The 144,179-nt window shown below is 49.1% G+C and overlaps 2 protein-coding genes and 2 pseudogenes across 2 annotated transcripts; 1 reads left to right on the top strand and 3 right to left on the bottom strand.

Annotated features, from left to right (window-relative positions):
• Window positions 1-18,901: 18,901 nt before the first annotated feature.
• LOC101551145 (olfactory receptor 7A10-like) lies at window positions 18,902-19,592 on the bottom strand (annotated as a pseudogene).
• A 2,930-nt stretch (window positions 19,593-22,522) lies between these two features.
• On the bottom strand, window positions 22,523-24,130 carry LOC129401817 (zinc finger protein 709-like). The gene has a single exon (XM_055124688.1). It carries the CDS (start codon window positions 24,128-24,130, stop codon window positions 22,523-22,525), a length of 1,608 nt encoding a protein of 535 aa, XP_054980663.1.
• Window positions 24,131-33,862: 9,732 nt separating this feature from the next.
• LOC129401816 (zinc finger protein 791-like) lies at window positions 33,863-84,387 on the top strand. Its single transcript, XM_055124687.1, has 7 exons — window positions 33,863-33,968; window positions 43,984-44,045; window positions 44,174-44,296; window positions 80,134-80,260; window positions 81,123-81,183; window positions 82,231-83,971; window positions 84,295-84,387. Exons 1-7 carry the CDS (start codon window positions 33,863-33,865, stop codon window positions 84,385-84,387), a joined length of 2,313 nt encoding a protein of 770 aa, XP_054980662.1.
• A 4,543-nt stretch (window positions 84,388-88,930) lies between these two features.
• LOC101550613 (olfactory receptor 7A17-like) lies at window positions 88,931-104,542 on the bottom strand (annotated as a pseudogene).
• Between the last annotated feature and the right edge of the window lie 39,637 nt (window positions 104,543-144,179).

Raw genomic sequence — 144,179 nt, 5'->3', positions numbered from 1 at the left:
AAATAAAAAAAAATCTCTGAAATACCTGATGCTTGTAAACTCTACATGAAACAGTCGTGGAAATCATGCAAGAGCTAAAATAAAATAGAATTTCAGTGCGGAGCCATAGTAAAGATGAAGGTGCCGTCCATGCAGCAATTGACCAGGGTGGGACCGGGACATATCACAGGGACCTTAAAGGCACGCAGGATTGATCCCTGAGAGCAAAGACAGGAATCTGCCTGGAGCAGCACCAGGTGTGGGCTACAAAGAAATATAAACACGAAAAACGTAACATCACTTTAATATAATTCCACAGTAGACTCTCTCCTAAGGCTCCACAAGTCATAAATGACTTCACAGCAGCCGAAATTACACTTTCCTGGGGCTATCACAATAGCACAGCAGGTAGGGCACTGGCCTTCCATGTGGCTGACACAGGTTTCGATTCCAGGATACCAAAGGATCCCCTGATAATCACCAGGACTAATTTGCTGGGAACAGAACTTCAAGCCATTCTTGAGCATCATCAATTGTAGTTCCAACATGATTTAAGAAAGAAATAGATTTACCCTGAGCTTTGGGGTCTGTGTGTGGGGAAACTGAGGAACAGAGTTGTACCCCACACGCTCTTGCAACACCAAGGATTCTTTGCCTACACATTGGTAGAAGACAGGAGAGTATCCTGGCATAGGGCAGAAGATTCGTTCAGAGCTTCCCCCCAGTGTGGGTACAGCAGACGTCGTGTGCAGGGTTGCAGCCTGGCCAAAACCCTGCCCGCAGTGGCACACAAATGGATGCTCCTCAAAATGCCTCCTGACGTGCCGGCAGAGGTGTTGGGGGTGGCTGAAGACTCTGCCACACTCCAGGCAGGTGAGGGGCTGGGTCGTCTGGTGAGTCTGCAGGTGGCCTCTGAAGTAGGAGCCGCAGCAGTAGGCCTTGCCACACTCAGGACACTAGAAGGGACTGTGGTTTGTGTGAGCCACCAGATGGACCTGGAGGGTATCTGGGCTGCAGAAACATTTCTGGCAATGTGGGCACGTGTAGGGCCGCTCGCCTGTGTGGATACGCATGTGCTTGGTCCTTGTGCCGCTCTCCCGGAACACCTTCCCGCACTCCGGGCACACATAAGGCCTCTCCCCAGTGTGGGTCCTTCGGTGCCTACGCAACACTGTGCTAGTGCTGAAGTTTTTCCCACACTGCTCGTAGTCATACGGCCTCTCCCTGGTGTGGGTCCGGCTGTGCTCATGCAGGTTGGAGTTAGTTTTGAAGCTTTTCCCACATTGATCGCAGTAATACGGACTCTCCCCGGTGTGGGTCCAGCTGTGCCTACGCAGGTCCCAGCGAGTCCCAAAGCTTTTCCCACACTGCTGACAGTCATAAGCCCTCTCCCCAGTGTGGGTCCGGCTGTGCTTATGCAGCTTCGAGCTAGTGCTGAAGCTTTTCCCACACTGCTTGCACTCATACGGTCTCTCCCCGGTGTGGGTCCGAATGTGCCGAAGTAGACATGAGCGAGTCCTGAAGCTATTCCCACACTGCTTGCAGTCATACGGCCTCTCCCCAGTGTGGATCCGACTGTGTTGAAGGAGAGACGAGCGACTCCTGAAGGTATTCCAACACTGCTTGCAGTCATACAGCCTCTCCCCAGTGTGGGTCCGTCTGTTCTCATGCAGCTTCGAACGAGTCCTGAAGCTTTTCCCACACAGCTCACAGGTGAAAGGCCTGACCCCAGAGTGCACTTCAGTGTGGGCGCGCAGCATACATGGATACTTGAACCTCTGTGGGCACTCAGGGCACTTAAAGGGACTCATGAGGTCAACATGGATCTCAGAATGAGCCTGCAGGTATGTGGGGTAGCAGGAGCCCTTCCCACAGAGCTCACACACATAAAGCATCTCCTCATGGCGCTCTCTGATGTGACGGGTCAGCAGGTTGGTGACACTGAAGGTATCCCCACACATTTTGCGTTCTTGGGATGTTGGTCTCCAGGTGCCAGTGCCCAACAGAGGGCATCGCCTGAGGGCCTCCGGGTTGGGAGAGGGGGTCCCCTCAGTGGCCGGACAGCAGATGCCCTCCTGAACGAGGGCATGTGGAAGAGAGCTGTGGGAAAGTGTTGGGGGGTACTGGGGGAAAGAACATTTTGAAGAGGTATCAGGATTTTGGGGTGCAATCTGGCTTTGAGTTCGCCTCGAGTTTCCTCTCGCTTGTGCAGGAGCTTCGTGATCATAACCGAGACAGTTTGGCAAGAGGTATCTGCCAATGATGAGACACAATGAGTAGAAAAGCAAGATCATCCCAACAGCTAAGGCCACAGGACAATGGAAGCGCGGGAACCGTGCATCATGCTGCCCTGTACCCATCCCCTGCACACCCTCAGGTCCCCTGAGCACCCCCCGGAATGATTCCTGAGCGTAGGACCAGGAGTCAGGACTAGGAAATGCTCACAACACAAAATAATAAATGAATATCAACAATCACCACCAGCCTTGATCATGTTTTGTTTTGTTTTTTTGGTTTGGCATTTATTTTTTTCCTCCTACCTTGGGGCCACACTCTGCTGTGCTCAGGGTCTACTCCTTGCTATGGACACAGGGATCACTCAGAAGCAAGAACTTGGTAGCCAAAACCCATGTTGGAGATTAGACCTTAAGCACTGTACTATAGCCTCAGGCCTGACTGTAGGGCATTTTGGATATTCCTCTGAATAAATCCATGATTGATCATTCATCAAAGCCTTACATGCAGAGCCCTGTTTTAAGGCTGTAAATGGTGGGGTAGCATGGGGGGAGTTGGAGAAGGAACTTCTCTCCGAGAAGGGTCCTGGGTGGAAACCACTTAAGAAGGCAGCGGAGGCTGCCAGCCTTGCCCCAGGACCCTCACCTTGCAGGACTCAGGTCAATTCGGACCCCATAGTCCGGCCAGAAGGGATTGCTGAGTGCAGAGCCAGGAGTCAGCCATGCTCATCATGGGTGTGGTAAATAGAGGAGGCCCAAGAGGGACAGTGTGAAGGGGACACTACTCAGTCCTGCACTACTTGGACACACTGGTTTTACTTTGAAAGACATTGGAGACTCCCAAGATGTTTTCCGCCACCCCACTACCCACCAACAACACCCTCCTCCCTTCCCCTCTCAGCCACTTCACTCACTTCTGTTGTCGATTCTGCGTTTACTGCTGGTCACTTTCATCAGGGAACATCTGCTTCTCTCCTAAATGATTGCAGGAATCATTGCTCATGAACCCCACAGTGCTCTCTTCACTGAACAACTTACTCTCCAAGACATGCTCAAGAGCACCACTGTCTTTTCCTGGAGAGAAACCCTCTGGAACAAACAGGAAGACAATTCAGTCCCCAAGGAAGGCTCTGGGGAGGGGCAGAGGAATAGGACAGCCGGGATGGCACTTGCCTTGGACACAACTGACCCGGGTCACTCCCCAGCACCCAATAGACTCCTCCAAGCAATGCCAGGCATCAGCCCTGAGCAACACCAGGTGTGTATATCAAAGAAAAAAGATGCTCTGCGGGAACAGAAAAGAACTGGAATAGGACTGATGCAACTGGTTTGCTTCAACAGACATGGAAGCAGCTGCCTTGAATGAGGTGGGTCAGATTTCCGCACCCCACAGTGTCCCTTGAGCACTAACAAGAGTGTCCTTGGAACTCCAGGTGTGGGCCCTGTGCCCCCAGGAAGAAGCTCCAGGGTACACAATGCCTTGCGTGCTCCTGGCCCTAAATATAATCTTGGGCACCAGCTCTCTCACCCAGCACTGCTGGGTTCAACCCAGGGCACCTGATCACTTGGGGACCAAGCAGCAACACTAGCATCACAGCAAGAGCCAGAGGTACAGGCGGTGGCAGTGACACCCCGCTCTACCCCGTGTGTCCCAGAATTGGAGAAAAAGCAGTTAGGCTGAATTCGTCTCCCTGCCTGGGAATGACTCTCTGCTGGGCTGGTGCCCATAGACAGGCCCCTCCTTCCCTGCAGCCCTGTTCCTTGTCCCAATCGGGAATGCAGGCAGCGGACTCCGTGCCCTGAGCTGTAGGGAGCCATTTTACAAGCCCGGCTCTTATCCTCTAGTCAAGTGGAGGCTTACTTGGGATTCCTGTAACAAGGTCACCACTGCTGACCTTACTGATCTTATCAGTTCGCCATTCCTCTCTCACTAACTAACGCCCATGCCTGATCTGCCCAACGCCCATGCTTGATCTGCATTTTACTATTGTTCCTATGGGGGTCCAAGCATGCATACCGCCCCCTCCCACCAAGAGGTATAAGTATTGTAACTGCTGTGAATAAACTCTCTCTCTCTCTCCTCCTCCTTCTGGCTCTGCGTCTGTTCATTCGGTTACGTCCCCTCCTTAGCCCCATGAGGGGTCCTCCCTGCGGGACAGGATGGGACCACACACTGAGCTGTGGGAAAGGGTCGTGCCTGAGCCTCACCCACGAAGGCCAGGTGCCTGCAGGCCTCCAGCATCACGTCTCTGTACAGGCGCCTCTGGGCAGGATTCAGCAAAGACCACTCGGCCCGGGTGAAGATCATAGCCACGTCCTCAAAGGATACTGACTCCTGAAACACACACAGATGCCAATCAGCCAGGGCCCCTCTGCATCCCGGGGGGGCAGCGGGACTCACGTGGGCAACATTTGGATCCTGGGTTTTACTTAATCTACTTTATTTATTTATTTTTGGTATCTGGGTCACACCCAGAGATGCACAGGGATTACTCCTGGCTTTTGTACACAGGAATCACTCCTGGTGGTGCTCAGGGGACCATATGGGATGCTGTGAATTGAACACTTGTCAGCCACAGGCAAGGAAAACGCCCTACCTGCTGTGCTATTGCTCCAGCCCCTACATTAATCTACTTTAAACAATCAGGGTCCCCATGGGGAACACCAGGATGTGTGCAAAACGCAGAGCTCAGTAGCAAGTGCTGGGAGCCATGAACCATGACAGCACCTGGCCAAGACACGCATGGAATCTCTGAGGGATCTTTCGAAAAGAGTGACAAAGGGACAGGGCTGGAGCAAAAGCACAGCAGGGACAACACTCGCCTTGCACATGGCAGATGTATATTTGTTCTCTGGCATCCTTAATGGTCCCAGAGCACTGCTAGGAGTGATGCTTGAATGCACAGCGAGGAGTAAGTCCTGAGCATCTCTGCATGTGACACCAAAAGCTAAAGCGGGAGTGACAAAGGGAATCTTTGTTCGAAGAATGTGGAAACTGACAGGGGCCTGGTGACTAGCCCTTTCCATTCACCCCCAAGAATTGGTGGGTGACCTAACTGCATCATGTGGGGAAACCCACTTCATATTCCAAGGACCTAGACCAAGATTCCTGTTATAAAGTGATGCCTAAGAGACGCTTCTGTGGTCGGAGAGATAGTACACTGTGTAGGGTGTTCACCTTGCACGCTGCTGACCCGGGTCCAATTCCCAGTATCCCATATGGTCCCCACGAGCACTGCCAGGAGGAATTCCTGAATGCAAGGCCAGGAGTAACCCCTGTGCATCACAGGTGTGACACAAAAAGCAAATAAATATATAAGAAGTTAAAAAATAAGGAAGCTTCTGCTCAACTCCTCAGACCCCAGAGACTCGCTGCTCAGACAGATAATTCTGGGGGACCTGCAGGATTCCCTAAAGGCTTGGAGAGATTCTGTTCTCTCTCAATATAGCAGCAAGGGGCCTAACAAAGACCTCCAGGAAGACTTGCTTACGGGGCAGGAGCAATGGCAAAGTGGGAAGGGCGCTTGCATTGCACACTCCAACCTAGGTTTGATTCCCAACTTCCCATTAGGTACCCCAGAACACCCAGCCGAGATCCCTGAGCTCAGAGTCAGGAGTCATTCTGATGTAGATGTGCAGGCAGATAGGGAAGGCCCCTCCCCAGGTGATGACACTAAATTTCCTGGGAAGTAATAGCTTTGAAGTTGAAAAGGCCAACCTTGTAGAGAAACAGGAACTAAGGCTTGAGAAGACCCTCACCTATCTATATCAATAGAACCAGAGAAGGCCTGAAAGACACAAAAAGCCAGGAAAGGAATTTCAAAGGAGACCACCACCACTCCCAACTCCTTGGCAACCTTCTTAGCAATGGACTTTTACCTAGCTTGAAGCCCCACATGGGGACAGTTTGGAAAACCTCCATAGAGGCCACCTTGTACAAAGGAAGGGAGCTCATAGGATGCCCGAGCCCAAAAGCTGCCTGCCCCCACTTGCCCAAGCACACACGGTGCCAGAGCACATGTGTCACCAGCATTTCCCCTCTTGAGATGTGCATTTTCATGCTTTCCTGTCTAATGCTGGGATGTGTGTAGGGGCTCTCTCTGGCTTTGGAGAAGCCGGTTCTCTCTTGAGCACTGTTTCTCTCCACTCTCTCCCACTTTCTCTCCCTCCTCCCCTTTGAAACCTCCAAATAAAAACTGTAATTTCACTGAACTACTACTCCTGAAATTCCTTTCTGCAAGATGAGACAGGAATCCCAAAACCCTGGGTACCAGGTGACAAAGGTGGATGGGGGAGATAGTGACTGTCTTTCTTTTCCCCACTTCACTTAAGTCACTTGTGTGGCACACCGGCAGCAATCCCTAAAGACTTCTTTGGCTAAATTTATATAATCAGAAAGCACTAATGATTCGCCCTTTCTGTCTGCATCATGAAAGTCCCCATATCAACCCCCAAGCAGGGCAGGAACAGCTTCTGGGTAAGACCTCTGGACTTAACCTTGAGAACAGACTCCACCTACTTTCCTCAGTCTTCCCCCTCTTGCCTCTCTCTCCTCATCTGCCTGCCATCACACCTTAGCAGCAGAACTCAAGGGGTTCACTGGGAGGTCACCACAGAGGTGAAACCCATCCATAGGCTGACTGGCATGGAAATCTCAGCCACTAACCAGTATAAAAGCTGGGAAAAGAGGGGAAGGGCAGATAGGACAGAGGGGAGGCACTTACCTTGCATGAGGCCAAACCAAGTTCCATATCTGCCATCCCATAGAGGCACTAGGACCCCCCAGAGGTGATCCCTGATCACAGAACCTGGCGTCAGCCCTGAGCACCCACCTTGTGAGGCCCAAAAGACACAATTATCATCATGATTATCATCATAACCATAAAAAAGAAATAAGCCCAGGGGCTGGAGCGATAGCACAGCGGGTAGGGCGTTTGCCTTGCACGCGGCCGACCTGGGTTCTAATCCCAGCATCCCATATGGTCCTCTGAGCACCGCCAGGGGTAATTCCTGAGTGAAGAGCCAGGAGTAATCCCTGTGCATGGCTGGGTGTGACCCAAAAAAAAACAAAAAAAAACAAACAAAAAAAGAAATAAGCCCAAACTCACCATCTTACTTCAGCAGGTCGGAAGTCAGGGGACAGTGGATCTGGGCATATGAAGAAGCTACATGGGGAAGCTTCCAGACTTGCTGCGAGAAAAATAACAAGTATGTGAGTACCATGGGGGGTTCACTCCAGAGTGGGTGGGTTCTTCAGAACTGATCTGCCGACAAAATTCAGATGCTTAAAAGTTCATCAGTTTTGGGCTGGAGCGATAGCATAGAGCATAGGGTGTTTGCTTTGCACGCATCCAACCCAGGTTAGATTCCCAGCATCCCATATAATCCCTCTGCACTGCCAGGAGTAATTCCTGACTGCAGTACCAGAAGTAACACCTGTGCATCGTCAGGTGTAACCCTACAAGGAAAAACAAAAGTTCATGAGGCCTGAGCCAGAGTAGAGCGAGGAGGGCGTGGCCACCAGTTTGATTCCCACATCCTATAGGTCACCTGAGCACCACCAGGAGTAATTCCTGAGTACAGAGCCAGGAGTAACCTCTGAGCATTACCTAGTGTGGCCCAAGTAAAATGAAACAATCCAAAAAAAGTTGTTTACTCTTAAGTACCCTGAAACAGCTTAATAGTATTGTCTTGCAGACAAATGGGGAGGGTTCAATTCCCATCACTCCACTGGGTTCCCATAGCCCTGCAGAAGTGATCCCAGACTACAGAGTTAGAAAGACGGTTTGAGCATTGCTGGTGTGACCCTCCCCCGAACCCCCTAAAGTAGAAAAGTTCATTAAGTTGCCGGAGCAACATCATAGTGGGTAGGGCGCTCCCTTTGCGTGCGGTTGACCCAGGTTCAATCCCCTGCATCCCAGAGGTCCCCAAAGCACCACAGAGAGTAATTTCTGAGTAATGTCTAAGCATCGCTGGGCGTGAGCCCCCACCCCAAAAAAAGTAACTTCATTAAACTGTTCAGTTGTTGGATTCAAAGCCTCGGCTATGACGTCACTCATCCCTCCCTTTCTCAGTTTCCCACTCCAAGACTCCACCCTACCTCACCTGGTCCCGATTGCTTTTTCCAGAACCGCCTGGTCTAATACCTAGGCCGTCTTCGCGCTTCGTCAGTGCTTCTGGATCTGGAATCTGTCTGCCTTATCGCTCCTCCCCAGGAGCTGGCGGCCCAGCGGGTCCAGCACCCCGCTTGGAAGAGCTCAGGGAGCCAAGAGCCGGTTCAGGGCTGGGGCCTCTTCAGCAGCGGTTATTTCCCCGCCCCCGCCGCCGATTCTCTACCTCTGATTGGATGTCGGTGAGAGCGGGTGAGATAGAAAGGGCCAATCAGATGCATTTTAGATTACCTGCCGCCCCACCTTTCCGCTTTCATGGGCTCACATACTTCCAAGTCCTTTCAGATATCAGGTAGGATAAGGCTTAAGGACTAATGCTTAAGGTCCAGGAAAACATCCAAACAGGCTCTCCTAGATGCTGCTGAGATCCCACACCACAGCCAAGGGGCCTTTCCCCCTGTTGGACACGGAGCAGGGCAGGAGCAACTCCATCGTGCCTGGTTCCTGTTTCACGTTTTGTTTTACTTAAACCTTTTTGTTTTTCTTAAAACCTCGCCTCAACCCCCGCTCCCATCTGCAAGAGAAGTAGAACAAATGGCCTGCAAACTCTCCTTGGCAAATAGTTTATAACCGCTATTCACTGTCTATAGAAGCCACCCAGACACAAGCAGGGTGGGTAGCTGCCAGAATGTTCTGAAAATGTGTCTAGTTCACCTATCTCTAACTCCTTGTTTGTAGTATTTGAAAGTAGGCTTTCTTCTGAATTATGAAATTTGCATTTTCATTTATGTTTTCGAAAAAATTCATCAGTGTATGCTATGATATAAGCACTGACTAAAATATGCGACTTTTCCCTTGTTCAGGGTCTTGCTCGGGCCTGCGTGTCTAAATCTTTTCCTCAGCTAGCCGGCTTAATAAACTCCGCTTCTGTGTTACATTACTCACTGAACTCTTTGTGTGGGTTCCCAGTGTTAGGGCACGGTTCTGGATCTCTAACCACCGACAAGGACCACGCAGGAATGCAATCAGCAAGCGGGTGTGAGGAATTGGCCCAGAACAGACCGTAGGAATTAGTTTAGCTTTCTCAATGTGAAGGATTGGCCCAGGACAGACCACAGGACTCTTTACAGGAGCCCACCTTGCAGAATAACTTGTTTTTCTGCCCCTGATCAAGGAATTCGGATATAGGTGCCCCGGGTGGCAAGAACGGTGGTGGTCAGACCAGATAACCAGATGCCTCTCACAAGACCATGTCACTAGACCCATGACTGCCCCCAGAACCGGGACATTCCTGAATATTGGTGCAAATGCTGATCTCTAAAACCATAGGCTAAGGAGTGATGTCTTTTTAAATGGATTGGTTAAGAAAGTTTGTAATATTTATATATCATTTTTTTGTTTTTTGTGTCATACCCGGCAATGCACAGGGGTTACTCCTGGCTCATGCACTCAGGAATTACTCCTTGGGGACTATATGGAATGCTGAGATTTGAACCCGGGTCGGCCGCATGCAAGGCAAATGCCATACCTGCTGTTTTATTGCACCAGCCCCATATATATTCTGAATTTTATTTCCTGCCTGGGACCACATTGGTCTTGTTTATTATATTTATTCAGTGTGTTTGGAAATTGGGGAATGAGTGAGCCCGCTTTATTCTTTTCAAAATGAATTTGAAGATGAACTGCTCAGTTTCTTAAAGGCAACTAGGATTTGGTAAGAGTTGGATTGAATCTGTGTAGAGTGACTGTGACACTAGTAAATCTTCTAATTCATACATGTCGGATTTCCTACATTTAGGGTTTTACTCCTTTTGGCAATGTTCTGTAATGATGATGTGTATAAATTTTGATATTGTTACAATTTAAAAAAAAAGAAAGTTTGTAATATTACAAACCTATTGGCTATGAAATGCGCGGGCTCTGCTGTACCGGCCGGGGAAGGCCTATATAAGATCTCCTTTGGAGAAGCTCGGGGTCTTTTGCCCAACCTGCTGGACCTGCATCTCCGAGTAGGGGGCTGGACCCTGGCTAGCCAGTCTTACAATAAACCCTGCTTGCTGTTTGCAGTCTCTGGAGTCTCTTTGTAGGTGAGGGAGATCTCGATCCGCGCCCTAACAGCAGGTAGTTGATTAAGCTGGCTAGCCAGGGTCGTGCACACACACACAGCGACACACAGGACCCATGTGCAAGGCAAGGCCCTGATCCAGAGTGCCGGGGTTACTTATATAGGCCCATGTTGGCTGTTACGGCGAAAGCACGAAAGCCCTCGCCTTCCCTAGCCAGTAAGTTCAATAATTCGACATGCCTCTCCCTCCAATCCATCAGGCCCATCTGCTTGTCCAGCCTATAGATTTACAAGTCACATTTGCATAAGCACCTGCACGGGTCCAATGGCTGAGCCCGGGCCCAGGAGGCTATTTGTCTAGATTATACCCTCATATAGTTGTAGTTCAGGAGCCCGCACATTCCTCTTGGAGCAAGCAGATAGCAGACACCTGAGTGGAAAATATACGGTTTTCATTGTCTTTGGCCCCACCCAGGGCAGTCCAGCCCTAACAGGAGAGGGGGAAATAATCAACTCCAGACCCTAACACCTTGTACACAGCTGACCTGGGTTCTAACCCCTCCCCATGAGTACCACACCAGCAGTGATCTGAGAGCACAGAACCAGGGAAGCCCCCCAAACAAAATGAAATCAGAGTCCCTGCTCACTTAATCAGTGGTGTCTGGGAGAATCTAGACGTCCAGCCCATTAGGGAGAAAATCCTTCCAGCTCTTGGTCTACAAGTGCGAATGGGAATGTGAATGTGAGGAATTGGCCCAGAACACACCTTAGGAATAAGTTTAGCTTTCTCAAGATTCTTTTTACAGGATCCCGCATTGCAGAATAACTTGTTTTTCTGCCCCTGAGCAAGGAACTTGGATACAGGCACCCCAGCTTGCAAGTCAGACCAGATAACCAGATGCCTCTTAGAAGCCTCCTACAAAACCCATGCCACTAGACCCATGACTGCCCTATTACCCAGGACATTCCTGAACATTGACGCAAATGCTGATGTCTAAAACTATAGGCTAAGGAGTGATGTCCTTATAAATGGATTGGTTGGGAAAATATATATCATTACAAATCTATTGGCTATGAAAGATGCGGGCTCTGCTGTAACGGCCGGTTAAGGCCTATATAAGATCTCCTTTGAAGAAGCTCAGGGCCTTGCCTTGCACCCGGGACTTGCGTGTCGCTGTGTGCGTATGCACGACCCTGGCTAACCAGCTTAATAAACTACCTGCTTGCTAATTGCATTCCTGTGTGGTCCTTGTCTGTGGTCTGAGAGCCAGAACCGTGCCCTAACAGTGAACAATCAGTTTCCTCACACATTGTTCTGGGATGGGAGCTGGGTCAAGTGGGAACCTAAGACACTTCTCAGAATTCTCTGGGGGAGAGGGGGTCACACTAGGCAGTGCTCAGGGTTTACTCCTAGCTCTGCTCTCAGGAATTACTCTAGGACCAAGGGACTAGATGGGATTCCACGCATTAAAACCAGGTCGCTGCCTTCAGGGCAAGCACCCCCTCTCCCCCAAGTCACTATTACTCCAGCCCTAAATTTTAAATAACTGGGACCAAAAGGTTGCTTACAGAGAATACGGTAGCACACTCCTCTTCACCATAAACTGTTGCATGAACGTTCATGCAGTCACAGGTGCTGAGACAAGGAATGCAGAAGAAATATATGTCATGGTGGGTCCAGGTTCTCTCTGACTCTGTGACCAAGGTAGAGAGCTCAGTAATCTCCTTTTATTGATCATGGTACTTCTAAATGGCACAATACAGTGATGTCATCAATGGCATCAAGAGAATTTACAGAAAGAACACGGAGGCAGCAAAACATGCCTTGTTTCCTTGCATCTGCAGGCCAGTAATTTTGGCCTCTTGTAAGAAGATACAAAACCAAAACCTTTCTTGGGGGATAAGCACTTGGATTTACATCCCAAATACAAGGCTGGGCAGGCACCTGACATCTACATCTCAAACACTAGGCTGGGCCAGAGCCAGCAATCTACAATGTCAAGGATTAGGCCTAAGTGATCAGGTCAAAGATCAGGCAGGAGATCTGCATGTCAACGACCAGCCAGGCTTCTCTGAGAAAAGGAAAACTGCCCCTTTCAATATACTGAGATTATTTTCTGAAGGCAGCTTGAAGGGGCAAATATTCAGCTTCATCCAAACCAGTCAGGACACAGGAGAAATCTCGCCCATATTTGTGGGTCCCTCTGTTCCCGTCCATAGTATGGTACAGACTACATGGGCTCTCCCTGATAGCTCAGTCCAACCCCAACATCTCCCCCTTTTCGTTTAGGACAGGCTTTAACCATCATTGTATTGTGAGAAGCAGATTCCTCAGTATGACCATAGAAAATGGGCGGGGGATCTGAGAAGTGGCTGAACTCATCCCTTCTCACTCTGGCCATAAGGTGTGTAGGAGACAGTTCAGGCCAGGATGTGATGTCAGTGGACCACACAGGTGACGAACATGAAGCGGGGAGGAGAAAGACGGTCACTTTCTCCCCAGCCACCTCTACCACCCAGGACCCAAAGTTACTGGGTTCTTGTCTTGCTCGCGAAAAACAATTTCAGGAGTAGACGAGCAGTGAAGTAACAGATTTTATTCAGAGGTTTCTGAGGGAAGGAGGAAGGGATAAGTAGGAGAGAGAATAGTGTGAATAACGCACTCAAGAGAGAACGCAGGCTTCTCCAAGTGAGGAGGAAGCTCTACACACATCCTAGCACTGGACACGAGAGCATGAAAGTACACATCTCAAGGGGGGAGATGCGGGCGATACATGTGCTCGGGTACCACATGTGCTCGGCCACGTGGGCACAAGCAGCACAGGGGCTCAGGCAGCATATGCGCGATCTTCCTTTGTTCAAGGTGGCCTTTATAGGGTTTCTTCAACCTGCCCCCATGTGGGGGCTTCTTCCCAGGTAAAAGTCCGTTGCTAAGGAGGTTACCAGGGAGGCTGGGTCTTCTTTAGGCTGGATCACATTTTAATCAGATTAAGGGAGAGGTCATAGAATTCCAGGCACTTTATGGGGAGGGGTGCAACCTCCTCAGGGTCGGCTGAAGGTCTTATCAGGTCTGTTTTCTGTATCCACAAGGTGGGTCAGTCTCAGGATTCTCCTTCCCAGAGACTTTGTTAATCTGTTTCATTGCCAAGGGCCTTTCCCTATCTACCTGCCTACATCAGAACAAGAAGAGTTCTGAACCCCCTTTACTGTTTGACTCAGCCCTTTGGAAAGGATTCCCGTTATAGTCAACCCTACATACCACCACCTCACGTTCTGAGGGTGCCCCAACGCTCCTCTACAAGGAAGAGGAGGCATGAATATAGCAAGATACAGCTCAGAACACCCCAAGTTGGTGAGAATTACTGGGTGTGACCCAAAAAGAAAAAATAAAGAATTTTGTTTCAAGACTGAATGCCCTGAACAAACATGATAACTTATTAGTACATGTATTGCAAACCATAACGCAGAAAAGGAAAAGGAGAGAGAGAGAGCAAAAGGGAAAGTGCCTGTCATGGAGGGAGGCTGGGGGTGGAGGTGGGGTACTGGGGGATGGTGGGATGGAAACGGGACATTTGTGGTGGGCAATGTACACTGGTGGAGGGATGGGTGTTGGATCACTGTATGACTGAATCCCAATAATGAACAAATTGTAATTGTCTTGCTCATGGATATTCAATTAATTTTTTTTTAAGTAATGTGGAGTTCATATCTGCTTCATTCAGCTTAATCAGTGGCTGAATAAATAACAGTGTTCCTACAGAAAAAAATTATTTTAGGAGCCAGAATGATAGTATAGTGGTTGGAATTCTTGTCTTGCAGCATCTGAGTAAGGTTTGATCCCTAAACTCCCATAGGGTCCCCCAAGAACTGCCAGGAGTGATTCCTGAGCACAGAGGAGAGAATAAGCCCAGAGCACTGCCTGAGTGGCCCCAAAAGAAAACCAAAAATAGTTCAGTTAAAAAAAATATTGAATTTTGGGGCCGGAGCGATAGCACAGCAGGTAGGGCACTTGCCTTGCATGGGGCCGACCCGGGTTCGATCCCGGCATCCCATATGGTCTCCCAAGAACAGCCAGGAGTAATTCCTGAGTGCAAAGCCAGGAATAACCCTGAGCATCGCTGGGTGTGACTCTAAAAGAAAAAAAATAATAAATGAATTTTTGGGCTGGAGTGATAGCAAAGTGGGTAGGGCATTGCCTTGCAGGCTGCTGACCTGGGTTCGATTCCCAGCATCCCCTATGGGCCCCTGAGAACTGCCAAGAATAGTTCCTGAGTTCAGAGCCAGGAGTAACCCCTGTGCATTGCCCGATGTGATCAAAAAAGAAAAGAAATCACAAATTTTCTTTCAGGAGCCAGAACACTGGTACAGTGGATATGACATTTGCCTTGCATGTGGCTGATGCAGGTTTTATCCTCAGCATCCCATAGGGTCCCTGAGCAGCACCAAGATTGATCCCTGAGTGCAGAGTCAAGAGTAAATCTTGAGCACCACCCGGTGGGGCCCTGCCTAAAAATTGCTCCCATCCTATTGAAAATTAAAGAAAAATTAAAGCGTACAATACATACATTTAGAGGTGGCAGATTTTGAAAAAGACAAATTTCTATTTATATAAGACCTAGGGCTTTCCTACAATTTCCATGCCAAAGTGCCAATGTTTTTTTCTAAATAATAGCAACTGTAGAATTTCAACCTACATTAGTCATGTTCTGTTTGGAGAAAACGAGCTGTTATGTTTTCAATTTCCACCCTTCTTGGTAGTTACCTACACATGGAAACAGAATTATACCAGAATTTCACAATTCTTTCTTCTGGGAGTATCAAGGGAGCCAGAATTGCAGCCCCACATCTTTAGCTGCTCCTGTCAAATGACCTGGTCACTGTCAAATGGAATCTGCTCATCATCCTGGCCATCAGTCTGGACCCCCACTTCCACACGCCCATGTACTTCTTTTTCTCCAACCTGTCCTTGGTGGACATCTGCTTCATCTTCATCACCGTCCCCAAGATGCTACAGAACATCCAGGCAAAAAGCCAAGCCATCTCCTACAAGGGCAGCATCACCCATGCATTTTCTCATCGTCTTTGCCATACTGGACAACTTCTTGCTGACCGTGATGGCCTATGACCACTTTGTGGCCATCGAACACTCTGCACTACAGGTCATCATGAACCCCAGATCTGTAGGATACTGGGTCATGAGCGCCCCGAACTCCATACTGCAAAGTTTCATGGTGCTGCCACTGTCTTTCATGGTCCTGGAAATCCCCCATTTTATCTGTGAAATTAATCAAGTGGCTTGACAGGCTTGTTCCAACACTCTGCTGAATGGCATCGAGATGTTCGCTGCTACCTGGGTGCTGGACCTCAGACCTCTAACAGGCATCCTTTAATTCCACACAAAGATCGTTTCCTCCCTCAGCAGCATGGCTACGCTTGGGGCAAGTGAAAGGCATTATCCACCTGCGTCTCCCGATGACCGGGTCCCCATCTTCTACTGCATAGGTATAGGCATGTACCTGAGTTTTGCTGTCTCCCGCAGCTCCTGCTCCAAAGACATGGCCTCGGTGATTTACAAGGTGGTCGCCCCCATGCTGAACCCCTTCATCTACACCCTGAGGAACAAAGACTTAAACAGGGCTCTGAAAAGAATCCTTGGCACGGTGAGTGCCTGAAAGGGCCCTTGTCCCAGAGCTCAGAAAGGACCGGGATGACAAGACACAGAGGCAGGAAATTGCTCTCCTAACACCTGATCTTCATTATAACTTGATTCTGGATCTCCAGAAAGGTTCATTTACTTGGAATGACTTCTGTACAAACTCAATAGTTCACTTTGATCGTTTTTCGTTTTTTTTTAATTAAAAATATCTGGGACTGAAGTCGTAGCACAGCAGGTAGGGCATTTGCCTTGCTCGCAGCCAACCTGAATTCGATTCCCAGCATCCCATATGGTCCCCTGGGCACCACCAGAAGTAATTTCTGAGTACAGAACTAGGAATGACACCTGTGCATTGCTGGGTGAGACCTAAAAAGCAATATATTGCAATACATTGCGGGGGGGGGGGGGGGGGGAAGCATAACTGGCTTTGCTCAGGGCTGACTTCTGCCTCTGCACTCAGAGCTGACTCCTGGCAGGGCTCTGTGGACCGTAATAGGATACCGGGGATTGAACCCAGGCCGGCCTTGTGCAAGCCAAGAGCCTTTCCCGCTGTTCCAGCCCACATTCACTTTATTAAGCATCTGCTCTGATGAAAAATTTGGGGGTCACACCCAGCAATGCTCTTGGCTGACTCCTGGCTATGCACTCAGGGATCACACTTGGCCGGGATCCGTGGATCCTGTGGGATGCCAGGATTTGAACCCACGTCAGCCATGTGCAAGATAAGTGACCTACTTGCTTTGGGCCCAAAGGAACATTTTTTTTAACTATCCAGTTCAGGGTATTTGCCAAGGTTACTCTCCAAGCTTTGGATCAAGAGAGGTTGGACTCTTGCACAGACACCTGAGATTTTGTAACACTCCCTCCTCATGCCAAATGATTTCATCTTACTTCCCTCCAATAATTATTACTTGATTTGAAAATATTGCACCATGGCACCTAAGTGTATTTATCTAATTTTCCCCTAGAGGCACTGAAATGCTTTTCATTTATAACACCTCAACTCTGCTGTGATGAGTTGCCCTCATTCAGTTTGAGCATATAAAGAGTGATATTCTCTTATTTTGGTTTTGGGGCCTCACTCAGTGATGCTCTGGGATTCCTCCTAGCTCTGCACTCAGGAAATCACTCCTGGCAGTGCTCAGAGACCATAAGCTATACCAGGGATCCACCTCCGGTCAGCCATGGGAAAGGCAAATGATTTCCCCACTGTACTACGACTCCACTAGTGGCTAATGATATTCTTGAATGAAAACAAGGAACTATTCATCAGGGCAAGAGTCACCCACATTTTCAGCTATGGGGCACTTGCCTTGCATGCAACTGACTGTTTCAATCCCCAGCACCCCCCAAATTTCTGGGTAAAAGGCCAGGAATAATACCTGAGTACTGCTGGGTATAACCTAAAAGAAAATAGTTTGTTACACCCAGTTCCTCTGGCTTTAACAGAGGAGAAAGGGCTGGAAGTTCTCACCTCCAGCAACCCAGACCCGGCAGTCTGGACTCCTCACCAGAAGGAGAAACAGCAGCATCACGACCAAAGTGCAAGATGGGATCCTTTAGTAACATAGTGAGGATTACCCCTCAGTAGGCAAAACAGGAATTGGAAAAGAGCGAGACCGCGTAGAAAGTACAGTGGTGGAGCACTGGCAAGGCAGGCGGCCATTCTAGGCCAGATCCCCGGCACCCATAGGGTTCCCCAACCACTGTCATGAGTGATCCCTCAGCATCATCTAGTGTGGGACCCCACAACCCCTGAAAAAAAAACCCTACAAAGTATTCAGTTTTCAGAAACCTCAGAGAGCAGAGATGGGAGTTCAGTGGTTAGAGAACCTACCCTATGCATGGTTGACCCCAGTTTAATCTGGCATCCCATAAAGGTCCCCCATCCCACCACAATTGATCACTGAGCATCAAGCCAGGAGTTAGCCCTGAAAACAGTGAGTGTGTAACCCCTCCTCAAAAAAAAGTAACAAACCCCAATAATAAATGACTTGGATCAGTCTGCTCCACCCTAATCTGAGGATCTGGGCTCAGGTTTACCCAGGCCTCCCACCCCCACAAACCTATATGGAACTCAATGTGGCCACTGCAACCCACCTGAGTTAGTCAACATCCAGGTAAAACTGTAAAGGATTTATCAGTTCCGAGGGCTCCATGAAATACGGGACACGCAGCAAGTTCTTTGGTGGAAACTCACACAGAACCTGGCGGCTGTGTGCCAGGCCAGAATGCTCTCCACTGTTCTCTTTAGATATGGAAACTCCTACCACAATTGCCAAGAGAGCAAGTGGTCCCTCGCTCTCCAATGGAGTGGCAATGGAGTGGCACAGGACCCACTTTATTTCTCATACATGGAACCTTCACTTCATTCAACACACAGAGCACAATGAAGCGTCTCTCTAGCTCTGGAGGGAGGGAGATTCTTTTCTCACAATTCCAAGGTCAGACGAATAACCAAAATGCTTCCACTGGGAAATGAAAAAAACTGACATTCATTAGGAATGGACATTTTTTTTTAAATTTATTTATTTTTAATTAGAGAATCACCGTGAGGGTACAGTTACAGATTTATACACTTTTGTGCTTATACTTCCCTCATACAAAGTTTGGGAACCCATCCCTTCACCAGTGCCCATTCTCCACCACCCGTAAACCCAGTGTCCCTCCCACCCTCCCCAATCCCATCTCCCCCCCACCCCACCCTGCCACTGTGGCAAGGGTGGCAAGGCATTCCCTTCTGTTTTCTCTCTCTAATTAGCTGTTGTGGTTTGCAATAAATGTGTTGAGTGCGTGCCAAGGATTCTTTTCAGAGCCCTGTTTAAGTCTTTGTTCCTAAGGGTGCAGATGAAGGGGTTCAGCATGGGGGTGACAACCGTGTAAATCCCTGAGGCCTTGTCGCTGGATCAGAGCTGCAGGAGGTAGCAGAATTCAGGTACATGCCAATACCTATGCAGTAGAAGAGGGGGACGCAGGTGGAAAATGCCTTTGACTTGCCCCGAGCATAGCCATGCCCCTGAGGGAGGAAATGATCTTTGTGTAGGAGTAAAGGATGCCCGTGAGGGGTCCACCGTCCAGAACCCAGATGGCGGCGTACAGCACGATGCCATTCAGCAGAGTGTCAGAACAAGCCTGTCAAGCCACTTGATTAATTTCACAGAAAAAATGAGGGATTTCCAGGACCATGCAGAAGGACAGTCGCAGCACCATGAAACTTTGCAGTATTGAGTTCAGGGCGCTTGTGACCCAGTATCCTACAGATCTGGGGTTCAGGATGACCGTGTAGTGCAGAGTGTGGTAGATGGCCACAAAGTGGTCATAGGCCACCACGGTCAGCAAGAAGTTGTCCAGTATGGCAAAGATGATGAGAAAATGCATGGGTGGATGCTGCCCTTGTAGGAGATGGCTTGGCTTTTCACCTGGATGTTCTGTAGCATCTTGGAGACAATGGTGAAGATGAAGCAGATGTCTACCAAAAACAGGCTGGAGAAAAAGAAATACATGGGCATGTGGAAGTGGGGGTCCAGATGCTGCAGATGCTGCCCCATCTGCTGCAGATGCTGCCCCACCCCTGCTTCTAACCCCCTCCCCCAATCACCCAGCAACCTCCAGCAACCCAGACCCAGAAGAGTCTGGACTCCGCACAAGAAAGAGAAACGGCAGCATCACAACGAAAGTGCAAGATGGGATCCTTTAGTAATATAGTGAGGATTATACCTCAGTAGGCACAACAGGCATCGGAAAAGAGCGGGGATCAGGTAGAAAGGCCAGTGGTGGAGCACTGGCCAGGCAGACGGCCATTCTAAGCTAGATCCCTGGCACCCATAGGCTTCCCCGACCACTGTCATGAGTGATCCCTGAGCATCGTCTGGTGTGGGACCCCACAATCCCTGAAAAAAAAAAAAAAATCTTCAAAGCTGTTTTCAGAAACCTCATGGAGCAGGGATGGGAGTTCAGTGGTTAGAGAACCTACCCTATGCATGGCTGATCCAGTGTAATCTCTGGCATCCCAAAAAGGACCCCATCGCACAATGGATCACTGAGCATCAAGCCAGGAGTTAGCCATGAAAACAGTAGGTGTGTAACCCCCCTCAAAAAAAAGTAAGAAACCCCAATACTCAATGACTTGGGTCAGCCTGCTTCGCCCTAATCAGAGGATCTGGGCTCAGGTTTACCCAGGCCTCCCACCCCCACAAACCTATATGGAACTCAATGTGGCCATTATTTCACTGCAACCCACCTGAGTTAGTCAACATCCAGGAAAAACTGTAAAGGATTTATCACAGTTCCGAGGGCTCCATGGAATATGGGACACGCAGCAAGTTCTTTGGTGGAGACTCACACAGAACCTGGCAGCTGTGTGCCAGGACAGAATGCTCTCCACTGTTCTGTCTTTCTATGTGGAAACTCCTACCACAATTGCCAAGAGAGCAAATGGTCCCCATGGCACAGCGACCCACTCCCTTTCTCATACATGGAACCTTCATTTTGTTCAACACACAGAGCACAATGAAGGGTCTCTCTAGCTCTGGAGGGAGGGAGATTCTTTTCTCACAATTCCAGGGTCGGGCGAATAAACCAAAATGCTTCCCCTGGGAAATGAAAAACTGACATTCATTTTGAATGGACATTTATTGTAGAGTCACTAATGTCTCTAAATTTTCACGCAATAGGGTAAGCAGATGCTCAGGTCTAAGTAGCTAGGAGGATTATTGTCCAATTGACCAGCCACCGATGTTTATAACAGTGACCAAAGCTCATATGACATGATGTACATATGATTGTGATTGAAGAAAAATGATCTTCTTCGAAGCCCAGATCTGTGAAGAGATTCCACATTGGGTGTTGAATCAACACCAACCCCTGCCACCTGTCTGTCTGCCTAAGGTGCCAGCATTTCTCTATCTCCGGGTCCTGAGGCAGAACATTGTCTGGTGTCACAGGGCAGCTTTTAGTCGGCTGAGCACGGGCATCTTCACTGTGGTCAGTGCTAACTTTGCCTCCATCAGTGTCACCAGAGCAGTAAGACAGTAGGCAGGGAGCCCAGCTTGCATGCAGCCAATCCAGGGTGATTCTCAACACCCTGAAAAGTCCCCAAGCACTGATGGAGTGATCCCTGACTTCAGGATCACAGGAGAAAACCCTGAGTATCAACCTGTGTCCATGGGGCTGGAGAGATAGCACAGCGAGTAGGGCGTTTGCCTTGCACGAGGCCGACCCGGGTTCAAATCCCACCATCCCATATGGTCCCCTGAGCACAGCCAGGGGTAATTCCTGAGTGCAAAGCCAGGAGTAACCCCTGTGCATCAGCCAGGTGTGACCCAAAAAGCAAAAACAAACAAACAAACAAAAAAACAATCAACCTGTGTCCAGATTAAAAAAAAAATCTCTGAAATACTTGATGCTTGTAAACTCTACCTGAAACAGTCGTGGAAATCATGCAGCAGCTAAAATAAAATAGAATTTTAGCGCTGAGCCATAGTAAAGACGAAGGAGCACTCCATGCAGCAATTGACCTGGGTGCAGCCGGGGACATATCACAGGGACAGGCAAGGCACGCAGGATTCATCTCTGAGAGCAGAGCCACTAATCTGCCTGGAGCAGCATCAGGTGTGGGCTCCAAAGAAATATAAACACAAAAAACATAACGTCACTCTAATATAATACCACACTAGACTCTCTCCTGAGGCTCCACAAGTCATAAATGACTTCACAGCAGCCAAGATTACAGTTTCTGGGGGCTATCACAATAGCACGCAGGTAGGGCACTGGCCTTCCAAGTGGCTGGCCCACGTTTTGATCCCAGCATCCCAAAGGATTCCCTGATAATCACCAGGACTAATTTGCAGGGAACAAAACTTCAAGCCATTCCTGAGCATCATCAGTTGCAGTTCCAACATGATTTAAGAAAGAAATAGATTTACTCTGATCTTTGGATGGGGGGGGGGGCGAACTGGGGCACAGAGTTGTACCCCACATGCTCTTGCAACAACAAGGTTTCTTTCCCCACAGGTTGGTAGAAAAAGAGGAGTATCCTGGCATAGGGCAGAAGATTCGTTCAAAGCTTCTCCCCAGTGTGGGTATGGCAGACGTGCGTGTGCAGGGTTGCAGCCTGGCCAAAACCCTGCCCGCAGAGGCACACAAATGGTTGCTCCTCAAAATGCCTCCTGAGGTGCTGGCGTTGGTGCTGCGCGTGTCTGAAGACTCTGCCACACTCCCCACAGGTGAGGGGCTGGGTTGTCTGCTGAGTCTGCAGGTGGCCTGTGAAGTTGGAGTGGCAGCGGTAGGCCTTGCTGCACTCAGGACACTAGAAGGGACTGTGGTTCGTGTGCGCCATCAGATGGACCTGGAGGGTGTCTGGGCTGCGGAAACATTTCTGGCAATGTGGGCACATGTAGGGCCGCTTGCCTGTGTGGCTACGCATGTGATTGGTCCTTGTGTTGCTCTCCCGGAACGCAATCCTGCACTCCGGGTAGACCTAAGGACTTTCCCGAGTGTGGGTCAATCTGTGCCTACGCAACACTGTGCTCGTGCTGAAATTTTTCCCACACTGCTCGCAGACATAAGGCCTCTCCCCAGTGTGGGTCCGGCTGTGCTTACGCAGGTTTGAGCTACTTCTGAAGCTTTTCCCACATTGCTGGCAGTCATACGGCCTCTCCCCGGTGTGGGTCCAGCTGTGCGTACGCAGATCCGAAGGAGTCCCGAAGCTTTTCCCACACTGCTCGCAGGCATAAGGCCTCTCCCCGGTGTGGGTCCAGCTGTGCTTAAGCAGGGCGGAGCGAGTTCCGAAGCTTTTCCCACACTGCTCGCAGACATAAGGCCTCTCCCCAGTGTGGGTCCATTGGTGCATAAGCAACACCGAGCGAGTCCCAAAGCTTTTCCCACACTGCTCGCAGGCATACGGCCTCTCCCTGGTGTGGGTCCAGCTGTGCGCACGCAGGACTGAGCTAGTTCTGAAGCTTTTCCCACACTGCTCGCAGGCATAAGGCCTCTCCCCGGTGTGGGTCCAGCTGTGCTTAAGCAGGGCGGAGCGAGTTCCGAAGCTTTTCCCACACTGCTCGCAGACATAAGGCCTCTCCCCAGTGTGGGTCCATTGGTGCATAAGCAACACCGAGCGAGTCCCAAAGCTTTTCCCACACTGCTCGCAGGCATACGGCCTCTCCCTGGTGTGGGTCCAGCTGTGCGCACGCAGGACTGAGCTAGTTCTGAAGCTTTTCCCACACTGCTCGCAGGCATACGGCCTCTCCCCAGTGTGGGTCCGGCTGTGCTTACGCAGGTTTGAGCTAGTTCTGAAGCTTTTCCCACATTGCTGGCAGCTATACGGCCTCTCCCCGGTGTGGGTCAGGCTGTGCTTACGCAGGTTTGAGCTACTTCTGAAGCTTTTCCCACATTGCTGGCAGTCATACGGCCTCTCCCCGGTGTGGGTCCGGCTGTGCGTACGCAGATCCGAAGGAGTCCCGAAGCTTTTCCCACACTGCTCGCAGGCATAAGGCCTCTCCCCGGTGTGGGTCCAGCTGTGCTTAAGCAGGGCGGAGCGAGTTCCGAAGCTTTTCCCACACTGCTCGCAGGCATACGGCCTCTCCCCGGTGTGGGTCCGGCTGTGCTTACACAGGTTTGAGCGAGTCCTGAAGCTTTTCCCGCACTGCTCGCAGGCATACGGCCTCTCCCCGGTGTGGGTCCGGCTGTGCTTACACAGGTTTGAGCGAGTCCTGAAGCTTTTCCCGCACTGCTCACAGGCATATGGCCTCTCCCCGGTGTGGGTCCGGGTGTGCGCATACAGGTTTGAACTAGTTCTGAAACTTTTCCGACATTGCTCGCACTCATATGGCCTCTCTCCCGTGTGGGTCCGGCGGTGCTCATGCAGATGCCAGCGAGTCCTGAAACTTTTTCCACACGGCTCACAGGTGAAAGGCCTGACCTCAGAGTGCACTTTAGGGCGGTCTCGAGGCATACAGGGATACTGGAACCTCTGTGGGCACTCAGGGACATTAATGGGCCTCTTGAGGTCAACATGGATCTCGGCATGACCCTGCAGGTATGTGGGGTAGCAAGAGCCCTTCCCACAGAGCTCACACACATAAGGCATCTCCTCGTGCGGCTCCCTGATGTGACACATCAGCAGGTTGGTGAAACTGACGGTATCCCCACACACTTTGCGTTCTTTGGATGTTGGGCTCCAGGTGCGAGCACCCCACAGAGGGCATTGCCTGAGAGCACCAGAGTTGAGAGAGGGGGTCCCCTCAGCGGCCGGGCAGCAGATGCCCTCCTGAACGAGGTCACGTGGAAGAGAGCTGTGGGAAAGTGTTGGGGGGTGCCCGGGGGAAGAACATTCTGCAGAAGAAGTAGCAGGATTTTGGGCTGCAGTGAGGCTTCGAGTTCGCCTCGAGGTTCCTCTGGCTTGTGCAGGAGCTTCGTGATCATAACCGAGACTGTTTATCAAGAGGTATCTGCCAATAATGAGACACAATGAGTAGAAAAGCAAGATCATCCCGACAGCTGAGGCCACAGGACAGTGGGAGAGCGGGAACTGTGCTTCATGCTGCCCTGGACGCATCCCCTGCACACCATCTGGTCCCCTGCATGCCCCGAGGAATGATTCCTGAGCGTTAGGAACAGGAGTCAGGACTAGGAAATGCTCACAACACAAAATAATAAATGAATATCAACAATCAATCACCAGCCTCGATCATGTTTTGTTTTGGTTTTTTGGTTTGGGGTTTATTTTTTTCCTCCTACTTTGCGGTCACACTTTGCAGTGCTCAGGGTCTACTCCTAGCTGTGGACACAGGAATCACTCAGAAGCAAGGCCTTGGAAGCCCAAAACCATGTTGGAAATTAGACCCTAAGCACTGTACTATAGCCTCAGGCCTGACTGTAGGACTTTTTGGATATTCCTCTGAATAAATTCGTGATTTATCATTCATCAAAGCCTTACATGCAGGGAGCTTTTTAAGCCTGTAAATGGTGAGGTAGCATATGGGGACTTGGAGAAGGGGCTTATCTCCGAGAAGGGTCCTGGGTGGAAACCACTTAAGAAGCCAGCGGAGGCTGCCAGCCTTGCCCCAGGACCCTCACCTTACATGACTCAGGTCAATTCGGACCCCATAGTCTGGCCAGGAGGGATTGCTGAGTGCAGAGCCAGGAGTCAGCCATGCTCATCAGGGGTGTGGTAAATAGAGCAGGCCCACGAGGGACAGTGTGAAGGGGACAGTACTCAGTACTGTACTAGTTTGACACACTGGTTTTACTTCGAAAGACATTGGAGACTCCCAATAAGTACCCCGCTAGCCCCCCTCCCCGCCAATAACACCCTCCTCCCTTCCCCCCTCGGCCACTTCACTCACTTCTGTTGTCGCTTCTGCATATGCTGCTGGTCACTAGCATCAGGGAACATCTGCTTCTCTCTTAAATGATTGCAGGAATCATTGCTCATGAACCCCACAGTGCTGTCTTCACTGAACAACTTATTCTCCAAGACACGCCCAAGAGCACCACTGTCTTTTCCTGGAGAGAAACCCTCTGGAACAAGCAGGAAGACAATTCAGTCCCCAAGGAAGGCTCTGGGGAGGGGTAGAGAAATAGGACAGCCGGGATGGCACTTGTCTTGGACACAACTGACCCGGGTCACTCCCCAGCACCCAATAGGCTCCTCCTACCAATGCCAGGCACCAGCCCTGAGCATCACCAGGTGTGTATATCAAAGAAAAAGGATGATTTTTTCTGAGGGAACAAAAAAGAACTGGAAAAGGACTGATGCAACTGATTTGCTTCAACAGACATGGAAGCAGCTGCCTTGAATGAGGTGGGTCAGATTCCCGCACCCCACAGTGTCCCTTGAGCATGAACAAGAGCCTCCCTGGAACTCCAGGTGTGGGGCCTGTGCCCCCAGGAAGAAGCTCCAAGGTAGCACAATGCCTTGCATGCTCCTGGCCCCGAATATAATCTTGGGCACCAGCTCTCTCACTGAGCACTTCATGGTTTAGCCCAGGGCCCCGATCACTGGGGGGACCAACCAGCAACTCTAGGATCACAAGAGCCAGAGGTGCAGGCGGTGGCCTTGACACCCCGCTCTACCCAGTGTGGCCCTGAATCAGAGAAAAGGCAGTTAGGCTGAATCCGTCTGCCTGACCGGGAATGCCCCTCGGCAGGGGTAGGGTGCCCATAGACAGGCCCCTCCCTCCCCACATCCCTATTCCATGTCTGTAGGGAGCCATTTTACAAGCCTGGCTCTTATCCTCTAGTCAAGTGGAGGCTTATTTGGGATTTCTGTAACAAGGTCACCACTACTGACCTTACTGATCTTATCAGTTCGCCATTCCTCTCACTAGCCAACGCCCATGCCTGATCTGCATTTTACTATTGTTCCTATGGGGGTCCAAGCATGCATACCGCCCCCTCCCACCAAGAGGTATAAGTATTGTAACTGCTGTGAATAAACTCTCTCTTTCTCCTCCTCCTTCTGGCTCTGCGTCTGTTCATTCAGTTATGTCCCCTCCTTAGCCCCAGGAAGGGTCCTCCCTGCGGGACAGGATGGGACCCCACACATGTCCCCATTGGGAATGCGGGCAGCGGACTCCGTGCCCTGAGCTGTGGGAAAGGGTCGCGCCTGAGCCTCACCCACGAAGGCCAGGTGCCTGCAGGCCTCCAGCATCACGTCTCTGTACAGGCACCTCTGGGCAGGATTCAGCAGAGACCACTCGGCCCGGGTGAAGATCACAGCCACGTCCTCAAAGGATACCGACTCCTGAAACACACAGATGCCAATCAGCCAGGGGTCCTCTGCATCCCGGGGGGGGGGGCAGTGGGACTCAGGTGGGAGACATTTGGATCCTGGGTTTAATTTAATCTACCTTATTTATTTATTCATTTATCTATTTATTTTTGGTTTCTGGGTCACACCCAGAGATGCACAGGGATTACTCCTGGCTCATGCACTCAGGAATCACTCCTGGCATTGCTCAGGGGACCATATGGGATGCTGCGAATCAAACCCGGGTCAGCCTCATGCAAGGCAAATGCCCTACCCACTGTGCTATTGCTACAGCCCCTACTTTAATCTACTTTAAACAATCAGGGTCCCCAGGGGGAAAACCAGGATATGCGCAGAACGCGAGCTCAGTAGCAAGTGCTGGGAGCCATGAACCATGACAGCACCCGGTCCAACACATATAGAAACTCTGAGGGGTCTTTCGAAAAGAGTGACAAAGGGATGGGGCTGGAGCAAAAGCACAGCAGGAACACACTTGCCTTGCACATGTCAACATATATTTGATCTCTGGCATCCTTAACGGTCCCTGAGCACTGCTAGGAGTGATCCTTGAATGCAGAGCGAGGAGTAAGTCCTGAGCATCTCTGCGTGTGACCCAAAAGCAAAAGTGGGAGTGACAAAGGGAATCTTTGTTCAAAGAATGTGGAAACTGACAGCGACCTGGTGACTAGCCCTTCCCATTCACCCCCAAGAATTGGTGGGTGACCTAACTGCATCATGTGGGGAAACCCACTTCACATTCCCAACACCTAGACCAAGATTCCTGCTATAAAGTGATACCAAAGAGACGCTTCTGTGGTCGGAGAGATAGTACACTGTGTAGTGTGTTCACCTTGCACACTGCTGACCCGGGTCCAATTCCCAGTATCCCATATGGTCCCCACGAGCACTGCCAGGAGGAATTCCTGAATGCAAGGCCAGGAGTAACCCCTGTGCATCACAGGTGTGACACAAAAAGCAAATAAATAAATAAGAAGTTAAAAAGAAAAAGGAAGCTTCTGCTCAACTCCTCAGACCCCAGAAACTCTCTGCTCAGATAGATAATTCTGGGCGACCTGCAGGATTCCCAAAAGGCCTGGAGAGATCCTGCTGTCTGTCAATGTAGCATCAAGGGGCCTAACAAAGGCCTCCAGGAAGACTTGCTTATGGGTCAGGAGCAATGACAGAGTGGGAAGGCGCTGGCATTGCACGCTCCAACCAGGTTCTATCCCCAGCTTCCCATTAGGTCCCCCGGGACCCCCAGCCAAGATCCCTGACCTCAGAGTCAGGAGTCATTCTGATGTAGGTTGGCAGGCAGATAGGGAAGGCCCCTCCCCAGGTGATGACAGTAAATTTCCTGGGAAGTAATAGCTTCCAAGTTGCAAAGGCCAACCTTGCAGAGAAACAGGAATTTAGTCTTGGTAAGAACCTCACCTATCTATAGCAACAGACCCAGAGACGGTCTGAAAGACATAAAAGGCCAGGAAAGGAGTTTCAAAGAAAAACACCACCACTCCCATCTCCTTGGCAACCTTCTTAGCAATGGACTTTTGTGGAGGTTGAATCCCCAGGTAGGGACAGTTTGAAAATCTCCATAGAAGCCACCTGGGACAAAGGAAGAAAGTTCGGGGCTGGAGTGATAACACAGTGGGTAGGGCGTTTGTATTGCATGTGGCTGACTCGGATTTGATTCCCAGCATCCATATGGTCCCCAGAGCACTGCCAGGAGTAATATCTGAGTGCAAAGACAGGAGTAACCGCTGAGCATTGGTGGGTGTGACCCAAAAAAGCAAAAATAAATAAATAAATAAATAAATAAATAAATAAAAAGGAAGGGAGCTCATAGGATGCCCAGGCCCAAAAGCTGCCTGCCCCGACTTGCCCAAGAACACTCGGTGCCTGAGCACATGTGTCACCAGCATCTCCCCTCTTGAGATGTGCATATTCATGCTTTCCTGTCTAATGCTGGGATGTGTGTAGGGGCTCTCTCTGGCTTTGGAGAAGCCCGGGTTCTCTCTTGAGCGCTGTTTCTCTACACTCTCTCCCACTTTCTCTCCCTCCTCCCTTTAGAAACCTCCAAATAAAAACTGTAATTTCACTGAACTGCTACTCCTGAAATTCCTTTCTGCAAGATGAGACAGGAATCCTGAATCCCTGGGTCCCGGGTGGCAAAGGAGGATGGGGGAGATAGTGACCGTCTTTCTCCTCCCCACTTCACATAAGTTCCTTGTGGGACACACTGACAGCAATCCCTAAAGACTTCTTTGGTTAAATTTATATAAATCAACAACAAAGCACAAATGATTCGACCTTTCTGTCTGCATCATGAAAGTCCCCATAAGAACACCCAAGGCAGGGCAGGAACAACTTCTGGGTAAAACCTCTGGACTTAACCTTGAGAACAGACTCAAGGTTAACAGGCTTTCTTCTGAATTAGGAAATTTGCATTTTCATTTATGTTTTTGCATAAAATAGTGCAGGCTATGATATAAGCACTGACTAAAATATGCGACTTTTCCCTTGTTCAGGGTCTTGCTCGGGCCTGCGTGCCTAAATCTTGACTCAGCTAGCCGACTTAATAAACTCTGCTTCTGTGTTACATAACTCACTGAACTCTTTGTGTGGGTTCCCAGTGTTAGGGCACGGTTCTGGATCTCCAACCACCAACAAGGACCAGGCAGGAATGCAATCAGCAAGTGGGTGTGAGGAATTAGCCCAGAACAGACCGTAGGAATTAGTTTAGCTTTCTCAATGTGAAGGACTGGCCCAGGACAGACCACAGGACTCTTTTTACAGGAGCCCGCCTTGCAGAATAACTTGTTTTTCTGCCCCTGAGCAAGGAATTCGGATATAGGTGCCCCAGGTTGCAAGAAGGGTGGTAGTCAGACCAGATAACCAGATGCCTCTTACAAGACCATGTCACTAGACCCATGACTGCCCCCAGAGCCGGGACATTCCTGAATATTGGTGCAAATGCTGATCTCTAAAACCATAGGCTAAAGAGTGATGTCTTTTTAAATGGATTGGTTAAGAAAGTTTGTACTATTTATATATCTTTTTTTTGTTTTTTGGGTCATACCCGGCAATGCACAGGGGTTGCTCCTGGCTCATGCACTCAGGAATTACTCCTTGGGGACCATATGAAATGCTGAAATTCGAACCCGGGTAGGCGGCATGCAAGGCAAATGCCATACCTACTGTTCTACTGCACCAGCCCCATATATATTCTGGATTTTATTTCCTGCCTGGGACCACATTGGTCTTGTTTATTATATTTTTTCAGTGCGTTTGGAAATTGGGGAATGGGTGAGCCCGCTTTATTCTTTTCAAAATGAATTTGAAGATGAACTGCTCAGTTTCTTAAAGGCAACTAGGATTTGGTAAGAGTTGGATTGAATCTGTGTAGAGTGACTGTGACACTAGTAAATCTTCTAATTCATACATGTCGGATTTCCTACATTTAGGGTTTTACTCGTTTTGGCGATGTTCTGTAATGATGATGTGTATAAATTTTGATATTGTTACAATTTAAAAAAAAAAGAAAGTTTGTAATATTACAAACCTATTGGCTATGAAATGCGCGGGCTCTGCTATAACGGCCCGGGAAGGCCTATATAAGATCTCCTTTGGAGAAGCTCGGGGTCTTTTGCCCAACCTGCTGGACCTGCATCTCCGAGTAGGGGGCTGGACCCTGGCTAGCCAGTCTTACAATAAACCCTGCTTGCTGTTTGCAGTCTCTGGAGTCTCTTTGTCTGTGAGGGAGATCTTGATCTGCACCCTAACAGCAGGTAGTTGATTAAGCTGGCTAGCCAGGGTCGTGCACACACACACAGCGACACACAGGACCCATGTGCAAGGCAAGGCCCTGACCCAGAGCGCCGGGGTTACTTATATAGGCCCATTTTGGCTGTTATGGTGAAAGCGCGAAATCCTGCGCCTTCCTTAGCCAGTAAGTTCATAATTCGACATGCCTCTCCCTCCAATCCATCAGGCCCATCTGCTTGTCCAGCCTATAGATTTATAAGTCACATTTGCATAAGCGCCTGCTCGGGTCTAAGGGCTGAGCCCGGGCCCTGGAGGCTTTCTGTCTAGATTACACCCTCATATGGTCGTAGCTCAGGAGCCCACACGTTCCTCTTGGAGCAAGCAGATAGCAGACGCCTGAGTGGAAAATATACGGTTTTCATTGTATTTGGCCCCACCCAGGGCAGTCCTGCCCTAACAGGAGAGGGGGAAATAATCAACTCCAGACCCTAACACCTTGTACACAGCTGACCTGGGTTCTAAACCCACCCCATGAGAACCACACCAGCAGTGATCCCAGAGCGCAGAACCAGGTGTGCCCCCAAAACAAAATCAGAGTCCCTACTCACTTAATCAGTGGTGTCTGGGAGAATATAGACGTCCAGCCCATTAGAGAGAAAATCCCCCCAGTTCTTGGTCTACAAGTGCGAATGGAAATGTGAATGTGAGGAATTGGCCCAGAACACACCTTAGGAATTAGTTTAGCTTTCTCAAGATTCTTTTTACAGGAGCCCGCATTGCAGAATAACTTGTTTTTCTGCCTCTGAGCAAGGAACTCGGATACAGGCACCCCAGCTTGCAAGTCAGACCAGATAACCAGATGCCTCTTAGATGCCTCCTACAAAACCCATGCCACTAGACCCATGACTGCCCTAAGACCCAGGACATTCCTGAACACTGACGCAAATGTTGATCTCTAAAACAGGCTAAGGAGTGATGTCCTTCTAAATGGATTGGTTGGGAAAATATGTATCATTACAAATCTATTGGCTATGAAATGCACGGGCTCTGCTGTACCGGCCGGAGAAGGCCTATACAAGATCTCCTTTGGAGAAGCTCAGGGCCTTGCTCGCACACAGGACCTGCTTGTCGCTTTGTGTGTAAGCACGATCCTGGCTAACCAGCTTAATGAACTACCTGCTTGCTAATCGCATTCCTGTGTGGTCCTTATCTGCGGTCAGAGATCCAGAACCGTGCCCTAACAGTGAAGAATCAGTTTCCTCACACATTGTTCTGGGATGGGAGCTGGGTCAAGTGGGAACCTAAGACACTTCTCAGAATTCTCTGGGGGAGAGGGGGTCACACTAGGCAGTGCTCAGGGTTTACTCCTAGCTCTGCTCTCAGGAATTACTCTAGGACCAAGGGTCTATATGGGATTCCACGCATAAAAACCAGGTCTGCTGCATTCAGGGCAAGCACCCCCTCTCCTCCAACTCACTATTACTCGAGCCCTGGATGTTAAATAACTAGGAGCAAAGTGTTGCTAGCAGAGATTACAGTAGTACACTCCTCTTCACCATAAACTGTTGTGTGAATGTTCGTGCAGTCGCAGGTGCTGAGACAAGGAACATGGAAGAAATGTATGTCATGGTGGGTCTCTGTGGCAAAGGTAGAGAGCTCAGTAATCTCCTTTTATTAATCATGGTACCTCTAAATGGTGCAATACAGTGATGTCATCAATGGCATCAAGAGAAGTTACAGAAAGAACATTGAGGCAGCAAAACATGCCTTGTTTCCTTGCATCTGCAGGCCAGTAATTTTGGCCTCTGTAAAGAAGATACAAAACCAAAATTTCCTGGGGGATAAGCACTTGGATTTACATCCCAAATACAAGGCTGGGCAGGCAACTGAAATCTACATCTCAAACACTTGGCTGGGCCAGAGCCAGCAATCTACAATATCAATGATTAGGCCTAAGTGATCAGGTCAAATATCAGGCAGGAGATCTGCATGTCAATGACCAGCCAGGCTTCTCTGAGAAAAGAAAAACTGCCCCTTTCAATGTACTGAGATTATTTTCTGAAGGCAGCTTGAAGGGGGAAAGTGTTTTTTTTTGTTGTTGTTCATACCTGGTGATGCACAGGAGTCACTCCTGGCTCTGCACTCAGGAATTACTCCTGTTGGTGCTCAGGGGACCATATGGGATGCTGGGAATCGAACCTGGTAGGCTGTGAGCAAGGCAAACTATGTAAAGGATTCAAGGAGAAGAGAAAAACAATATTTACAAGTCAACAGAATACAAAGAAAGAAGCACAAATAAACACAGAGTAATGGGAGCACAGTGATGTAATCCAATAAATCTAAACCACCTGAGGCTATCTTATCCTACACACACCTGTACTTTGTCACTTTTAATTTTTTTTTTTTTTTGCTTTTTTGGTCACACCCAGAAATGTACAGGGGTTATTCCTGGCTCTGCACTCAGTGGGTACTCAGGGGACCATATGGGTGTTAGGGCAGGACTGCCCTGGGCGTGGTAAAAGACAATGAAAACTGTTTATTTTCTACTCAGGCCTCTGCTATAGGCTTGTTCCAAGAGGAATGTGTGGCTCTTGAGGGTATAATGCAGACAGATAGCCTCCTGGGCCGGGCTCAGCCGTCGGACCCATGCAGGTGCTTATGCAATTGTGGCCTGTAAATCTGTAGGCTGGACAAGCTGATGGGCCTAATGGGATTGGGGGGAGAGGCATGTCGAATTACGAATTTATTGACTAGGGAATTCTCGGGCTTTCGGCTTTCGTTGAAACGGCCGACATGGGCCTATATAAGTAACCCCTGCACCCTTGGTCGGGGTCTTGCCCAACCTGCTGGACCTGCATGTCCGCGTAGGCGGCTGGACCCTGGCTAGCCAGTCTTACAAGAAACCCTGCTTGCTGTTTGCAGTCTCTGGAGTCTCTTTGTCAGCAAGGGAGATTTCGATCTGTGCCCTAATAATGGGAAGCTGGGAATGGATCCCGAGTCAGCTTGTGTGCAAGGCAAATGCCCTACCCGCTGTGGTATTGCTCCAGCCCCACCTTTGTCACTCTTTTCAGGGCAGAAGGCCTGTTCCCAGTTGTCCACAGGTGTCTGGGTGGGGCGTTATCTGGGAGGTGGGGATGTGGCTCCCAGCACTTGCCACTGTAATATTCCCAGGAACCGAGGGGGGGGATTGAGCTATATTCCAAGGCACTACTTTTGCCCCCCTGAGTGCCTCTGCCGCCTGTGGATGTAGAGGGGGCCTGCTTATTGGCATCTGTGTGTGTTTCAGGGTCGGTATCCTATGAGGACATGGCCGTGAACTTCACCGGGGCCGAGTGGGCTTTGCTGGACCCTGCCGTGAGGCGCCTGTATAGAGACATGATGCTGGAGGCCTGCAGGCACCTGGCCTTCGTGGGTGAGGCTCAGGCGAGATCCTTTCCCACAGCTCAGGGCATGGAGCCTGCTGCCCGCTTTCCCAAGGGGGCCACAAAATGGGGCTGCCGGGAAGGAGGGGCCTGTCTCTGGGCATCCTGGCCCAGGCACGGGGCTTATTCGGGTATACAGGGTCCATGGTTAAATTCCTTTTCCTTAATTCGGAGCCACACCTGGATAAAGCTGAGTGTGAGGGCCACTGCCAGCACCTCTAGCTCTAGCTGTGACCCTCACAGTTCTGGTTGTTCCCCCCAGTGTTCAAGGCCCCAGGCTGCACCCAGCAGTGCAGGGTGAGGGAGGTGGTGCCCAGGATTATATTCTGGGCCACAAGTATGCCAGGCACTGTGCTACCTTGGAGCTTCTTCGTGGGGGCACAGGGCCCACACAGTCATTGAGTGCTGGAGTTTCTTTATTTTTAGGACGGGGGGTTTCACACCTACTGTTTTCAGGGCTAACTCCTAGCTTGAGCTCAGGAATCACGCGAGGGATGGGGGGGGGCTTTATGGGGTTGCAGGAGCAGGAGGGGGGCGGGGAAAAAGACAGGACACCCCCAGGTGGGCACACATGGAGCTGCGGCTCAAGTCGCCCCATTTATCTTCTCTTTCAACTGCCTCATGGTCAGACAAGAGGAATCTTCTTCCTGCTTCAGCCCCCAGGGAGACCCCGAACTCTCCCCTCCTCTCTTGTGGGGCACAGCAGAAGTTTAACTAGAAATTTAGCATCTCTGTACCCCATACAAAGGACTTTCAGCTGGCAGATGGTCAGCCCCCCTTAACCTGCGTCCTGCCCTATCCCCCCAAAACTCTGCTGCTTCTGGACCTCCTTGTTGACCACTGGATTCCCTCCTGTTCGACAGAGACTGCTTGTTGGCTTCTCATGACATTTGGGGGAGCTGGACAGAGGGGGCGGTCCCCCAGTGAAGGACCAAAGTCGAACCCCAGAAGGAACTGGGTCCACTGGCGGAGCTGTGTGCCCCCAACTGCCACATCTCAACTCTGGACGCTGCCGCACCCCTGCCTCCGACCCCTCGTCCCATGAATCACCTGGCCAGATCAGGAGGTGTGCACCCGGTGGGGTGCAGTGGGGGTTCAAGGGTTACCCCGGATCCCAGTGGTGCTGCCTTCATTCCTAAGGGATCCGTGTGCCAGAGGAAGCCGCCTCTGGTGGATTTGACTCGCTTACACCCGCCCAAGAACTAGAAGGGATGAGAGAGTCCAGCAATTTCCGGCCCTGCCCGAGCCCTGCTGGGCCTCACATCAAAGAATAAACTGGTGAACTGTGCCCAGGTGTCCATGCTGCCTGGGGCTCACCCCACTCAAACTCAGCATGGAGGGACACCCAGTGAGCAGTGCTCCAGAGCCAGCTGCCAGAGAATGAACAGGGGGACACAGGAAATTCAAAATACGTCACTTCTGCCTAGGATGTTTTTTTCTTTTTGGTCACATCCAGTGATGGTCAATGGTTACTCCAGGCTCTGCACTCAGGAAGGACTCCTGCTGGTGCTTGGGGGACCCTATGGGATGGCATGAGTTGAACCTGGGTCAGCTGCGTGCAAGGCAAATGCCCTACCCACTGTACTTTAGCTCTGGCACAGAGATTTTTTTTTGGGGGGTCACACCCAGCGATGCTCAGTGGTTACTCCAGGCTTTGCACTCAGGAATTACTCCTGGCAGTGCTTGGGGGACCATATGGGATGCCGGGGATCGAACCCGGGTCGGCCACGTGCAAGGCAAATGCCCTACCTGCTGTGCTATCGCTCCGGCCCCGGCAATGAGATTTTTTGAGGGGACTTTCGTGTGGGCCCACAAGGTTCTGGGGAGCATTGAGTACCTGGGATTGAACCTGGTCAGCCACGACCAGGGCAAGATTATTTTGTTGTTCTCTTCGCTTTGAACAAGCAGAGTTCTGAGCCCGCTTTGCTCTGTCTGACTCAGCCCTTTGAAAAGGATTCCCGTTATTGTCAACCGTATACACCACCACCTCACGTTCTGAGGGTGCCCCAACGCTCCTCTACAAGGAAGAGGAGGCATGAATATAGCAAGATACAGCTCAGAACACCCCAAGTTGGTGGGCATTGCTGGGTATGACCCAAAAAGAATAAATAAAGAATTTTGCTTCAAGACTGAATGCCCTGAACAAACATGATGACCTATTAGTACATGCATTGCAAACCATAATGCAGAAAAGGAAAAGGAGAGACAGAGAGCAAAAGAAAAGTGTCTGTCATGGAGGGTGTTTGAGTGTGGGGGTGGGGCACTGGAGGATGGTGGGATGGAAATGGGACATTTGTGGTGGGCTATGTACACTGGTGGAGGGATGGGTGTTGGATCACTGTGTGACTGAAACCCAATAATGAACAAACTATAATTGTCTTGCTCATGGATATTCAATTAAATTTTTTTTAAGTAATGTGGAATTCATGCCTTCTTCATTCAGCTTCATCAGTGGCTGAATAAGTAACAGTGTTCCTACATAAAAAATTATTTTAGGAGCCAGAGTGATATTATAGTGGCTGAAGTTCTTGTCTTGCCAGCAGCTGAGTGAGGTTTGATCCCTAAACACCCATATGGTCCCTCAAGCACTGCCAGGAGTGATTCCTGAGCACAAAGGAGAGAGTAAGCCCTGAACATTGCCAGAGTGGCCCCAAAACAAAACCAAAAATAGTTAAGTTAAAAAACATTGAATTTTGGGGCTGGAGAGATAGCACATCGGGTAGGGCATTTGCATTGCACGCGACAGACCCGGGTTTGATCCCCGGCATCCCATATGGTCCCCCAAGCACTGCCAGGAGTAATTCCTGAGCGCAAAGCCAAGAATAACCCTTAAGCATCGCTGGGTGTGACCCAAAAAGCAAAAAAAAAAAAAAAAGTAAGTCCTGAGCACCACCTGGTGGGGCCATCCCTAAAAATTACTCCCATCCCATTAAAAATTAAAGTAAAAATTAATTGTAAAATTCATACATTTGGAGGTGGGAGACTTTGAATAAAACAAATTCCTATTTATATATGACCTAGGGGATTCCCACCATTTCCATGCCAAAGTGCCATTGTTTTTTTCTATAAAATAGCAACTGTAGAATTTCGAAATGCTTCCCCTGGGAAATGAAAAAACTGACATTCAGTATGAATGGACATTTATTGTAGAGTCACTAACATCTCTTAAGATGTTCACACAATAGGGTAAGCAGATGCACAGGTCTAAGCAGCTAGGGGATAATTGTCCAATTGACCAGCCACCAATGTTTATCACAGTGACCAAAGCTCATGTGACATGATGTACATATGATTGTGATTGAAGAAAAACGATCTTCTTCGAAGAGATTTGTGAAGAGATCTGTGAAGATCTGTGAAGAGATTCCACTCTCGGTGTTGAATCAACACCAACCCCTGCCACCCATCTGTCTGCCTCCGGTGTCAGCGTTTCTCTTTCTCCAGGTCCTGAGGCAGAACATCGTACTGGCCTCTCAGGGATGCTTTTAGTCAGCTGATCCACAGGCATCTTCACTGTGGTCAGTGCTAGCTTTGCCTCCATCAGTGTCACCAGAGCAGTAAGACGGTAGGCAGGGAGCCCAGCTTGCATGCAGCCAATCCGGGGTGATTCTCAACACCCTGGAAAGTCCCCAAGCACTGATGGAGTGATCCCTGAATTCTGAACCAAGAGAAAACCCTGAGTACCATCCTGAGTCCATCTAAAAAAATAAATAAATAATAAAAAATAAAATCTCTGAAATACCTGATGATTGTAAACTCTACCTGAAACAGTCGTGGAAATCATGCAGCAGCTAAAATAAAATAGTATTTCAGCGCGGAGCCACAGTAAAGATGAAGGTGCTATCCATGCAGCAATTAAATGGGTGGGAACAGGGACATATCACAGTGACCTCCAAGTCACGCAGGATTCATCTCTGAGAACAGAGCCAGGAATCTACCTGGAGCAGCACCAGGTGTGGGATCCAGAGAAATTTGCAACATCCCATTAGGTCCCCCAGCACCCCCAGCCGAGATCCCTGAGCTCAGAGTCAGGCGTCTTTCTGATGTAGGTGGGCAGGCAGATAGGGAAGGGCCCTCCCCAGGTGATGACAGTAACTTTCCTGGGAAGTAATAGCTTTGAAGTTACAAAGGCCAATCTTGCAGACAACCAGGAATTTAGACTTGATAAGACCCTCACCTATCTATAGCAACAGACCCAGAGAAGGTCTGAAAGACACAAAAGGCCAGGAAAGGAATTGCAAAGAAGACCACCACCACTCCCAACTCCTTGGCAACCATTTTAGCAATGGAATTTTACCTAGGTTGAAGCCCCACAGGGGGGCAGTTTGGAAAACCTCCTTAGAGGCCACCTTGTACAAAGAAAGGGAGTTCATAGGATGCCTGAGCCCAAAAGCTGCCTGCCCCCACTTGCCCAAGCAAACTCGGTGCCTGAGCACATGTGTCACCAGCATCTCTCCTCTTGAGATGAGGATTTTCATGCTTTCCTGTCTAATGCTGGGATGTGTGCAGGGGCTCTCTCTGTCTTTGGAGAAGCCGGGTTCACTCTTGAGCACTGTTTCTCTCCACTCTCTCCTACTTTGTCTCCCTCCTCCCTTTAGAAACCTCCAAATAAAAACTGTAATTTCACTGAACTAGTACTTTTGAAATTTCTCTCTTCGAAATGAGACAGGAATCCCGAAATCCTGGGTCCCGGGTGGCAAAGGAAGATGGGGGAGAGAGTGACCGTCTTTCTTCTCCCCATTTCACATAAGTTACTTGTGCGGAACACCAACAGCAATCCCTAAAGACTTCTTTGGCTAAATTTATATAACCACAAAGCACTAATGATTCGACCTTTCTGTCTGCATCATGAAAGTCCCCATAACAACTCCAAAGGCAGGGCAGGAACAACTTCTGGGTAAAACCTCTGTACTTAACCTTGAGAACAGACTCCACCTACTTTCCTCAGGCTTGTCCTCTCTTGCCTCTTACTCCTTATCTACCTGCCATCACACCTTAGCAGTAGAACTCAAGGGGTTCAAATTGTGCGGGGGGGTGGGGGGTCACCACAGAGGTGAAATCCACCCATAGGCTGACTGGCATGGAAATCTCAGCCACTAACCAGTATAAAAGCTGGGAAAAGAGAGGAAGGGCAGATAGGACAGAGGGGATGCACTTACCTTGCATGAGGCCAAACCAAGTTCCATATCTGCCATCCCATAGAGGCACTTGGACCCGCCAGATGTGATCCCTGATCACAGAGCCGGGAGTCAGCCCTGAGCACTCACCGTGTGAGGCCCAAAAGACACAATTATCATCATCATTATCATCATAATCATAAAAAAGAAATAAGCCCAAACTCACCATCTTACTTCAGCAGGTCGGAAGTCAGGGGACAGTGGATCTGGGCATATGAAGAAGCTACATGGGGAAGCTTCCAGACTTGCTGCGAGAAAAATAACGAGTATGTTAGTACCATGGGGGTTCACTCCAGAGTGGGTGGGTTCTTCAGACTGATCTGCAGACAAAATTCAGATGCTTAAAAGTTCATCAATTATGGGCTGGAGCAATAGCATAGAGGATAGGGTATTTGCTTTGCACGCATCTAACCCAGGTTAGATTCCCAGCATCCCATATAATCCCCCCAAACCGCCAGGAGTAATTCCTGAGACCTTAGTACCAGAGTAACACCTGTGCATCGCCAGGTATAACCCTAGAAGGAAAAAAAAGTTCATAAGGCTGAGCGAGAGTAGAGTGAGGAGGGTGTGGCCACCAGTTTGATTTCCATATTCTATAGGTCACCTGAGCACCACCAGGAGTAATTTCTGAGTACAGAGCCAGGAGTAACCTCTGAGCATTACCTAGTGTGGCCCAAGTAAAATGAAACAATCCAAAAAAAGTTGTTCACTCTTAAGTACCCTGAAACAGCTTAATGGTATTGTCTTGCAGACAAATGGGGAGGGTTCTATTCCCATCACCCCACTGGGTTCCCATAGCCCTGCAGAAGTGATCCCAGACTACAGAGTCAGAAAGAAGGTTTGAGCATTGCTGGTTTGACCCTCCCCCGAACCCCCTAAAGTAGAAAAGTTCATTAAGGTGCCAGAGCAACATCATAGTGGGTAGGGCGCTCCCTTTGCGTGCGGTTGACCCAGGTTCAATCCCCTGCATCCCAGAGGTCCCCAAAGCACCACAGAGAGTAATTTTTGAGTTATGCCTAAGCATCGCTGGGTGTGAGCCCCCCACCCCCCAAAAAGTAACTTCTTAAAACTCTTCAGTTGGTGGGATCAGAAGCCTCGGGTATGACGTCACTCATCCCTCCCTTCCCCGTTTCCCACTCCAAAACTCCACTCTCCCTCACCTGGTCCCGATTGCTTCTTCCTGACCGCCTGGTCTAATACCTAGGCCGTCTTGGGGCTCCGGGCAGTGCTTCTGGATCTGGAATCTGTTTGCCTTAACGCTCCTCCCCAGGAGCTGGTGGCCCCGCGGGTCCAGCGCCACACTTGGCGGAGTTCTGGGAGCCAAGAGCCGGTTCAGGGCTGGGGCCTCTTCAGCAGCGGTTATTTCCCCGCCCCCGCCGCCGATTCCCTACCTCTGATTGGATGACGGTGAGAGCGGGTGAGATAGAAAGGGCCAATCAGATGCATTTTAGATTACCTGCCGCCCCACCTTTCCGCTTTCACAGGCTCACATACTTCCAAGTCCTTTCAGATATCAGGTAGGATAAGGCTTAAGGACGAATGCTTAAGGTCCAGGAAAACATCCAAACAGGCTGTCCCAGATGCTGCTGAGATCCCACACCACAGCCAGGGGGCCTTTCCCCTTGTTGGACACGGAGCAGGGCAGGAGCAACCCCATCGTGCCTGGTTCCTGTTTCACCTTTTGTTTTACTTAAACCTTTTTGTTTTTCTTAAAACATCGCTTCACACCCCCTCCCCCCCCAATCTGCAAGAGAAGTAGAACAAATGGCCTGCAAACTCTCCTTGGCAAATAGTTTATAGCTGCTATTCACTGTCTATAGAAATCACCCAGACACAAGCAGGGCAGGTAGCTGCCAGAATGTTCTGAAAACATGTCTAGATCACCTATCTGTAACTCCTTGTTTGTAGTATTTGAAAGCAGGCGTTCTTCTGAATTATGAAATTTGCATTTTCTTTTATGTTTTTGAAACAAATTATCAGGGTAGGCTATGATATAAGCACTGACTAAAATATGCGACTTTTCCCTTGTTCAGGGTCTTGCTTGGGCCTGCTTGCCTAAATCTTGACCTCAGCTAGCCGACTTAATAAACTCCACTTCTGTGTTAAATTACTCACTGAACTCTTTGTGTGGGTTCCCAGTGTTAGGGCACGGTTCTGGATCTCCAACCACTGACATGTACCACCCAGGAATGCAATCAGCAAGCGGGTGTGAGGAATTGGCCCAGAGCAGACCGTAGGAATTAGTTTAGCTTTCTCAATGTGAAGGACTGGCCCAGGACAGACCACAGGACTCTTTTTACAGGAGCCCACCTTGCAGAATAACTTGTTTTTCTGCCCCTGAGCAAGGAATTCGGATACAGCTGCCCCGGGTAGCATGAAGGGTGGTAGTCAGACCAGATAACCAGATGCCTCTCTCTAGACCATGTCACTAGACCCATGACTGCCCCAGAGCTGGGACATTCCTGAATATTGGCGCGAATGCTGATCTCTAAAACCATAAGCTAAGGAGTGATGTCTTTTTAAATGGATTGGTTAAGAAGGTATGTATTATTACAAATCTATTGGCTATGAAAGTTGCGGGCTCCATTGTAACAGCCGGTGAAGGCCTATATAAGATCTCTTTTGGAGAAGCTCGGGGTCTTGCCTCGCACACAGGACCTGCATGTCGCCGTGTGCGTATGCACAATCCTGGCTAACCAGCTTAATGAAGTACCTGATTGCTAATTGCATTCCTGTGTGGTCCTTGTCTGTGGTCGGAGATCCAGAACCGTGCCCTAACAGTGAAGAATCAGTTTCCTCAGACATTGTTCTGGGATGGGAGCTGGGTCAAGTGGGAACCTAAGACACTTCTCAGAATTCTCTGGGGGAGAGGGGGTCACACTAGGCAGTGCTCAGGGTTTACTCCTAGCTCTGCTCTCAGGAATCACTCTAAGACCAAGGGACTAGATGGGATTCCACGCAACAAACCCAGGTTTGCTGCATTCAGGTTAAGTACCCCCTCTTTCCCAACTCATTATTACTCCAGCCCTGAATTTTAAATCACTGGGAGCAAAGGGTTGCTTGCAGAGAATACGATAGCACAGTCCTCTTCACCATAAATTGTTGCATGAAGGTTCGTGCAGTCTCGGGTGCTGAAACAAGGAATGCGGAAGAAATGTATGTCATGGTGGGTCCAGGTTCTCTCTGACTCTGTGACCAAGGTAGAGAGCTCAGTAATCTCCTTTTATTGATCATGGTACCTGTAAATGGCACAATACAGTGATTGCATCAATGGTATCAAGAGAAGTTACAGAAGGAACATTGAGGCAGCAAAACATGCATTATTTCCTTGCATCTGCAGGCCAGTAATTTTGGCCTCTGGAAAGAAGATACAAAACCAGGGGCCGGAGCGATAGCACAGCGGGTAGGGCGTTTGCCTTGCATGCGGCCGACCCGGGTTCGATCCCCGGCATCCCATATGGTCCCGCAAGCACCGCCAGGAGTAATTTCTGAGTGCAAAGCCAGGAGTAACCCCTGAGCATCGCTGGGTGTGACCCAAAAAGCAAAAAAAAAAAAAGAAGAATTACATGGGCATGTGGAGGTGGGGGTGTATGTTGACGGCCATTATGATGAGGAGGTTCCCCAAGATCGTGACCAGGTACATGGACAAAAAAAGCCGAAGATGAGGGGCTGCAATTCTGGCTCCCTTGATAATCCCAGAAGGAAGAATTGTGAAATTCTAGTATAATAATCTTTTTTCCATGTGTGGGTAACTACCAGGAAAGTGGAAAATTAAAAACACGATGACTAGTTTTCTCCAAACAAAACATGACTAACATAAGTTGAAATTCCCCAAACCCAGTTTGACCCTCACCCCCCCAAAAAAAGATGCTGGTAGGAGGCACCCAGAGCCTGTGCTCACTGACCCCCTGTGTCCCTCAAATGAAACTGGCCTCATGATCCAGGCAGAAGCCAGGAAGCTGGTACAGCTCCTTCCTACAAGGGGAGAAGGTCAGTCATGGTGTTGGGACGCAGGTGGGCCGGGATGAGAGAGGCTGGATCCCGGGAGAGGGCAGGGGACCCACAGGCATGGTGGGAGTTTTGGCTTAGGGATTTCAGGGACAAGGTGTAGCCTGACCGAGGACTGAGATCTAAGCAATGACTAAGGTCAGTGACTCAAACAGAGACAATTGTGCCAGTGGCAGGAACAGACTCTACAGAAGTTCAGTGGGAAAGGCTCAGCTGGATTTTTTTAAGAGAGAGAGTGAGTGAGAGAGAGAGAGAGAGACAGAGAGAGAGAGAGAGAGAGAGAGAGAGAGAGAGAGAGAGAGTGAGTGAGAAACAAGATCATTTTCTTTTTGTTTATCTTTTTGGGCTACACCCACGGTGCTCGGGGCTGATTCCTGGCTCTGCATCCGGGAGTTACTCCTGACTGTGCTGAAGGGGACCCTATGGGATGCCGGGAATCAGACCCGGGTCTGCTGTGTGCAGGGCTGTGTGCCCTCCCCACTGTACCATGGTGGGGGCCCCAACAAAATAGTTTTTATAGAAACTTCTTTAGAAAGGTGTAGAGAGTAGTACGCGCTGTGGAGAGAGCACAGGCGTCTCTACAGGGAAAGAGGCTCAGTTGGGCCAGAGCGATGTCCAGCAGGGATGCTCTGGCCTTGTACTCGTCTATCAGGGTTCTATCCCAGGCACCCCATAGTGTTTCCTGTGCCCCGGCAGGAGTCATCCCTGAGCACCGCCAGGTGTGCAGAAACAAACACAAAGTGCAAACAGAAGGAAGAGCCAGGGCTGGCCGACCTGACCCTGGCGGCCCGCTGGCCCCTGACTCCTGCCTGGGCACCAGCAGTTCTCCTGCGTCGACACAGAGGGCGCCTGGTGAGCACCGTGCGGGTGACCTTCCTGTCCCTGGTGAGCGCCGGCCACCGGCTCCAGGCAGACCTTCTCCTGCCAGTGTTCTGATTCCTCTGATGGTAGTTTCATCCCAAACTTTTAGAGATACCAGAGTTGAGTCTGGCCTCTGCCACCCTCCTCCACAGAAAACAGAGGACTTGGTTCCTGTACCGGTCATCCCCACACCTTCGCAGTTTTCCGTGGAGGAAGGTGGTGGAAGCAAGACTCAGCTCAGCATCTCCAAGTTTGGCATGAAGGAATCCACCATGGTAGCCTTTGGTTTGAGTTTCGGGGACCACACCCAGCGATATTCAAGGGTGACCTCTGCCCCCGCACTAAGGAATCACTCCTGATGGTGCTTGGGGGAGCGTATGGGCTACAGGGATAGAACCCGGGTCACCCCATACAAGGCAAGCCCCTTTCCGGGTCAGTATTCAATTCATGGCCCTACGCTGTGTGCTGGATCCTTAATGACCACATACTTAACATTGAAGCAAAACCAAGAGTGGAAAATTCTTAGAGAACCGAGCCTGGGGACGGACCGAAACTCCCACAGCACCATCTTGTGGCGTTTCACCAGAACTACCGGAGCCCGAATTTTCCCACATGCTCAAGATTTCCTTAAGAAAGCCATTTTTGGGGGCTGGAGCAACAGTACAGCGGGTAGGGCGTGTGCCTTGCATGTGGCAGACCTGAGTTCGATTCCCAGTATCCCATATGGGCCTCTGAGCACTGCCAGGGTTGATTCTTGAGTGATTCCTGATTCAGGAGTAACCCCTGTGCATTGCTATGTGTAACCCAAAGAGGAAAAAAAAAAAAAGCCCTTGGGACTATGCAGTGGGAGCAGAGCAGTTACATTGCTATGTGTAACCCAAAGAGGAAAAAAAAAAAAGCCCTTGGGACTATGCAGTGGGAGCAGAGCAGTTAGGGCTCTTGCCTGTAGTCACAGGACCCTGTTTCTTTCTTTGTCTCTCCATACGGTCCCACCATCATGCCAGAGTAATTCCTGAGTCAGAGCCAAGAGAACCTCTGAGTGTTGCTGGATTTGTGTACCCCCAAACCATAAACAAAGCAAATAAAAGCAAAACAATGTCAGAGCCTTGATGGCAGATTCTCTCACCCCAACTTGGTGTGTTCTGAGCTGTATCTTGCTGTATCCATGTCCCCTCTTCCTTGTAGAAGAGTGTTGGGTCACCCTCAGAACGTGAGGAGACAGCATGTGGGGTTGAATTTAACAGGAAATCTTTCCAAAGGGCTGGGTCAGACAGAGCAAAGTGGGTTCAGAACCCTTTTTGTTCAAAGCAAAGAGAACAACAACAAAATAATCTAGCCCTGATTGTGGCCAACAAGGTTCAATCCCAGATACTCAATGGCTCGCTGAACCTTGTGGGTCCACACCCTCCTCCCCCACAAAAAAAAATCCTCAGTGACAGAGCTCTAGTAGAGCGAGTAGGGCATTTGCCTTGCATGCAGCCGACCCATGTTCAATCCCCACTATCCCATAGGTTCCCCAAGCACTGCCAGGAGTCATTCCTGAGTGTAGATCCTGGAGTAATCCCTGAGGAAATAATGCATGTTTTGCTACCTCAATGTTCCTTCTGTAACTTCTCTTGATGCCATTGATGACATCACTGTATTGTGCCATTTAGAGGTACCATGATCAATAAAAGGAGATTACTAAGCTCTCTACCTTGGTCACAGAGTCAGAGAGAACCTGGACCCAACATGACATACATTTCTTCCGAATTCCTTGTGTCAGCATCCCGTGTCATCAGCACCTGCGACTGCACGAACCTTCATGCAACAGTTTATGGTGAAGAGGAGTTGCTATGGTATTCTCTGCAAGCAACCCTTTGGTCCCAGTTATTTAAAAATTCAGGGCTGGAGTAATAGTGAGTTGGGGAAGAGGGGGTGCTTGCCCTGAACGCAGTGGACCTGGTTTTGATGCATGGAATCCCATCTAGTCCCTTGGTCCTAGAGTGATTCCTGAGAGCAGAGCTAGGAGTAAACCCTGAGCACTGCCTAGTGTGACCCCCTTTCCCCCAGAGAATTCTGAGAAGTGTCTTAGGTTCCCACTTGACCCAGCTCCCATCCCAGAACAATGTGTGAGGAAACTGATTCTTCACTGTTAGGGCACGGTTCTGGATCTCCGACCACAGACAAGGACCACACAGGAATGCAATTAGCAAGCAGGTAGTTTATTAAACTGGTTAGCTAATATTGTGCATACCTACACAGCGACATGCAGGTCCTGGGTGCGAGGCAAGACCCCGAGCTTCTCCAAAAGAGATCTTTTTTTTTTTTAATTTTTTTTTTTTTTTGCTTTTTGGGTCACACATGGCGATGCACAGGGGTTACTCCTGAGCACGGCCAGGGGACCATATGGGATGCTGGGATTCGAACCCGGGTCGGCCGCGTGCAAGGCAAACGCCCTACCCGCTGTACTATCGCTCCAGCCCCTCCAAAAGAGATCTTATATAGGCCTTCACCGACCGTTACAACAGAGCCCGCATCTTTCATAGCCAATAGATTTGTAATAATACATACTTTCTTAACCAATCCATTTAAAAGGACATCACTCCTTAGCCTATGGCTTTAGAGATCAGCATTCGAGCCAGTATTCAGGAATATCCCGGCTCTGGGGGCAGTCATGGGTCTAGTGACATGTTCTTGTGAGAGGCATCTGGTTATGTGGTCTGACAACCACCCTTCTTGCGACCCGGGGCACCTGTATCCAAATTCCTTGCTCAGGGGCAGAAAAACAAGTTATTCTGCTAGGCGGGCTCCTGTAAAAAGAGTCCTGTGGTCTTTCCTGGGCCAGTCCTTCATATTGAGAAAGCTAAACTAATTCCTACGATGTGTTCTGGGCCAATTCCTCACACCCGCTTGCTGATTGCATTCCTGTGTGGTCCTTGTCCGTGGTTGGAGATCAGTACCGTGCCCTAACACTGGGAACCCACACAAAGAGTTCAGTGAGTAATGTAACACAGAAGAGGAGTTTATTAAGTCGGCTAGCTGAGGTCAAGATTTAGGCACGCAGTTCCAAGCAAGACCCTGAACAAGGGAAAAGTCGCATATTTTAGTCTGTGCTTATATCATAGCCTGCACTGATGAATTTTTTCAAAAACATAAATGAAAATGCAAATTTCATAATTCAGAAGAAAGCCTACTTTCAAATACTACAAACAAGGAGTTACAGATGGATGAACTAGAGACATTTTCAGAACATTCTGGCAGCTACCCAGCTGCTTGTGTCTGGGTGGCTTCTATAGACAGTGAATAGCGGTTATAGACTATTTGCCAAGGAGAGTTTGCAGGCCATTTGTTCTACTTCTCTTGCAGATGGGAGCGGGGTTGAGGCGAGGTTTTAAAACAAAAAGATTTACGTGAAACAGGAACCAGGCATGATGCAGTTGCTCCTGCCCTTCTCCATGTCCAACAATGGGAAAGGCCCCTTGGCTGTGGTGTGGGATCTCAGCAGCATCTAGGAGAGCCTGTTTGGATGTTTTCCTGGACCTTAAGCATTACTCCTTAAGCCTTATCCTACCTGGTATCTGAAAGGACTTGGAAGGATGTGAGCCTGTGAAAGCGGAAAGGCGGGGCGCCAGGTAATCTAAAATGCATCTGATTGGCCCTTTCTATCTCACCCGCTCTCACCGTCATCCAATCAGAGGTGGAGAATCAGCGGCGGGGCCGGGGAAATAACCGCTGCTGAAGAGGCCCCAGCCCTGAGCCGGCTCTTGGCTCCCTGAACTCGGCCAAGCGTGGCGCTGGACCCCGGGGCCGCCAGCTCCTGGGGAGGAGCGATAAGGCAGACAGATTCCAGATCCAGAAGAACTGCCGAAGCGCGAAGACGGCCTAGGTATTAGACCAGGCGGTTCTGGAAGAAGCAATAGGGACCAGGTGAGGGAGGGTGGAGTCTTGGAGTGGGAAACGGGGGTAAGGGAGGGATGAGTGACATCATAGCCGAGGCTTTGAACCCAACAACTGAACAGTTTAATGAAGTTACTTTTTTGGGGGTGAGGGCTCACGCCCAGCGATGCTTAGGCATTACTCAGAATTTACTACTTGCGGTGATTGGGGGACCTACGGAATGCTTCGGATTGAACCTGGATCAACCGAACGCAAAGCAAACGCCCTACCCACTGTGATGTTGCTCCGGCACCCTAATGAACTTTCCTACTTTGGGGCACGGAGGGGCGGGGGTTCGGGGGAGGTCACACCAGCAATGCTCAGACCTTCTTTTGACTCTGTAGTCCGGGATCATTTCTGGCAGGACTATGGGAACCCAGTGGGGTGATGGGAATAGAACCCTCCCCATTTGTCTGCAAGACAATACCATTAACCTGTTTCAGAGTACTTAAGAGTGAACAACATTTTTTGATTGTTTCATTTTGCTTGGGCCACACTTGGTAATGCTCAGAGGTTACTCCTGGCTCTGTACTCAGGAATTACTCCTGGTGGTGCTCAGGTGACCTATAGGATGTGGGAATCAAACTGGTGACCACACCCTCCTCTCTCTACTCTGGCTCAGGCCTCATGAACTTTTGTTTTTCCTTGTAGGGTTACACCTGACGATGCACAGGTGTTACTTCTGGTACTGCAGTCAGGAATTACTCCTGGCAGTTCAGAGGGATTATATGGGATGCTGGGAATCGAATCTGGGTTGGATGCGTGCAAAGCAAACACCCTATCCTCTGTGCGATCGCTCCAGCCCAAAACTGATGAACTTTTAAGCATCTGAATTTTTTTTTTTTTTTTTTGCTTTTTGGGTCACACCCAGCGATGCTCAGGGGTTACTCCTGGCTTAGCACTCAGGAATTGCTCCTGGCAGTGCTTGGGGGACCATATGGGATGCCGGGGATCGAACCCGGGTCGGCCGCGTGCAAGGCAAACGCCCTACCCGCTGTGCTATCGCTCCGGCCCCCCTAAGCATCTGAATTTTGTCTGCAGATCAGTTCTGAAGAACCCACCCACTCTGGAGTGAACCCTCTGTGGTACTAACATACTCGTTATTTTTCTTGGAGCAAGTCTGGAAGCTTCCTCATGTAGCTTCTTCATATGCCCAGATCCACTGTCCCCTGACTTCGGACCTTCTCAAGTAAGATGGTGAGTTTGGGCTTATTTCTTTTTGATGATTTTGATGATAATGATGATGATAATTGTGTCTTTTGGGCCTCACAGGGTGGGTGCTCAGGGCTGACTCCAGGCTCTGTGATCAGGGATCACCTCTGGCGGGTCCTAGTGCCTATATGGGATGGCAGATATGGAACTTGGTTTGGCCTCATGCAAGGTAAGTGCATCCCCTCTGTCCTATCTGCCCTTCCTCTCTTTTCCCAGCTTTTATACTGGTTAGTGGCTGAGATTTCCATGCCAGTCAGCCTATGGGTGGGTTTCACCTCTGTGGTGACCCCCCCCCCCCCAATTTGAACCCCTTGAGTTCTGCTGCTAAGGTGTGATGGAAGACAGATGAGGAGAAAGAGGCAAGAGGGGTAAGCCTGAGGAAAGTAGGTAGAGTCTGTTCTCAAGGTTATGTCTAGAGGTTTTACCCAGAAGTTGTTCCTGCCCTGCCTTGGGTGTTCTTAATGAGGATTTTCATGATGTAGACAGAAAGGTTGAATCATTAGTGTTTTGTGGTTATATAAATTTAGCCAAAGAAGTGTTTAGAGATTGCTGTCGGTGTGCCGCAAAAGTGACTTATGTGAAGTTTCGAGGAGAGAGATGGTCACTATCTCCCCCCTCCACCTTTGCCACCCTGGACCCAGGATTTCGGGATTCCTGTCTCATCTTGTAGAGAGGAATTTCAAAATTAGCAGTTCAGTGAAATTACAGTTTCTCTTTGGAGGTTTCTAAAGGGAGGAGGGAGAGAAAGTGGGAGAGAGCGGAGAGAAAAGCGCTCAAGACAGAACCCGGGCTTCTCCAAAGCCAGAGAGAGCCCCTACACACATCCCAGCATTAGACAGGAAAGCATGAAAATCCACATCTCAAGAGGGGAGATGCTGGTGACACATGTGCTCAGGCACCGAGTGTTCTTGGGCAAGTGGGGGCAGGCAGCTTTTGGGCTTGGGCATCCTATGAACTCCCTTCCTTTGTACAAGGTGGCCTCTATGAAGATTTTCCAAACTGTCCCCATGTGGGGCTTCAACCTAGGTAAAAGTCCATTGCTAAGAAGTTTGCCAAGGAGTTGGGAGTGGTGGTGGTCTTCTTTGAAATTCCTTTCCTGGCTTTTTGTGTCTTTCAGGCCTTCTCTGGGTCTATTGATATAGATAGGTGAGGGTCTTATCAAGCCTTAGTTCCTGTTTCTCTGCATTGTTGGCCTTTGCAACTTCAAAGCTGTTACTTCCAAGGAAATTTACTGTCATCACCTGGGGAGGGGCCTTCCCTATCTGCCTGCCCACCTACATCAGAATGACTCCTGACTCTGAGCTCAGGGATCTCGGCTGGGGGTCCTGGGGGACCTAATGGGATGTTGGAGATAGAACCTGGTTGGAGCATGCAATGCCAGTGCCCTTCCCACTCTGCCATTGCTCCTGCCCCATAAGCAAGTCTTCCAGCAGGCTTTTGTTAGGCCCCTTGATGCTACATTGACAGACAGCAGGATCTCTGCAGGCCTTTAGGGAATCCTGCAGTCGCCCAGAATTATGTGTCTGAACAGCGAGTCTCTGGGGTCTGAGGAGTTGAGCAGAAGCTTCCTTTTTTGTTAACTTGTTATTTATTTATTTGCTTTTTGTGTCACACCTGTGATGCACAGGGGTTACTCCTGGCCTTGCATTCAGGAATTCCTCCTGGCAGTGCTCGTGGGGACCATATGGGATACTGGGAATTGGACCCGGGTCAGCAGTGTGCAAGGTGAACACACTACACAGTGTACTATCTCTCCGACCACAGAAGCGTCTCTTTGGTATCACTTTATAGCAGGAATCTTGGTCTAGGTGTTGGGAATGTGAAGTGGGTTTCCCCACATGATGCAGTTAGGTCACCCACCAATTCTTGGGGGTGAATGGGAAGGGCTAGTCACCAGGCCACTGTCAGTTTCCACATTCTTTGAACAAAGATTCCCTTTGTCACTCCCGCTTTTGCTTTTGTGGTCACACGCAGAGATGCTCAGGACTTACTCCTTGCTCTGCATTCAAGGATCACTCCTAACAGTGCTCAAGGACCGTTAAGGATGCCAGAGATCAAATATACGTCTGCCATGTGCAAGGCGAATATTGTCCTTCCTGTGCTTTCGCTCCAGCCCCGTCCCTTTGTCACTCTTTTCGAAAGACCCCTCAGAGATTCCATATGTGTCTTGGCCGGGTGCTGTCATGGTTCGTGCCTCGAAGCACTTGCTACTGAGCTCTGCATTCTCCACACATCCTGGTGTTCCCCGTGGGGACCCTGATTGTTTAAAGTAGATTAAGGTAGGGGCTGGAGCAATAGCACAGTGGGTAGGGCGTTTGCCTTGCACGTGGCTGACCCGGGTTCGATTCCCAGCATCCCATATGCTCCCCTGAGCACCGCCAGGAGTGATTCCTGAGTGCATGAGCCAGGAGTAAGCCCTGTGCATGGCTGGTGTGACCCAGATACCAAAAATAAATAAATAAATAAATGAAGTAGATTAAAGTAAAACCCAGTAACCTGATGTCACTCCCCCAACCGGATGCAGAGAGACCCTGGCTGATTGGCATCTGTGTGTGTTTTAGGTGTCAGTATCCTTTGAACGTGGCTGTGATCTTCACCCGGGCAGAGTGGGCTTTGCTGAATCCTGCCCAGAGGTGCCTGTACAGAGACGTGATTCTGGAGGCCTGCAGGCACCTGGCCTTCGTGGGTGAGGCTCAGGCACGACCCTTTCCCACAGCTCAGGACACGGAGTCCGCTGCCCACATTCTCAATGGGGCCATGGAACAGTGCTGCAGGGAAGGAGGGGCCTGTCTATGGGCACCCTAGCCCAGGCGAGGGTCATTCCCGGGCAGGCAGACGGATTCAGCCTAACTGCCTTTTCTCTGATTCACGGCCACACTGGGTAGAGCGGGGTGTCAGGGCCACCGCCTGCACCTCTGGCTCTTTTTTTTTTTTTTTTGCTTTTTGGGTCACACCCAGCGATGCACAGGGGTTACTCCTGGCTTTTCACTCAGGAATTACTCCTGGCGGTGCTTGGGGGACCATATGGGATGCCGGGGATTGAACCCGGGTTGGCCGTGTGCAAGGCAAACGCCCTACCCGCTGTGCTATCGCTCCGGCCCCGCACCTCTGGCTCTTGCTGTGATCCTAATGTTGCTGGTTGGTCCCCCCAGTGATTGGGGGGCCCTGGGCTGAACCCCATAGTGCTGGGTGAGGGAGCTGGTGCCCAAGATTATATTGGGGCCAGGAGCATGTCAGGCATTGTGCTACCTTGGAGCTTCTTCCTGGGGGCACAGGCCCCACACCTAGATTTCCACGGACACTCTTGTTCATGCTCAAGGGACACTGTGGGGTGCGGGAATCTGACCCACGTCATTCAAGGCAGCTGCTTCCATGTCTGTTGAAGCAAAGCAGTTACATCAGTCCTATTCCAGTTCTTTTTTGTTCCCTCAGAGCATCTTTATTCTTTGATATACACACCTGGTGATGCTCAGGGCTGATGCCTGGCATTGCTTGGAGGAGCCTATTGGGCGCTGGTGAGTGACCTGGGTCAGTTGTGTCCAAGACAAGTGCCATCCCTGCTGTCCTATTTCTCTGCCCCTCCCCAGAGCCCTCCCTGGGGACTGAATTGTCTTCCTGCTTGTTCCAGAGGGTTTCTCTCCAGGAAAAGACAGTGGTGCTCTTGGGCGTGTCTTGGAGAATAAGTTGTTCAGTGAAGACAGCACTGTGGGGTTCATGAGCAATGATTCCTGCAACCATTTAGGAGAGAAGCAGATGTTCCCTGATGCTAGTGACCAGAAGCACACGCAGAAGCGACAACAGAAGTGAGTGAATTCGCCAAGAGGGGAAGGGAGGAGGGTGTTTTTGGCGGGGGTGGAAGAAAACATCTTGGGAATCTCCAATGTCTTTCGACGTAAAAACAGTGTGTCAAACTAGTGCAGGACGGAGTAGTTTCCCCTTCACACTGTTCCTCGTGGGCCTCCTCTATTTACAACACCCATGATGAGCATGTCTGACTCCTGGCTCTGCACTTAGCAATCCCTCCTGGGCGGACACTGGGGTCCGAATTAATCTGAGTCATGCAAGGTGAGGGTCCTGGGTCGAGGCTGACAGCCTTCACTGGCTTCTTTTTTTTTTTTTTTGCTGATTAGTTACCGTTTATTCAATCTTTTTTTTTTTAATTTAAATTTTATTGAATCACCATGTGGAGGGTTACAAAGTTCTCAGGATTATGTCAGTTATACAGTACTCAAACACCCTTCCCTTCACCCGTGCCCATATTCCATCACCGACCACCCCATTATACCTCCCGCCCCCTCCCACCCCCCCAGTCCCCGCCCTTGTAAGTGATAAGTTTCACTTCGTTTACGCTTTATCTTGGTTACAGTCCATGTTTCAATACATAATTCACTATTGTTGCTAGGGTTTCCCCCCCAAAAAAAAGAGAAGACAGTCCCACTGTCAAGGAAGTATTTGATGGCTCTCCATTGCTGAGAATGTAGAGATATTAAGTCCCGCTGTTTGTTACATAACTTTTCTATTTTTTCCCCCCTCGTCCCGCGCCACCGAGATCACGCCTGTTTAGTAATCACCACGCTGCCTGACAAAGGGAAAACAAACCAAACCAAAAGAGATGGTTATTTCTCGTCATCAGCCGGCGTGGGGCTCTAGCTTAGTTGATAGTCGGGTAGAATGTCTGCAAGCAGTTTCTGGAACCAAAAGTAATACGCTGGTATTGGCCCCGGCTCAAGATTCCACCAGTGTCCCGCTGTTCCAAGTACATAATAATTTATTCCCTTGTATCCGATTCCCATGCCACCAGGTCCGTGTCAGCTTAATGGACATCATACTATGGTTAACGCCACGCCGCGTTTTTTCCCAAGAAAGAAGGATATTTCTTCTCAGCCGGCGTGGGGATATGGCTTAGTTCAGTCTATAGAGATGGCTACCACTTTGGTGGCCTTCAATATTTCAGCAAAAGACTTACTATTCTTGTTAGGATTTCCCACCAAAGTCCGACCCGTTAAAGTCCAGGGAAAATTCTGCCTAAAATTCTATCGCTACAATCTTTTACCCTTTAACAAAAAACTTAGTACTATTGTTTGGAGTTTCCCCCCACGTTAAGCCCTGCCAAAAAGGAACATTTACACGTTGCTGACAATCAAGAGATATTAGGTCGCGCGGCTGCTATCGCTGCGCAACCTAATATCTCTTGATTGTCAGCAACGTGTAAATGTTTGGATTTCTATATGAAGTCCAAGGAAAATTCTTTTGGTAATTGCATCACTCGCTGGCAGCGCCTGGGCCAGAAGCTCCCAGCACACAGTTTGGAGGCATTTTGGGGGCGCCGCTCGTGTCCAAAGTGGTTCAGTTGCCTCCGGGGTCAATCTCGCGCGGGGCCGCAAAGGCCGTTTATTCAATCTTTAATCTTCCATCTCCCGCACTCCCAGCTCCATCTTCTCTCCGGATCAACTCCTTCACTGGCTTCTTAAGTGGTTTCCACCCAGGACTCTTCTCAGAGAAAGTTCCTTCTCCAACACCCCCCATGCTACACCACCATTTACAGGCTTAAAATAGGGTGTAATCTGCATGTAAGGCTTTGATGAATGATAAATCAAGGATTTATTCAGAGCAATATCCAAAAAGCCCTACCATTAGTCCTGAGGCTATAGTACAGTGCTTAAGGTCTAATCTCCAACATGGTTTTTGGCTTCCGAGTTCTTGCTTCTGAGTGATCCCTGGGTCCACAGCAAGGAGTAGACCCTGAGCACTGCAGAGTGTGGCCGCAAGGTAGGAAGAAAAAAATAAACCCCAAACCAAAAAAACAAAACATGATCAAGGCTGGTGATTGATTGTTGATATTCATTTCTTATTTTGTACTGTGAGCATTTCCTAGTCCTGACTCCTGGTCCTACGCTCAGGAATCATTCCTGAGGGGGCTGGGGGGACCTGATGGTGTGCAGTGGATGTGTCCGGGACAGTATGATGTTAGGTTCCCGCTCTCCCAGTGTCCTGTGGCCTCAGCTGTCGGGATGATCTTGCTTTTCTACTCATTGTGTCTCATCATTGGCAGATACGTCTTCCCAAACAGTCTCAGTTATGATCATGAAGCTCCTGCAGAAGCCAGAGGAACCTCGAGGCGAACTCGAAGCCCCACTGCACCCCAAAATCCTGCTACTTCTTCTGCAGAGTGTTCTTCACCCCAGCACCCCCCAAAACTTCCCCACAGCTCTCTTACACGTGACCTCGTTCAGGAGGGCATCTGCTGCCCAGCCACTGAGGAGACCCTCTCTCCTACCTCAGAGGCCCTCAGTCAATGCCCTCTGTTGGGCGCTGGCACCTGGAGACCAACATCCCAAGAATGCAAAGTGTGTGGGGAGACCTTCAATGTCACCAAACTGTTGAAGTGTCACATCAGGGAGAGCCAATATGAGATGCCTTATGTGTGTGAGCTCTGTGGGAAGGGATCCTGCTACTCCACATACCTGTAGGGTCATGCCAAGAACCATGTTGACCTCAAGAGGTCCTTTACGTGCCCTGAGTGCCCACAGAGGTTCCAGTATCCCTGTATGCTGCGCTCCCACACTAAAGTGCACTCTGGGGTCAGTCCTTTCACCTGTGTGCCGTGTGGGAAAAGCTTCAGGACTCGTTCGAAGCTGCATGAGCACAAACAGACCCACACTGGGGAGAGGCCGTATGACTGCAAGCAGTGTGGGAATAGCTTCAGGACTCGCTCATGTCTACTTCGGCACATTTGGACCCATACCGGGCAGAGACCGTATGAGTGCAAGCAGTGTGGGAAAAGCTTCAGCACTAGCTCGAATCTGCATAAGCACAACCGGACCCACACCGGGAGAGGCCATATGACTGCGAGCAGCGTGGGAAAAGCTTCAGGACTTGCTCAGTGTTCCTTAAGCACCGATTTACCAACACCGGGGAGAGACCGTATGACTGCAAGCAGTGTGGGAAAACCTTCAAGACTTGCTCAGCGTTGTGTAGGCATAGAAGGACCCACAATGGGGAGAGATCTTATGTCTGCGAGCAATATGGGAGAAGCTTCAAGACTTGCTCAGCGTTATATAGTTACAGCCGGACCCACACCGGGGAGAGCCCGTATGACTGCAAGCAGTGTGGGAAAAGGTTCAGGACTTGCTCGGACCTATGTAAGCACAGCCGGACCCACAGCGGGGAGAGGCCCTATGACTGTGAGCAGTGTGGGAAAAGCTTCAGAACTAGCTCAAACCTGCGTGAGCATAGCCGGACCCACAGTGAGGAGAGGCCGGATGACTGCGAGCAGTGTGGGAAAAGCTTCAGTACTTGCTCGGGCCTGCGTATTCACAGTCGGACCCACACTGGGGAGAGGCCATATGACTGTGAGCAGTGTGGGAAAAACTTCAGCACTAGCACAGTGTTGCGTAGGCACCGATGGACCCACACTGGGGAGAGGCCTTATGTCTGCCTGGAGTGCGGGAAGGCGTTCTGGGACAGTGGCAAAAGGACCAAGCACATGCTTATCCACAGAAGAGCGGCCCTACACGTGCCCACATTGCGAGAAATATTTCTGCAGCCCAGACACCCTCCTGTTCCATCTGGTGGCGCACTCAAACCACAGTCTTTTATAGTGTCCTGAGTGCAGCAAGGCCTATGGCCGTTGCTCCTACTTCAGAGGCCACCTGCAGACTCACCAAACGACCCTGTCCCTCACCTGCGAGGAGTGTGGCAGTGTCTTCAGCCACCCCCAGCACCTCTGCCGACACATCAGGAGGCATTTTGAGGAGCAGCCATTTGTGTGCCACTGCGGGCAGGGTTTTGGCCAGGCTGCAACTCTGCACACGCACGTCTGCCATACCTACACTGGGGAGAAGCTCTGAATGAATCTTCTGCCCTATGACAGGATACTCCTCTGTTTTCTACCAACCTGTGGGGAAAGAAACCTTGGTGTTGCAAGAGCATGTGGGGTACAACTCTGTGCCTCAGTTTCCCCCCACACCCCAAAGCTCAGGGTAACTCTATTTCTTTTTTAAATCATGTTGGAACTACAGCTGATGATGCTCAGGAATGGCTTGAAGTTCTGTTCCCAGTAAATTAGTCCTGGTAATTATCAGTGGATCCTTTGGGATGCTGGGATCGAAACCTGGGTCAGCCACTTGGAAGGCCAGTGCCCTACCTGCTGTGCTATTGTGATAGCCCCCGGAAACTGTAATCTCGGCTGCTTTGAAGTCATTTATGACTTGTGCAGCCTCAGGAGAGAGTCTAGTGGGGAATTTTGTTAGACTGACGTTATGTTTTTTGTATTTGTATTTCTTTTGAGCCCAGACCTGATGCTGCTCCAGGCAGATTCCTGGCTCTGCTCTCAGGGATGAATCCTGCATGCCTTGCAGTTCCCTGTGATATGTCCTCGGCCTCACCTGGGTCAATTACTCCATGGACGGCTCCTTTGTCTTTACTATGGCTCAGCACTTAAATTCTATTTTATTTTAGCTGCTGCATGATTTCCACGACTGTTTCAGGTAGAGTTTACAAGCATCAGGTATTTCAGAGATTTTTTTTTTTAATCTGGATACAGGTTGGTACTCAGGGTTTTCTCCTGTGATCCTGAAGTCAGGGATCACTCCATCAATGCTTGGGAACTTTTCAGGGTGTTGAGAATCACCCCGAATTGGCTGCATGCAAGCTGGGCTCCCTGCCTACTGTTTTACTGCTGTGGTTACACTGATGGAGGCAAAGCTAGCACTGACTACAGTGAAGATACCCGTGGCTCAGCTGACTAAAAGCAGCCCTGAGAGGCCAGTACGACGTTCTGCCACAGGACCCGGAGAAAGAGAAACGCTGGCACCGGATGCAGACAGACAGGTGGTAGGGGTTGGTGTTGATTCAACACCCAGAGTGGAATCTCTTCACAGATCTGGGCTTCAAAGAAGATCATTTTTCTCCAATCACACTCATAGGTACATCATGTCATATGAGCTTTGGTCACTATGATAAACATTGGTGACTGGTCAGTTGGACAATAATCCTCCTAGCTGCTTAGACCTGTGCATCTGCTTACCCTATTGTGTGAACATTTAGAGACGTTAGTGACTCTACAATAAATGTCCATTCATAATGAATGTCAGTTTTTTCATTTCCCATTTTGGTTTATTTGCCCAAGCCTATAATTGTGAGAAAAGAATCTCCCTCCCTCCAGAGCTAGAGAGACCCTTCATTGTGCTCTGTTGTTGAACGAAGTGAAGTTTCCATGTATGAGAAATGGAGTGGGTCGCTGTGCCATTGGGACCACTTGCTCTCTTGGCAATTGTGGTAGGAGTTTCCACATCGAGAGACAGAACAGTCGAGAGCATTCTGGCCTGGCACACAGCCGCCAGGTTTTGTGTAAGTCTTCACCAAAGAACGTGCTGCGTGTCCCGTATTCCATGGAGCCCTCGGAACTGATGAATCCTTTACAGTTTTTCCTGGAGGTTGACTAACTCAGGTGGGTTGCAGTGAAATGATGGCCACATTGAGTTCCATATAGGTTTGTGGGGGTGGGAGGCCTGGGTAAACCTGAGCCCGGATCCTCTGATTAGGGCGGAGCAGACTGACCCAACTCATTGAGTGCTGGGGTTTCTTACTTTTTTTTGAGGGGCGTTACACACCTACTGTTTTCAGGGCTAACTCCTGGCTTGATGCTCAGTGATCAATTGTGGTGGAATGGGGGTCCTTTTTGGGATGCCAGAGATTAAATTGGGGTCTCCATGCATAGAGTAGGTTCTCTAACCACTGAACTACCATCCCTGCTTCCTGAGGTTTCTGAAAACAACTTTGAAGGGTTTTTTTCAGGTGTTGTGGGGGACCCACACCAGACGATGCTCAGGGATCACTCATGACAGTGGTTGGAGAACCCTCTGGGTGCCGGGGATCTAGCTTATAATGGCTGCCTGCCTGGCCAGTGCTCCACCGCTGTTCTTTCTACCGGGTCCCTGTTCTTTTCGATTCTGTTGTACCTACTTTGGGGTAATCCTCACTACGATTACTAAAGGATCCCATCTTGCACTTTGGTCGTGATGCTGCTGTTTCTCTTTCTTGTGGGAAGTCCAGACTCTCCCCGGACTGGGTTGCTGGAGGTGAGAACTTCCAGCCCTTTCTCATCTGTTACAGCCAGAGGAACTAGGTGTAACAAACTGTTTTCTTTTAGGTTACACCCAGCAGTGCTCAGTTATTATTCCTGGCTTTTTACCCAGAAATTTAGGGGGTGCTGGCATTGAAACAGTCAGTTGCATGCAAGGCAAGTGCCCCATCAGCTGAAAATGTGGGTGACCCTTCCTTTGGTGAATAGTTCCTTGTTTTCATTCAAGAATATCATTATCCACTGGTGGAGTAATAGTACAGTGGGGAAATCACTTGCCTTTCCCATGGCTGACCGGAGGTGCATCCCTGGTATCAGCTTATGTTGTCTGAGCACTGCCAGGATTGATTTCCTGAGTGCACAGCTAGGAGGAATCCCAGAGCATCGCTGAGTGAGGTCCCAAAACCAAAATAAGAGAATATCAGTCTCCATATGCTCAAACTGAATGAGGGCAACTCATCACAGCAGAGTTGAGGCGTTATAAATGAAAAGCATTTTCAGGTGCCTCTAGGGGAAAGTTAAAATACACTTAGGTGCCATGGTGTAATATTTTCAAATCAAGTAATAATTATTGGAGGGAAATAAGGGGAAATCATTTGGCTTGAGGAGTGAGTGTTACAAAGTCTCAGGTGTCTGTGAAAGAGTCCAACCTCTCTTGATCCAAAGCTTGGAAAGTAAATTTGGGAAATACCCTGAACTGGATGGTTTTAAAATGTGCCTGTGGGCCCAGAGCAAATAGGTCACTTATCTTGCACATGGCTGACGTGGTTTCAAAGCCTGGCATCCCACAGGATCCACGGAGCCTGTCCAAGAGTGATCCCTGAGTGCATAGCCAGGAGTCAGCCCTGAGTATTGCTGGATGTGACCCCTAAATTTTTGCATCAGAACAGATGCTTAATAAAGTGAATGTGGGCTGGAACAGCAGGAAAGGCTCTTGGCTTGTACAAGGCCGACCTGGATTCAATCCCCGTCATTCCATTACGGTCCACAGAGCCCTGCCAGCAGTCAGCTCTGAGTGCAGAGGCAGAAGTCAGCCCTGAGCAAAGCCAGTTATGCCCCCCCCCCCATACATTGCAATGTATTGCTTTTTAGGTTACAGCTGGCGATGCACAGGGGTCACTGCTGGTTCTGCACTCAGAAATTACCCCTGGTGGTATCCAGGGGACCATATGGGATGCTGGGAATCAAACTCAGGTTTGCCGCGATCAAGACAAATGCCCTACCCGCTGTGCTATGAATCAGCTCCAGATTACGGGGCGCTTGTGACCCAGTATCCTACAGATCTGGGGTTCATGATGACCATGTAGTGCAGAGTGTGGTAAATGGCCACTAAGTGGTCATAGGCCATCTCGGTCAGCAAGAAGTTGTCCCGTATGGAAAAGATGATGGGAAAATGCATAGATGGATGCTACTCTTGTAGGAGATGGCTTAGTTTTTCATTTAGATGTTCTGTAGCATCATGGGGACGGTTGTCAAGATGAAGCAGATGGCAACCAAGGACAGGTTGGAGATAAAGAAGTACGTGGGCATGTGGAAGTGGGGGTCCAGACTTATGGCCAGGATGATGAGCAGGTTGCATTTAACAGTGACCAGGTCATTTGATAGGAGCAGCTGAATATGTGGGGCTGCAATTCTGGCTCCCTTGATAATCCCAGAATGAAGAATTGTGAAATTCTGGTATAATTCTGTTTCCATATGTAGGAAACTACCAGGAAGGGGGGGAATTGAAAACATAATGGCTAGCTTTCTCTAAATAGAACATGACTAACTTAAGTTGAAATTCTACAGTTGCTATTTTTTAGAAAAAAACATTGGCACTTTGGCATGGAAATTGTAAGAATCCCTTATGTCTTTTATAAATTGGAATTTGTCTTATTCAAATTCTACCACCTCCAAATGTATGTATTGTACGGTTTAATTTTACTTAAATTTTCAATGGGATGGGAACAATTTTTAGGATGGGCCACACCTGGTTGTTCTCAGGACTTACTCTTGACTCTGCACTTAGGGATCAATCCTGGTGGTGCTCAGGGACCCTATTGGATGCTGAGGATAAAACCTGTGTCAGCCACATGCAAGGCAAATGTCATATCCACTGTACCATTATTCTGGCTCCTGAGAGAAAATTTGTGATTTTTTTTCCTTTTGGATCACATATGGCAATGCAGAGGGGTTACTCCTGGCTCTGCACTCAGAAATAACTCCTGGCGGTGCTCAGGGGACCATAGGGGATGCTGGGAATCGAACCCAGGGCAGACACCTGTAAGGTAAACGCCCTACCCACTTTGCTATCACTCCAGCCCCAAAATTCAATATTTTTGAACTGAACTATTTTTGTTTCTGTTTTGGGGCCACTCTGGTAGTGCTTTGGGCTTTCTCTCTCCTCTGTGCTCAGGAATCACTCCTGGCAGTGCTTGGGGGACCATATGGGAGCTTAGGGATCAAACCTCACTCAGCTGCTGGCAAGACAAGAACTCCAGCCACTATACTATCACTCTGGCTCCTAAAATAATTTTTTCTGTAGGAACACTGTTATTTTTCAGCCACTGATGAAGCTGAATGAAGCAGGCATGAACTCATTACTTTAAAAAATATTAATTGAATATCCATGAGCAAGGCAATTACAATTTGTTCATGTTAGTTTTCAGTCATACAGTGATCCAACACCCATCCCTCCACCAGTGTACATTGCCCACCACAAATGTCCCGTTTCCAACCCACCATCCCCCAGTACCTCACCCCCACCCCCAGCCTCCCTCCATGACAGGCCCTTTCCTTTTTGCTCTCTGTCTCCTTTTCCTTTTCTGCATTATGGTTTGCAATACATGTACTAATAGGTCATCATGTTTGTTCAGGGTATTCAGTCTTGAAAAAAAATTCTTTATTTTTTCTTTTTGGGTCACACCCAGCAATGCTTACCAACTTGGGTGTTCTGAGCTGTATCTTGCTATATTCATGCCTCCTCTTCCTTGTAGAGGAGCGTTGGGGCACCCTCAGAACATGAGGTGGTGGTGTGTAGGGTTGACTATAACAGGAATCCTTTCCAAAGGGCTGAGTCAAACAGAGCTAAGTGGGTTTAGAACTCTTCTTGTTCAAAGCAAAGAGAACAACAAAAGAATCTTGCCCTGGTTGTGGCTGACCAGGTTCAATCCCAGGTACACAATGCTCCCCAGAACCCTGTGGGCCCACACGAAATTCCCTCCAAAAAATCCTCGGTGTCAGAGCTAAAGTACAGTGGGTAGGGCGTTTGCCTTGCACGGAGCAGACCCAGGTTCAACCCATGCCATCACATCGGGTCTGCCAAGCACCGCCAGGAGTCCTTCCTGAATGCAGAGCCTGGAGTAACCCTTGAGCATCACTGGATGTGACCAAAAAGAAAAAACATCCTAGGCAGAAGTGTCCTATTTAGAATATCCTGTGTCCCCCAGTTCATTCTCAGGCAGCTGGCTCTGGAGCACTGCTCACTGGGTGCCCCTCCATTGCTGAGTTTGAGTGGGGTGAGCCCCGGGCAGCATGAACACCTGGACACAGTTCACCAGATTATTCTTTGATCTGAGGCCTAGGAAGGCGCAGGCAGGGCCGGAAGTTGCTGGTCTCTCATCCCTTCCAGCCCTTTGCGGGTGTAAGCAAGTCGAATCCACCAGAGGCGGCTTCCCCTGGCACATGGATCCCTCAGGAATGAAGACAGCACCACTGGGATCCGGGGTAACCCCTGAACCCCCACTCCGCCCCACCCAGTGGACACCTCCTGATGTGGCCAGCTGATTCAGTGGAGGGGGGGTCAGAGGCAGGGGTGCGTCAGCATCCAGAGTTGAGCTGAGGCAGTTGGGGCACACAGCTCTGCCCGGGGACCCAGTTCCTTCTGGGGTTCAACTTTGGTCCTTCACTCATGGACTGCCCCATCTGTCCAGCTCCCCCAAATGTCAGGAAAAGCCAACGAGCAGTCTCTGTTGAACAGGAGGGAATCCAGTGGTCAACCAGGAGGTCTGGAAGCAGCAGAGTTTTGGGGAGACAGGGCAGGAGGCAGATTAAGGGGGACCTGTCCACATGCGAGCTGAAAGTCCTTTGTTTGGGGTACAGAGATGCTAAATTTTTAGCTAAACTTCTGCTGTGCCCCACAAGAGAGGAGGGAAGAGGTTTGGGGTCTCCCTGGGGGCTGAAGCAGGAAGGAGATTCCTCTTGCCTGACCGTGAGGCAGTTGCAGGAGAAGATAAATGGGGCAACTTGAGCCACAGCTCCATGTGTGCCCACCTGGGGGTGTCCCGTCTGTTTCCCCCTCCTCCCGCTCCTGCAACCCCCGAGACTCTCAGCTACCCAAGCAGAGGGGCTCCAGCTGGAAGGGAACTTCTGGTCGGGCTGTCCTGTCTGAAGCCCGCAGCTGCCTTGTGGAGCAGCTGCAGGACGCTTCCCTGGTGGCGCTGAATTCCAGCAGGGTCAGGCTCAGGCTGTCCGGAGCTGGTGGCCACCAGGTCGAGCAGCGGCAGGATGCGTCGCTGGCAGCACTGAATTCCAACAGGGTCTCTGTCTGGTCCTACCGGAACTGCGGGGTTGCGGGCAGAGCGGGTCAGGGGTACAGTGCATGGACGTAAGGACCCCACTGCGCCCTCCCGCCGCCCTCTCTGTGGACCTGGTACTCGTCCTGGGGTCCTGAAGTCCGGCCACCGCCTTCTGGTTGAGGCCCAGCGCGTGGCATAAGGCCCCCTGGAAGCGAAGCCCTAGGCCCTGGTACCCCGCACCGCGTCCAGCCTGGTGGCCGAGTTCTGGCACTGGCAGGAGAAGGTCTGCCTGGAGCCAGTGGCCGGCGCTCAGCAGGGACAGGAAGGTCACCCGCACGGTGCTCACCAGGCACTGTCTGCGTCCACGCAGGAGAACAGCTGGTGCCCAGGCAGGAGTCAGGGGCCAGCGGGCTGCCAGGGTCAGGTCGGCCAGCCCTGGCTCTTCCTTCTGTCTGCACTTTGTGTTTGTGTTTGCACACCTGGTGGTGCTCAGGGATGACTCCTGGCGGGGCTCAGGGGACACTATGGGGTGCCTGGGATCAAACCCCGATCGACGAGTACAAGGCCAGCGCATCCCTGCTGGACATCGCTGTGGCCCAACTGAGCCGCTTTCCCTCTAGAGACACCTGTGCTCTCTCCACAGCGCGTACTACTCTCTACACCTTTCTAAAGAAGTTTCTATAAAAACTATTTTGTTGGGGCCCCCACCATGGTACAGTGGGGAGGTCACACAGCCTTGCACACAGCAGACCCGGGTTTGATTCCCGGCATCCCATAGGATCCCGTTCAGCACAGTCAGGAGTAACTCCCGGATGCAGAGCCAGGAGTCAGCCCTGAGCACCGGGGATGTAACCCAAAAAGGAAAAAAAAATAAAATGATCTTGCTTCACACACACACACACACACACACACACACACACACACACACACACACACACTGAAAAAAATCCAGCTGAGCCTTTCTCGACTCTGAACTTCTGCAGAGTCTGTTCCTGCCCCTGGCACAATTGTCTCTGTTTGAGTCACTGACCTTAGGCATTGCTTAGATCTCAGTCCTCGGTCAGGCTACACCTTGTCCCTGAAATCCCTAAGCCAAAACTCCCACCATGCCTGTGGGTCCCCTGCCCTCTCCCGGGAGCCAGCCTCTCTCATCCCGGCCCACCTGCGTCCCAACACCATGACTGACCTTCTCCCCTCGTAGGAAGGAGCTGGACCAGCTTCCTGGCTTCTGCCTGGATCATGAGGCCAGTTTCATTTGAGGGACACAGGGGGTCAGTGAGCACAGGCTCTGGGTGCCTCCCACCAGCATCTTTTTTTTGTGGGGGGGAGGGTCAAACTCGGTTTGGAGAATTTCAACTTACATTAGTCATGTTTTGTTTGAAGAAAACTAGTCATCTGTTTTTAATTTTCCCATTTCCTGGTAGTTACCTACACCTGAAAAAGAGAATTATACCAGAATTTCACAATTCTTTCTGGGATTATCAAGGGAGCCAGAATTTCAGCCCAGGGGCGAGAATATAAACAAAATGCTTTCCTCTGGGAAATGAAAACACTGACATTCATTATCAATGGACATTTATTGTAAATTCATTAATGTCTCTAAACTTTGACACAATAGCGGATGCACAGGTCTAAGCAGCTAAGAGGATTATTGTCCAGTTGACCAGCCACCGATATTTTACCATACTTGCGGCAACTTGCTGAAGGTACAGAGACCCTCTGACGTAACAGATTCCAAATGAAGGAACCAGAGCAGTGATACAGTGTGGAGGACATTTGCCTTGCACTCTGCAAACCCAGGGTCAGTCTCTGGCATCCCATAGGGAGCCCCAAACTCTGCTAAGAGCAATTCCTGAGTGGGGAGCCAGAAGTAACTCCTGAGCATGACCGGTGTGGCCCACAAACAAAAGTTGTTCACTTTTAGAGGCCCCGAAACCCGTTAAAGTGATTGTCTTGCAGACAAATGACCTGGGTTGGATCCCCAACACCCCACCGGGGCCCCATAGTCTTGCCAGGAGTGATCCCACACTACAGAGCCTGGGGAATGCTCTGAGCATTTCTGGGTGTGCCCCAAGACAAAAAAAAAAAAAGAAAGAAAGAAAATATTCATTAAGGGTTTGGAGTAATAGTAGAGCAGGTATGGCATTTGCCTTGCACGCAGCTGAACCAGGTTCAATCTCTGGCATCCCATAGGTCCCCCAAGCACCACAAGGAGTAACTCCTGAGTGCAGAGCAAGCAGTAACCACTGAGCTTCCTTGGGTGTGACCCAAGAAAAAAAGCAAAAAAATATCATCCCTCCCCTACCCTTTTCTGCACTCCATAGCTCCATAACTCCACCCTCACCAGGTCCCGATTACTTTTTCCTGGTCAACTGGACTAATTCCTAGGCCATGTTCGTGCTCCCCGCTGTGCTTCCTAATCTGAAATCTGTCTAGTTTAGAGCCTTTGCCCAGGAGCTGACGGCCCTGGGGGTCCAGGAGTCATGGTGGGCAGAGCCCTGGGAGCCAAGAGGAGGTTCAGGCCAGGGGCCTTCTTCGGCCAACTTATCTCCCCGCCCCCAGTGGCCCATTCTCTACCTCTGATTGGATGACGGTGAGAGCAGATGAGAAGAAAAGGGCCTGTCAGATGGACCTAGATGACCTGGTGCTCCACCCTTCTGCTCCCACTGGCTCACATCCTTCCAAGTCCTTTCTGACCTCAGGATATCAGAAGGCTCAGGAAAACATCCAAACAGGCTCTCCTAGAGACTGATGAGATCCTACAGCATGCCAAGGCGGCCTTTCAAGTCCTGAGCAAAAAGCTAGGAATAACAACTGAGCACTGCTGGGTGTAACCTAAAACTAAACAAACAAGTTTGTTAGACTGAGTTCCTCTGGCTGTGACTCAATGGATGCAGATTAGAAAGTGCTGGAAGGCCTGACCTCCATCAACCACTCCCCACAAGAAACAGAAACAGCAGCATCAGGACCCAGGTGTGAGATGAGGCATTTTAACAACCCAGGGTCACCCCTCACTAGGCACAACAGGAATCAGGAAAGAGCGGGGGCCGGGTAGAAAGGGCAGCGGAGGAGCACTGGCCTGGCAGGCGGCCATTCTAAGCTAGATCCCCGGCACCCATAGGGTTCCCTGACCACTGTCAGGAGTGATCCCTGAGCATCGCCGGGTGTGGATCCCCCACAACCTGATTAAAAAAAAAGCCTCAAAGTTGTTTTCAGAAACCCTAGGGAGCAGGGATGATAGTACAGTGGTTAGGGAACCTGTCCTGCACGTGGCTGACACCAATTTAATCCCTGGTATCCCATAAAGCCCCCCTATCCCACCTCGAGTGATCCCTGAGCTGAAGCCAGGAGTTAGCCCTGAAAGCAGTGGGTGTGAAACCCGCCCTCCAAAAAATTAAGAAACCCCAGCACTCAATGACTGAGTGGGCCCTGTGCCCCCGTGAAGAGGCTCCAAGTTAGCACAGTGCCTGGCATGCTTGTGACCCAGAATATAATCCTGGGCACCACCTCCCTCACCCAGCACTGCTGGGTGCAGCCTGGGGCCTGAACACTGGGGGGAACAACCAGAACTGTGAGGGTCACAGCTAGAACTAGGGGTGCTGGTAGTGGCCCTCACACCCAAATTATCCAGGTGTGGCCCCGAATCAGGGAAAAGGAATTTAACCATGGACCCATCTGCCTTCCCGGGTAAGCCCCACGCCCGGGCCAGGGTGCCCAGAGACAGGCCCCTCCTTCCTAGCAGTCCTCTTTCGTGGCCCCATTAGGAAAGTGGGCAGCGGGCTCCATGCCCTGAGCTGTGGGAAAGTGTCTCGCCTGAGCCTCACCCACGAAGGCCAGGAGCCTGCAGGCCTCCAGCATCATGTCTCTGTACAGGCACCTCTGGGCAGGATCCAGCAAAGCCCACTTGGCCCGGATGAAATTCACCGCAAGTCCTCAAAGGATACCGACTCCTGAAACACACACAGATGCCAGTCAGCAGGCCCCATCTACGTCCACAAGTGGCAGAGGCACTCAGGGGGGCAAAAGTAGTGCCTTGGAATCTACCTCAGCCGCCCCCACCTGGGTTCGTGGGAATATTACAGTGGCAAGTGCTGGGAGCCATACCCCCACCTCCCAGACGACGCCTTACCCGGACACCTGTGGACAACTGGGAACAGGCCTTCTGCCCCGTAAAGAGAGACAAAGGTGGGACTGGAGCAATACCACAGTGGGTAGGGCATTTGCCTTGCACACAGCTGACCCACCTTCGATTCCCAGCTTCCCATATGGTCCCCTGAGTATCGCCTGAGTGCAGAGCCAGGAGTAACCCCTGTACATTGCTGGGTGTTACCCACAATGCAAAAAAAAAGGTGACAAAGGACTTGTGAGTGTAGGATAACAGGATAACATACCTCAGGTAGTTTTGGTTTATTGGGTTACTCCCATCACAGTGCTCCCATTTCTCTGTGTTTATTTGTACTTCTTTCTTTGTGTTCTGTTGACTTGTAAATACTGCTTTTCTCTTCTCCTTGAGTCCTTTACATAGTTTATTCAGAGCCAAGTCCTTTTGTATGGGCACAGGAAGACTGTAGCAAATGTTATTCTTTAGTAACCTGGAAATCATTTGACTCTTCATGATATTTTCCTCCTGGGCATCTGTTCTCTAGACCTAAACTTCAGCTGCTCTTACTTCCTAGCACCCCCAAAAGCAGGGTCCTGACAAGGGATGGGAAGGACCCAGGGCAAGCGGTGAGTTATGTGCTACCCTGGCATCGAGATGGGCCTGGCCAAAGTGCCTAATGCTTAACTCTAAGTTAAGAGCTTGGTCATGGACAAATGCTGTCATGATCCAAAAATTAATATAACTAGATTCGGACCCTGCTACGGTAAGAAATGATTAATCTGGCCTGAGTGCTGTAGTCTGAGTCTGCAAGAGGTTACCAGGAGAGCTGGCCTACAAGCCTCAATGTATTTCTTAACTGTGTCCATACAAAAATAACTAGAATTAAGATGTGAATAAGTTCTTGGACTAAGGAAAGGAGAAAAACCTTAAGAGGTATTTTTCCTGCTGACAGTCAGGAAGGGCTTTGGAATGCCCGGCCCTCAGAAAGGGCTTTCTTATGTTGCTTTTGCTACCTGACTGCGTGTAGCCCAGAGGGCCAGGTTGGAGAGACAAGTAGGGGGAGAGAGGAGTGAAAGAGAATTGAGCAGTAGAATCCAGAGAGAGGAGAGATCGTGAGCCGGGAGAGAAGGAGAGAGACTGGAGAGAATGGAGTAAACGGCAACTGATCAATCAACCGGCTTGGCCCTCGGTTCCTCTTCTGTCTGCCCCATGGCCCGGACCGCTCCGGCTGGGCGAGTGACCAGGGACAGAACCCCCTGAACACCCGGGGGCGGCCGATGCCGAGAGCCGCCGGGGCTCTTCCCCTGGTCGCCCCCTGGCAGATGTTTTTTACAGTGGAATATTATTATAATTGATTTCAAAGATTGTTTCTCTAACATTCCGTTAAGGGAAGAGGATAGAGAGAAGTTTGCTTTTACTGTGCCTTCTTTAAATAATGAGCATCCTGCTAAGAGAGATGTCAGTAAACTGTTGTGCCACAAGGGGTGATGAACAGGCCGACAATGTGCCAATATTTTGTTCATCAACCACTGGATGTCGTAAGGACACAGTACCCTGAGATTAAAAATATCCATTATATTCATTATATGGATGATATTCTAATTACTGCTGAACGTTAGGCAAATTTGCAGAAGGATTATGAAGCTGTAATTTATGAATTAGGGTCATGGCTTTAAAAGTTGGCCGATCCTGGTTCGATTCTCAGAATCCCATATGGTCCCCTGAGCACTGCCAGGGATAATTCCTGAGTGAAAAGTTAGGAATAACCCCTGTACATCGCCGGGTGTGACCCAAAACGCTAAAAAAAAAAATTAAAAAATAAAAAAGAAATAAAAAAAGAAAATTTGGGGGCTGGAGCGATAGCACAGCGGGTAGGGCGTTTGCCTTGCATGCGGCCGACCCGGGTTCTAATCCCAGCATCCCATATGGTCCCCTGAGCACCGCCAGGGATAATTCCTGAGTGAAGAGCCAGGAATAACCCCTGTGCATTGTCGGGTGTGACCCAAAAACAAAAACAAAAAAAAAAGAAAGAAAATTTTAAGCTGATAGTGTTGCATACTTTACATTCTCCCCCTGGGATCCTAGTACAAGGAAATAATATTGTGGAATGGAGTTTTTTATGTAATAAGCCTACAAAAAAAATTGGCTACTTATGTGTATGAAATATCTCAAATAATTCTAAAAGGGAAAAAGAGGACTAGACAATTAATAGGGAGTTCCAGTGCCAGATCCAGATCCAGATCAAGACCGAGAAGGAATGATTTCCTTTAGACAGTATTCCATATATTCTTGTATTAACCCATCTATGAGAGGGAGGAAGTTTTTGTTTTTCAGAGCCTGAGTAGTGTGTAAATGCTGGAGACTTTTCATTGACCATGGGAGAAGAATCCAATGACTGGAGCACTTTGTCAAACCAATCAGCTATCTTCTTTGATGGATCAAGAGATTCCTTGGGCTGCTCGTAGCTGCTATCATGGGGATCATCACAGAGACCCCAAAAATGGCCGTGGCAGACATAGCTCTTGTTAGTACGAGACCACCCCTCAATATTCAGAGAGACACAGAGTCCAGCAGGATTGCAAAACACACACCGAGACTTTATTATTCCAGCTAGCTGGGGCGGAGCTGTCCTGCTGAAGCAGGAGGCCAGAGCTCGACCCCGAGGGCTTACAGCAGAAGGTTTATATAGCCACCCTGGGCACACAGGCCTCAGGAGTTGGCACAAAGATAAACAATTCCAAAGGCAGAGATAACTTTAAACAATTCATAATGAACAAAAGCACATAGGCAAAAACAGAAGTAACCTAAAATATCTCATAATGAACAAAAGCATACAGGAACAATATATCAATATGACATTCCCAATTCCATACATCCAGAAAATAAGGCATTCCCATACATCAAGAAAGCATGGGGGCGGAGCAATGGCACAGCGGGTAGGGCGTTTTCCTTGCTCTCTGAGACCCAAGTTCGATTCCCAGCATCCCATATGGAACCCTTAGCACCGCCAGGAGTAATTCCTGAGTGCAGAGCCAGGAGTAACCCCTGTGCATCACAGAGTGTGACCCAAAAAGCCAAAAAAAAAAAAAGCATTTTATCAGTTAAACACTTAACAGTTAGGCACAGGATACAAGACAGGTATACATCAACTCCTGACTTTCCAGCTCTGTGTCTGTGAAAACACCAGTTAGTTCCTTTAATCTACTAACTCAGTCATAAATCCTTCATGGCCAAGGCTGCTTCCCACCAAGTGGTACTGTAAAACAATTAGCTCAGTTAAATCATATATCCTTCCTGGCCTGAACTGTCTCCTACAAACCTTATGGCCATAGTGAGAAGGGACAATTTCAGCCACTTCTCAACTCACCTCCCCACCCTTTTTTATGGTCATACTGATGAATCTGCCTCTCACAACACAATGATGGTTGAAATATGTCCTAAACGAAAAGGGGGAGATGTTGTTGGGGCGGACTGAGCTATCAGAGCAAGCCCATGTAGACTGTACCATACTATGGAACAGAGAGACCCATTAAAATGGGTGAGATTTCTCTTGTGTCCTGATTGGTTTGGTTGAAGCTGAACTCTTTCCCCCTTCAAACTGCCTTCAGAAAATAATCTCAGTACATTGAAAGGGGCAGTTTTTCTTTTCTCAGAGAAGCCTGGCTGGTCGTTGACATGCAGATTTCCTGCCTGATCTTTGACCTGATCACCTAGGCCTAATCCTTGACATTGTAGATTGCTGGCTCTGGCCCAGCCTAGTGTTTGAGATGTAGATTCCAGGTGCCTGCCCAGCCTTTTATTTGGGATGTAAATCCAAGTGCTTATCCCCCAAGAAAGGTTTTGGTTTTGTATCTTCTTTCCAGAGGCCAAAATTACTGGCCTGCAGATGCAAGGAAACAAGGCATGTTTTGCTGCCTCAATGTCCTTTCTGTAATTTCTCTAGATGCCATTGATGATATCACTGTATTGCGCCATTTAGAGGTACCATGATCAATAAAAGGAGATTACTGAGCTCTCTACCTTTGCCACAGAGTCAGAAAGAACCTGGACCCACCATGACATACATTTCTTCCATGTTCCTTGTCTCAGCAACTGTGACTGCATGAACGTTCACACAACAGTTTATGGTGAAGAGGAGTGTACTACCATATTCTCTGTAAGCAACACTTTGCTCCCAGTTATTTAAAATTTAGGGCTGGGCTTTTGGAAAACAGTATGGACGATTCTCAAAAAACTAGAGGTTGAGCTCCCATTTGACCCAGCAATACCACTGCTGGGAATATATCCCAGAAAAGCCAAAAAGTATAGTCGAAGTGACATATGCACTTATATGTTCACCGCAGCACTGTTTACAATAGCCAGAATCTGGAAAAAACCCAAGTGCCCTAGGACAGATACTGGTTGAAGAAACTCTGGTACATCTATACAATGGAATACTATGCAGCTGTTAAAAAAAATGAGGTCATGACATTTGCATGTAAGTGGATCAACATGGAAAGTGTCATGCTAAGTGAAATGAGTCAGAAAGAGAGAGACAGACATAGAAAGATTGCACTCATCTGTGGAATATAGAATAATAAACTATAAGACTAATGCCCAAGAATAGTAGAAATAAGTACCAGGAGATTGTTTCCATGGCTTGGAGGCTGGTCTCTCATTCTGGGTAACTCAGGGAAGGGACCACCAAGTAAAATGTTGTTGGAGGTCATGTGGGGGAAGGGTGATGTGGGCCGAATACAGACTAGAGACTGAACACAATGGCCACTCAATACCTTTATTGCAAACCACAACACCTAATCAGAGAGAGAGAACAAAAGGGAATTCCCTGCCATAGTGGCAGGGTGGGGTGGGGGGAGACGGGACTGGGGAGGGGGGAGGGATGTTGGGTTTACTGGTGGTGGAGAATGGGCACTGGTGAAGGGATGGGTTATCGAACTTTGTATGGTGGAAACATGAGCACAAAGATGTATGGATCTGTGACTGTACCCTCACGATGACTCTCTAATTAAAAATAAACTAATAAAAAAATAAAATAAATAAAATTTAGGGCTGGAGTAATAGTGACTTGGGGGAGAGAGGGTGCTTGCCCTGAAGGCACCGGACCTGGTTTTAATGCGTGGAATCCCATCTAGTCCCTTGGTCCTAGAGTGATTCCTGAGAGCAGAGCTAGGAGTAAACCCTGAGCACTGCCTAGTGTGACCCCCTCTCCCCCAGAGAATTCTGAGAAGTGTCTTAGGTTCAGCTCCCATCCCAGAACAATGTGTGAGGAAACTGATTCTTCACTGCTAGGGCACGGTTCTGGATCTCAGACCGAAGACAAGGACCACCCAGGAATGCAATTAGCAAGCAGGTAGTTCATTAAGCTGGTTAGCCAGGATTGTGCATACACACAGCGACTTGCAGGTCCTTTGTGCAAGCAAGGCCCTGAGCTTCTCCAAAGGAGATCTTATATAGGCCTTTACCGGCCGTTACAGCAGAGCCCGCGCATTTCATAGCCAATAGATTTGTAATGATACATATTTTCCTAACCAATCCATTTAGAAGGACATCACTCCTTGGCCTATAGTTTTAGAGATCAGCATTTGTGTCAGTGTTCAGGAATGTCCTGGGTTTTAGGGCACTCATGGGTCTAGTGGCATGGGTTTTGTAGGAGGCATCTAAGAGGCATCTGGTTATCTAGACTGACTTGCTAGCTGGGGAGCCTGTATCCTAGTTCCTTGCTCAGGGGTAGAAAAACAAGTTATTCTGCAAGGCGGGCTCCTGTAAAAAGAATCTTGAGAAAGCTAAACTAATTCCTAAGGTGTGCTCTGTTCCAATTCCTCACATTCACATTCACATTTTCACTTGGAGACCAAGAGCTGGAGGATTTTCTCCCTAATGGGCTGGATGTCTAGATTCTCCCAGACACCACTGATTAAGTGAGTAGGGACTCTGATTTTGTTTTGGGGGCACACCTGGTTCTGCGCTCTGGGATCACTGCTGGTGTGGTTCTCATGGGGTGGGTTTAGAACCCAGGTCAGCTGTGTACAAGGTGTTAGGGTCTGGAGTTGATTATTTCTCCCTCTCCTGTTAGGGCAGGACTGCCCTGGGTGGGGCCAAAGACAATGAAAACCGTATATTTATCACTCAGGCGTCTGCTATCTGCTTGCTCTAAGAGGAATGTGTGGGCTCCTGAGCTACGACCATATGAGGGTATAATCTAGACAGAAAGCCTCCCGGGCCCGGGCTCAGCCCTTAGACCCGAGCAGGCGCTTATGCAAATGTGACTTATAAATCTATAGGCTGGACAAGCAGATGGGCCTGATGGATTGGAGGGAGAGGCATGTCGAATTATGAACTTACTGGCTAAGGAAGGCGCAGGATTTCGCGCTTTCACCATAACGGCCGATATGGGCCTATATAAGTAACCCCGGCGCTCTGGGTCAGGGCCTTGCCTTGCACATGGGTCCTGTGTGTCGTTGTGTGCGTGTGGACGACCCTGGCTAGCCAGCTTAATCAACTACCTGCTGTTAGGGTGCGGATCGAGATCTCCCTCACTGACAAAGACACTCCAGAGACTGCTTGTGTCTTGGTGGCTTCTATAGACAGTGAATAGCGGTTATAAACTATTTGCCAAGGAGAGTTTGCAGGCCATTTGTTCTACTTCTCTTGCAGATGGGAGGGGGGGGTTGAGGCAAGGTTTTAAGAAAAACAAAAAAGTTTAAGTAAAACAAAACGTGAAACAGGAACAGGCACGATGGAGTTGCTCCTGCCTGCTCCGTGTCCAACAAGGGGAAAGGCCCCCTGGCTGTGGTGTGGGATCTCAGCAGCATCTAGGAGACCCTGCTTGGATGTTTTCCTGGACCTTAAGTATTAGTCCTTAAGCCTTATCCTACCTGATATCTGAAAGGACTGGAAGTATGTGAGCCTGTGAAAGCGGAAAGGCGGGGCGGCAGATAATCTAAAATGCATCTGATTGGCCCTTTCTATCTCACCCGCTCTCACCGTCATCCAATCAGAGGTGGAGAATAGGCGGTGGGGGCGGGGAAATAACCGCTGCTGAAGAGGCCCCAGCCCTGAGCCGGCTCTTGGCTCCCTGAACTCAGCCAAGCATGGCGCTGGACCCGCGGGGCCACGGGCTCCTGCGGAGGACCGATAAGGCAGACAGATTCCAGATCCAGAAGCACTGCCCGGAGCGCCAAGACGGCCTAGGTATTAGACCAGGCAGTCAGGAAGAAGCAATCGGGACCAGGTGAAGGAGGGTGGAATCATGGAGTGGGAAACGGGGGAAAGGGAGGGATGAATGACGTCATACCCGAGGCTTCTGAACACAACAACTGAACAGTTTAACGAAGTTACTTTTTTTTGAAGGGGGGGGCTTACACCAGCGATGCTTAGGCATTACTCAGAAATTACTCCTTGTGGTGCTTGGGGGGCCTCTGGGATGCAGGGGATTGAACCTGGGTCAGCAGCACACAAAGCAAACGCCCAACCCACTGTGATGTTGCTCTGGCACCCTAATGAACTTTCCTACTTTGGGGCGGGGGGGGGGGGGGGGCGTCGGGGGAGGTCACACCAGCAATGCTCAGACCTTCTTTCTTTCTTTCTTTTTTTTTAATTTTTTTTTTTTTTTGCTTTTTTTGGGTCACACCCAGCGATGCTCAGGGGTTACTCCTGGCTCTGCACTCAGGAATTACTCCTGGCGGTGCTTGGGGGACCATATGGGATGCCGGGGATCGAACCCAGGTCGGCCGCGTGCAAGGCAAACGCCCTACCCGCTGTGCTATCACTCCGGCCCCTTTTTTAAAATTTTTTAATAGTTTATTTTTAATTAGTGAATCGATGTGAGGGTACAGTTACAGATTTATACATTTTTGTGCTCATGTTTCCCCCATACAGAGTTCGATAACCCATCCCTTCACCAGTGCCCATTCCCCACCACCAGTAAACCCAGGGTCCCTCCCACCCTCCCCAGTCCCGTCTCCCCCCACCCGAAACTGCCACTGTGGCAGGGTATTCCCTTTAGTTCTCTCTCTCTGATTAGGTGTTGTTGTGGTTTGCAATAAAGGTGTTGAGCGGCCATTGTGTTCAGTCTCTAGTCTACGTTCGGCACGCGTCACTCCTCCCCCGCATCACTTCCGACCACATTTTACTTGATGTTCTCTTCTCTGAGTTGCTCAGAATGAGAGACCAACCTCCAAGCCATGGAGTCAACCTCCTAGTACTTATTTCTACTATTCTTGGGTATTAGACTCCTAGTCTATTATTCTATATTCCACAGATGAGTGCAATCTTTCTATGTCTGTCTCTCTCTTTCTGACTCATTTCACTTAGCATGATACTTTCCATGTTGATCCACTTATATGTAAACTTCATGACCTCATTTTTTCTAACAGCTGCATAGTATTCCATTGTATAGATGTACCAAAGTTTCTTCAACCAGTCATCTGTTCTAGGGCACTCGGGTTTTTTCCAGATTCTGGCTATTGTAAACAGTGCTGCGATGAACATATAAGTGCAGATGTCACTTCGACTATACTTTTTTTGCTCCTCTGGGATATATTCCCAGCAGTGGTATTGCTGGGTCAAATGGGAGCTCAACCTCTAGTTTTTGGAGAATCGTCCATATTGTTTTCCAAAAGGGCTGAACTAGTCAGCATTCCCACCAGCAGTGTAGAAGGGTCCCTTTCTCCCCACATCCTCTCCAACAGTGGTTGCTTTTGTTCTTTTGGATGTGTGCTAGTCTCTGTGGTGTGAGGTGGCATCTCATGGTTGTTTTGATCTGCATCTCTCTGATGATTAGTGATGCAGAGCACTTTTTCATGTGCCTTTTGGCCATTCGTATCTCTTCCTTGGAAAAGTTTCTGTTCATTTCTTTGGCCCATTTTTTGATGGGGTTGGATGTTTTCTTCTTGTAGAGTTCAACCAGTGCTTTTTATACCATTGATATCAACCCCTTATCTGATGGGTATTGTGTATAAATCCTTTCCCATTCTGTAGATAGTCTTTGTGTTCTGGTCACTGTATCTTTGGCAGTGCAGAAGCTTTTTAGTTTAATGTAGTCCCATTTGTTGATCTCTGTTTCCACTTGGTTAGCCAGTTGCGTGTCATCTTTGAAGATACCTTATCTTCAATATTGTGGAGGGTTTTGCCGACCTTGTCTTCAATGTACCTTATGGTTTGTGGTCTGATGTTGAGGTCTTTAATCCATTTTGATCTGACTTTTGTGCATTGTGTCAGGTCGAGGTCTAAGCCCATTTTTTTGCATGTGGTTGTCCAGTTGTGCCAGCACCATTTATAAAAGAGACTTTCCTTACTCCACTTCACATCTCTTGCCCCCTTATCAAAGATTAGATGATCATACACTTGAGCTTGTGTGTAGGGATATTCCACCCTGTTCCATTGGTCTTCAGCTCTGCCTTTGTTCCAGTACCATGCTGTTTTAATTGTTACCGCTTTGTAGTAGAGTTTAAGGTTGGGGAGGGTGATGCCTCCCATCAAAAATGGATGAACTTTTAAGCATCTGAATTTTGTCTGCAAATCACTTCTGAAGAACCCACCCACTCTCGAGTGAACCGTCCATGGTACTAACAAACTCGTTATTTTTCTTGCAGCAAGTCTGGAAGCTTCCCCATGTAGCTTCTTCATATGCCCAGATCCACTGTGCCCTGACTTCCGACCTGCTAAAGTAAGATGGTGAGTTTGGGCTTATTTCTTTTTTATGATTATGATGATAATGATGATGATAATTGTGTCTTTTGGGCCTCACACGGTGGGTGCTCAGGGCTGACTTCAGGCTCTGTGATCAGGGATCACCTCTGGCGGATCCTAGTGCCTATATGGGATGGCAGATATGGAACTTGGTTTGGCCTCATGCAAGGTAAGTGCATCCCCTCTGTCCTATCTGCCCTTCCTCTCTTTTCCCAGCTTTTATACTGGTTAGTGGCTGAGATTTCCATGCCAGTCAGCCTATGGGTGGGTATCACCTCTGTGGTGACCCCCCCCATCTGAACCCCTTGAGTTCTGCTGCTAAGGTGTGATGGCAGGCAGATGAGGAGTAAGAGGCAAGAGAGGACAAACCTGAGGAAAGCAGGTGGTGTCTGTTCTCAAGGTTAAGTCCAGAGGTTTTACCCGGAAGTTGTTCCTCCCTGCCTTGGGTGTTCTTAATGGGGACTTTCATGATGCAGACAGAAAGGTCAAATCATTAGTGCTTTGTGGTTGATTTCTATAAATTTAACCAAAGAAGTCTTTAGGGATTGCTCTGGGTATGCCCCACAAGGAATTTATGTGAAGTGGGGAGGAGAAAGACAGTCCCTATCTCCCCCATCCACTTTGCCACCCAGGACCCAGGGTTTCGGGATTCCTGTCTCATCTTGCAGAAAGGAATTTCAGGAGTAGTAGTTCAGTGAAATTACAGTTTTTATTTGGAGGTTTCAAAGGGGAGGAGGGAGAGAAAGTGGGAGAGAGTGGAGAGAAACAGCGCTCAAGACAGAACCCAGGCTTCTCCAAAGCCAGAGAGAGCCCCTACACACATCCCAGTATTAGACAGGAAAGCATGAAAATCCGCATCTCAAGAGGGGAGATGCTGGTGACATATCTGCTCAGGCACCGTGTGTGCTTGGGCAAGTGGGGGCAGGCAGCTTTTGGGCTCAGGCATCCTATAAGCTCCCTTCCTTTGTACAAGGTGGCCTCTAAGGAGGTTTTCCAAACTGTCCCCCTGTAGGTCTTCAACCTAGGTAAAATTCCATTGCTAAGACGGTTGCCAAGGAGTTGGGAGTGATGGTGGTGTTCTTTGAAATTCCTTTCCTGGCCTTTTATGCCTTTCAGACCATCTCTGGGTCTGTTGCTATAGATAGGTGAGGGTCTTACCAAGTCTAAATTCCTGTTTCTCTGCAAGGTTGGCCTTTGCAACTTCATTGCTATTACTTCCAAGGAAATTTACTGTCATCACCTGGGGAGGGGCCTTCCCTATCTGCCTGCCCACCTACATCAGAATGACGCCTGACTCTGAGCTCAGGGATCTCGGCTGGGGGTCCTGGGGGACCTAATGGGATGTTGGGGATAGAACCTGGTTGGAGCATGCAATGCCAGTGCCCTTCCCACTCTGCCATTGCTCCTACCCCATAAGCAAGTCTTCCTGTTGGCCTTTGTTAGGCCCCTTGATGCTACATTGACAGACAGCAGGATCTCTCCAGGCCTTTAGGGAATCCTGCAGTCGCCCAGAATTATGTGTCTGAGCAGCGAGTCTCTGGGGTCTGAGGAGTTGAGCAGAAGCTTCCTTTTTTTTAACTTCTTATTTATTTATTTATTTATTTGCTCTTTGTGTCACACCTGTGATGCACAGGGGTTACTCCTGGCCTTGCATTCAGGAATTCCTCCTGGCAGTGCTCGTGGGGACCATATGGGATACTGGGTATTGGACTCGGGTCAGCAGCGTGCAAGGTGAACAGCCTACACAGTGTACTATCTCTCCGACCACAGAAGGGTCTCTTAGGCATCACTTTACAACAGGAATCTTGGTCTCGGTCTTGGGAATGTGAAATGGGTTTCCCCACATGATGCAATTAGGTCACCCACCAATTCTTGGGGGTGATTGGGAAAGGGTAGTCACCAGGTCATTGTCAGTTTCCACATTCTTTGAACAAAGATTCCCTTTGTCACTCCTGCTTTTGCTTTTGGGGTCACACGCAGAGATGCTCAGGACTTACTCCTCGCTGTGCATTCAAGGATCACTCCTTGCAGTGCTCAGGGACCGTTAAGGATGCCAGAAATCAAATATATGTCCGCCATGGCCATGTGCAAGACGAGTGTTGTCCGTGCTGTGCTTTTCCTCCAGCCCCGTCCCTTTGTCACTCTTTTGAAAAGTCCCCTCAGAATTTTCCTACGTGTCTTGGCCAGGTGCTGTCATGGTTCATGGCATTCAGCACTTGCTACTGAGTTCTGCGTTCTGCACACATCTTGGTGTTTCCCATAGGGACCCTGATTGTTTAAAGTAGATTAAAGTAGGGGCTGGAGCAATACCACAGAGGGTAGGGCGTTTGCCTTTCACGCGGCTCACCTGGGTTCGATTCCCAGTATCACATATGGTTCCCTGAATACTGCCAGGGTGATTCCTGAGTGCAAAAGCCAGAGTAATCCCTGTGCATCACTGGGTGTGACCCAGAAACCAAAAACAAACAAACAAACAAACAAATAAATAAATAATGTAGATTAAGTAAAAACCAGGAACCTAATGTCACGCCCCTGCGTCCCACTGTGCCCCCCCCCCCCCACCGCGGGATGCAGAGGGACCTGACTGATTGGCACCTGTGTGTGTTTCAGGAGTCAGTCACCTTTGAAGACGTGGCTGTGATCTTCACCCGGGACGAGTGGTCTCTGTTGAATCCTGCCCAGAGGTGCCTGTACAGAGACGTGATGCTGGAGGCCTGCAGGCACCTGGCCTTCGTGGGTGAGCTCAGGCACAACCCTTTCCCACAGCTCAGGGCACGGAGTCTGCTGCCCGCATTCTCGATGGGGCCATGGAACAGGGCTGTAGGGAAGGAGGGGCCTGTCTATGGGCGCCCTAGCCCTGCCGAGGGGCATTCCCGGGCAGGCAGACAGATTCAGCCTAACTGCCTTTTCTCTCATTCAGGGCCACACGTGGTAGAGTGGGGTGTCAAGGCCACCGCCAGCACCTCTGGCTCTTGCTGTGATCCTAGTGTTGCTAGTTGGTCCCCCCAGTGATCAGGGGCCCAGGGTTTAACCCCACAGATCTGGGTGAGGGAGCTGGTGCCCAAGATTATATTGAGGGCCAGGAACATGCAAGGCCTTGTGCTACCTTGGAGCTTCTTCTTTGGGGCACAGGGCCCACACTTGGAGTTCCAGGGACACTCTTGTTCATGCTCAAGGGACACTGTGGGGTGTGGGAATCTGACCCACCTCATTCAAGGCAGCTGCTTCCATGTCTGTTGAAGCAAACCAGTTGCATCAGTCCTATTCCAGTTCTTATATGTTCCCACAGAGCATCTTTTTTGTTTGATATACACACCTGGTGATGCTCAGGGCTGATGCCTGGCATTGCTTTGAGGAGCCTATCAGGTGTTGGGGAGTGACCCGGGTCACTTGTATCCAAGGCAAGTGCCATCCCGACTGTCCTATTCCTCTGCCCCTCCCCAGAGCCTTCCTTGGGGACTGAATTGTCTTCCTGCTTGTTCCAGAGGGTTTCTCTCCAGGAAAAGACAGTGGTGCTCTTGGGCATGTCTCGGATAATAAGTTGTGCAGTGAAGACAGCACTGTGAGGTTCATGAGCAATGATTCCTGCAATCATTTAGGAGAGAAGCAGATGTTCCCTGATGCTAGTGACCAGCAGCACATGAAGAAGCGACAAAAGAAGTGAGTGAGTTTGCAAAGAGGGGAAGGGAGGAGGGTGTTGTTGACGGGGAGGGGAGTGGCGGAAAACATCTTGGGAGTCTCCAATGTCTTTCGAAGTAAAACCAGTACATTAAAGTAGTGCAGGACTGAGTAGTGTCCCCTTCACACTGTCCCTCGTGGGCCTCCTCTATTTACCACACCCGTGATGAGCATGGCTGACTCCTGGCTCTGCACTCAGCAATCCCTCCTGGCCAGACTATGGTGTCCGAAGTGACCTGAGTCATGCAAGGTGAGGGTCCTGGGGCAAGGCTGGCAGCCTCCACTGGCTTCTTAAGTGGTTTCCATCCAGGACCCTTCTCAGAGAGAAGTTCCTTCTCTAACTTCCCCCATGCCAGCCCACCATTTACAGGCTTAAAACAGGGCTCTTCATGTAAGGCTTTGATGAATGATAAATCAAGGATTTATTCAGAGGAATATCCAGAAAGCCCTACAGTCAGGCCTGAGGCTATAGTACAATGCTTAAGGTCTAATCTCCAACATGGTTTTTGGCTTCCGAGTTCTTGCTTCTGAGTGATCCCTGTGTCCATATTATAGAGTAGACCCTGAGCATTGCAGAGTGTGGCCCCAAGATAGGAGGAAAAAAAGAAACCCCCAACCACAAAACCAAAACAAAACATGATCAAGGCTGGTGATTGATTGTTGATATTCATTTAGTATTTTGTGTAGGGAGCATTGCCAAGTCCTAAATCCTGGTGTTACACTTAGGAATCATCTGGGGGCGCTCGGGGGACCTGATGGTGTGCAGGGGATGGGTCCAGGGCAGCATGAAGCACGGTTCCCGCTCTCCCAGTGTCCTGTGGCCTCAGCCATCGGGATGATCTTGCTTTTCTACTCATTGTGTCTCATCATTGGCAGATACCTCTTGCCAAACAGTCTCGGTTATGATCACGAAGCTCCTGCACAAGCCAGAGGAAACTCGAGGCATTATCAAAGCCACACTGCACCCCAAAATCCTGCTACTTCTTCAGAATGTTCTTCCCCCCAGCAACTCCCAACACTTCCCCACAGCTCTCTTCCACATGACTTCGTACAGGAGGGCATCTGCTGTCCGGCCGCTGAGGGGACACCCTCTCTGAACTCGGGTGACCTCAGGCGATGCCCTCTGTGGGGTTCTGGCACCTGGAACCAAACATCCAAAGAACGCAAAGTGTGTGGGGAGACTTTCAGTGTCACCAACCTGCTGACGAGTCACATCAGGGAGCGCCACGATGAGATGCCTTATGTGTGTGAGTTCTGTGGGAAGGGCTCCTGCTACCCTACATACCTGCAGGCTCATGCTGAGATCCATGTTGACCTCAAGAGGCCCTTTAAGTGCCCTGAGTGCCCACAGAGGTTCCAGTATTTCTGTATGCTGCGCGACCACGGTAAAGTGCACTCTGGGATCAGGTCATTCACCTGTGAGCCGTGTGGGGAAAGCTTCAGGACTCGCTGTCATCTGCTTAAGAACAGCCGGACCAAAACTAGGGAGAGGCCGTATGACTGCGAGAAGTGTGGGAATAGTTTCAGGACTCGCTCGTCTCTCCTTCAACATAGTCGGACCCATACTGGGGTGAGGCCATATGACTGCAAGCAGTGTGGGAAAAGCTTCAGTACTCGCTTGAACCTGTGTAATCACAGCCGGACCCACCTCGGGGAGAGGCCGTATGAGTGCGAGCAATGTCGGAAAAGTTTCAGAACTAGTTCAAACCTGTATGCGCACACCCGGACCCACACAGCGGAGAGGCCGTATGACTGCGAGCAGTGTGGGAAAAGCTTCAGGACTCGCTCGGACTTGCGTAAGCACAACCAGACCCACACCGGGGAGAGGCCATATGACTGCAAGCAGTGTGGGAATAGCTTCAGGACTCGCTCATGTCTACTTCGGCACATTCGGACCCACACCGGGGAGAGGCCGTATGAGTGCGAGCAATGTCGGAAAAGTTTCAGAACTAGTTCAAACCTGTATGCGCACACCCGGACCCACACCGGGGAGAGGCCGTATGACTGCGAGCAGTGTGGGAAAAGCTTCAGGACTCGCTCGGACTTGCGTAAGCACAACCAGACCCACACCGGGGAGAGGCCATATGACTGCAAGCAGTGTGGGAATAGCTTCAGGACTCGCTCATGTCTACTTCGGCACATTCGGACCCACACCGGGGAGAGGCCGTATGAGTGCGAGCAATGTCGGAAAAGCTTCGGGACTCGCTCGGACCTGCTTAAGCACAGCCGGACCCACACCGGGGAGAGGCCGTATGACTGTGAGCAGTGTGGGAAAAGCTTCGGGACCCGCTCGCACCTGCGTATGCACAACCGGACCCACACCGGGGAGAGGCCACATAACTGCAAGCAGTGTGGAAAAAGCTTCAGGACTCGCTCGGACCTACTTAAGCACAGCCGGACGCACACCAGGGAGAGGCCATATGCCAGTGAGCAATGTGGTAAAAGCTTCAGAACTAGTTCAAACCTACATGTGCACACCCGGACCCACACAGGGGAGAGGCCATATGCCTGTGAGCAATGTGGTAAAAGCTTCAGAACTAGTTCAAACCTACATGCGCACACCCGGACCCACACAGGGGAGAGGCCATATGACTGCGAGCAGTGTGGGAAAAGCTTCGGGACTCGCTCGGACCTACGTAAGCACAGCCGGAACTACACCGAGGAGAGGCCATATGCCTGTGAGCAGTGTGGGAAAAGCTTCGGGACTCGCTCGGACCTGCTTAAGCACAGCCGGACCCACACCAGGAGAGGCCTTATGCCTGCGAGCAGTGTGGGAAAAGCTTTAGTACTTGTCAGGACTGCATATTCACAGCCAGACCCACACCGGGGAGAGGCCGTATGACTGCGAGCAGTCTGGGAAAAACTTCAGCACTAGCACAATGTTGCATAGGCACCGATGGACCCACACTGGGGAGAGGCCTTATGTCTGCCCGGAGTGCAGGAAGGCGTTCCGGGACAGTGGCGCAAGGACCAAGCACATGCTTATTTACAGGCGAGCAGCCCTACACGTGCCCACATTGCGAGAAATATTTCCGCAGCCCAGACACCCTCCTGTTCCATCTGATGGCGCACTCAAACCACAGTCCTTTATAGTGTCCTGAGTGCAGCAAGGCCTACGGCTGCCGATCCTACTTCAGAGGCCACCTGCAGACTCACCAGTTGACCCTGCCCCTCACCTGCGGGTAGTGTGGCAGAGTCTTCAGCCACCCCCACCCCAGCACCTCCGCCGGCACGTCAGGAGGCATTTTGAGGAGCAACCATTTGTGTGCCACTGCGGGCAGGCTTTTGGCCAGGATTAAACTCTGGACACGCACGTCTGCCGTTCCCACACTGGGGAGAAGCTCTGAACGAATCTTCTGCCCTATGCCTGGATACTCCCCTGTTTTCTACCAACCTGTGGGGAAAGAAACCTTGATGTTGCAATAGCATGTGGGGTACAACTCTGTGCCTCAGTTTCCCCCCATACCCCAAAGCTCAGGGTAAATCTATTTCTTTTTTAAATCATGTTGGAACTACAACTGATGATGCTCAGGAATGGCTTTGAAGTTCTGTTCCCAGCAAATTAGTCCTGGTGATTATCAGGGGATCCTTTGGGATGCTGGGATCGAAACCTGGGTCAGCCACTTGGAAGGCCAGTGCCCTGCCTGCTGTGCTATTGTGATAGCCCCCGGAAAGTGTAATCTCGGCTGCTGTGAAGTGATTTATGACTTGTGGAGCCTCAGGAGCGAATCTAGTGGGGAATTATAGTAGAGTGACGTTATGTTTTTTGTGTTTATATTTCTTTGGAGCCCACACCTGGTGCTGCTCCAGGCAGATTCCTGGCTCTGCTCTCAGGGCTGAATCCTGCGTGCGTTGGGGGACCCTGTGATATGACCCAGGTCCCACCTGGGTCAATTGCTGCATGGACAGCACCTTCGTCTTTACTATGGCTCAGCACTAAAATTCTATTTTGTTTTAGCTGCTGCATGATTTCCATGACTGTTTCAGGTAGAGTTTGCAAGCATCAGGTATTTCAGAGAATTTTTTTTTTATCTGGACACAGGTTGGTTCTCAGGGTTTCCTTCTGGTTCTGGAGTCAGGGATCACTCCATCAGTGCTTGGGGATTGTTCAGGGTGTTGAGAATCATCTTGGATTGGCTGCATGCAACCTGGGCCCCCTGCTTTCTGTATTACTGCTCTGGTGACACTGATGGAGGCAAAGCTAGCACTGACCACAGTGAAGATGCCTGTGGATCAGCCGACTAAAAGCATCCCTGAGAGGCCAGTACGATGTTCTGTCTCAGGACCCGGAGAAAGAGAAACGCTGGCACCGGAGGCAGACAGACGGGTGGCATGAGTTGGTGTTGATTCAACACCCAGAGTGGAATCTCTTCACAGATCTGGGCTTCAAAGAAGATCATTTTTCGGGGCTGGAGCGATAGCACAGCGGGTAGGGCGTTTGCCTTGCACGCGGCCAACCCGGGTTCGATTCCCAGCATCCCATATGGTCCCCTGAGCACCGCCAGGGAGTGATTCCTGAGTGCAGATCCAGGAGTAACCCCTGTGCACCGCCAGGTGTGACCCAAAAAGCAAAAAAAAAAAAAAAAAAAACAAAGAAGATCATTTTTCTTCAATCACACTCATAGGTACATCATGTCAAATAAGCTTTGCTCACTATGATAAATATTGGTGGCTGGTCAGTTGGACAATAATCCTCCTAGCTGCTTAGACCTGTGCATCTGCTTACCCTATTGTGTGAACATTTAGACATGTTAGTGACTCTACAATAAATGTGCATTCATAATGAATGTCAGTTTTTTCATTTCCCAGGGGAAGCATTTTGGTTCATTCACCCGACCCTATCTATGTGAGAAAAGAATCTCCCTCTCTCCGTAGCCAGACCATTGTGCTCTGTTGTTGAACGAAGTGAAGGTTCCATGTATGAGAAATGGAGTGGGTCGCTGTGACATGGGGACCACTTGCTCTTTTGACAATTGTGGTAGGAGTTTCCACATTGAAAGACAGAACAGTGGAGAGCATTCTAGCCTGACACACAGCCGCCAGGTTCTGTGTGAGTTTCCACCAAAGAACTTGCTGCGTGTCCCGTATTCCATGGAGCCCTCGGAACTGATAAACCCTTTACAGTTTTTCCTGGATGTTGACTAACTCAGATGGGTTGCAGTGAAATAATGGCCACATTGAGTTCCATATATGTTTGTGGGGCTGGGAGGCCTGTGTAAACCTGAGCTCAGATCCTCTGATTAGGGTGAGCAGACTGACCCAAGTCATTGAGTACTGGGGTATCTTACCTTTTTTTGAGGGGGGGGGGTACACACCTACTGTTTTCAGGTCTAACTCTTGCTTTGATGCTCAGTGATCCATTGTGGGATGGGGTTCTTTTTGGGATGCCAGAGATTACACTGGGTCAGTCATGCATAGGGTAGGTTCTCTAACCACTGAACTCCCATCCATGCTCCATGAGATTTCTGAAAACTGAATACTTTGAAGGGTTTTTTTTTTTCAGGGGTTGTGGGGGACCCACACCAGACGATGCTCAGGGATCACTCATGATAGTGGTCGGGGAAGCCTATGTGTGCCGGGGATCTAGCTTAGAATGGACACCTGCCTGGCCAGTGCTCCACCACTGGCCTTTCTACCTGATCCCTGCTCTTTTCCGATTCCTCTTGTGCCTACTGAGGGGTAATCCTCACTAGGATTACTAAAGGATCCTATCTTGCACTTTCGTCTGATGCTGCTGTTTCTCTTTCTTGTGGGGAGTCCAGACTCTGCTGGATTTGGGTTCCTGGAGGTGAGAACTTCCAGCCCTTTCTCATCTGTTAAAGCCAGAGGAACTCAGTGTAACAGTTTTCTTTTAGGTTACACCCAGCAGTGCTCAGGTATTATTCCTGGCTTTTTACCCAGAAATTTAGGGGGGTTGGTGTATTGAAACAGTCAGTTGCATGCAAGGCAAGTGCCCCATCAGCTAAAAATGTGGGTGACTCTTCCCCTTGTCAATAGTTCCTTGTTTTTATTCAAGAATATCATTAGCCACTGGTGGAGTAGTAGTACAGTGGGGAAATCACTTGCCTTTCCCATGGCTGACTGGAGGTGGATCCCTGGTATCGCTTATGATCTCTGAGCACTGCCAGGAGTGATTTCTTGAGTGCAGAGCTAGGAGGAATCCCAGAGCATTGCTGAGTGAGGTCCCAAAACCAAAATAAGAGAATATCACTCTCCCTATGCTCAAACTGAATGAGGACAACTCATCACAGCAGAGTTGACGTGTTATAAATGAAAACCATTTTCAGGTGCCTCTAGGGGAAAGTTAAAGAAATACACTTAGGTGCCATGGTGTAATATTTTCAAATCAAGTAATAATTATTTGAGCGAAATAAGGAGAAATCATTAGGCATGAGAAGTGAGTGTTACAAAATCTCAGGTGTCTGTGTAAGAGTCCAACCTCTCTTGATCCAAAGCTTGGAAAGTAACTTTGGGAAATACCCTGAACTGGATGGTTAACAAAATGTTCCTGTGGGCCCAGAGCAAGCAGGTCACTTATCTTGCACATGGCTGACCTGGGTTTAAAGCCTGGCATCCCACAGGATCCACGGATCTCGGCCAAGAGTGATCCCTGAGTGCATAGCCAGGAGTCATCCCTGAGCATTTCTGGGTGTGACCCCCAAATTTTTGCATGAGAGCAGATGCTTAATAAAGTGAATGTGGGCTGGAACAGCAGGAAAGGCTCTTGGCTTGCACAAGCCTGGCCTGGGTTCAATCCTCGGCATCCTATTACGGTCCACAGAGCCCTGCCAGCAGTCAGCTCTGAGTGCAGGGGCAGAAGTCAGCCCTGAGCAAAGCCAGTTTTGCCCCCAGATATAAATATATATATATATATATATATATATATATATATATATATATATTTCTTTTATGTCGTATCCGGCGATTCATAGGGATTACTTCTGGTTCTGTACTCAGGAATTACCCCTGGTGGTGCCCAGGGGACCATATGGGATGCTGGGAATCGAACTCACGTCGGCCGCGAGCAAGGCTAATGCCCTACGCACTGTGCTATGACTCTGCCGGAGTCCAGCTCCGGCATGAAGACCACCGACTCAGAGATGATGCATTGACCAGCAGCTATCGAGGCTGAAGGCCCCGTTTATTCTCAAGCAAGCAGTTTTATATTATTTACATACCTTGGCCCAGGCACGTAGCCAAGTCAAAAGATGTTCTCATGAGTTAGACATATTTTGTGTTTGTCTCAAGATGTTCTCATTAAAAATACCAAGTCAAATTATTCCCAAGGTTACTTAGAGCACGAGAAGTATGTACGTGCAGGATGTGTCCTGCTTATCTTGCTGGTAGGTTTTACCTTCAAGGCCCCTCTTTCAAGAGGCCCTCTGCACAGGACTCTCCCAAGCCCCCAGTGCAGGTCATACAAAGTTCATTGTCCCACGCTGGTCTCTAGTCTCTAGTCTATGTGCTCCAAACAATCCCACTACATGACTCAAACCCAGATATTTTTAATTAAAAAAAAAAAACGAACAAAGTAAACTATTGAGTTTGTACAAAAGTCATTCCAAGTGAATGAACCTTCCTGAACATCCAGAATCAACTTATAATGAAGATCAGGTGGGAGGAGAGCAATTTCCTGCCTCTGTGTCTTGTCATCACAGGCCATTCTGCTCTCCGGGATAAGGGGCCTTTCAGGCACTCAAAGTGCCAAGATTTCTTTTCAGAGCCCTTTTTAAACCTTTGTTCCTGAGGGTGTAGATGAAGGGTTCAGCATGGGGGTGACCACCATGTAAATCACTGAGGCCATGTCGCTGGAACAGGAGCTGCGGGAGGCGGCAGAACTCAGGTACATGCCAATGCCCATGCAGTAGAAGAGGGGGACCGAGGAGAGGTGCGAGACGCAGGTGGAAAATGCCTTAGACTTGCCCCGAGCGTAGCCATGCTGCTGATGGAGGAAATGATCTTTGTGTGGGAGTAAAGGATGCCTGTGAGGGGTTTGCCTTCCAGCACCCAGATGGCGGCGTATAGCACGATGCCATTCAGCAGAGTGTCGGAACAAGCCTGTCAAGCCACTTGATTAATTTCACAGAAAAAATGGGGGATTTCCAGGACCATGCAGAAGGACAGTTACAGCACCATGAAACTTTGCGGTATGGAGTTCGGGGTGCTTGTGACCCAGTATCCTACAGATCTGGGGTTCATGATGACCGTGTAGTGCAGGTGTGGTAGATGGCCACAAAGTGGTCATAGGCCATCACGGTCAGCAAGAAGTTGTCCAGTATGGCAGAGATGATGAGAAAATGCATAGGTGGATGCTGTCCTTGTAGGAGATGGCTTGGCTTTTTGCCTGGATGTTCTGTAGCATCCTGGGGACGGTGGTGGAGATGAAGCAGATGTCCACCAAGGACAGGTTGGAGAAAAGGAAGTACGTGGGTGTGTGGAAGTGGGGGTCCAGACTGATGGCCAGGATGATGAGCAGGTTCCATTTGACAGTGACCAAGTCATTTGACAGGAACAGCTGAACATGTGGGGCTGCAATTCTGGCTCCCTTGATAATCCCAGAAGGAAGAATTGTGAAATTCTGGTATAATTCTGTTTCCATATGTAGGAAACTACCAGGAAGGGGGGAAATTGAAAACATAACGGCTAGTTTTCTCCAAACAGAACATGACTAACGTAAGTTGAAATTCTACAGTTGCTATTTTTTAGAAAAAAACATTGGCACTCTGGCATGGAAATTGTAAGAATCCCCTAGGTCTTATATGAATAGGAATTTGTCTTATTCAAAGTCTACCACCTCCAAATGTATGTATTGTACGAATATATTTTACTTTAATTTTCAGTGGGATGGGAGCAATTTTTAGGGAGGGCCATACCTGGTGGTGCTCAGGACTTACTCTTGACTCTGCACTTAGGCATCAATCCTGGTGGTGCTCAGGGACCCTATGGGATGCTGAGGATAAAACCTGCGTCAGCCACATGCAAGGCCAATGTCATACTGTACCATTGTTCTGGCTCCTGAAAGAAATTTTGTGTTTTTTTTTTCTTTTTGGATCACATATGGCAATGCAGAGGGGTTACTCCTGGCTCTGCACTCAGAAATAACTCCTGGTGGTGCTCAGGGGACCATAGGGAATGCTGAAATCGAAACCAGGTCGGTCCCGTGCAAGGCAATGCAATACCCACATTGCTATCACTCCAGTCCCGAAATTCATTACTTTTTAACTGAACTGTTTTTGTTTTTGTTTTGGGGCCACTCAGGCAGTGCTCTGGGCTTACTCTCTCCTCTGTGCTCATGAATCACTCCTGACAGTGCTTGGAAGACCATATGGGACTTTAGGGATCAAACCTCACTCAGCTGCTGGCAAGAAAACTCCAGCCACTATACTATCACTCAGGCTCGTAAAATACTTTTTTTTTTTTTTTTTTGCTTTTTGGGTCACACCTGGCAATGCACAGAGGTTACTCCTGGCTCTGCACTCAGGAATTACCCCTGGCGGTGCTCGGGGACCATATGGGATGCTGGGATTCGAACCTGGGTTGGCCGCATGCAAGGCAAACGCCCTACCCGCTGTGCTATCGCTCCAGCCCCTACTTTTTTATTTAGGAACACTGTTATCTATTCAGTCAATGATTAAGCTGAATGAAGCAGACATGAACTCCACATTACTTAAAAAAAATTTAATTGAATATTCATGAGCATGAAAATTACAATTTGTTCATTATTGGGTTTCAGTCATACAGTGATCCAACACCCATCCCTCCACCAGTGTACATTGCCCACCACAAATGTCCCGTTTCCAACCCACCATCCCCCAGTACCTCACCCCCACCCCCAGCCTCCCTCCATGACAGGCTCTTTCCTTTTTGCTCTTTGTCTCCTTTTCCTTTTCTGCATTATGGTTTGCAATACATGTACTAATAGGTCATCATGTTTGCTCAGGGCATTCAGTGTTGAAACAAAATTCTTTATTTTTTTTTTGGGTCATACCCAGCAATGCTCACCAACTTGGGGTGTTCTGAGCTGTATCTTGCTATATTCATGCCTCCTCTTCCTTGTAGAGGAGCATTGGGGCACCCTCAGAACGTGAGGTGATGGTGTATAGGGTTGACTATAACAGGAATCCTTTCCAAAGGGCTTAGTCACTAAGCCTCGACCCTGTGCCCGCCCAGGAGGGGAAAGGTATTTCTCTCTCTCGCCTCTTTCTCTCCGGGGATGAAGGGCGCGGTGGCCGCCATATTAAGACGAACACAGATTGGGTTTTCAAGCCTGCAATTATCTAATATCTGGAAGAAATCTCCCTGGACTTCTTGTTAAAGTACAGAAATTCAAAACCGCGCGGCCGCAATAGCCTTATTTGTCTTCACAGTAGGTCTGAATCTAGTGGGGTACTCCTAACAACAATAGTGAGGTTTGTGTTGAAATATTGAATGTAACCAAAGTAAACAGAATGTAAAATGAAACTTATCAGTTACAAGGTAGGGGGTGGGGGGCAGGATGGGAGGTGTACTGTGTGGGTTTTTTTTTTTTTTTTTTTGGTGGTGGTATATGGGCACGGTGAAGGATGGTTGTTTCAGCATTATATAACTGAGACCTAAGCCTGAAAGCATTGTAATCTTCCACACGGTGATTTAATAAAATAAAATTTAAAAAAAAAAAAACAAAGGGCTTAGTCAAACAGAGCAAAGTGGGTTCAGAACTCTTCTTGTTCAAAGCGAAGAGAACAACAAAAGAATCTTACCCCGGTTGTGGCTGACCAGGTTCAATCCCAGGTACACAATGCTCCCCAGAACCCTGTGACCCACACGAATATCCCCCCCCAAAAAAAATCCTCGGTGCCAGAGCTAAAGTACAGTAGTTAGGGCATTTGCCCTGCATGCAGCTGACCCACGTTCAACCCATGCCATCGCATAGGGTCCCCCAAGCACCGCCAGGAGTACTTCCTGAGTGCAGAGCCTGGAGTAACCCTTGAGCATCACTGGATGTGACCAAAAAGAAAAAACATCCTAGGTAGAAGTGACATATTTAGAATTTCTTGTGTTCCCCTGTTCATTCTCAGGCAGCTGGCTCTGGAGCACTGCTCACTGGGTGTCCCTCCATGCTGAGTTTGAGTGGGGTGAGCCCCAGGCAGCATGGACACCTGGACACAGTTCACCAGTTTATTCTTTGATGTGAGGCCCAGCAGGGCTCGGGCAGGGCCGGAAGTTGCTGGACTCTCTCATCCCTTCCAGCCCTTGGCTGGTATAAGCGAGTCGAATCCACCAGAGGTAGCTTCCTCTGGCACACGGATACCTCAGGAATGAAGGCAGCACCACTGGGATCCGGGGTAACTCCTGAACCCCCACTCCACCCCACCCGGTGCACACCTCCTGATCTGGCCAGTTGATTCAGGGAAGTGGGGGTCGGAGATCACTAAGAAAATGATGGCTGGAAGAACCAGTTAGGATGGCAGATGCATGCCAAAAGTAGATAATGGACCAAACACGATGACTTCTCAGTGTCTGTGTTGCAAGCTATAATGCCCAAAAGTAGAGAGAGAGAGTATGGTGAATATTGTCTGCCTTAGAGGCAGGGGTAGGGTGGGAAAGGGGGATATACCTGGGATATTGGTGGTGGGGAATGTGCACTGGTGGAGGGATGGGTGTTTTATCATTGTGAGATTATAACCCAAACATGAAAGCTTGTAACTATCTAACGGCGATTCAATACAATTTTAAAAAAATAAAATAATAATAATTTAAAAAATAAAGTCCTGCCAGGAGTGATCCTGGACTACAGAGCCTGGTGGAAGCTCTGAGCATTTCTGGGTGTGACCCAAGACAAAGACAAAAAAAAAAAAAAGAGAGAGAAAATATCCATTAAGGGTTTGGAGCAATAGTACAGCAGGTAGAGAATTTGCCTTGCACACAGCTGAGCCAGGTTCAATCTCTGGCATCCCATAGATTCCCCAAGCACCACTAGGAGAAACTCCTGAGTGCAGAGCGAGCAGTAACCACTGAGCTTCCCTTGGTGTGACCCAAGCAAAAAAGCAAAAAAATATTTCTCCCTTACCCTTTTCTGCACTCCATAGCCTCCACCCTCACCAGTCCCGATTACTTTTTCCCGGTCACCTGTTCTAATTCCTAGGCCATCCTCGTGCTTCCCAATCTGGAATCTGTCAAGTTTAGAGCCTCTGCCCAGGAGCTGGCAGCCCAGTGTGTCAAGGAGCCAACTGGGCAGAGCCCTGGGAGCCAAGAGCAGGTTCAGGCTTGGGGCCTTCTTCAGAGCACTGTTATCTCCCGCCCCCAGTCGCCCATTCTGTACCTCTGATTGGATGACAGTGAGGGCGGTGAGAGCAAAAGGGCCAATCAGATGGACCTAGATGACCTGTGCTCCACCCTCTGCTCCCACTGGCTCACATTCTTCCAAGTCCTTTCTGACCTCAGGTAGTAGAAGGCTCGGGAAAATATCTAAACAGGCTCTCCTAGATACTGATGAGATCCTACAGCATGCCAAGGCGGCCTTTCAAGTCCTGAGCAAAAAGCTAGGAATAACAACTGAGCACTGCTGGGTGTAACCTAAAACAAAACAATTTAATCCACAATTTAATCCCTGGTATCCCATAAAGCCCCCCCATCCAACTCTGAGTGATCCCTGAGTTAGCCCTGAAAACAGTGAGTGTGAAAACCCCCCCTCCAAAGAAAAAAAGAAACCCCAGCACTCAATGACTGTGTGGGCCCTGTGCCCCCATGAAGAAGCTCTAAGGTAGCACAGTGCCTGGCATGCTTGTGGCCCAGAATATAATATGGGCACCACCACCTGGTTGCTGGACTCTCTCTTCCCTTCCAGCCCTTGGCGGGTATAAGCGAGTTGAATCCACCAGAGGTGGCTTCCTCTGGCACACGGATCACTCAGGAATGAAGGCAGCACTACTGGGATCCGGGGTAACCCCTGAACCCCAACTCCACCCCACCCGGTACACACCTCCTGATCTGGCCAGGTGATTCAGGGGAGGGGGTTCAGAGGCAGGGGTGCTGCAGCGTCCAGAGTGGAGCTGAGGCAGTTGGGGGCACACAGCTCTGCCAGGGGACCCAGTTCCTTCTGGGGTTCGACTTTGTTCCTTCACTCGGGTAGCGCCCCATCTGTCCAGCTCCCCCAAATGTCAGGAAAAGCCAACAAGCAGTCTCTGTCGAACAAGAGGGAATCTAGTGGTCAACAAGGAGGTCCGGAAGCAGCAGAGTTTTGGGGGGACAGGGCAGGAGGCAGGTTAAGGGGGGCCTGTACCATCTGCGAGCTGAAAGTCCTTTGTATGGGATACAGAGATGCTAAATTTTTAGCTAAACTTCCACTGTGCCCCACAAGAGAGGAGGTGAGAGGTTTGGGGTCCCCCTGGGGCTGAAGAAGGAAGGAGATTCCTACCAAAAGAGAGGGGCTCCAGCCGGGAGGCAACTTCTGGTCGGGCTGTCCTGTCTGAAGCCCGCGGCTGCCTTGTGGAGCAGCTGCAGGATGCGTCCCTGGCGGCGCTGAATTCCAGCAGGGTCTCGGCCTGGCCCTACCGGAAGTGCGGGGTTGCGGGCAGAGCAGTTCAGGGTACAGTTCTTGGACGCGAGGATCCCACTGCGCCCTCCTGCCGCCCGCTCTGCGGACCTGGCACTCGTCCTGGGGGTCCAGAAGCCCGGCCGCCGCCATCTGGTTGAGGCCCAGGCCCTGGCGTAAGGCCCCCTGGAAGCGAAGCGTGAGGACCTGGCACCCCGCACCGCATCCAGCCTGGTGGCCGAGTTCTGGCACTGGCAAGAGAAGGTCTGCCTGGAGCCGGCGGCCGGCGCTCAGTAGGGACAGGAAGGTCGGCTTTATGTGGCTAACCGGAGCATCTTCCACGTCCACGCAGGAGAACTGCTGGTGCCCAGGCAGGAGTCAGGGGCCAGTGGGCCGCCAGGGTAAGGTCGGCCAGCCCTGGCTCTTCCTTCTGTTTGCAATTTGTGTTTGTTTTTGCACACCTGGCGGTGCTCAGGGATCACTCCTGGCTGGGCTCAGGGGACACTATGGGGTGCCTGGGATCGAACCCCGATCGACGAGTACAAGGCCAGCGCATCCCTGCTGGACATTGCTGCTGCCAAACTGAGACTCTTTCTCTCTAGAGACGCCTGTGCTCTCTCCACAGCGCATACTACTCTCTAAACCTTTCTAAAGAAGTTTCTATAAAAACTATTTTGTTGGGCCCCCTCCGTGGTACATTGGGGAGGGCACACAGCCTTGAACACAGCCGACCTGGGTCTGATTCCCGGCATCCCATAGGGTCCCCTTCAGCACAGTCAGGAGGAACTCCCGGATGAGGAGCCAGGAATCAGCCCCAGAGCACCGTGGGTGTAGCCCAAAAAGGAAAGAAAAAGAAAATGATCTTGCTTCACACACACACACACACACACACACACACACACACTCAAAAAAATCCAGCTGAGCCTTTCTCGACTCTGAATTTCTGCAGAGTCTGTTCCTGCCACTGGCACAATTGTCTCTGTTTGAGTCACTGACCTTAGTCATTGCTTAGATCTCAGTCCTCGGTCAGGCTACACCTTGTCCCTGAAATCCCTAAGCCAAAACTCCCACCATGCCTGTGGGTCCCCTGCCCTCTCCCGGGAGCCAGCCTCTCTCATCCCGGCCCACCTGCGTCCCAACACCATGACTGACCTTCTCCCCTCGTAGGAAGGAGCTGGACTAGCTTCCTGGCTTCAGCCTGGACCATGAGGCCAGTTTCATTTGAGGGACACAGGGGTCAATGAGCACAGGCTCTGGGTGCCTCCCACCAGCATCTTTTTTTTTTTGGGGGGGGGGTCAAACTCGGTTTGGAGAATTTCAACTTACATTAGTCATGTTTTGTTTGGAGAAAACTAGTCATCTGTTTTTAATTTTCCCATTTCCTGGTAGTTACCTACACATGGAAAAAGAGAATTATACCAGAATTTCACAATTCTTCTTTCTGGGATTATCAAGGGAGCCAGAATTTCAGCCCAGGGGCGAGAGAATAAACATAATGCTTTCCTCTGAGAAATGAAAACACTGACATTCATTGTCAATCGACTTTTATTGTAAATTCATTAATGTCTCTAAACTTTGACACAATAGCGGATGCACAGGTCTAAGCAGCTGTGCATTTGGCAATGCACAGGGGTCACTCCTGGTTCTGTACTCAGGAATTACCCCTGGTGGTGCCCAGGGGACCGTATGGGATACTGGGAATTGAACTCAGGTTTGCCCCGAGCAAGGCAAATGCCCTACCGGATGTGCTATGACTTCAGTCCCAGATATTTTTAATTTAAAAAAAACCAAACAAAACAAATATTGAGTTTGTACAGAAGTCATTCCAATTCCAAGTAAATGAACCTTCCCAGAGATTTAGACTTAAGTTATAATGAAGATCAGGTGGCAGGAGAGCAATTTCCTGCCTCTGTGTCTTGTCATCACGGTCCTTTCCGAGCTCTGCCGTAAGGGCCCTTTCAGGGACTTGCCTCACCAAGGATTCTTTTCTGAGCCCTTTTTAAGTCTTTGTTCCTGAGGGTGTAGATGAAGGGGTTCAGCATGGGGGTGACCACCGTGTAATCCTGGAGCAGGAGCAGCGGGAGGCAGTAGAACTCAAATACATGCCAATACCTATGCAGTAGAAGAGGGGGACCCAAGTCATCGGGAGACAGGTGAAAAATGCCTTCAACTGGTTGGAGGTCATGTGGGGGAAGGGTGATGTGGGCCGAATACAGACTAGAGACTGAACACAATGGCCACTCAACACCTTTATTGCAAACCACAACACCTAATCAGAGAGAGAGAACAAAAGGGAATTCCCTGCCATAGTGGCAGGGTGGGGTGGGGGGAGACGGGACTGGGGAGGGGGGGAGGGATGTTGGGCTTACTGGTGGTGGAGAATGGGCACTGGTGAAGGGATGGGTTATCGAACTTTGTATGGGGGAAACATGAGCACAAAGATGTATGGATCTGTAACTGTACCCTCACGATGACTCTCTAATTAAAAATAAACTAATTAAAAAAAAGAAAAGAAAAGAAAAATGCCTTCAACTTGCCCCAAGTGTAGCCATGCCGCTGAGGGAGGAAATGATCTTTGTGTGGGAGTAAAGGATGCCCTTAGAGGTCCGCCGTCCAGCACCCACACAGCAGCGGACAGCACGATGCCATTCAGCAGAGTGTCGGAACAAGCCTGTCAAGCCACTTGATTAACTTCACAGAAAAACTGGGGGATTTCCAGGACGATGCAGAAGGACAGTCGCAGCACCATGAAACCTTGCAGTATGGAGTTCGGGGCGCTCATGTCCCAGTATCCTACAGATCTGGGGTTCATAATGACCATGTAGTGCAGAGTGTGGTAGATGGCCACAAAGTGGTCATAGGCCGGAAGCCCCCTCCCCGCCCCCTGCCCGCCGCGGCTCGGGGCTTCTCCTGGAGCCCCTGCCTGGCACCTTTCCGCCGCCGCCGTCGGATCCTGACCAATCTCCATCCTGCAGGTAAACAGGCAATCCCTTGGAGAGCCTGCCTCAGCGCGGAGAAGCCCCCTCCCCGCCCCCTGCCCGCCGCGGCTCGGGGCTTCTCCTGAAGCCCCTGCCTGGCACCTTTCCGCCGCCGCCGTAGGATCCTGACCAATCTCCATCCTGCAGGTAAACAGGCAAACCCTTGGAGAGCCTGCCTCAGCGCGGAGAAGCCCCCTCCCCGCCCCCTGCCCGCCGCGGCTCGGGGCTTCTCCTGAAGCCCCTGCCTGGCACCTTTCCGCCGCTGCCGTCGGATCCTGACCAATCTCCATCATGCAGGTACGAGGACCATCCCTCGGCCACGCCCTCCCTTTCCCCCACTTCCCGCTGCCGTCTGCGTCTCCCGAGTTTCTGATGTCACTCCCTGCTCGCCCGGCGCACCCCGTCTCCCGAACCGGCTGGTAACTGCGCACGTCCCCCCCCATCAACAGGAAGACACTGGGGGCGTGGCCTGTGTCTTAGTGGGCGTGGTCTAAAGTGGGCGTGGCCTCCTCTCAGAGGGCCAACGCTAACGCAGCCGCAGTTATTCTTTGCTACCTCAGCTCAATCCGTACTGTGTATTCCTTTGAAAACTCACTTTTGCGATCTCAAACATTTACGCAAAATAGCCATTAGCTTAGGCTGACAGTATAAAAGCTATCAGTGAATAAGGGAAGTTTAGCACAATCGGAGCCCCTTCTTCCCACAAAAAGGAAGAGGAATAAATAACTACAAGGTTCCAACTCTGCACTTCCGTGACAATATGAAGAAACAGCGAAAATCCCCTCCACGAAGAGAGGGAGAAGAAAAGATACTAGAAACCTCAAAAGAGTCTCCCAACATCTACGACCTCTCAGATAAACAATTCAGAGAGGAAATATGGAGGAGAGTCGACCTACTCCAAGCAACTATGGAACAGACATCCAATAAATTAAGGGAGGAGATGAATGAAGCGCTGGAACGGTCTACCAAGAAAATACAGGAAGAAATGAGAGCAGAAATTTCAAACCTTCGAACGGAAGTCTCACAAATAAAGCAATCGGTAGATGAAATAAAAATCTCACTAGATGCCCTCAACAGCAGAATGACTACAGCCGAAGACAGAATCAGCGAGCTTGAGGATGAGCTGCAGAAAGCTTACAGACAGCAACAAATAATGGCCAAAGACCTCAAAATGGCTATAGAGCGAATCAGAGCCCTGGGGGATGACTTCAAGAGGAACAACATAAGAATCATTGGAGTACCAGAACCACAGGGAAGTAACCCCAATGAAAAAAACATAGTCAAAGACATCATCACTAAGAAATTCCCAGAGCTGGAGAAGGCAGGCGTCCAGATACAAGAAGTCCGAAGAGTGCCAGCAAAAAGAGACCCAAATAAAAAGACTCCAAGGCATATCATAGTCAAAATGGCGGATGCTGTAGATAGAGACACAATTCTACAAGTAGCAAGGTCAAAGAGGGAAATCACATACAAAGGAGCACCCCTCAGATTTACGGCCGATCTGTCAGAAGAAACCCTCCGAGCCCGAAGACAATGGTGGGACATAGTGAAAAAACTCAACGAAATGAATGCCTCACCAAGAATACTTTATCCAGCTAAACTCTCACTCAAACTCGAAGGAACCATACACTATTTCTCGGATAAACAACAGCTCAGGAACTTCATAGACTCAAAACCAATCTTGAAAGAAGGTCTAAAGGGGCTACTGTAAGACAAGGAGGAGCCCCATAAGAACAACAAATCCCACAGAAAGATGACACAAAACCACATCACAGTAATCTCTCTCAATGTCAATGGCCTAAATGCACCTATCAAGAGACACAGAGTGGCTAAATGGATCCGGAAATTAAACCCAACATTCTGTTGCCTGTAAGAAACACACCTGAACAAACAGAGTAAACATAGACTCAAAGTCAAAGGATGGAAAACAATCCTCCAAGCAAACAACCCCCTTAAAAAAGCTGGAGTGGCCATCCTGGTATCCGACAACATAGATTTCAGGATGAAAAAGATCAAAAGGGACAGCAAAGGTCATTTTCTGTTTATCAAGGGATATGTACAACAGGAAGAAATCACACTCTTAAACGTATATGCTCCTAACAAACGACCGGCTAAATATTTAAAACGACTCCTAACAGACTTCAAAGAGGACATCACTAACAGCACAATTGTAGTCGGAGACTTCAATACGGCCTTATCACCTCTAGATAGATCCACAAGAACAAAACTCAACAAGGAAACACTGACTCTGAATGAAGAAATTGAAGAGAGAGGCCTAATAGACCTATACAGGGCTTTACACCCCAAAAAGAAAGAATACACATTCTTTTCCAGTGCACATGGAACATTTTCAAAAATAGACCATGTACTGGGCCCCAGAACATACCTCAATAGAATCGGAAAAATAGAAATTGTATCAACCATCTTTTCAGACCACGATGCGCTGAAGATAGAAGCTAACCACCCACAAATACGGAAAATCAAATCAAACACCTGGAAATTAAACAATTCCATGTTGAACAATGAGTGGGTCAAGAAGGAAATCAAGGAAGAAATCAAAAGATACTTAGAAACAAATGAGAATGAAGACACGAGCTACCAAAACCTATGGGACGCAGCTAAAGCCGTGTTAAGGGGAAAATTTATAGCTCTCCAAGCATTCCTCAGGAAGGAAGAAAGGACCCACATAGATAGCTTGACTTCACGACTCAAGACCCTAGAAAAGGACCAGAGAAAGGACCCCAAACCAGACCGAAGGAAAGAAATAATAAAAATTAGAGCAGAAATTAATGACATCGAAACCAAAAAAACAATCCGAAAGATCAATGAAACAAAGAGTTGGTTCTTTGAGAAAATAAATAAGATTGATAAACCGCTAGCAAGTCTCACAAAGAAAGAAAGAGAGAAAACTCTAATAAATCGAATCAGAAATGAAAAGGGGGACATCATAACAGAAACCAGTGAGATTCAAAAGATCATTAGAGACTACTTTGAAAGTCTTTACGCCACAAAAAAGGAGAACCTAAAAGAAATGGATGGATTCCTTGATTCCTACAATCTCCCAACACTGAAGAAAGAAGACCTGGAATACCTGAATAGACCCATCAATGTTAAGGAAATTGAAACGGTAATCAAAAACCTCCCCAAAAACAAAAGCCCAGGCCCAGATGGTTTCACTGGCGAATTCTTCCAAACATTTAAAGAAGACCTATTGCCTGTTTTCCTCAAACTTTTCCAGGAAATTGAAAAAACAGGAACTCTCCCAAACAGTTTCTATGAAGCACATATCTCCCTAATACCAAAAGCAAACAAAGACACCACTAAGAAAGAAAATTACAGACCAATTTCCCTGATGAACACCGATGCGAAGATCCTCAACAAAATACTAGCAAATAGGATCCAACAACTCATCAAAAAGATCATACATCATCAGAAAGAGAGAGACAGACATAGAAAGATTGCACTCATCTATGGTATATAGAATAACAGAGTGGGAGACTAACACCCAAGAACTGTAGAAATAAGTACCAGGAGGTTGACTCCATGGCTTCGAGGCTGGCCTCACGTTCCGGGGAAAGGTCAACTCAGAGAAGCGATCACCAACTACATTGTAGTCGAAGGCCATGTGGGGGAAGGGAGTTGCGGGCTGAATGAGGGCTAGAGACTGAGCACAGCGGCCACTCAACACCTTTATTGCAAACCACAACAGCTAATTAGAGAGAGAAAACAGAAGGGAATGCCTTGCCACAGTGGCAGGGTGGGGTGGGGGGGAGATGGGATTGGGGAGGGTGGGAGGGACACTGGGTTTACGGGTGGTGGAGAATGGGCACTGGTGAAGGGATGGGTTCCCAAACTTTGTATGAGGGAAGTATAAGCACAAAAGTGTATAAATCTGTAGCTGTACCCTCACGGTGATTCTCTAATTAAAAATAAATAAATTTATAAAAAAAAAAAAAAGAAGATCATACATCACGACCAAGTGGGATTCATCCCAGGGATGCAAGGATGGTTTAACATTCGGAAATCAATCAACATAATCCAGCATATCAACAAAAGTAAAGATAAAAACCATATGATCATATCAATAGATGCAGAGAAAGCATTTGACAAGATCCAACATCCTTTCATGATGAAAACCCTCGCCAAAATGGGGTTTGGAGGAACTTTCCTCAAGATAGTCGAAGCCATCTATCACAAGCCTACGGCAAGCATTATCCTCAACGGGGAAAAACTAAGGGCCTTTCCTCTGAGATCAGGCACAAGACAAGGATGCCCACTCTCACCACTCCTCTTCAATATAGTACTGGAAGTACTTGCGATAGCTATTAGACAAGAAAAAGAGATTAAGGGCATCCAGATAGGAAGGGAAGAAATCAAACTCTCACTATTTGCAGACGACATGATACTATATCTAGAGAAGCCTAAAACCTCTACTAAGAAACTCTTAGAAACAATAGACTTATACAGTAAAGTTGCAGGCTACAAAATCAATACCCAAAAATCCATGGCCTTCATATATGCAAACAATGAGGCAGAGGAAAGGGACATGAAAAAAGCAATCCCATTCACAATCGTGCCCCAGAAAATCAGGTACCTCGGAATCAGCTTAACCAAGGAAGTAAAAGACCTTTACAAAGAAAACTACATAACGCTACTCCATGAAATCAAAGAGGACATGAGGAAATGGAAACATATACCCTGCTCGTGGATAGGGAGAATCAATGTTGTCAAAATGGCAATACTCCCTAAAGCATTATACAGATTCAATGCGATCCCTATAAATATACCCATGACATTCTTCAAAGAAATGGATCAAGCAATCCTAAAATTCATATGGAATAACAAACGTCCAAGGATAGCTAAAACAATTCTTGGGAAAAAGATGATGGGAGGCATCACCATCCCCAACCTCAAACTTTACTACAAAGCAGTAACAATTAAAACAGCATGGTACTGGAACAAAGGCAGAGCCGTAGACCAATGGAACAGGGTGGAATATCCCTACACACAACCCCAAATGTATGACCATCTAATCTTTGATAAGGGAGCAAGAGATGTGAAGTGGAGCAAGGAAAGCCTCTTTAACAAATGGTGCTGGCACAACTGGACAACCACATGCAAAAAAATGGGTTTAGACCTTGACCTGACACCATGCACAAAAGTCAGATCAAAATGGATTAAAGACCTCAACATTAGACCACAAACCATAAGGTACATTGAAGACAAGGTCGGCGAAACCCTCCACGATATCGAAGATAAAGGTATCTTCAAAGGTGACACGGAACTAAGCAATCTAGTAAAAACAGAGATCAACAAATGGGACTACATTAAACTAAAAAGCTTCTGCACCGCAAGAGATACAGTGACCAGAATACAAAGACTATCCACAGAATGGGAAAGGATATTTACACAATACCCATCAGATAAGGGGTTGATATCAATGGTATATAAAGCACTGGTTGAACTCTACAAGAAGAAAACATCCAACCCCATCAAAAAATGGGGCGAAGAAATGAACAGAAACTTTACCAAGGAAGAAATACGAATGGCCAAAAGGCACATGAAAAAGTGCTCTGCATCACTAATCATCAGAGAGATGCAGATCAAAACAACTTTGAGATACCACCTCACACCACAGAGACTAGCACACATCCAAAAGAACAAAAGCAACCGCTGTTGGAGAGGATGTGGGGAGAAAGGGACCCTTCTTCACTGCTGGTGGGAATGCCGACTGGTTCAGCCCTTCTGGAAAACAATTTGGACGACTCTCAAAAAATTAGATATTGAATTCCCATTTGACCCAGCAATACCACTGCTGGGAATATATCCCAGAGAGGCAAAAAAGTACAATCGAAACAACATCTGCACATGTATGTTCATCGCAGCACTGTTTACAATAGCCAGAATCTGGAAAAAACCCGAATGCCCCAGAACGGATGACTGGTTGAGGAAACTTTGGTACATCTATACAATGGAATACTATGCAGCTGTTAGAAAAAAGGAGGTCATGAATTTTGTATTTAAGTGGATCGGCATGAAAAGTTTCATGCTGAGTGAAATGAGTCAGAAAGAGAGAGACAGACATAGAACGATTGCACTCATCTATGGTATATAGAATAACAGAGTGGGAGACTAACACCCAAGAACTGTAGAAATAAGTACCAGGAGGTTGACTCCATGGCTTCGAGGCTGGCCTCACGTTCCGGGGAAAGGTCAACTCAGAGAAGCGATCACCAACTACATTGTAGTCGAAGGCCATGTGGGGGAAGGGAGTTGCGGGCTGAATGAGGGCTAGAGACTGAGCACAGCGGCCACTCAACACCTTTATTGCAAACCACAACAGCTAATTAGAGAGAGAAAACAGAAGGGAATGCCTTGCCACAGTGGCAGGGTGGGGTGGGGGGGAGATGGGATTGGGGAGGGTGGGAGGGACACTGGGTTTACGGGTGGTGGAGAATGGGCACTAGTGAAGGGATGGGTTCCCAAACTTTGTATGAGGGAAGTATAAGCACAAAAGTGTATAAATCTGTAGCTGTACCCTCACGGTGATTCTCTAATTAAAAATAAATAAATTAAAAAAAAAAAGTGGTCATAGGCCATCACGTTTGGCAAGATGTTGTCCAGTATGGCAAAGATGATGAGAAAGTGCATGGGTGGATGCTGCCCTTGTAGGAGATGGCTTGGCTTTTTGCCTGGATGTTCTGTAGCATATGGGGACGGTGCTGGAGATGAAGCAGATGTTCACCAAAGACAGGTTGGAGAAAAAGAAGTACGTGGTCGTGTGGAAGTGGGAGTCCAGACTGATGGCCAGGATGATGAGCAGGTTCCATTTGACAATGACCAGGTACATGGACAGGAGCAGCTGAAGATGTGGGGCTGCAATTCTGCCTCCCTTGATAATCCCAGAAGGAAGAACTGTGAAATTCTTGTATAAATTCTGTTTCCATGTGTCGGTAACTACGAGGAAGGAGCGAAATTGAAAACATACCTGCTAGTTTTTTCCAAACAGAACATGACTAACTTAAGTTGAAATTCTACAGTTGCTATTTTTTAGAAAAAAACATTGGCACTTTGGCATGGAAATTGTAGGAATACCTTAGGTCTTATATAAATAAGAATTTGTCTTATTCAAAGTCTCCCACCTCCAAATGTATGTATTGTACGCTTTAATTTTACTTTAATTTTCAATGGGATGGTAGCAATTTTTAGGGAGGGCCACAGTTGGTGGTACTCAGGACTTACTCTTGACTCTGCACTCAGGGATCAATCCTGGTGGTGCTCAGGGATCCTATGGGATGCTGAGGATGGCCGAGTTCTGGCACTGGCAGGAGAAGTTCTGCCTGGAGCCGGCGGCCGGCACTCAGCAGGGACAGGAAGGTCACCCGCACGGTGCTCACCAGGCGCCTTCTGCGTCCACGCAGGAGAACTGCTGGTGCCCAGGCAGGAGTCAGGGGCCAGCAGGCCGCCAGGGTCAGGTCGGCCAGCCCTGGCTCTTCCTTCTGTTGGCACTTTGTGTTTGTTTTTCCACCCTGGCGGTGCTCAGGGATGACTCCTGGCGGGGCTCAGGGGACACTACGGGTTGCCTGGGATCGAACCCCGATCGACGAGTACAAAGCCAGCGTATCCCTGCTGGACATCGCTGCGGCCCAACAAATAAAAAAAGAAAATTATAAGCTGATAGTGTTGCATACTTCACATTCTCCCCCTGGGATCCTACTACAAGGAAATAATATTGTGGAATGGAGTTTTTTATGTAATAAGCCTTCAAAAAAATTGGCCACTTATGTGAATGATATATCTCAAATAATTATAAAAGGAAGAAAGAGGACTAGACAATTAATAGGGAGTTCCAGTGCCAGATGCAGATCCAGATCAAGACAGAGAAGGAATGATTTCCTGTAGACAGTATTCCATGTATTCTTGTATTAACCCATCTATGAGACTCCTTGAGGGAAGAAGTTTTTATTTTTCAGAGCCTGAGTAGTGTGTAAATGCTGGGGACTTTTCATCGACCATGGGAGAAGAATCCAACGACTGGAGCGCTTTGTCAATCCAATCAGCTATCTTCTTTGATGGATCAAGAGATTCCTTGGGCTGCTCACCTCTGCTATCATAGGGATCATCACAGAGACCCCAAAAATGGCCGTGGCAGACATAGCTCTTGTTAGTACGAGACCACCCCTCAGTATTCAGAGAGACACAGAGTCCAGCGGGATTGCAAAACACACACCGAGACTTTATTATTCCAGCTAGCTGGGGCCGAGCTGTCCTGCCAAAGCAGGAGGCCAGAGTTTGACCCCGAGTGCTTATAGCAGAGGGTTCATAAGGCCATACTGGGCACACAGGCCTCAGGAGTTGGCACAAAGTTAAACAATTCAAAAAGCAGAGATAACTTCAAACAATTCATAATGAACAAAAGCACATAGGCAAAAACTGAAGTAACCTAAAATATCTCATAATGAACAAAAGCATACAGGAACAATATATCAATATGACATTCCCAATTCCAAACATCCAGAAAACAAAGCATTCCCATAGATCAAGAAAGCATGGGGGCTGGAGCAATGGCACAGAGGGTAGGGCGTTTTCCTTGCTCTCTGCGACCCAAGTTCGATTCCCAGCATCCCATATGGAACTCTGAGCACGAGTAATTCCTGAGTGCAGAGCCAGGAGCACCCCCTGTGCATCAGCGGGTGTGACCCAAAAAGCAAAAAAATTAAAAAAGCATCTTATCAGTTAAACACTTACCAGTTAGACACAGGATACAAGACAGGATGCATCTACTCCTGACTTTCCAGCTCCATGTCTGTGTAAACACCAGTTAGTTCCTTTATCCTACTAACTCAGTCATAATCCTTCATGGCCAAGGCTGCTTCCCACCAAGTGGTACTGTTAAAAAATTAGCTCAGTTAAATCATATATCCTTCATGGCCTGAACTGTCTCCTACAAACCTTATGGCCAAAGTGAGAAGGGACCAGTTCAGCCACTTCTCAGATCCCCCGCCCATTTTCTATGGTCATACTGAGAAATCTGCCTCTCACAATACAATGATGGTTAAAGTCTGACCTAAACGAAAAGGGGGAGATGTTGGGGCTGGACTGACGTATCAGGGCAAGCCCATGTAGACTGTACCGTACTATGGACAGGAACAGAGGGACCCATAAAGCTGAACATTTCCCCCCTTCAAGCTGCCTTCAGAAAATAATCTCAGTACATTGAAAGGGGCAGTTTTCCTTTTCTCAGAGAAGCCTGGCTGGTCATTGACATGCAGATCTCCTGTCTGATCTTTGACCTGATCACATAGGCCTAATCCTTGACATTGTAGATTGCTGGCTCTGGCCCAGCCTAGTGTTTGAGATGTAGATTTCAGGTGCCTGCCCAGCCTTTTATTTGGGATGTAAATCCAAACGCTTATCCCCCAAGAAAGGTTTTGTTTTTGTATCTTCTTTCCAGAGGCCAAAATTACTGGCCTGCAGATGCAAGGAAACAAGGCATGTTTTGCTGCCTCAATGTTCTTTCTGTAACTTCTCTGATGCCATTGATGATATCACTGTATTGCACCATTTAGAGGTACCATGATTAATAAAAGGAGATTACTGAGCTCTCTACCTTTGCCACAGAGTCAGAGAGAACCTGACCCACCATGACATACATTTCTTCCGCATTTCTTGTCTCAGCACCCGTGACTGCATGAAAGTTCATGCAACAGTTTATGGTGAAGAGGAGTGTGCTACCGTATTCTCTGCAAGCAACACTTTGCTCCCAGTTATTTAAAATTTAGGGCTGGAGTAATAGTGACTTGGGGGAGAGGGGGTGCTTGCCCTGAAGGCAGCGGACCTGGGTTTGATGCGTGGAATCCCATCTAGTCCCTTGGTCCTAGAGTGATTCCTGAGAGCAGAGCTAGGAGTAAACCCTGAGCACTGCCTAGTGTGACCCCCTCTCCCCCAGAGAATTCTGAGAAGTGTCTTAGGTTCCCACTTGACCCAGCTCCCATCCCAGAACAATGTGTGAGGAAACTGAATCTTCACTGTTAGGGCACTATTCTGGATCTCTGACCGCAGAGAAGGACCACACAGGAATGCAATTAGCGAGCAGGTAGTTTATTAAGCTGGCAGGTCCCGGGTGCGAGGCAAGGCCCCAAACTTCTTCAAAGGAGATCTTATATAGGCCTTCACTGGCCCTTACAGTAGAGCCCGCATCTTTCATAGCCAATAGATTTATAATGATATATATTTTCCCAACCAATCCATTTAGAAGGACGTCACTCCTTAGCCTATAGTTTTATTTTTATTTATGTATTTATTTATTTTATTTTTAATTCGTGAATCACCATGAGGGCACATTTACAGATTTATACACTTTTGTGCTTATGCTTCCCTCATACAAAGTTCGGGAGCCCATCCCTTCATCAGTGCCCATTCTCCACCACCAGTAAACCCAGCATCCCTCCCACCCTCCCTGATCCCATCTCCCCCCACCCCGCCCTGCCACTGTGGCAGGGCATTCCCTTCTGTTCCCTCTCTCTAATTAGCTGTTGTGGTTTGCAATAAAGGTGTTGAGTGGCCACTGTGCTCAGTCTCTAGCCCTCATTCAGCCCGCAACTCCCTTCCCCCACATGGCCTTCGACTACATTATAGTTGGTGATCCCTTCTCTGAGTTTCCCTTTCCCCAGAATGTGAGGCCAGCCTCGAAGCCATGGAGTCAACCTCCTAGTACTTATTTCTACAATTCTTGGGTGTTAGTCTCCCACTCTGTTATTCTATATACCCTAGATGAGTGCAATCTTTCTATGTCTGTCTCTCTCTTTCTGACTCATTTCACTCAGCATGAAACTTTTCATGCCCATCCACTTAACTACAAAATTCATGACCTCCTTTTTTCTGACAGCTGCATAGTATTCCATTGTATAGATGTACCAAAGTTTCCTCAACCAGTCATCCGTTCTAGGGCATTCGGGTTTTTTCCAGATTCTGGCTATTGTAAATAGTGCTGCGATGAACATACATGTGCAGATGTTGTTTCGATTATACTTTTTTGCCTCTCTGGGATATATTCCCAGGAGTGGTATTGCTGGGTCAAATGGGAGCTCAACCTCTAATTTTTTTTTTTTGCTTTTTGGGTCACACCCAGCGCTGCTCAGGGGTTACTCCTGGCTTTGCACTCAGGAACTACTCCTGGCGGTGCTTGGGGGACCATATGGGATGCCGGGGATCGAACCCGGGTCGGCCGCGTGCAAGGCAAACGCCCTACCCGCTGTGCTATCGCTCCGGCCCCTCAACCTCTAATTTTTTGAGAGTCGTCCATATTGTTTTCCAGAAGGGCTGAACCAGTCGGCATTCCCACCAGCAGTGTAGAAGGGTCCCTTTCTCCCCACATCCTCTCCAACAGCGGTTGCTCTTGTTCTTTTGGATGTGTGCTAGTCTCTGTGGTGTGATGTGGTATCTCGTGGTTGTTTTGATCTGCATCTCTCTGATGATTAGTGATGTAGAGCACTTTTTCATGTGCCTTTTGGCCATTCGTATTTCTTCCTTGGTAAAGTTTCTGTTCATTTCTTTGCCCCATTTTTTGATGGGGTTGGATGTTTTCTTCTTGTAGAGCCTATAGTTTTAGACATCAGCATTTGTATCAATGTTCAGGAATGTCCTGGGTTTTAGGGCAGTCATGGGTCTAGTGGCATGGGTTTTGTAGGAGGCATCTAAGAGGCATCTGGTTATCTGGTCTGACTTGCAAGCTGGGGTGCCTGTATTTGAGTTCCTTGCTCAGGGCCAGAAAAAGAAGTTATTCTGCAATGCGAGCTCCTGTAAAAAGAATCTTGAGAAAGCTAAACTAATTCCTATCTGTTCTGGGCTAATTCCTCGCATTCACATTCCCATTCACACTTGGAGACCAGGAGCTGGAGGGAATTTCTCTCTAATGGGCTGGACATCTAGATTCTCCAAGACACCACTGATTAAGTGAGCAGGGACTCTGATTTTCTTATGTTTTGGGGGCACACCTGGTTCTGTGCTCTCGGATCACTCCTGGTGTGGTTCTCATGGGGAGGGGTGAGAACTCAGGTCAGCTGTGTGCAAGGTGTTAGGGTCTGGAGTTGATTATTTCCCCCCCTCCTGTTAGGGCAGGACTGCCCTGGGTGGGGCCAAATACAATGAAAACCGAGTATCTTCCACTCAAGCCTCTGCTATCTGTTTGCTCCAAGAGGAATGTGTGGGCTCCTGAGCTACAACCATATGAGGGTATAATCTAGACAGACAGCCTCCCGGGCCCGGGCTCAGCCCTTGGACCCGTGCAGGCGCTTATGCAATTGTGACTTGTAAATCTATAGACTGGACAACTGGACAAGCAGATGGGCCTAAAGGGATTGGGGGGAGAGGCATGTCGAATTATGAACTTACTGGCTAGGGAAGGCTCGGGCTTTCGCCCTTTCCCTGTAACAGCCGACATGGGCCTATCTAAGTAACCCCTTCACCCTGGGTCGGGGCTTTGCCTCGCACATGGAACCTGTGTGTCGCTGTATGTGTGTGTGTGTGTGCACGACCCTGGCTAGCCAGCTTAATCAACTACCCGCTGTTAGGGCGCGGATTGAGATCTCCCTTACTGACAAAGAGTCCAGAGACTGCAAACAGCAAGCAGGGTTTATTGTAAGACTGGCTAGCCAGGGTCCAGCCGCCTACCCGGAGACGCAGGTCCAGCAGGTTGGGCAAAAGAACCCGAGCTTTTCCAAAGGAGATCTTATATAGGCCTTCCCCTATATCTTATATACAGCAGAGCCCACGCATTTCATAGCCAATAGATTTGTAATGTTGCAAACTTTCTTAATCAATCTATTTAAAAAGACGACACCCCATAGCCTATGGTATTAGAGATCAGCATTCGCGCCAATATTCAGGAATGTCCCGGCTCTGGGGGCAGTCATGGGTCTAGTGACATGGTCTTATGAGAGGCATCTGGTTATCTGGTCTGACCACCAACCTTCTTGTGACCCGGGGCACCTGTATCTGAATTCCTTGCTCAGGGGCAGAAAAACAAATTATTCTGCCATGCAGGCTCCTGTAAAAAGAGTTCTGTGGTCTGTCCTGGGCCAGTCCTTCACATTGAGAAAGCTAAACTAATTCCTACGGTCTGTTCTGGGCCAATTCTTTACACCCGCTTGCTGATTTCATTCCTGTGTGTTTTTTGTTGTCGGTCGGAAATCCAGAACCGTGCCCTAACACTCCAAACCCACACAAAAAGTTCAATGGGTAATATAACACAGAAGCAGAGTTTATTAAGCCGGGTAGCTGAGGTTAAGATTCTAGGCACACAGGCCCGAGCAAGACCCTGAACAAGGGAAAAGTCGCATATTTAACATATTTTAGTCAGTGCTTATAACATAGCCTACACTGATGAATTTTTTCGAAAACATAAATGAAAATGCAAGTTTCATAATTCAGAAGAAAACCTACTTTCAAATAGTACAAACAAAGAGTTATAGATAGGTGATCTAGACATGTTTTCAGAATATTCTGGCAGGTACCCACCCTGCTTGTGTCTTGGTGGCTTCTATAGACATTGAATAGCGGTTATAAATTCTTTGCCAAAGAGAGTTTGCAGGTCATTTGTTCTACTTCTCTTGCAGATGTGTGTGTGTGGGGGGGGGGGGGTGAAACAGGGATTTTAAGAAAAAAAAAAAAAGGTTTTGGTTTTTTTTTTAAGGTTTTTATTTACTTATTTATTTTTTGCTTTTTGGGTCAGACCCAGAGATGCACAGTGGTTACTCCTGGCTCATGCACTCAGGTGTGGAGAGCCTCCATGGAACCGTGCTTCGTGAACACCTGTTTCTTGTTGGTTGCACCGTGCTTCGTGAACAACACCTGATGGGGAATCAGGATGTCTTGTCACGCTCACAAGTTATGGCTAGTTTATCAGCTGCAGACACTTGAGGGCAAACAGGCAGGGAGAAGTATATAAGGGGGAAGTCACCTAGCTAGTCGGTTCTCCCTCATGCGTCTCCCTTTCCTTCTTCCTCCTCGTCCCCGTTCCTGATTTCTCTCTAACACATGAGAAAGTTCCTGAATAAATCGCAGCCAAAAGGATCTCCGTGTTGCGTGTTTCTTCGCTGGACGAAGCGGCGCTCGACACTCAGGAATCACTTCTGGTGGTGCTCGGGGGACTATATGGGATGCTGGGAATCAAACCCCGGTCGGCTGAGTTCAAGGCAAATGCCCTACCCATTGTGCTATTACTCCAACCCAAAAAAACAAAAAGGTTTAAGTAAAACAAAAGGTGAAACAGGAACCAGGCATGATGTAGTTGCTCCTGCCCTGCTCTGTGTCCAACAAGGGGAAAGGTTCCCCTGGCTGTGGTGTGGGATCTCAGCAGTGTGAGGACTGGCCCAGGAATTCCAGGACAGGCCATAGGAATCTATTTAACTGTCTTAAGATTCTTTTTACAGGAACCTGCATTGTGAAATAACTTGTCTATCTGTCCCTGAGCAAGGAATTTGGAACCAGGCGCCCTGGGTCGCAAAAAGGGTGGTGGTCAGACCAGATAACCGGATGCATATCACAAGACCCATGTCACAAGACCCAGGACTGCCCCAGAACCGGGACATTCCTGAGTATTGGCTCGAATACTGTTCTCTAAAAACCATAGGCTAAGGGGTGATGTCATTTTAAATAGATTGGTTAAGAAAGTTTGCAACATTACAAATCTATTGGCTATGAAATGCGCGGGCTCTGCTGTAACGGTCGGGGAAGGCCTATATAATATCTCCTTTAGAGAAGCTCGGGGTCTTGCCCAACCTGCTGGACCTGCGTGTCCGTGTAGGCGGCTGGACCCTGGATAGCCAGTCTCACAATAAACCCTGCTTGCTGTTTGCAGTCTCTGGACTCTTTGTCGGTAAGGGAGATTTCGATCTGCGCCCTAACAAGCAGCATCTAGGACAGCCTGTTTGGATGTTTTCCTGGACCTTAAGCATTAGTCCTTAAGCCTTATCCTACCTGATATCTGAAAGGATTTGGAAGGATGTGAGCCTGTGAAAGCAGAAAGGTGGGGCGCCAGATAATCTAAAATAAATCTCATTGGTCCTTTCCATCTCACCCGCTCTCACCGACATCCAATCAGAGGTAGGGATTCGACGGTGGGGGCGGGGAAATAACCTCTGCTGAAGAGGCCCCGCCCTGAGCCGGCTCTTGGCTCCCTGAACTAGGCCAAGAATTGCGCTGGACACGCGGGGCCGACAGCTGCTGGGGAGGAGCGATAAGGCAGACAGATTCCAGATCCAGAAGCACTGCCCGGAGCGCGAAGACGGCCTAGGTATTAGACCAGGCGGTCAGGAGGAAGCAATTGGGACCAGGTGAGGGAGGGTGGAGTCTTGGAGTGGGAAACGGGGAAGGGAGGGATGAGTGACATCATACCCGAGGCTTCTGATCCCAACAACTAAACAGTTTAATGAAGTTACTTTCTGGGGGGTGGGGGGCTCACACCCAGCGATGCTTAGGCATTACTCAGAAATTACTTCTTGTGGTGCTAGGGGGACCTCTGGGATGCAGGGGATTGAACCTGGGTTACCTGCACGCAAAGGGAACGCCTTACCCACTGTGATGTTGCTCAGGCACCCTAATGAACTTTTCTACTTTTGGGGGTTGGGAGAAGGGTCACACCAGCAATGCTCAAACCTTCTTTCTGACTCTGTATTCCGGGATCACTTCTGGCAGGGCTATGGGAACCTAGTGGGGTGATGGGAATCAAACCCCCCCCATTTGTCTGCAAGACAATTCCATTAACCTGTTTCAGGATACTTAAGAATGAACAACTTTTTTTGGATTGTTTCCTTTTGCTTCAGCCGCACTTGTCAATGCTCAAAGGTTACTCCTGGCTCTGTACTTAGGAATTATTCCTTGTGGTGCTCAAGTGACCTATAGGATGAGGAAATCAAACTGGTGGCCACGCCCTCCTCCCTCTACTCTGGCTTAGGCCTCATGAACTTTTTTTTTTTCCTTGTAGGGTTATACCTGACGATGCATAGGTGTTACTCTGGTACTAAGGTCTCAGGAATTACTCCTGGTGGTGTGGGGGGATTATATGGGATGCTGGGAATCGAACCTGGGTTGGATGTGTGCAAAGCAAACACCCTATCCTCTATGCTATTGCTCCAGCCCAAAATTGATGAACTTTTAAGCATCTGAATTGTGTCTGCAGATCAGTTCTGAAGAACCCACCCACTCTGGAGTGAACCCTCCGTGGTACTAACATACTCGTTATTTTTCTTGCAGCAAGTCTGGAAGCTTCCCCATGTGGCTTCTTCATATGCCCAGATCCACTGTGACCTGACTTCCAACCAGCTGAAGTAAGATGGTGAGTTTGGGCTTATTTCTTTTTGATGATTGTGATGATAATGATGATGATAATTTTGTCTTTTGGGCCTCACACGGTGAGTGCTCAGGGCTGACTCCAGGGTCTGTGATCAGGGATCACCTCTGGCGGGTCCTAGTTCCTGTATGGGATGGCACATATGGAACTTGGTTTGGCCTCATACAAGGGAAGTGCATCCCCTTTGTCCTATCTGCCCTTCCCTTCTTTTCCCAGCTTTTATATTGGTTAGTGGCTGAGATTTCCATGCCAGTCAGCCTATGGGTGGGTTTCACCTCTGTGGTGACCCCCCACACACACACAATTTGAACCCCTTGAGTTCTGCTGCTAAGGTGTGATGGCAGGCAGATATGGAGAAAGAGGCAAGAGAGGACAAGCCTGAGGAAAGTAGGTGGAGTCTGTTCTCAAGGTTAAGTCCAGAGGTTTTACCCAGAAGTTGTTCCTGCCCTGCCTTGGGGGTGGTTATAGGGACTTTCATGATGCAGACAGAAAGGTCCAATCATTAGTGCTTTGTGGTTATATAAATTTAGCCAAAGAAGTCTTTAAGGATTGCTGTTGGTGTGCCGCACAAGTAACTTATATGAAATGGGGAGAAGAAAGATGGTCACTATCTCCCCCATTCACCTTTGCCACCCGGGACCCAGGATTTCGGGATTCCTGTCTCATCTTGCAGAGAGGAATTTCAAAAGTAGTACTTCAGTGAAATTACAGTTTCTCTTTGGAGGTTTCTAAAGGGAGGAGGGAGAGAAAGTAGGAGAGAGTGGTGAGAAAGTGCTCAAGAGTGAACCCGGCTTCTCCAAAGACAGAGAGAGCCCCTACATACATCCCAGCATTAGACAGGAAAGCGTGAAAATCCACATCTCAAGAGGAGAGATGCTGGTGACACATGTGCTCAGGCACCGCGTGTGCTTGGCCAAGTGGGGGCAGGTAGCTTTTGGGCTCAGGCATCCTATGAGCTCCCTTCCTTTGTATGAGGTGGCCTCTCTATGGAGGTTTTCCAAACTGTCCCCCTGTGGGGCTTCAACCTAGGTAAAAGTCCATTGCTAAGAAGTTTGCCAAGGAGTTGGGAGTGGTGGTGGTCTTCTTTGAAATTCCTTTCCTGGCCTTTTATGTCTTTCAGACCTTCTCTGGGTCTGTTGCTATAGATAGGTGAGGGTCTTCTCAAGTCTAAGTTTCTGATTGTCTGCAAGGTGGCCTTTCCAAGGTCAAAGCTATTACTTCCCAGGAAAGTTACTGTCATCACCTGGGGAGGGGCCTTCCCTATCTGCCTGCCACCTACATCAGAATGACTCCTGACTCTGAGCTCAGGAATCTCGGCTGGGAGTCCTGGGGACCTAATGGAATGTTGGGAATAAAACCTAGGTTGGAGCGTGCAATGCCAGTGCCCTTCCCACTCTGCCATTGCTCCTGCCCCATAAGCAAGTCTTTCTGGAGGCCTTTGTTAGGCCCCTTGATGCTACATTGACAGACAGCAGGATCTCTCCAGGCCTTTAGGGAATCCTGCAGGTCGCCCAGAATTCTCTGTCTGAGCAGCAAGTCTCTGGGGTCTGAGGAGTTGAGCAGAAGCTTCCTTTTTTTGTAACTTCTTATTTATTTATTTGTTTTTTTTTGTCACACCTGTGATGCACAGGGGTTACTCCTGGCCTTGCATTCAGGAATTCCTCCTGGCAGTGCTCGTGGGGACCATATGGGATACTGGGAATTGGACCGGGGTCAGCAGCGTGCAAGGTGAACACCCTACACAGTGTACTATCTCTCCGACCACAGAAGCGTCCCTTAGGCATCACTTTATAACAGGAATCTTGGTCTAGGTCTTGGGAATGTGAAGTGGGTTTCCCCACATGATGCAGTTAGGTCACCCACCAATAATTGGGGGTGAATGGGAAGGGCTAGTCACCAGGCCATTGTTAGTTTCCACATTCTTCGAACAAAGATTCCCTTTGTCACTCCCGATTTTGCGTTTGGGGGTCACACGCAGAGATGCTCAGGCCTTACTCCTTGCTTTGCATTCAAGGATCACTCCTAACAGTGCTCAGGGAACGTTAAGGATGCCAGAAATCAAATATACGTCCTCCATGTGCAACGCAAATGTTGTCCTTCCTGTGCTTTTGCTCCAGCCCCTCCCTTTGTCACTCTTTTCGAAAGACCCCTCAGAGATTCCATACGTGTCTTGGCCGGGTGCTGTCATGGTTTGTGGCTCCCAGCACTTGCTACTGAGCTCTATGTTCTGCGCAAATCCTGGAGTTCCCCCTGGGGACCCTGATTGTTTAAACTAGATTAAAATAGGGGCTGGAGGGGCTGGAGCGATAGCAGAGCGGGTAGGGCGTTTGCTTTGCACTCGGCTGACCCGGGTTCAAATCCCAGCATCCCATATGGTCCCCTGAGCACTGCCAGGGGAGATTCCTGATTGCAGAGCCAGGAGTGACCCCTGTGCATCGCCGGGTGTGACCCAAAAGCAAAATAAATAAATAAATAAATAAAAAATAAAGTAGGGGCTGGAGCAATAGCACAGTGGGTAGGGCGTTTGCCTGCCTTGCACGCGCAGCTGACCAGTTCGATTCCCATTTCCCATATGGTCCCCTGAGCACCGCCAGGAGTGATTCCTGAGTGTATGAGCCAGGAGTAATCCCTGTGCATCGCTGGGTGTGACCCAGATACCATAAATAAATAAATAATAAATACATAAATAAAGTAGATTAAAGTAAAACCCAGGATATTAATGTCGCACCCGCCCCTCCACTGAGTCCCACTGCCACCCCCCCTCTCGAGATGCAGAGGGACCTGGCTGAGTGGCATCTGTGTGTGTTTCAGGAGTCACTATTCTTTGAGGACGTGGCTGTGATCTTCACCGGGCCGAGTGGGCTTTGCTGAATCCTGCCCAGAGGTGCCTGTACAGAGACGTGATGCTGGAGGCCTGCAGGCACCTGGACTTCGTGGGTGAGGCTCAGGCGCGACCCTTTCCCACAGCTCAGGGCACGGAGTCCGCTGCCCACATTCCCGATGGGGCCATGGAACAGGCCTGCAGGGAAGGAGGGGCCTGTCTATGGGCGCCCTAGCCCAAGCGTGGGGCATTCCCGGGCAGGCAGACGGATTCAGCCTAACTGCCTTTTCTCTGATTCAGGGCCACACTGGGTAGAGTGGGGTGTCAGGGCCACCGCCTGCACCTCTGGCTCTTGCTGTGATCCTAATGTTGCTGTTTGGTCCCCCCAGTAATTGGGGGGGGCCCTGGGCTGAACTGTATAGTGCTGGGTGAGGGAGCTGGTGCCCAAGATTATATTCGGGGCCAGGAGCATGCCAGGTTTTGTGCTACCTTGGAGCTTCTTCCTGGGGGCACAGGCCCCACACCTGGAGTTGCAGGGACACTCTTGTTCATCCTCAAGGGACACTGTGGGGTGTGGGAATCTGACCCACCTCATTCAAGGCAGCTGCTTCCATGTCTGTTGAAGCAAACCAGTTGCATCAGTCCTATTCCAGTTCTTTTTTGTTCCCACAGAGCATCGTTTTTCTTTGATATACACACCTGGTGATGCTCAGGGCTGATGCCAGGCATGGCTTGGAGAAGCCTATTGGGTGCTGGGGAGTGACCCGGGTCAGTTGTGTCCAAGGCAAGTGCCATCCCGGCTGTCCTATTCCTCTGCCCCTCCCCAGAGCCTTCCCTGGGGGACTGAATTGTCTTCCTGCTTGTTCCAGAGGGTTTCTCTCCAGGAAAAGACAGTGGTGCTCTTGGGCGTGTCTTGGAGAATAAGCTGTTCAGTGAAGACAGCACTGTGGGGTTCATGAGCAATGATTCCTGCAATCATTTAGGAGAGAAGCAGATGTTCCCTGATGCTAGTGACCAGCAGCAAACACAGAAGCGAAAACAGAAGTGAGTGAAGTGGCCGAGGGGGGAAGGAAGGAGGGTGTTGTTGATGGGGACGGGGGTGGCGGAAAACATCTTGGGAGTCTCCAATGTCTTTTGAGGTAAAACCAGTGTGTCAAACTAGTGCAGGTCTGAGTAGTGTCCCCTTCACACTGTCCCTGGTGGGCCTCCTCTATTTACCACACCCATGATGAGCATGGCTGATTCCTGGCTCTGCACTCAGCAATCTCTCCTGGCGGGACTGTGGGGTCCGAAGTGACCTGAGTCATGCAAGGTGAGGGTCCTGGGGCAAGGCTGGCAGCCTCCACTGGCTTCTTAAGTGGTTTCCACCCAGGATCCTTCTCGGAGAAAAGTCCCTTCTCCAACTCCACCCATGCTACCCCACCATTTACATGCTTAAAACAGGGCTCTGCATGTAAGGCTTTGATGAATGATAAATCAAGGATTAATTCAGAGGAATATCCAAAATGCCCTACAGTCAGGCCTCAGGATATAGTACAGTGCTTAAGGTCTAATCTCCAACATGGTTTTTGGCTTCCGAGTTCTTGCTTCTGAGTGATCCCTGTGTCCACAGCCAGGATTAGACCCTGAGCACTGCAGAGTGTGGCCCCAAGGTAGGAGGAACAAAATAAACCCCAAACCAAAAAACCAAAACAAAACATGATCAAGGCTGGTGATTGTTATTCATTTATTATTTTGTTTTGTGAGCATTGCCTAGTCCTACGCTCAGGAATCATTCCTGACGGGACTCGGGAGACCTGATGGTGTGTAGGGGATGGGTCCGGGGCATCATTATGCATGTTTCCCGCTCTCCCGGTGTCCTGTGGCCTCAGCTGTCGGGATGATCTTGCTTTTCTACTCATTGTGTCTCATCATTGCCAGATACGTCTTCCCAAAGTCTCGGTTATGATCATGAAGCTCCTGCACAAGCCAGAGGAACCTCGAGGCGAACTCGAAGCCTCACTCCACCCCAAAATCCTGCTACTTCTTCTGCAGAATGTTCTTCCCCCCAGCACCGCCTAACACTTCCCCACAGCTCTCTTCCACGTGACCTCGTTCAGGAGGGCATCTGCTGCCCAGCCACTGAGGAGACCCCCTCTCCTACCTCAGAGGCCCTCAGGCAATGCCCTCTGTTGGTGGCTGGCACCTGGAGACCAACATTCCAAGAATGCAAAGTGTGTGGGGAGACCTTCAATGTCACCAAACTGTTGAAGTGTCACATCAGGGAGAGCCAAGATGAAATGCCTTATGTGTGTGAGCTCTGTGGGAAGGGATCCTGCTACCCCACATACCTGCAGGGTCATGCCTAGAACCATGTTGACCTCAAGAGGCCCTTTACGTGCCCTGAGTGCCCACAGAGGTTCCAGTATCCCTGTATGCTGCGCGCCCACACTAATTCCACTCTGGTTTCAGGCCTTTTACCTGTGAACTGTGTAGGAAAAGCTTCAGGACTCGTTCGCAGCTGCATGAGCACAGCCGGACCCACACTGGGGAGAGGCTGTATGACTGCAAGCAGTGTTGGAATACCTTCAGGACTCGCTCATCTCTCCTTCAACACACTCGGACCCACACCGGGGAGAGGCCATGACTGCGAGCAGTGTGAGAAAAGATTCAGGACTTGCTCAGTGTTCCTTAAGCACCAATGGACCCAAACTGGGGAGACGCCTTATGTCTGCGAGCAGTGTGGGAAAATCTTCAAGACTTGCTCAGCGTTGTGTAGTCATAGAAGAACCCACACTGGGGAGAGGCCTTATATCTCCGAGCAATGTGGGAAAAGCTTCAAGACTTGCTCAGTGTTATATAGTCACAGCCAGACCCAACCAGGGAGAGGCCGTATGACTGCAAGCAATGTGGAAAAAGCTTCAGCACTAGCTCGAACCTGCTAAGCACAGCCGGACCCACACCGAGGAGAGGCCATATGACTGCAAGCAGTGTGGGAATAGCTTCAGGACTCGCTCATGTCTACTTCAGCACGTTCGGACCCACACCGGGGATAGACCGTATGAGTGCAAGCAGTGTGGGAAAAGCTTCAGCACTAGCTCGAAGCTGCATAAGCATAGCCGGACCCACACCGGGGAGAGGCCATATGACTGCAAGCAGTGTGGAATACCTTCAGGACTCGCTCATGTCTACTTCGGCACATTCGGACCCACACCCGGGAGAAACCGTATGAGTGCAAGCAGTGTGGGAAAAGCTTCAGAAGTAGCTCAAAGCTGTGTGAGCATAGCCAGACCCACACAGGGGAGAGGCCTTATAACTGCGAGCAGTGTGGGAAAAGCTTCAGTTCTTGCTCGGGCCTGAGTATTCACAGCCCACACTGGGGAGAGGCCGTATGACTGCAAGCAATGTGGGAAAAACTTCAGCACTAGCTCAGGGTTGCGTAGGCACCGATGGACCCACACTGGGGAGAGGCCTTATGTCTGCCCAGAGTGCGGGAAGGGGTTCTGGGACAGCGGCAAAAGGACCAATCACATGCTTATCCATAGGCGAGCGGCTCTACACGTGCCCATTATTTCTGCCTGCTGAGGATAACAATGTTCAGGGATTACTCCAGGAATGACTCCTGGTGGTGCTTGGGGGACCCTATGGGATGGCAGGGGTTGAACCCGGGTCGGCTGCATGCAAGGCAAACACGCTACTCGCTCTACTAGAGCTCTGGCACTGAGGATTTTTTTTTGGTGGTGGGGGAGGAGTGTGTGGACCCCCAGGGTTCAGTGAGCCATTGAGTACCTGGGATGGAACCCTGGCGACCACAATCAAGGCTAGATTATTTTGTTGTTGTTCTCTTTGCTTTGAACAAGAAGAGTTCTGAACCCACTTTGCTCTGTCTGACCCAGCCCTTTGGAATGATTTCCTGTTAAATTCAACCCCACATGCTGTCTCCTCACGTTCTGAGGGTGACCCAACCCTCTTCTAAAAGGAAGAGGGAGCATGGATGCAGCAAGATACAGCTCAGAACACACCAAGTTGGGGTGAGGGAATCTGTCATCAAGGCTCTGACGCTGTTTTGCTTTTATTTGCTTTGTTCATGGTTTGGTGTACACAAATCCAGCAACACTCAGGGGTTCTCTTGGCTCTGACTCAGGAATCACTCTGGCACGATGGTGGAATAGTATAGAGAGCTAAGGAGAGAACCAGGGCCCTGTGACTACAGGCAAGAGCCCTAACTGCTCTGCTCCCACTGCATAGTCTCAAGGGCTTTTTTTTTTTTCCCCTCCATGGGTCACACCTGGCAATGCACAGGGGTTACTCCTGAATCAGGAATCACTCAAGAATCAACCCTGGCAGTGCTCAGAGGCCCATATGAGATACTGGGAATCAAACTCAGGTCTGCCGCATGCAAGGCACACGCCCTACCCGATGTACTGTTGCTCCAGCCCCCAAAAAGGGCTTTAAGGAAATCTTGAGCATGTGGGAAAATTCGGGCTCCGGTAGTTCTGGTGAAACGCCACAAGATGGTGCTGTGGGAGTTTCGGTCTCCCCAGGCTCATTTCTCTAAGAATTTTCCACCCTTGGTTTTGCTTCAATGTTAAGTATGTGGTCATTAAGGATTAAGCACACAGCCTAGGGCCATGAATCAAGTACTGACCCGGAAAGGGGCTTGCCTTGTATGGGGTGACCCGGGTTCTATCCCTGTAGCCCATACGCTCCCCCAAGCATCATCAGGAATGATTCCTTAGTGCGGGGGCAGAGGTCACCCTTGAATATCGCCAGGTGTGGTCCCCGATACTCAAACAAAAGGCTACCATGGTGGATTCCTGCGCGTTCCCCTGGAGATCTCTCCGGCCCGCGGAGAGACAACAGTGGAAAGCGCTCCTAATTGGGTGGATTCTGTGAGGGTCCCGACCTGAAATAAGACTAGTGAGGTTAGTAAACAGGGGGCCCAAGACGACACATGCCGATCAAGGGCAACTTTATTAACTGCCACGCTGGTTTTATACTTTTCTTAGCAGGGGGTTGGTACATAAGTTGTCAATCATCAGGGAAGTATCTTCTCAGACCAAATAAGGAAAGGTTCGGGGTGTATTAGGTGGGCTTACAACATTCTTCAAGAGTAGATTGAGAAATAGTGGGGAGAGGAAGGCAAGGGTTTATCTGGCAGGAGCATCTGGCAGGAGGAATGCACAAGGTAGAGGAAGGCATTCTACTTAGGGGCTTATTGGCGTCTCTTAAGTTAACTGCCCTGGGCTACTTTTACCTCTTGAGTTTGGCTATTTCCTTTGTCACAAGGGCACCTGTGCCTCAGGTCAAGCAAAGCTGGTAATGGAATTTTCTGGTTTGTCCAGGGTAAAGGTTTCGGGGTCCTCTTTTGTTCAGGGTCCTGAGCAGTCCCCAACAGATTCCTTCACGCCAAACTTGGAGATGCTGAGCTGAGTCTTGCTTCCACCACCATCCTCCACGGAAAACTTTGAAGGTGTGGGGATGACCGGTACAGGAACCAAGTCCTCTGTTTTCTGTGGGGGAGGGTGGCAGAGGCCAGACTCAACTCCGGCATCTCTAAAGGTTTGGGGTGAAACTACCATAAGAGAAATCAGGATCGGGTTGAAAAGAACTTTGGTTAAAACAGTCATAATGAGCCTAAGACCAGGCAATCTCCATACCTGGAAATTCTAAATACACCATTGGGGGGGGGGGGTGTGAGCCTGCGGGGTTTTAGAGACCCTTATGAGTACTTGGGATGGAACCTAGTCAGCCATGAACAAAATAAGGCTATACTGGGTGTTATTGTCATGGCTGTTCTCCTCGCAATGAGCATGAAAAGTTCCGACCCCACTCTGCTCTGTGACGCAGCCCTTTGGAGAGGTTTCCTGTTAGAGATGCCATCACCCCATCTTCTAAGGGTGCCCCAAAACTTTTCTACAAGGAGGAGGGAACATGAATACAGCCAGATACCGCTCAGAACCCCCCGAGTTGGGGTGAGAGGTCTGCCATCACGGTACTGAGGCTGCTTTGGTTTTATTTGGTCTGTTCATGGTTTGGGGGCCACAAACCCAGCAAAGCTCAGGGGTTCTAGTGACTCTGCACTCAGGAATCACACCAGCAAGACTGGAGAACCCTATGGGGAACCTACGAATGGACCCGGGTCCTATGGATTCAAGGTAAGAGCCCTAAAGGCTCTGCTCAGGCTGCAGAGACCCAAGCGACTTGCTTGATCCTTAATGACCCTGTACTTTCCATGGAAGCAATGAAAAGGGCTGGAAGGCTTAAGCATGGGAAAATCGAGCCGCGGTACTTACGCTGAAAAGCCACAAGATGGTGCACTCCATAGCTCCATAACTCCACCCTCACCAGGTCCCGATTACTTTTTCCTGGTCACCTGGTCTAATTCCTAGGCCATCTTCGGGCTCCGCGCACTGCTTCCTAATCTGGAATCTGTCTAGTTTAGAGCCTTTGCATAGGAGCTGATGGCCCTGGAGGTCCAGGAGCCAGGCTGGGCAGAACCCTGGGAGCCAGGAGCAGGTTCAGGCCTGGGGCCTTCTTCTGCCTGCTGCTATCTCCCCGCCCCCGTTGCCCATTCTCTACATCTGATTGGATGACGGTGAGAGCAGATGAGAAGAAAAGGGCCTGTCAGATGGACCTAGATGACCTGGTGCTCCACCCTTCTGCTCCCACTGGCTCACATCCTTCCAAGTCCTTTCTGACCTCAGGATATCAGAAGGCTCAGGAAAACATCCAAACAGGCTCTCCTAGAGACTGATGAGATCCTACAGCATGCCAAGGCGGCCTTTCAAGTCCTGAGCAAAAAGCTAGGAATAACAACTGAGCACTGCTGGGTGTAACCTAAAACAAAACAAACAAGTTCCTTAGACTGAGTTCCTCTGGCTGTGACTCAATGGATGCAGATTAAAAAGTGCTGGAAGGTCTCACCTCCAGCAACCACTCCCCACAAGAAATAGAAACAGCAGCATCAGGAACCAGGCGTGAGATGAGGCAACCCAGGGTCACCCCTCACTAGGCACAACAGAAATCAGGAAAGAGCGGGGGCTGGGTAGAAAGGGCAGCAGAGGAGCACTGGCCTGGCAGGCGGCCATTCTAAGCTAGATCCCCAGCACCCATGGGTTTCCCTGACCACAGTCAGGAGTGATCCCTGAGCATCGCCAGGTGTGGGTCCCCAAAAACCCCAGATAAAAAAAAACCTCAAAGTTGTTTTCAGAAACCCTAGGGAGCGTGGATGATAATACAGTGGTTAGGGAACCTGTCCTGCACGTGGCTGACCCCAATTTAATCCCTGGTATTCCATAAAGCCCCCCATCCCACCTCGAGTGATCCCTTTGCTCAAGCCAGGAGTTAGCCCTGAAAACAGTGGGTGTGAAAACCCCCCCTCCAAAAAAAAGAAAGAAACCCCAGCACTCGATGACTGTGTGGGCGCTGTGCCCCCATGAAGAAGCTCCAAGGTAGCACAGTGCCTGGCATGCTTGTGACCTAGAATATAATCCTGAGCACCACCTCAATCACCCAGCACTGCTGGGTGCAGCCTGGGGCCTCGAACACTGGGGGGAACTACCAGAACTGTTAGGGTCACAGCTAGAGCTAGATGTGCTGGTAGTGGCCCTCACACCCAGCTTTATCCAGGTGTGGCCCCGAATCAGGGAAAAGGCATTTAACCATGGACCCGTCTTCCTGCCCGGGTAACCCTGCACCTGGGCCAGGGTGCCCTGACAGGCCCCTCCTTCCCCGAGCCGCATTTGTGGCCCCCTTGGGAAATCGGGCAGCGGGCTCCGTGTCCTCAGCCCCAGGGAGAGGTCACGCCTGAGCCTCACCCACGAAGGCCAGGTGCCTGCAGGCCTCCAGCATCACGTCCCTGTACAGGCACCTATGGGCAGGATTCAGCAAAGACCACTCGGCCTGGGTGAAGATCACAGCCACGTCCTCAAAGGATACTGACTCCTGAAACACACAGATGCCAATCAGCCAGGTCCCTCTGCATCCCATGGGGTGGGTGGGGCATCGGTACTCAGGGGGTGGGGGCGCCATTAGGATCCTGGGTTTTACTTTAATCTATTTTATTTATTTCTTTAGTAATTTATTTTTGGTATCTGGGTCACACCCAGCGATGCAGATGCACAGGGATTACTCTTGGTTCATGCACTCAGGAATCACTCCTGGCGGTGCTCAGGGGAGCATATGGGAGGCTGGGAATCGAACCCGGGTCAGCCGCGTGCAAGGTAAATGCCCTACCCACTGTGCTATTGCTCCTGCCCCTACTTTAATCTCCTTTAAACAATCAGGGTCCCCACGGGGAACACCAGGATGTGTGCAGAATGCAGAGCTCAGTAGCAAGTGCTGCGAGGCACGAACCATGACAGCACCCGGCCAAGACACGTATGGAATCTCTGAGGGGTCTTTCGAAAAGCGTGACAAAGGGAGGGGCTGCAGCACAAGTACAGGAAGTACAACATTTGCCTTGCACATGGAGGTCGTATATTTGATCTCTGGCATCCTTAACGGTCCCTGAGCACTGCAAGGAGTGATCCTTGAATACAGAGCAAGGAGTAAGTCCTGAGCATCTCTGACTGTGACCCCAAAAGCAAAAGCGGGAGTGACAAAGAGAATCTTTGTTCGAAGAATGTGGAAACTGACAGGGCCTGGTCACTAGCCCTTCCCATTCACCCCCAAGAATTGGTGGGTGACCTAACTGCATCATGTGGGGAAACTCACTTCACATTCCCAAGACCTAGACCAAGATTCCTGTTATAAAATGATGCCTAAGAACAGCGGGTAGGGCGTTTGCCTTGCACGCGGCCAACCCGGGTTCGAATCCCAGCATCCCATATGGTCCCCTGAGCACCACCAGGGGTAATTCCTGAGTGAAGAGCCAGGAGTAACCCCTGTGCATCGCCAGGTGTAACCCAAAAACCAAAAAAAAAAAAAAAAAAAAAAAATGATGCCTAAGAGACGCTTCTGTGGTCGGAGAGATAGTACACTGTGTAGGGTGTTCACCTTGCACGCTGCTGACCCGGGTCCAATTCCCAGTATCCCATATGGTCCCCACGAGCACTGCCAGGAGGAATTCCTGAATGCAAGGCCAGGAGTAACCCCTGTGCATCACAGGTGTGACAAAAAAAAGCAAATAAATAAGAAGTTACAAAAAAAGGAAGCTTCTGCTCAACTCCTCAGACCCAAGACTCGCTGGTCAGACAGATAATTCTGGGCGACCTGCAGGATTTCCTGAAGGCCTGGGGAGATCCTGCTGTCTGTCAATGTAGCATCAAGGGGCCTAACAAAGACCTCCAGGAAGACTTGCTTATGGGGCAGGAGCAATGGCAGAGTGGAAGGGCGGTGGCATTGCACGCTCCAACAATGTTCTATCTCCAACATTCCATTAGGTCCCCCAGGACCCCCAGCTGAGATCCCTGAGCTCAGAGTCAGGAGTCTTTCTGATGTAGGTGGGCAGGCAGATAGGGAAGGCCCCTCCCCAGGTGATAACAGTAAATTTCCTGGGAAGTAATAGCTTTGAAGTTGCAAAGACCAACCTTGCAGAGAAACAGGAACTAAGGCTTGACATGCCCACACCTATCTATATCAACAGACTCAGAGAAGATCTGAAAGACACAAAAAAACAGGAAAGGAATTTCAAAGAAGACCACCACCACTCCCAACTCCTTGGCAAACTTCTTAGCAATGGACTTTTACCTAGGTTGAAGCCCCACCTGGGGACAGTTTGGAAAATCTCCATAGAGGCCACCTTGTACAAAGGAAGGGAGCTCATAGGATGCCCGAGCCCAAAAGCTCCCTGCCCCCACTTGCCCAAGCACACACTTGGTGCCTGAGCACATCTCCCCTCTTTAGATGTGCATTTTCATGCTTTACTGTCTAATGCTGGGTTGTGTGTAGGGGCTCTCTCTGGATTTGGAGAAGTCCGGGTTCTCTCTTGTGCGCTGTTTCTCTCAGGTCTCTCTGACTTTCTCTTCCTCCTCGCTTTAGAAACCTCCAAATAAAAACTGTAATTTCACTGAACTACTACTCCTGAAATTCCTTTCTGCAACATGAGAGAGGAATCCAAAAACCCTGGGTCCCGGATTGCAAAGGTGGATGGGGGAGATAGTGACTGTCTTTCTCCTCCCCACTTCACATAAGTCACTTGTGCGGACCGACAGCAATCCCTAAAGACTTCTTTGGCTAAATTTATATAACCACAAAGCACTAATGATTGGACCTTTCTGTCTGAATCATGAAAGTCCCCATAACAACCCCCAAGGCAGGGCAGGAACAACTTCTGGGTAAAACCTCTGGACTTAACCTTGAGAACAGACTCCACCTACTTTCCTCAGGCTTGTCTTCTCTTGCCTCTTTCTCCTCATTTGCCTGCCATCACACCTTAGCAGAACTCAAGGGGTTCATTGGGGGGTCACCACAGAGGTGAAACCCACCCATAGACTGACTGGCATGGAAATCTCAGCCGCTAACCAGTATAAAAGCTGGGAAAAGAGAGGAAGGACAGATAGGACAGTGGGGAGGAACTTACCTTGCATGAGGCCAAACCAACTTCCATATGTGCCATCCCATAGAGGCACTAGGACCCGCCAGAGGTGATCCCTGATCACAGAGCCTGGAGTCAGCCCTGATCACCCACCATGTGAGGCCCAAATGACACAATTATCATCATCATTATCATCATAATCATAAAAAAGAAATAAGTACTAACTCACCATCTTACTTCAGCAGGTCGGAAGTCAGAGGACAGTGGATCTGGGCATATGAAGAAGCTACATGGGGAAGCTTCCAGACTTGCTGCAAGACAAATAACGAGTATGTTAGTACCACGGAGGGTTCAATTCTGAGTGGGTGGGTTCTTCAGAACTGATCTGCAGACAAAATTCAGATGCTTAAAAGTTCATCAGTTTTGGGCTGGAGTGATAGCACAGAGGATAGGTGTTTGCATTGCACACATCCAACCCAGGTTCGATTCCCAGCATCCCTATAATCCCCCCACACCGCCAGGAGTAATTCCTGAGACCTCAGTACCAAGAGTAACACCTATGCATCGTCAGTTATAACCCTACAAGGAAAAAAAAAAGTTCATGAGGCCTGAGGGAGAGTAGCACGAGGAGGGCGTGGCTCCTCCAATCAAACCCGTTTGATTTCCTCATCCTATAGGTCACCTGAGTGTCGCGCGCCACTTCGTCCAGCGAAGAAACACGCAACTCGGAGATCCTTTTGGCTGCGATTTATTCAGGAACTTTCTCATGCGTTAGAGAAGAAAACGGGAATGGGGACCAGGAGGAAGGAGGTAAGGGGGACACATGAGGGAGAACCGACTAGCTAGGTGACTTCCCCCTTATATACCTCTCGCTGCCTGCTTACGCCCACGATTCTGCATCTGATAGGTTAGTTACATCTTATGGGCGTGGCAAGATAGCCTGTTTCCTTATTAGGAGTTGTTTTCGAAGCACACAGGTGTTGATTACAAGAACTACAAAGCATGGTCCCGTGGAAGCTCTCCACACCTGAGTACCACCAGGAGTAATTCCTGAGTACAGAGGCAGGAGTAACCTTTGAGCATTGACAAGTGTGGCTGAAGGAAAAGGAAACAATCCAAAAAAAGTTGTTCACTATTAAGTATCCCGAAACAGGTTAATGGAATTGTCTTGCAGACAAATGGGGAGGGTTTGATTCCCATCACCCCACTGGGTTCCCATAGCCCTGCCAGAAGTGATCCCGGACTACAGAGTCAGAAAGAAGGTTTGAGCATTGCTGGTGTGACCCTTCCTCCAACCCCCAAAAGTAGAAAAGTTCATTAGGGTGCCTGAGCAACATCACAGTGGGTAGGGCGTTCCCTTTGCGTGCAGGTAACCCAGGTTCAATCCCCTGCATCCCAGAGGTCCCCCAAGCACCACAGAGAGTAACTTCTGAGTAATGCCTAAGCATCACTGGGTGTGAGCCCTCCACCCCCCAGAAAGTAACTTCATTAAACTGTTCAGTTGTTGGGTTCAGAAGCCTCGGGTATGACGTCACTCATCCCTCTCTTCCCCGTGTCCCACTCCAAGACTCCACTCTCCCTCACCTGGTCCCGATTCTTCCTCCTGACCGCCTGGTCTAATACCTAGGCCGTCTTCGGGCTCCGGGCAGTGCCTCTGGATCTGGAATCTGTCTGCCTTATCGCTCCTTCACAGGAACCTGAGGCCCCGCGGGTCCAGCGCCGCACTTGGCCAAGTTCAGGGAGCCAAGAGCTGGCTCCGGGCTGGGGCCTCTTCAGCAGAGGTTATTTCCCCGCCCCCACCGCCTATTCTCCACCTCTGATTGGATGTCGGTGAGACCAGTGAGATGGAAAGGGCCAATCAGATGGATTTTAGATTACTTGTCGCCCCACCTTTCTGCTTTCACAGGCTCACATCCTTCTAAGTCCTTTCAGATATCAGGTAGAAAAAGGCACAATGAGTAATGCTTATGGTCCAGGAAAACATTCAAACAGGCTTTCCTAGATGCTGCTGAGATCCCACACCACAGCAAGGGGGCCTTTCCCTTTGTTGGACACAGAGCAGGGCAGGAGCAACTCCATCTTGCCTGGTTCCTGTTTCACCTTTTGTTTTACTTAAACCTTTTTGTTTTTTGGGGTTGGAGCAATAGCACAGTGGGTAGGGCATTTGCCTTGATCTCAGCCGACCCTAGTTTGATTCCCAGCAACCCATATGGTCCCCCGAGCACCACCAGAAGTGATTCCTGAGTGCATGAGCCAGGAGTAACCCCTGTGAATCCTGGGTCTGACCCAAAAAGCAAAAAATAAATAAATAAAAACCTTAAAAAAAAAAACAAACCTTTTTGTTTTTCTTAAAACCCCTGCTTCACCACCACCCCCCCCCACACACACACATCTGCAAGAGAAGTAGAACAAATGACCTGCAAACTCTCTTTGGCAAAGAATTTATAACCGCTATTCAATGTCTATAGAAGCCACCAAGACACAAGCAGGGTGGGTACCTGCCAGAATATTCTGAAAACATGTCTAGATCACCTATCTATAACTCTTTGTTTGTACTATTTGAAAGTAGGTTTTCTTCTGAATTATGAAACTTGCATTTTCATTTATGTTTTCGAAAAAATTCATCAGTGTAGGCTATGATAGAAGCACTGACTAAAATATGTTAAATATGCGACTTTTCCCTTGTTCAGGGTCTTGCTCGGGCCTGTGTGCCTAGAATCTTGACCTCAGCTACCCGGCTTAATAAACACTGCTTCTGTGTTACATTACTCGCTGAACTTTTTGTGTGGGTTTGGAGTGTTAGAGCATGGTTCTGGATCTCTGACCGCCAACAAAAAACAAGCAGGAATGCAATCAGCAAGCGGGTGTGAGGAATTGGCCCAGAACAGACCGTAGGAATTAGTTTAGCTTTCTCAGTGGGAAGGACTGGCCCAGGACAGACAACAGGACTCTTTTTACAGGAGCCTGCATGGCAGAATAACTTGTTTTTCTGCCCCTGAGTATGGAATTCGGATACAGGTGCCCTGGGTCACAAGAAGGTTGGTGGTCAGACCAGATAACCAGATGCCTCTCATAAGACCATGTCACTAGACCCATGACTGCCCCCAGAGCCGGGACATTCCTGAATATTGTTGCGAATGCTGATCTCTAAAACCATAGGCTATGGGGTGATGTCTTTTTAAATGGATTGATTAAGAAAGTATGTATTATTACAAATCTATTGGCTATGAAAGGTGCGGGCTCTGCTGCAAGGCCGGGAAAGGCCTATATAAGATCTCCTTTGGAGAAGCTCAGAGTCTTGCCCAACCAGCTGGACCTGCATGTCTGCTTAGGCAGCAGAATCCTGCCTAGTCAGTCTTACAATAAACCCTGCTTGCCTTTTGCAGTCTCTGGAGTCTCTCTGTCAGTAAGGGAGATCTCAATTCATTCCCTAACAGCGGGTAGTTGATTAAGCTGGCTAGCCAGGGTCGTGCACACACACACACACAGCAACTCACAGGTCCCATGTGCAAGGCAAGGCCCCGACCCAGGATGAAGGGGTTACTTAGATAGGCCCATGTCGGCTGTTACGGGGAAAGGGCGAAAGCCCGCGCCTTCCCTAGCCAGTAAGTTGATAATTCGACATGCCTCTCCCTCCAATCCCATTAGACCCATCTGCTTGTCCAACCTATAGATTTACAAGTCACAATTGCATAAGCACCTGCACGGGTCCAAGGGCTGAGCCCGGGCCCGGGAGGCTATCTGTCTAGATTATACCCTCATATGGTCGTAGCTCAGGAGTCCGCACATTCCTCTTAGAGAAAGCAGATAGCAGACGCCTGAGTGGAAAATATACGGTTTTCATTGTATTTGGCCCCACCCAGGGCAGTCCTGCCCTAACAGGAGAGGGAGAAATAATCAACTCCAGACCCTAACACCTTGTAAACAGCTGACCTGGGTTCTAACCCCTCCCCATGAGAACCACACCAGCAGTGATCCCAGAGCGCAGAACCAGGTGTGCCCCCAAAACAAAATCAGAGTCCCTACTCACTTAATCAGTGGTGTCTGGGAGAATCTAGATGTCCAGCCCATTAGGGAGAAAATCCCTCCCACTGTTGGTCTGCAGGTGCGAATGTGAATGTGAGGAATTGGCCCAGAACAGACCATTGGAATTAGTTTAGCTTTCTCAAGATTCTTTTAACAGGAGCCCGCCTCTCAGAATAACTTGTTTTTCTGCCCCTGAGCAAGGAACTCAGATACAGGTGCCCCAGGTTGCAAGTCAGACTGGATAACCAGATGCCTCTTAGACACTTCCTACAAAACCCATGCCACTAGACCCATGACTGCCCTAAAACCCAGGATATTCCTGAATACTGACACAAATGCTGATCTCTAAAACTACAGGCCAAGGAGTGATGTCCGTTAGGAATATATGTATCATTAGACGTCTATTGGCTATGAAATGAGCAGGCTCTGCTGTTCTGGCCCGTGAAGGCCTATATAAGATCTTTGGAGAAGGTCAGGGCCTTGCTTGCACAACAGGACCTGCATGTCGCTGTGTGCATATGCACGACCCTGGCTAACCAGCTTAATGAACTACCTGCTTGCTAATTGCATTCCTGTGTGGTCCTTGTCTGCGGTCAGAGATCCAGAACCGAGCCCTAACAGTGAAGAATCAGTTTCCTCACACATTGTTCTGGCATGGGATCTGGGTCAAGTGGGAACCTAAGACACTTCTCAGAATTCTCTGGGGGAGAGGTGGTCACACTAGGCAGTGCTCAGCGTTTACTTCTAGCTCTGCTCTCAGGAATCACTCTAGGACCAAGGGACTAGATGGGATTCCACGCATCAAACCCAGGTCCGCTGCCTTCAGGACAAGCACCCCATCTCCCACAAGTCACTATTACTCCAGCCCTAAATTTTAAATAACTGGGAGCAAAGGGTTGCTTACAGAGAATATGGTAGCACACTCCTCTTCACCATAAACTGTTGCATGAAGGTTCATGCAGTCATAGGTGCTGAGACAAAGAATGCAGAAGAAATGTATGTCATGGTGGGTCCAGATTCTCTCTGACTCTGTGGCAAAGATAGAGAGCTCAGTAATCTCCTTTTATTGATCATGATACCTCAAAATGGTGCAATACAGTGATGTCATCAATGGCATCAAGAGAAGTTACAGAAAGAACATTGAGGCAGCAAAACATGCCTTGTTTCCTTGCATCTGCAGGCCAGTAATTTTGGCCTCTGGAAAGAAAATACAAAACCAAAACCTTTCTTGGGTGATAAGCACTTGGATCTACATCCCAAATACAAGGCTGGGCAGGCACCTGAAATCTACATCTCAAACACTAGGCTGGGCCAGAGCCAGCAATCTACAATGTCAAAGATTAGGCCTATGTGATCAGGTCAAAGATCAGACAGGAGATCTGCATGTCAACGACCTGCCAGGCTTCTCTGAGAAAAGGAAAACTGCCCCTTTCAATGTACTGAGATTATTTTCTGAAGGCAGCTTGAAGGGGGAAAATGTTCAGCTTCAACGAAATCAATCAGGACACAAGAGAAATCTCACCCATTTTAATGGGTCTCTCTGTTCCCGTCCATAGTACGGTACAGTCTACATGGGCTGGCTCTGATAGCTCAGTCCAGCCCCAACATCTCCCCCTTTTCGTTTAGGACAGATTTTAACCTTCATTGTGTTGTGAGAGGCAGATTTCTCAGTATGACCATATGTCGCGCGCCGCTTCGTCCAGCGAAGAAACACGCAACTCGGAGATCCTTTTGGCTGCGATTTATTTAGGAACTTTCTCATGCGTTGGAGAAGAAATCAGGAAAGGGGACGTGGAGTAAGGCGGAAAAAGGGACGCATGAGGGAGAACCCACTAGCTAGGTGACTTCCCCCCTTATATACCTCTCGCTGCCTGCTTACGCCCACGTGTCCGCATCTGATAGGTTAGTCACAGCTTATGGGCGTGGCAAGACATCCTGTTTCCTTATTAGGAGTTGTTTTTGAAGCACACAGGTGTTGATTACAAAGAGCGCTACAAAGCATGGTCCCATGGTGGCTCTCCACAATTCCCCCTTTTTTGTTTTAGAACAGCAAGTCTGCGTAGCGACCTCGGCCCCCTTGGCCTTACCCGTCATTGGGAGCCCTCTCGCTTGTAGGTCCCTGTCTTAGGTTGGTCCAAGGGTCAGGTGGGTATAATGCACCCTTTCAAACTCCTCAACTACAGGAGGTCCCCTGCAGTTAAGGGCTCTCAGCTGCATAATACCTTTTGCTACGTCCAGCTAGACCTGATTGTTCTGAGCGAGATTATTGTTTCAAAGTTGCAAGCCAAAGCTTGGGGGATTGCTGTGCCTCCAGGGCCGGGATACCTGCAAATATCACGCCTTTGTAAGTAGTTGTACTTGCTGCATTTTATATAGACACCAGGCAAAAACCCAAAGCAGCGAGAAGCAATAAGGATAGTAGTACTCCCACCTCCACCCACTCTTTAATAAAATAGAGGGGACTTCTACTCAGGTCTTATTAAGGTGGGAACGGAAGGGATTAGAGCAGGCCAAGTTGTAGCAATGGCCCAAAAAGCTGCTTCTTCAGCTCGTATCAACACAGAAACCAGGCTGAGCAGGAGCACCAGTTTCCACCTCTTGATCTACTGGAGGTGTGGTCTTCCGTGTCAGGCGTTCAGGAATCCACACTGGTTCTGCCCTGTCCTGTGGAAAAACACAAACAGAACCCCTGGCCCAGGTTAACACGGGGTCCGGGCCATGCCATTCACCAGAAAGGATATCTTTCCATTTAACATATCCTTGGCACACAGGAATCTTTGAAGAATGCCTGTCTGCAGAGGAGGTGCCCTTATCATCAATGATCAAAAAATTTAAAGTAAAAAGTGCAATAGAGATTCTTTCTCGAGGGGGCCGTCCCAGGCCAACTCCCCCTTTTTGTTTTATTAGGCATGCTTTAAGGGTGGAATGAGCACGCTCAACAATGCCCTGTCCTTGTGGGTTATACGGGAGGCCGTGAGATAAAGAGACTCCCATCTGGGCACAAAATGCGGTGAATTTAGCAGAGGTGTATGCCGGACCATTATCTGTTTTCAGTTGGGCTGGGATTCCCCAGGCTGCCCATGCTTCAAGGCAATGAGAGATAACATTTGTGGACCGCTCCCCAGAAAGGGGAGTGGCATGAATGATACCGGAGCACGTGTCCACAGATACATGGAGATATTTGAGCCTGCCGAATTCCGAGAAATGTGTAACATCCATTTGCCAAATGCGTAAAGGCACAAGACCACGAGGGTTTATGCCCATGGAGGGGGCAGGAAGAAAAGGGACACAGTGTGGACAATGTAAAACAATTGCCCGAGCTTCGGCTCGAGGGATTTGAAATCTATGTTGAAGGGTCCGAGAAGAAACATGGAAACGGTCATGAAAATTTTTTGCTAATTGTAAAGGAGACTGAATAACAAAACAAGATGGTCTAGTGAGTGCATCAACACAAGCATTGCCTTCCGCTAAGGGACCCGGAAGGCCTGTGTGAGAGCGGATATGTGTGACAAAAAATGGTTTTTTCACGGGTCCAATGAATTTGTTGTAAAGCAGATAACAAGGAGGCTATCGAGCTGGAGGCCTTTATGGGTCCTGCTACCTCGAGTGAGCAAAGAGCATTTACAACATATCGTGAATCAGAGATCAAATTGAAAGCAAAGGGGCAATGCTCAAACACTGTCAAGACAATGCGGAGTTCCACAACTTGAGGAGACGTAGTTGGAAATTGCATACGAATAGGATCTTGACCCTCTATCATATAAGCCCCCCAGCCTGTACTTGAACCATCAGTATAAATGTTTGGAACATCCCGAAGGGGTACATAAGAGGTGACTTTGGGGAAAATTACCGGATGGGTTTTAAAGAAGGTCATTAGTGGATGTTTGGGATAATGATTATCAATAACATTGGGAAAAGAAAATCGGAGAATCGCCCAATCATCATGTAAGTTACACAAAGAAACTATTTGAGTGGAATTATAGGGGGTAATAAGAGTATCTGGAAGTTTTCCAAAGTATTGCAAGCAGTCCTGAATACCAATCATAGCCAAATGGGCTACAGCTGCAGGGTATAACTCCACGGCTTTTGCCGGAGAGACCCTAGGATGAATCCACAGAAGGGGTCCCTCCTGCCATAGGACTGCAGTAGGTTGCCCATATGTTGAAAGCACACAAAGTAAAATAGGAAACTCAGGCTGCACGCGTGTATTCCCAGCAGCAGTAAGAGCTTGCTCAATTTTGCAAATTCCATTAGGAAAGTACGCCAGTCTAAGTATTGTCTGGGCGTCAACACCGCTCTAGCCACCTGTTGCCAATCATTTGGGGTCATACAATATCTGAATAAGCCTTCTACTTGGGTAGAAGTAAATGCGGCGTTGGCTCCATAAGTCTTTACTGATTCTGCCAAGGACTTAATTATTTTAAAATCTAGGGGCTCATGATATCGCTGTTGATTATTATCTTCAAAAACTGGGTAAGTTAACTGTAGCTCTCGCCTAACTTCTGCCCAGAGCCCGGGTTTTGCAAAAGAAAGTCCGCCTTCCGCTTTGTTAAGATAAGGGGGCGGGTCATCCTCAGAGCCCTTTAGAGGTAAGTATCGGTCACTATCATATGTCGCAGCTTCCTCTTCAATAGGGGGGTCAGAATCCCCGTTAGCCCGTCCCTGCTGAAATTGACGTAGCGAGGGATAAAGAGACGGACGGGTCATGGATGGTTCTTGGGGCCTTCCTTTCTTTTTTGGGGCGCGTCCCTCCATCAGCGGGGTTCCCCTAGAGGCCTCGCTTTCCACGTCCGAACCCTCCTCTAGCTCAGAGGCTACAGTGCCATGACGGCTGCCTCTGTCCTTCCTTGTGTCTTCTAACACTACTTGTCCTGATTGTACGGTCTTATCGCACTTCTGATCCTTAAAGTAAGCATAGAAAGCAAAAATGAAAAGACAAAGGGAAAGACAAACAAACATCCAACCAACAAACGAAACATACACATCCATGGATATTATTGTCCTGACTCACCACAGGAACTTGATCGTCATGACTTCTCGTGAACCTTAGTCCTGACTTACCACAGGAACCTCATCGTCGCGACTTCTCGTGAACCTTAGTCCTGACTTACCACAGGAACCTGATCGTCACGATTTCTCGTGAACCTTAGTCCTGAATAAATCGCAGCAAGTTCTGAATCCACCGGGGGGGTACTGGAGGTCGGGTTCCCCGTACGGGCCACCAGCTGTCGCGCGCCGCTTCGTCCAGCGAAGAAACACGCAACTCGGAGATCCTTTTGGCTGCGATTTATTTAGGAACTTTCTCATGCGTTGGAGAAGAAATCAGGAAAGGGGACGTGGAGTAAGGCGGAAAAAGGGACGCATGAGGGAGAACCCACTAGCTAGGTGACTTCCCCCCTTATATACCTCTCGCTGCCTGCTTACGCCCACGTGTCCCCATCTGATAGGTTAGTCACAGCTTATGGGCGTGGCAAGACATCCTGTTTCCTTATTAGGAGTTGTTTTTGAAGCACACAGGTGTTGATTACAAAGAGCGCTACAAAGCATGGTCCCATGGTGGCTCTCCACAACCATAGAAAAGGGGGGGGGGGAGGTGAGTTGAGAAGTGGCTGAAATTGTCCCTTCTCACTCTGGCCATAAGGTGTGTAGGAGACAGTTCAGGCCAGGAAGGATATATGATTTAACTGAGCTAATTGTTTAACAGTACCACTTGGTGGGAAGCAGCCTTGGCCATGAAGGATTTATGACTGAGTTAGTAGGTTAAAGGAACTAACTGGTGTTTACACAGAGACGGAGCTGGAAAGTCAGGAGTTGATGTATCCCTGTCTTGTATCCTGTGTCTAACTGATAAGTGTTTAACTGATAAAATGCTTTTTTTTTTTTTTGGCTTTTTGGGTCACACTCTGTGATGCACAGGGGTTACTCCTGGCTCTGCACTCAGGAATTACTCCTGGCGGTGCTCAGGGCACTGTATGGGATGCTGGGAATCAAATCCAGGTCGGCCGCGTGCAAGGCAAACGCCCTACCCACTGTGCTATCGCTCCAGCCCCCATGCTTTCTGGATGTATGGGAATGCCTTGTTTTCTGGATGTATGGAATTGGGAATGTCATATTGATATATTGTTCCTGTATGCTTTTGTTCATTATGAGATATTTTAGGTTACTTCTGTTTTTGCCTATGTGCTTTTGTTCATTATGAATTGTTTGAAGTTACCTCTACTTTTGGAATTGTTTATCTTTGTGCCAACTCCCAAGGCCTGTGTGCCCAGGATGGCCTTATAAACCCTCTGCTGTAAGCCCTCGGGGTCGAGCTCTGGCCTCCTGCTTCGGCAGGACAGCTCCGCCCCAGCTAGCTGAAATAATAAAGTCTCGGTGTGTGTTTTGCAATCCTGCTGGACTCTGTGTCTCTCTGAATACTGAGGGGTGCTCTCGTACTAACAAGAGCTATGTTTGCCACGGCCATTTTTGGGGTCTCTGTGATGATCCCCATGATAGCAGAATTGAGCAGTCCAAGGAATCTCTTGATCCATCAAAGAAGATAGCTGATTGGTTTGACAAAGTGCTCCAGTCGTTGGATTCTTCTCCCATGGTCGATGAAAAATCTCCAGCATTTACACACTACTCAGGCTCTGAAAAATAAAAACTTCTTCCCTCCAGGAGTCTCATAGATGGTTTAATACAAGAATACATAGAATACTGTCTACAGGAAATCATTCCGTCTCGGTCTTGATCTGGATCTGGATCTGGCACTGGAACTCCCTATTAATTGTCTAGTCCTCTTTCTTCCTTTTATAATTATTTGAGATATTTTATACACATAAGTGGCCAATTTTTTTGGTAGGCTTATTATGTAAAAAAACTCCATTCCACAATATTATTATCTTGTACTAGGATCCCAGGGGGAGAATGTGAAGTATGCAACACTATCAGCTTAAAATTCTCTTTTTTTTTTTTTTGCATTTTGGGTCACACCCGGCGATGTACAGGGGTTATTCCTAACTTTGCACTCAGGAATTACCCCTGGCGGTGCTCAGGGTACCATATGGGATGCTGGGAATCGAACCAGGATCGCCCGATTGCAAGGCAAACGCCCTACCCGCTGTGCTATAGCTCCAGCCCCTATCAGCTTAAAATTTTCTAAAGAATCAATTCTATCTAGTTGAGCCTTATTTACAGTTTTCTCAATTCATTCCAATTCACCTTCAGCTGCAGAGCTGAGTTGCCTCTGGCTCTTCAGAGAAGAATCACCTTCCAATGCATGGAACAAGTTTTGTAAGGCATAGGTCGGAATGCCTAGAGAATGCCATAGCCAATTTATTTTATTTTTTATTTTATTTTTTTAAAGTTTTATTGAATCACCATGTGGAGGGTTAAATAGTTCTCAGGATATATAACATAGTCAGTTATACAATACTCAAACACCCTTCCCTTCACCAGTGCCCATATTCCATCACCAACCCCCCCAGTATACCTACGGCCCCCTCCCACCCCCCCAGTCCCCGCCCTTGTAAGTGATAAGTTTCACTTCGTTTACGCTTTATCTTGATTACATTCCATGTTTCAACACATAACTCACTATTGTTGCTGGAGTTTTCCCCCAAAAAGAAAAAGACAGTCCTATTGCTAAGGAAGCATTTGATAGTTCTCCATTGCTGAGAATGTAGAGATATTAAGTCCCACTGTTTGTTACGTAACTTTTCTTTTTTTTTTTTCCCCCTCATCCCGTGCCACCGAGTTCACACCTATTTAGTAATCGCCACGCTGCCTGACACAGGGAAAAAAAAAACGAAAAAGATGGTTATTTCCCGTCATCAGCCGGCTTTGGGCTCTGGCTTAGTTGATAGTCTAGTAGAATGTCTGCAAGCAGTTTCTGGAACCAAAAGTAGTGTGCTGGTATCGGCTCTGGCTCGAGATTCCACCAGCGTCCCGCTGTTCCATGTACATAATTTTTTCCTTTATATTTCATTCCCACGCCACCAGGTCTGTGTTTGCTTAATGGACATCATACTATGGTTAACGTCACGCAGCGTTTCTTCCCGAGAAAGAAGGATATTTCTTCTCAGCTGGCGTGGGGATATGGCTTAGTTCAGTCTATAGAGATGGCTACCACTTTGATTGCCTTCAATATTTCAGCAAAAGACTTACTATTCTTGTTAGGATCTCCCCCCAAAGTCCGACCCCGTTAAAAAGGAACCATTACATATTGCTGATGTTTAGATGACATTAGGTTTTGGGTTTCTGTATAAAGTCCAGGGAAAGTACAACCAGAAATAACATCACTACAAACTATTACCCTTTTATGGTGCTCATAAGATGGAGGAACCTAGAGAGAGCTGGCTCGGCGTCTCCATTTTGTGCTCAGAAAGCGGTGGAACCTGTGCTGTGCTCAGGAGGAAGGGGTTGAGAGAGAGAGGTTAAAAAAATTGGGGAATGCCCGACTTCCACTGTCGCAGCCCGGCGTGGGGTCTCCGTTCCCATGCTGGAATTATTTCAGTGGGCTGCTGGAGTCCAAGGGTGCTCTTTTGGGCTCTTCTATCATGCTCCATCGGCAGCCACGCCAAAAGGGCGCCATAGCCAATTTATATTTCCAAATAGGTCCTGAAAATCATTTAAGGTGTTCAACTTATTGCTCCAAATTTGGACCTTTGAGGCATAATTTTACTCTCCCATATTATTTGTCCTAAATATTTGGAAGGAACTTGGCGTTGAATTTTATCCTGTGCAACTTTTAAACCCATGACTCTAATTCATAAATTACAGCTTCATAATCCTTCTGCAAATTTGTCTAATGTTCAGCAGTAATTAGAATATCATCCCTATAATGAATATTTTTAATCTCAGGGTACTCTGTCCTTATGACATCCAAAGGTTGATTAACAAAATATTGGCACATTATCGGCCTTTTCATCAGCCCTTGTTGCACAACAGTTTACAGACATCTTTTTTTTAGGATGCTCATTATTTTAAGAAGGCACAGTAAAAGCCAATTTTGGTTTTTTTTTGTTGTTTGTGGGCCACACCGGTCATGTTTGTGGGCCACACAGGTCATTCTCAGGAGTTACTTCTGGCTCTGCACTCAGGAATTACTCTTGGCAGAGTTTGGGGCACCCTATGGGATGTAGGGACTGAACCTGAGTTTGCGAAGTGCAAGGCTAATGCCCTCCATTAGCTCTGGCTCCTTCATTTGGAATCTTTGTTCGTCAGAGGCTCTCTGTACCTTCAGCAAGCTGCCACCAGTATGGTAAAACATCAGTAGCTGGTCAACTGGACAATAATCCTTTTAGCTGCTTAGACCTATGCATCCGCTGTTGTGTCAAAGTTTAGAGACATCAATGAATCTACAATAAATGTCAGCTCATAATGAATGTCAAGGTTTTCATTTCCCAGAGGAAAGCATCTTTGTCTATTCTCTTGCCCCTGGATATGGGAGAAGTGAATCTCTCTGCCTCAAGCACTAAGGTGACTTTTCGTTGCTGATAACAATGTTGAACATTGCTGTCTGACCCCCATTCCTCATAGCCCTGGGATCTGTAATAAACATCTTTCAATTTTTCCTGGATGTTGATAACTCAGGTGAGTGTTGCAGTGAAAATGATGGCCACGTTGAGTTTGACTCAGCCTGTTATAGTCTGAGTGGAAAGGTTTCCTGTTATAGTCAACCCCACATACCACCACCTCACGTCCTGAGAGTGCCCCAACGCTCCTCTACAAGGAAGAGGAGGCATGAATAGATCAAGATACAGCTCAGAACACCCCAAGTTGGGGTGACAGAATACGCCATCAAGGCTCTGATGCTGTTTTCTTGTATTTGATTTGTTCATGGTTTGGGGGCTACAAACCCAGCAACACTCAGGGGTTCTCCTGGCTCTGACTCAGTAATCACTCCTGCATGGAGAGTCTGTTTGGGACTGCGGGGAGTCAAAGAAAGAACCGGGGTCCTGTGACTGCAGGCAAGAGCCCTAACTGCCTTGCTCCCTCTGCAGCAGTCCAAATGGCTGGTTTGATCCTTAATGACCCTGTACCTAACACTAAAGCAAAGGAAAGGGCTGGAAATTTTAAAGTTGGGAAAATCGGGCCGAGGCAGTTCCTCTGAAATGCCACGAGATAACTCTGTGGGCGTTTCCGTCCCTCCCCAGGAATGTTTCTCTAAAAACTTTCTCTCTTGGGTTTGCTTCAATGTTAGGTATGGGGTAATTAAGGATCAAGCACACAGCTTCATGGAGTGCAGCGGTAAACTGAGAGGTTAGAACCCTTGCTGTTACCTTCACAGGACGTCATCCATCCGTTTGCTCCCCATATGGTGCCCCAGTCGTGCCTGGCGGGATTCCTGAGAGCAGAGTCAGGAGTGTCCCCTGAGCATCTCTGGGTGTGGCCCGAACCGTAGACAAATAAACAAACCAACAAGAAAATAAAAACAAGGCCCCCTCAGTCCCTTGATGGCGAATTCCGTCACCCCACTTTGGGAGTTCAGCTGCACCTGTGGAAGTTGCGTGCTTGATCCTTAATGACCCTATGCTTAACATTGAAGCAAAGTCAAGGGTGGAAAGTTCTTAGAGAAATGAGACTCGGGAGGGACAGAAACGCTCACCGCGCCATCTTGTGGCATTTCAGCGTAACTACTGCGACTCGATTTTCCCATGCTTAAGCCTTCCAGCCCTTTTCATTGCTTCCATGGAAAGTACAGGGTCATTAAGGATCAAGCAAGTCGCTTGGGTCTCTGCAGCCTGAGCAGAGCCTTTAGGGCTCTTGCCTTGCATTCATAGGACCCGGGTCCATTCGTAGGCTCCCCATAGGGTTCTCCAGTCTTGCTGGTGTGATTCCTGAGTGCAGAGTCACTAGAACCCCTGAGCTTTGCTGGGTTTGTGGCCCCCAAACCATGAACAAACCAAATAAAACAAAAGCATCCTCAGTACCATGATGGCAGACCTCTCACCCCAACTCGGGGGGTTCTGAGCGGTATCTGGCTGTATTCATGTTCCCTCCTCCTTGTAGAAAAGTTTTGGGGCACCCTCAGAAGATGGGGTGATGGCATCTCTAACAGGAAACCTCTGCAAAGGGCTGGGTCACAGAGCAGAGTGGGGTTGGAACTTTTCATGCTCATTGCGAAGAGAACAGCCATGACAATAACACCCAGAATAGCCTTATTTTGTTCATGGATGATTAGGTTCCATCCCAAGTACTCATAAGGGTCTTCAGAACCCCGCAGGCTCACACCAACCCCCCACATGTTGTATTTAGAATTTCCAGGTATGGAGATTGCCTGGTCTTAGGCTCATTATGACTGTTTTAACCAAAGTTCTTTTCAACCCGCTCCTGATTTCTCTTATGGTAGTTTCACCCAAAACCTTTAGAGATGCCGGAGTTGAGTCTGGCCTCTGCCACCCTCCCCCACAGAAAACAGAGGACTTGGTTCCTGTACCGGTCATCCCCACACCTTCGAAGTTTTCCGTGGAGGATGGTGGTGGAAGCAAGACTCAGCTCAGCATCTCCAAGTTTGGCGTGAAGGAATCCACCATGGTAGCCTTTTGTTTGAGTATCGGGGACCACACCTGGCGATATTCAAGGGTGACCTCTGCCCCCGCACTAAGGAATCACTCCTGATGGTGCTTGGGGGAGCGTATGGGCTACAGGGATAGAACCCGGGTCACCCCATACAAGGCAAGCCCCTTTCCGGGTCAGTACTTGATTCATGGCCCTAGGCTGTGTGCTTAATCCTTAATGACCACATACTTAACATTGAAGCAAAACCAAGGGTGGAAAATTCTTAGAGAAATGAGCCTGGGGAGAGACCGAAACTCCCACAGCACCATCTTGTGGCGTTTCACCAGAACTACCGGAGCCCGAATTTTCCAACATGCTCAAGATTTCCTTAAGAAAGCCCTTTTTGGGGGCTGGAGCAACAGTACATCGGGTAGGGCGTGTGCCTTGCATGCGGCAGACCTGAGTTCGATTCCCAGTATCTCATATGGGCCTCTGAGCACTGCCAGGGTTGATTCTTGAGTGATTCCTGATTCAGGAGTAACCCCTGTGCATTGCCAGGTGTGACCCACGGAGGGGAAAAAAAAAAGCCCTTGGGACTATGCAGTGGGAGCAGAGCAGTTAGGGCTCTTGCCTGTAGTCACAGGGCCCTGGTTCTCTCCTTAGCTCTCTATACTATTCCACCATCGTGCCAGAGTGATTCCTGAGTCAGAGCCAAGAGAACCCCTCAGTGTTGCTGGATTTGTGTACCCCCAAACCATGAACAAAGCAAATAAAAGCAAAACAATGTCAGAGCCTTGATGACAGATTCCCTCACCCCAACTTGGTGTGTTCTGAGCTGTATCTTGCTGTATCCATGCTCCCTCTTCCTTTTAGAAGAGGGTTGGGTCACCCTCAGAACGTGAGGAGACAGCATGTGGGGTTGAATTTAACAGGAAATCATTCCAAAGGGCAGAGCAAAGTGGGTTCAGAACTCTTCTTGTTCAAAGCAAAGAGAACAACAACAAAATAATCTAGCCTTGATCGTGGTCGACAAGGTTCCATCCCAGGTACTCAATGGCTCACTGAACCCTGGGGGTCCACACACTCCTCCCCCACCACCGAAAAAAAAATCCTCGGTGCCAGAGCTCTAGTAGAGCGAGTAGCGCATTTGCCTTGCATGCAGCTGACCTGGGTTTAACCCCTGCCATCCCATAGGGTCCTTCAAGCACCACCAGGAGTCATTCCTGGAGTAATCCCTGAACATCGTTATCCTCAGCAAGCAGAAATAATGTTTTTAGAATTTCCATGGAAGGAGATTGCCAAGTCTTAGGCTCATTATTACTGTGTTAATTAAAATTCTTCTTAAGCCA

Source organism: Sorex araneus, chromosome 2 (assembly GCF_027595985.1).
Source record: "Sorex araneus isolate mSorAra2 chromosome 2, mSorAra2.pri, whole genome shotgun sequence".
NCBI lineage: Eukaryota > Metazoa > Chordata > Mammalia > Eulipotyphla > Soricidae > Sorex > Sorex araneus.
This window is presented reverse-complemented; position numbering and strand designations above follow the sequence as displayed.

Coding starts and splice junctions, on each gene's coding strand:
- LOC129401817 (XM_055124688.1), bottom strand. CDS start 24,130: ATGCCTTATGTGTGTGAGCTCTGTGGGAAGGGCTCTTGCTACCCCACA.
- LOC129401816 (XM_055124687.1), top strand. CDS start 33,863: ATGGCCGTGAACTTCACCGGGGCCGAGTGGGCTTTGCTGGACCCTGCC. Junction 44,297..80,133: donor GCATGAAGGAATCCACCATG/GTAGCCTTTGGT, acceptor TGTGTGTTTCAG/GAGTCAGTCACCTTTGAAGA. Junction 81,184..82,230: donor ATGAAGAAGCGACAAAAGAA/GTGAGTGAGTTT, acceptor ACTTCCCCACAG/CTCTCTTCCACATGACTTCG.